The 121896-nt window shown below is 36.0% G+C and overlaps 3 protein-coding genes across 7 annotated transcripts; 1 reads left to right on the top strand and 2 right to left on the bottom strand.

Moving 5' to 3' along the window:
- Positions 1-57815: 57815 nt before the first annotated feature.
- LOC129745221 (glucosamine-6-phosphate isomerase) lies at positions 57816-94286 on the bottom strand. Of its 5 annotated transcripts, none has more exons than XM_055738159.1 (3): positions 93194-93443; positions 72991-73762; positions 57816-58069 (listed from the first exon to the last, which is right to left on the bottom strand). In XM_055738159.1, exons 2-3 carry the CDS (start codon positions 73756-73758, stop codon positions 58028-58030), a joined length of 810 nt encoding a protein of 269 aa, XP_055594134.1. In that variant the 5' UTR covers positions 73759-73762; positions 93194-93443; the 3' UTR covers positions 57816-58027. The 5 variants fall into 5 exon arrangements, with proteins under 5 accessions (XP_055594134.1, XP_055594133.1, XP_055594132.1 ...); XM_055738158.1 differs by lacking the exon at positions 57816-58069 and adding an exon at positions 58076-58499; XM_055738157.1 differs by lacking the exons at positions 57816-58069; positions 93194-93443 and adding exons at positions 63276-63607; positions 94053-94286.
- Positions 94287-97141: 2855 nt separating this feature from the next.
- Positions 97142-99306, bottom strand: LOC129746423 (metallophosphoesterase 1 homolog). Its single transcript, XM_055740072.1, has 3 exons — positions 99021-99306; positions 98114-98950; positions 97142-97810 (listed from the first exon to the last, which is right to left on the bottom strand). Exons 1-3 carry the CDS (start codon positions 99114-99116, stop codon positions 97613-97615), a joined length of 1131 nt encoding a protein of 376 aa, XP_055596047.1. The 5' UTR covers positions 99117-99306; the 3' UTR covers positions 97142-97612.
- A 2758-nt stretch (positions 99307-102064) lies between these two features.
- On the top strand, positions 102065-121009 carry LOC129746249 (protein slowmo). Its single transcript, XM_055739825.1, has 5 exons — positions 102065-102326; positions 102426-102500; positions 110711-110876; positions 119085-119390; positions 119458-121009. The coding sequence occupies exons 2-5, from the start codon at positions 102469-102471 to the stop codon at positions 119596-119598; spliced, it is 645 nt and encodes a 214-aa protein (XP_055595800.1). The 5' UTR covers positions 102065-102326; positions 102426-102468; the 3' UTR covers positions 119599-121009.
- The last annotated feature ends 887 nt before the right edge of the window (positions 121010-121896 follow it).

Raw genomic sequence — 121896 nt, forward strand, 5'->3', positions numbered from 1 at the left:
TCGCGACGAACGTTTCAGGTCGCGATAATGGAATTCCCGAAATATTCTGATCGATACTGCAAATTTGGAAAGGATGTTTCCAGAGGTTTGGAAACGGCAGAAGCTGGTTCTGCTGCCCAAACCAGGAAAGCCATTGAGGAACCCATCGGCTTACAGGTCAATATGCCTACTGGATACGGTTGGAAAGGTTCTGGAAAAGGTGATCTTGAATCAATTCGGCTTTCGAAAAGGGTGATGCACAGTCGACGCCATTCTAACTGTCATCGAACCGGCTGATAAAGCCAGACTCAAGAAGAGTTGCGGTAGTAACACTGCGATTGCCTCTTCGCTTATAAAAATGAGGAATTATCTGTGCAAATAAGTGGAAAGCTATTTCCAGAACCGTAAGCGAGCGAAGGATTTCAGGAAATTGGTGTTACAGCTGGAGTACCGCAAGGGTCGATACTGGGTCCGGTTCTGTGGAACATTTTGTACGACGAGATGCTGATATTGAGCCTGCCAGAGGGAGTAAGGTTGGTTGGTTTCGCGGACGACGTCGTGCTACTAGCGACGGGTTACTCTACAGAAATCGTCCAGCTAAGAGCTTCAGAGGCTGTAGAAGCGGTGGAGAGCTGGATGCACTCCAAGAGTTTGCAGTTGGCTGACCACAAAACCGAGATGGTCCTGATATCAAACCTGATTTCATTGCAAACAGGCAGGATTACAGTTGGATCATGCACTATCGAATCAAAGCGCGAGCTTAAATATTTGGGAGTGATGATTGACGACCGACTCAGCTTTAAAAGCAAGAAGGCAGCAACAGCAACGGCCGCACTTACGAGGATAATAGCGAACAACTCGAGGATCCAAAGTAGTCAGTAGAGGGTAATTTCATATGTGGTATCCTCAATCCTTTGATATGAAGAGGCGGCCTGGAAACTAGACCTCAACATCTAGTGTAGTCAGCAGAAACTAAACAGTGTTCAGAAGCGAATGAATTCGTGGGCCATCAGTGCATACCGCACCGTTGTAGCGTTGTAACGGGGTTCATGCCTGTGCGTAAAGAGTTTAATCCGCGTCGTGGAAAATCACCCAGAGTAGCAAGCACTACGAAATATACACTTCCTCTATTGCCTACCGAATGACGCTCGGATGTGTGCGCGCCAAAATGCGTGAACCTTAGTCGGCCTTTTGTCGATTCATTGTTGATGACAGTGTTGCCTGAGGTTCAGTTGGTCTGTCGATAGCTATGAATCACAATGAGTGTAGCAATGCTAATCATCGGCTGCACAATGCCCATCTCGGTTTTGTTAGTGGAGGACTCCTATTGCTACGAAAATGGAGGCGTAGGTATGGGACAGCTCAGAAAGAGGAAGGTGGACAGATCGTTTGATCCCAAACATCCAGCAGTGGATGGAAGGAAAGCATAGCGAAGTGGATTTGGACGCAATTCCTGACTGGTCATAGATGCTTCATGAAATATCACTTGAAATTTGGCCTCGCCGGTCTGCCTGACATGCGGTGACGCGGAGGAGACAACCGAACACTTGATATTCTATTGTCCAAGATTTGAAGAGTAGCGTGTCAACATATCCGCCGCCTGCGGATCAGACACGACAGCCGACAAAATGTTGCAGAAGATATGTGATGACATCGACACATAGCATGCAGTCTGAGATGGGCTCGCTCAGATAATCACGGCTCTTCGAAAGAGTTGGAGACTGACGCAGATAGCGATCGACGCGACGTAGGATAATCTAACTTTGCTCAGCTGAATGAGTCCGAAGCTTTCAAATAAACTACGCTAGACTATCAGTGTAGTCGATCGGATCACAAAGTGAGGAAGACCTTGGCCGTTCAGGATGATATTTAATTTAAATATGAACTTTTTAGCGAGTCTTGCATTAGTAGGGCAGGGGTTTAGGGCAGTTAACGGTTTGGGTTATGATCTGATGTCCTAGGTGGAGTTTAGTGCGTATGTTTATACGAATGAGTATAAACGAGTCGATTAGTTCATACCAAAACAAAAAACACATACACCTACAAAATAAGGAGTGTTCAGATTTTTAACATGAATGATTAGAAAAAAAATAAGGCGAGTTTATATTGACCACTTTTTGATCCGAACATCCTTTATAGAGAACATAGAAGTGAGAAAAAAAATTGCTCCTAATGTTCATTTTAAATCGTGCTGAGACATTATAGGACACCCTATATTTAAAATCTGGATTCAGAATTTAAAAAAGGAGTAAAGAATAAAATTCGGAAATTAAAAATCCTCAATTCAAAATGCAGATTCATAACGAATGAGGAACTTTTCAGGATTAAAATAATTTCTAAACTCAAAAACGTTGTTAATTTTTTTTTTAAATACTTCGACAGCAGTTCAGATATCCATGCAGATCAAATTGGTTTGCAGTAAGTATGGACTAATTTTATAATTTTCTCTCTTTTTTTTCAGTCATCGTATTATTATTAAACCGTTGATTGATTTTTTCAACAATTTTCTTTGTTTTGTTCAGTTGAATGGTTTTTGTTTTCGGGGGAACAAAATCTTTTTTTTTCGTTTTCAATTTATGGCAGAACAAATTTGTTCGATTGTTATCATTCAAACTGTGGTTCGATGTTGATGAGAACTCATTTGTTGTTCCAACGCTTACATAGTCCATTGATTATTTGTCATCACCTACATACATAAGCATACAGACTTTCACACACGATAACAATCAATAAATGGAAAACTGATGGACTTGGCTATTGCAGTAATTAAGGATCATTAAAATTAATCTGCGACAGCAAGCACGGGCCACGAACATGTCAGCACTCTGCTCTGCGTCTGAACCGATATCGTGGTAATGAAATAATTGGGAATTGATGCTTTTACAATCCACCTCACCCCCAAAGATGAATAATGGCACATGGAGGCTTTTTGTAATTGTCCAATAATAACGGAGTAATTTCCATTAAATTGATAATTTATTATTGTTTCTTTTTAGAATTTTCGTAAAATATAAAGTATCCTTTTATTTTTCAATTTAATGTTTCGATGCTCGTTACTAAAAAGTGAAAAATATACATCCTGCAAGAATGCAAAAAAAAATAACAAAACATCACCGACATGATAATAAAAAGATGTACAAAAGCAATATTATAACACATAATCCGTTGGAAAGGATGGAAAAAGAGAGAAAAAATTTCACGAGATTCGTCTAAAACACAATGAGAAAGAAATTTAAAATAAAAAAAACGTTAGTATTACACATAAACAGATGACTATTACTAGATTTTTAATGATACACAAGATACATAAAAGACAAGAAGAGAAATCATATAAGAGAAAGCACTGAAACGAAACCAAAATATTAAAAAAAACACATTTTCAAAAGAAATTTCATCACCATTCACCATCTTCGAGAGAACTAGGTTTAAAAATGATACCGAATACTATAAAAAAAGACAACAAGTAGAACAATATTAGCTGCACGGTAGCAAATAGGAAAAAAAAACCTCCCCGCTCGCTTATTGGCAGTTTTATTTGGGTATTTCGAAAACAAATTAAAATTTTAGTAAAAGATAAAAGGGAAAAGAATCGAAATTGAGAGTTTTATTGATTTCAGTTCTTTTCAGTTAGCACAGTTATGTTTCGATTTGAAAAAGACGAAGTATTGAGGCAGTGATGTCGTGAATTATCGATAAAAAGTAAATGGTTTAAATTTAGTGATAACTGTGATATAGATGTCCTAATTGTCAATTTAAGCGAGATATTTAAAAATAAAAACAATAAAACAAATTAAGACAAGAAATCATTTCAACAGAAATACACAAAAATGAACTATAAATTATGATAAAAATCGTTTGTTGGAGGCAACGTTTGAAAAACACCTTCTGTATTCGAAGATAGAACAAGTCCGGATATAATATTAATTAGTGCGATATTCAATGTTTGAAAAAAAAATTAACAAAAAAAAAGCTAGAGTATGTCGCAATGTTTGATGCAAAGCAGAAAGTCTGTTATATTTTTTTCTTGTTTAGATGAATTCTATACTTTTAGTATTTGTACCGACTTAAAAAAACACCAAATACTTTTGATCGTGCGAGCACGTTTGCACTTTAAAAAAAAAAAAGAAAAACAAACGAAACAGTCTTATTTCGTGGACCAATTGTTTAACCTTAGTCTCAAACAGAGGAAAGAAATATACTAAAAAAAAATAATAGAGAATAAAACAGAATCATCAGTTTTCTACTTCTAGTCGATTCTCGATTGCATATTGTTGAAGATAAAACAAAAAACAAACAAATACTTTAGCACGGTTTAATTCAAAACAAATACTCAACTCACCACGACATGGTAGCATCTCTCATATGTAGTCAATTGATTGATTGATTTTTAAAGAACGATTAACATTTAAGTCACACTTTTGTAGACGGCACTTTTAAATTGAGTATGACATAGAGAAAAAAAAAACAAAATGAAAAAAACACATATTCACAAACGAAAACAAATCAAAATATTGAACCAAATCACAAATTCAGACACTGCTGTCTAAGACACTACAATCAAATCAAATGAGAGATCACTGAAGCAAAACAAAACTTTTCTCAAACTCTTACATGAAATAAAAAAAAAAGCAAAACAAACTGCATCACTATGATATTCCAAACAAACAAAAAAGCAGCAAATCGAAAACGAACAAAAAACCAAAAACCTGGTATCTAAGAGCATGAGAATTGAAACCACATTAACACATCAATACAACACACTTGGAGAAAAACTTTAAAAATGAGTTTTTTTTATTTTCGACCTACACCTACCTTTTCCGGAAAGAAAAGTCCCTGCTACTGCTGATTGGTCGGGTCAACCGGAAGCGGAACTGGCGAAGCTGCCGATGCGTTAAAGCTGGGTCCAACCATAGTTCAGTGGGCTAATCATTTCACGCCCCATTAAACCAATTCAACCATAATTCGAACCAATTATGCTACATATGCTCTCTCTCTCTCTCTCTCTCTCTCTCTCTCTCTCTCTCTCTCTTAGGGACGATGACGTGTTAAGTAATTTGATTCCTTGGACATGTGCGTAGGTGGGTACATAATTTTTTAATTAGGTGTGTGATCAAATATTGTTGCGGGGTGTGGTGTTCTGTAATGGTTTAAACTTTCAGATCTTGTGTGGTAAAACTTTTTGTGGTAAGTATCTTCGAATGTACATTATTCTTAAATTCACAACACTATCAAAAAGGTCAAATCTTTTAAGACAAAAATCGAACATTTTTAGAAAGAACATTTGGCAAAAAAGTCTCAAACCTGCAACAGGAAAAATTTGAAACTTTTGGGTTGCCAATGTCATCAAAATTAACACAAACTAAACTGCAGAAGATTATGCACCTACAGAGAACTCAACATTCCAATGACAAAATCGGCAAAATGACAAACTTTTTAAAAACATATTCAAAAATTGCCAAAGTTTAAAGATGACATGATTGAAAAATGACAACAATAACAAAACTGACGAGAATATAAAAATGTATAAAATCACAAAAAAGCAGATGTAACAGATAAAATCCCTAAAGAGAGTATTTGAGAAAAAATGCGAAACTTTGATTTGTGAATATCTTTTGAACACATGCATAGACATTGATGAAATTTTCAGTGAAGCAGCCTAGTAATGTAAAATGTACATTAAAGGGTGATACGGTCAAAATTTGGTCAAGGGAAAACGCGTGTAAATCGGTGAAATCGTTTATTTGGAAAATCAAATTAAATTTCTTTTTCAAGTTTTATTAGTATGAAAATTCAGAAAAAATATTCAATTAGACTTCCGCTTTTCTAAATCCGAATTTCCGGGCCTTACGCTTAACCCCTGCCATCAGATTTTGTACAGCTTATCCACCTTCTTTGCCGCAGAATGTCAGTTTGCCTTGAACTGCTGCTCGTCCTTAGCAGTTTTTTTGGTCTTCTTTAGGTCCCGCTTGACAATAGCCCAGTATTTCTCAATTGGGCGGAACTCTGGCGTGTTGGGAGGGTTTTTGTCCTTGGGAACCACCTGCACGTTGTTGGCGGCGTACCACTCCATGGCCTTTTTACCGTAATGGCAAGATGCCAAATCCGGCCAAAACAGTACGGAAGAACGGTGTTTCTTCAGGAAAGGCAGCAGACGTTTATTCAAACACTCTTTCACGAACTTTGACAATTTCATGTGCTTGAAAATATCTGCTAGCTTTCCCCTTCCTTTTGCCGTATAAAACTCCTGTCCCGGAAGCTGCCTGTAGTCGGCTTTGACGTAGGTTTCGTCGTCCATTACCACGCAGTCAAACTTCGTCAGCATCGTCTTGTACAGCCTCCGGGATCGCGCTTTGGCCGTCGTATTTTGTTTATCATCGCGATTTTGAGTCACTACCTTCTTGTAAGTCGATAGTCCGGCTCGTTTTTTGGCTCGATGCACGGTTGTAGACGATACACCCAGCTTATTTGCGGCATCTCGGAGAGAGAGGTTAGGGTTTCGCTTGAAACTACCGGCAACTCTCTTTGTCATCTCAGCGGCTTCCGGTTTTCGATTTCCCCCCGATTCAGACTACCTGGCTGTCGACAAACGTTCCCCAAACACTTTAATTACATTTGTAACGGTTGATTTGGCAACTTTTAGCGATTTTGTCAGCTTTGCGTGCGAGTAACTCGGATTTTCGCGATGCGCGAGCAAAATTTTGATACGCTGCTCTTTTTTCTTGGGCGGCATTTTGACAACTGAAGAGTGAATTCCAAAATCAAAACAGGTGCAACATTTTACACACACACCCTCAAAATGAGGGGTGTTCAGATTTTTTAAATGCAAAATTGAAAGAAATAAGTCAAGTTGATATTGACCAAATTTTGACCGTATCACCCTTTAGGGTGTCCCAAAATTGCATAATTCTTTGAATCGGGGGGCTTACCCTCTAAATGGTATATAAGGATGTGCAGAACAAACTTTTGTATGGGGCCGACAAAAAAAAATCATGTTTAGAGGTTCCGCAAACGCGATCTTTGAAATAAAATCCACTTCCAAAAGATTTGATTTTAAATAAATTCTCTGTCCAAAAATTTTCACAAAGTTTATATATTTTCAATTTGTTTAATAATGTTTGGGTTAAATAATACACGTAAAAAATGAAAAATGGACCAAATTTGTATCAAAATTGAAAATAAGCAAGCTATCTTTAAGAATAAAATTTTTTTTGGGCAAAAAATTGTGTATTCAACTGACCAAAATGTGTACCTAGCGTAAAATATTTTTGATATCGATGCCATCAAAAGCATGTTGTTTGCATCATCGTGTGAAGAGCTATTCATGGTTTACCTGCCTACCTAAGGGTCCGGAGCCGATTGACCGACGCATAAAGCTGTGATAAAAGATCTCCACTGCTGGCGATTGGTCCCAGCCAAAATTCTCGTCGACAGTTCGGATTTCGGCGGCTAGGCTTCGCTACCACGAGTTTCTGGCTCTGCCTCTCCTTCGATGTCCCTCTGGATTCCATTCACGCGCCTTTCTGTAAATCTCGTTTTCATCCTTTCGCAACGTGTGCCCAATCCATCTCCACTTACGTTCCCGAATCTCGATTTCTAGAGCCCTTTGCAACGGCGAGGTAGTGCCCCATTTGAAATTCAGTTACTAGGCCACCAAGCGCTGATGTTCCGCAGGCAGCGATTGACAAAAACTTGCAGTTTTCACGTCGTCACCGCATATGTGCTCCAAGTTTCTCACGCGTACAACAATACGGAAGATTGAGTTGAAGATTCGGCTTTTCGTACGCTAGATGTTCCGGAGGCTCGCAAATGCAAATCGAGCTTTTCTGATCCGCGTTTCGAAATCTTTCTTGGTACCACCATCAGACGTAATCTGGCTACCAGGATACTGGAAGCACTCTACTTTTGCAACTTTTTGCCCAGTTATTTACAACGAAATTGGAAGGATTCACTGTGTTTACTTCTATCGACTTGGTCTTTCCGACATTTATTTTGAGACCTGCTGCCTTGGAGCTTTCGGTGAGGTCGTCGAGTTTGCTCTGCATGTCATGTTGTCTTTGGGCGAGCAAAACTATATTGTCTGCCAGGTCAAGGTCAAACAGCTCTCCGTTTTCGCTAGACCATGGCGCCCATGGCGCCCATGATGAGTGAGTAATATACTCCTTGTTAAGCGTGGCCCTCCAGCCAGAATCCCAGTCTCTTCGAATTTGCTCTGATCCTATTTCCTTAAATAAAGCCATAAAACGATCAATTCTTCAGTTCGCGACCCTTGACGAAATTCTTCCTGACTTGGGCCAAGCGAAAGTGTTTCCACTGTTGATGCAAAAAAGGGGATTTAGCATGTGGCTTTGGATGAGTATAGCAGCAAGCTCTCCACATTTTGATCTTCATTTGGCCGTTTTCGTTGGTTAGACGTCCCTTTCGGAATCTTCTCAGCACCCGAAGTCTTTCAAACCAAACTCCAGGAGGTCATTCAAGGATTGATTGGCGTTGAATGTTTGACCGATGATGTGTTAATATTTGGTCGTGGGCTTTGGAAGATCACAACAGGAATTTGGAAAGGTTGTTTGCTCGTTTCAGGAAAATAACGTGAAACTGAATAGGTCCAAATTAAAACTTTGTGAAACTTCGGTGAAATACTATGGTCATGTACTCTCCAGCCAAGGTCTCAATCCCGATGAATCTAAAGTTTTTTCTCTATCGTCCACTATCCTATCCAATCGAGCAGAACTTCATCGGTTTGGTGGCATGATAACATATTTGAGTCGATTTATCCCCAACTTGAGCTCCAATTGTACAGAACTGCGGAAATTGATATCGGAGAATGGTCGAATATGTAGCAGAACGAATTTGAAAAACTAAAGTCTCTTGTTTCGGACATTAAAACTCTCCGCTTCTATGATGGCCGACATCATCCACTCGGCCAGCAGACATTCCATTAAAAACTCTTTTTAGTGGTTCAAAACAAATAAAGTTTTGTAAATTCTAAAGAGAAGTATTCGATCGAAAAGTTGCAGAAATTCAAGGATAAGGATGCAGCCACCTAAAATACAGATTTGAACGAGCTTTGATCACCGCTGATTCTGGTTGAAAAGCCAATAAAAATACAGATTTGACGAGGTGTAAGTTGGAAAAACTGATCCATATCATGACTGAAAGAAGTATGCGCCAGCCGATGGGAGATACCAAGAATAAAGTAGAAATTTTTCTTATCAAAAACGATAAATAATTTTATTAATTTTTTTCATGAATTATCATTGAATTGCCTTCATTTCCTTCGTACAACGTATTTCGATCAACCGATTGGTTTTCGAATTACACCCATTCGTAACTGTCCCATTTCTAAACGAACTAAGCTTTATTTCTCAGGCACAATCTGGATTTCCAGTTGATGAGAGAATAAAGAGGTTTAGTGTATTTATTATATTTAGATTGAATGTTTTCAATGTGATTTTAAAAGAAAGATTCCGGTTAAATGTGAGTCCCAAGTATCTCACGTGAACAGATCATTCTAATGAAACACCATTAAAAGTTATGGAATAATTTTCATTAGGTTTTAAAAATTCAGCTTATGGAGAAATAATAGAAGATGAGTTTTGGAAGCGTTAGGAGAAATTTTCGACATTTTCAAGTAATTCAAAAAAAAAATCACATTTTGTTGCAATCTACTGCAAATTTCGACCTTTGGCTGAAAGCAAAGTGTCGTCAGCAAATAATCTCGATAACCTTTTTCATCTGGAACATCAGGAAGATCAGAAGTAAAAATATTGTATAAAATTGGCCCAAGTATACTGCCCTGAGGGACACCAGCTCTTATGGGTGTCCTTTCAGAGCATGAATTTTGATAGCTTACTTGTAAGGTTCGGCTAGTCAAATAATTTTGTATTGTTTTAGAAAGTTTTACAGGATAATAAAATTGAGCTAATTTACCTACTAAGCCTATGTGCCAAACACTGTAAAAAGCTTTTTCAATATCTAGAAGAGCACCACAAGAGCAACCTTCAAATTTGCATCGTTAATCATATTAGTTACACTCAAAAGTTGATGTGTAGTAGAATGTCCATGGCGAAAAACGAATTGTTCATCAAGGCAAATAGAATACTGATCATTCTATTCAAAATAACTATCTCAAATAGTTTAGTTAAAGAAGGAAGCCAACAAATTGATCCATAACTTGAAGGCTCTGAAGCAGTTTTTCCAGGTTTCAAAATTGGACTTACTTTGACATTTTCCCATTAGTTGGGAAAATAAGTCAAGTGAAAACATTTATTGAAGATTTCAACTAAAAAATTTAAAGATCTTTCAGGAAACTTTTTAGTAAGAATTTTAAAAAAACCCTTTTTCCCCTGGAGATTTAATTTTTTTTTTAAATCAATTTAAGTTCATCAATATTTGTCTCACAAGAACTTTCAAACACATTTTGTTTAGAAAGAATATCATCAAATTCTAGGGAAATTGGACTTACAACGTTTAAATTAAAATCATGAGCAGTCTCAAACTGTTGGGCTAATTTTTTAGCTTTTTCAGCGTTAGTTAAAAGAAGTTTATCCCCATCTTTCAAAGTAGGAATTGGCTTCTGGGGCTTTTTCAGAATTTTAGTTAATTTCCATAATGGCTTTGAGTAGGGTTTTATTTCTTCTACTACTTTTGCAAAATTTTCATTACGAATAAAATTTAAACGACGTTTGATCTCTTTTTGAAGGTCGTAATATAATTGAAAGTAAACAAAGTCACTGTAAATTATTTCAATAATACTTTTAATGAAAAATCGCTCTTTTCGTATATTAATTGATGAAGGGATATGGCAAATAGCACTTTATTTAATTGTTCTATAACTCTATTTACATTTGGTTGGACTAAAAGTCTCCACTTTGCAAAGGTCATATTTAATCGTAGTGCAGTATGAAGCAGATCGATGCAAACAATTTCCAACCAATAGCTGGTTTTGTATTGCAGTTTTTATCCAACATAAAAACCCATCAACTTGACTCAATGGATATCGTTTTTGGACCAACGCGATCATTTTGGATGGAAGAAGTATTCGATGCGGTCCGCTTGAATTTGTTTCTCGATCCCAAATTTGAAAACTCACACGGATGGTTTGGTTCAACCGGAACGCTCTTTCTGTTGGAAGTAAACCCTCAACTGTGGCAGGTGCTCACACGACTAGATCATCAAGTCAATCGATTGCCTCGACCTGACTTGTTCGATCGGCGGTTCGCGATTTTCTTCACCGATGGAATAAGTTTCGATCTTTTGAGTATAGCAAGAAGAATGAATACTGTTCAGTTTTTGGTACTTTTGATCAAACCAACTACGGGAGAATTTTTGGTTTTTCGTTCGGGACCCCAGTTAAATTTTTATGAAATTGTTGCTTTTGATTATGATTTTAACGAACTGGTCTCCAGTTTTGGTAATTTTAGTGGAATTCAGTACACGGTATTCTTCGAACCGTGTCCTCCATTCTCATTGATTCGCAACAATCAGCCAGTTGGAGTAGATTACAGTTTTGTCAAAAGTGTGTTCGATCGCGAAGGGACTAAGCTGAAAATTTATTTCCAAGGGCTGATGAGACCGGAATTGAAAGAAATCGAGCTGCGAAAATTGTTCGCTGACAGGGTGATCGATTTCAGCATCTCTCGAACCGCTACCTGGAGACCTTACACGTGGCCACTTCATTTGCCGGATATGGATGGATTTTGTTTGATGGTTCCAAATCAGTTCGAAAGAAACTTCGTTTATCATCTGCTGCATCCATTCGAGACAAACCTGTGGATTCTTCTAGCAGCCGTGGTGGCAATTTCTATTATTTTGAACAGTCTTTTCCAAAGTGTTTTTCATGACAACATCATCTGTGCAATTCTTTTTGGAGAAACAACTTCCGGATACCGTCAGGCGACAATTCAAAGACTATATCTGCTAGGCTGCAGCGTAATGCTATTTCTTCTGATGGAAGCTTATGAAACAAAAGTCACAACTTTCATGACATTTACAAGATACAAACCGCAGTACAAAACGTCAAGTCAATTTGTGAAGAGTGATCTTGAAATTCTCACTCCGCAGGTTATACTGGATAGAAACGTTCGATTCATCCCGGAACAGCTGCGGGCCAAAATGGTGTCCTCAGGAACGAGATATGATCTCACCAATGCGAGCTACGCCCACTTTTCACTTTGCACTCCAACCAAGCTGGTCATCGACATAACTCGAATCGAAAGTTTTGCGTCCACCGGAAGTCAACGGGCCCTGTTTTACATGATCGACGAGAAATTTTTACCGTTTTGGTACATGTACCAAATGAGGACCGATTTTATGTTCTATGGAAAACTAAAGAAAGCGCTGGATCGGCTGGTCGCTTCTGGACTTTGGAGCCAGTGGAGTCTGGATAGTTCCCGGAAAAGTGAAAATAAACAACGATATCAATTTTTGGAAGAGAATGATGATCTTGATATGGAAGATTTAGGTGCTGTTTGGATCGTTGCTGGACTCGGGTGGACTTTGGCTTGTGGGGCCTTTGGATTCGAACATGCTGTGGCTTGGCTGAAGTTGAGAATTCGATCTGGGTCAATTCAAGGCATCGATTGATATGACAAAAAGGTTTTCGATTTTAAAGGTGGGGAAGAATTTATAACGCAGGAGAACATATAAAAAAAGTTTTTCGATTTAAAATATTTCAAGATCTTTAGCAAAGACTGCAAAACGTTTCGATATATGCTTTAGAAAACATCTTGAATACCTTTTGTAGAATTTTTAAATTTTGACCAAACTTTCGCAATTTTCATAACGGTAAAAAATTAACAAATAGAAAATTTCTCGACCTTTTTTTAAGGGTCGAAATGAGCTAATCATAAATTCAAAACTTTGTTGGAATACCTTATTAATAAATAAATTGATTTTCTTCGATTTCAGTCAAAATAATCTTAAAACGATTTTTATCTCTTCATCCGACGTTTCGTTTTTTTTTGTAATTTTTGTAATTTTTGTCATTTTTGTCATTTTTGTCATTTTTGTAATTTTTGTCAATTTTGTCATTTTTGTCATTTTTGTCATTTTTGTCATTTTTGTCATTTTTGTAATTTTTGTCATTTTTGTCATTTTTGTCATTTTTGTCATTTTTGTCATTTTTGTCATTTTTGTCATTTTTGTCAATTTTGTCACTTTTGTCATTTTTGTCATTTTTGTCATTTTTGTCATTTTTGTCATTTTTGTCATTTTTGTCATTTTTGTCATTTTTGTCATTTTTGTCATTTTTGTCATTTTTGTCATTTTTGTCATTTTTGTCATTTTTGTCATTTTTGTCATTTTTGTCATTTTTGTCATTTTTGTCATTTTTGTCATTCTTGTCATTCTTGTCATTTTTGTCATTTTTGTCATTTTTGTCATTTTTGTCATTTTTGTCATTTTTGTCATTTTTGTCATTTTTGTCAATTTTATCATTTTTGTCATTTTTGTCATTTTTTTCATTTTTGTCATTTTTGTCATTTTTGTCATTTTTGTCATTTTTGTCATTTTTGTCATTTTTGTCATTTTTGTCATTTTTGTCATTTTTGTCATTTTTGTCATTTTTGTCATTTTTGTCATTTTTGTCATTTTTGTCATTTTTGTCATTTTTGTCATTTTTGTCATTTTTGTCATTTTTGTCATTTTTGTCATTTTTGTCATTTTTGTCATTTTTGTCATTTTTGTCATTTTTGTCATTTTTGTTATTTTTGTCATTTTTGTCATTTTTGTCATTTTTGTCATTTTTGTCATTTTTGTCATTTTTGTCATTTTTGTCATTTTTGTCATTTTTGTCATTTTTGTCATTTTTGTCATTTTTGTCATTTTTGTCATTTTTGTCATTTTTGTCATTTTTGTCATTTTTGTCATTTTTGTCATTTTTGTCATTTTTGTCATTTTTGTCATTTTTGTCATTTTTGTCATTTTTGTCATTTTTGTCATTTTTGTCATTTTTGTCATTTTTGTCATTTTTGTCATTTTTGTCATTTTTGCCATTTTTGTCATTTTTGTCATTTTTGTCATTTTTGTCATTTTTGTCATTTTTGTCATTTTTGTCATTTTTGTCATTTTTGTCATTTTTGTCATTTTTGTCATTTTTGTCATTTTTGTCATTTTTGTCATTTTTGTCATTTTTGTCATTTTTGTCATTTTTGTCATTTTTGTCATTTTTGTCATTTTTGTCATTTTTGTCATTTTTGTCATTTTTGTCATTTTTGTCATTTTTGTCATTTTTGTCATTTTTGTCATTTTTGTCATTTTTGTCATTTTTGTCATTTTTGTCATTCTTGTCATTCTTGTCATTTTTGTCATTTTTGTCATTTTTGTCATTTTTGTCATTTTTGTCATTTTTGTCATTTTTGTCATTTTTGTCATTTTTGTCATTTTTGTCATTTTTGTCATTTTTGTCATTTTTGTAATTTTTGTCAATTTTGTCATTTTTGTCATTTTTGTCATTTTTGTCATTTTTGTCATTTTTGTCATTTTTGTCATTTTTGTCATTTTTGTCATTTTTGTCATTTTTGTCATTTTTGTCATTTTTGTCATTTTTGTCATTTTTGTCATTTTTGTCATTTTTGTCAATTTTGTCACTTTTGTCATTTTTGTCATTTTTGTCATTTTTGTCATTTTTGTCATTTTTGTCATTTTTGTCATTTTTGTCATTTTTGTCATTTTTGTCATTTTTGTCATTTTTGTCATTTTTGTCATTTTTGTCATTTTTGTCATTTTTGTCATTTTTGTCATTTTTGTCATTTTTGTCATTTTTGTCATTTTTGTCATTTTTGTCATTTTTGTCATTTTTGTCATTTTTGTCATTTTTGTCATTTTTGTCATTTTTGTCATTTTTGTCATTTTTGTCATTTTTGTCATTTTTGTCATTTTTGTCATTTTTGTCATTTTTGTCATTTTTGTCATTTTTGTCATTTTTGTCATTTTTGTCATTTTTGTCATTTTTGTCATTTTTGTCATTTTTGTCATTTTTGTCATTTTTGTCATTTTTGTCGTTTTTGTAATTTTTGTCATTTTTGTATAATTTGTCATTTTTGTCGTTTTTGTAATTTTTGTCATTTTTGTCATTTTTGTCATTTTTGTCATTTTTGTCATTTTTGTCATTTTTGTCATTTTTGTCATTTTTGTCATTTTTGTCATTTTTGTCATTTTTGTCATTTTTGTCATTTTTGTCATTTTTGTCATTTTTGTCATTTTTGTCATTTTTGTCATTTTTGTCATTTTTGTCATTTTTGTCATTCTTGTCATTCTTGTCATTTTTGTCATTTTTGTCATTTTTGTCATTTTTGTCATTTTTGTCATTTTTGTCATTTTTGTCATTTTTGTCATTTTTGTCATTTTTGTCATTTTTGTCATTTTTGTCATTTTTGTCATTTTTGTAATTTTTGTCAATTTTGTCATTTTTGTCATTTTTGTCATTTTTGTCATTTTTGTCATTTTTGTCATTTTTGTCATTTTTGTCATTTTTGTCATTTTTGTCATTTTTGTCATTTTTGTCATTTTTGTCATTTTTGTCATTTTTGTCATTTTTGTCATTTTTGTCATTTTTGTCATTTTTGTCATTTTTGTCATTTTTGTCATTTTTGTCATTTTTGTCATTTTTGTCATTTTTGTCATTTTTGTCATTTTTGTCATTTTTGTCATTTTTGTCATTTTTGTCATTTTTGTCATTTTTGTCATTTTTGTCATTTTTGTCATTTTTGTCATTTTTGTCATTTTTGTCATTTTTGTCATTTTTGTCATTTTTGTCATTTTTGTCATTTTTGTCATTTTTGTCATTTTTGTCATTTTTGTCATTTTTGTCATTTTTGTCATTTTTGTCATTTTTGTCATTTTTGTCATTTTTGTCATTTTTGTCATTTTTGTCATTTTTGTCATTTTTGTCATTTTTGTCATTTTTGTCATTTTTGTCATTTTTGTCATTTTTGTCATTTTTGTCATTTTTGTCATTTTTGTCATTTTTGTCATTTTTGTCATTTTTGTCATTTTTGTCATTTTTGTCATTTTTGTCATTTTTGTCATTTTTGTCCTTTTTGCCATTTTTGTCATTTTTGTCATTTTTGTCATTTTTGTCATTTCTGTCATTTTTGTCATTTTTGTCATTTTTGTCATTTTTGTCATTTTTGTCATTTTTGTCATTTTTGTCATTTTTGTCATTTTTGTCATTTTTGTCATTTTTGTCATTTTTGTCATTTTTGTCATTTTTGTCATTTTTGTCATTTTTGTCATTTTTGTCATTTTTGTCATTTTTGTCATTTTTGTCATTTTTGTCATTTTTGTCATTTTTGTCATTTTTGTCATTTTTGTCATTTTTGTCATTTTTGTCATTTTTGTCATTTTTGTCATTTTTGTCATTTTTGTCATTTTTGTCATTTTTGTCATTTTTGTCATTTTTGTCATTTTTGTCATTTTTGTCATTTTTGTCATTTTTGTCATTTTTGTCATTTTTGTCATTTTTGTCATCTTTACCTTTTTTGTCATTTTTGTCATTTTTGTCATTTTTGTCATTTTTGTCATTTTTGTCATTTTTGTCATTTTTGTCATTTTTGTCATTTTTGTCATTTTTGTCATTTTTGTCATTTTTGTCATTTTTGTCATTTTTGTCATTTTTGTCATTTTTGTCATTTTTGTCATTTTTGTCATTTTTGTCATTTTTGTCATTTTTGTCATTTTTGTCAGTTTTGTCATCTTTACCTTTTTTGTCATTTTTGTCATTTTTGTCATTTTTGTCATTTTTGTCATTTTTGTCATTTTTGTCATTTTTGTCATTTTTGTCATTTTTGTCATTTTTGTCATTTTTGTCATTTTTGTCATTTTTGTCATTTTTGTCATTTTTGTCATTTTTGTCATTTTTGTCATTTTTGTCAGTTCAATACGGCATTATAGATGTTTGTTACATGTTTTTGAGTAGGTAAACCTTGAAACATTTATTCATTCATGGCGACCGTAAAAAATGGCCACAAAGCATTTTGAATAAGTTATTATCAGTTCGCTTAAACACCTTTAGTAGGCACGTTGAACCTCAATCCTTAATGGTTGATTTTCAGTTGAAAACTCCCAGATCTATAAAAAAAAGTTGGAAATAAAAATACTGATACTGACAAATATTTTTCACATCATAATCCAGCAGAACAATAAGAAGTTTTCCTCTTTTTTCCTTCCTCATGTTAAAGTTTTTCTCTGTGCCGAAGTTCCAAGAAACAATAGATCTAGCCAGACGCCACGGTGCCTTTAACTGCCAGTAATATTTCGTACACGTTCAAAACGAAATGCTTTAATGTTTAGCACCAGAAAAAAAAACACGTCATTCCGAAAAAAAGTAATTGAATCCATCCATTAGGCATTTCGCGCAAAGCAGAGTCCTCCTCCTGCCTGACTGCGATGACATCGTGTTTGTTTGCAGCCACAAATTAAATTTGCTGTCATAATTATATTTCTCACTTTCGCATAAACCGAACCTGCCACTTCTGCAGGGCTTGCGATTGAGGAAGAGAGGAAATCGAGAGGATGGGTGAGCCTCTAATATCTTCCCTCCAAGGAAACAGCTGACGATGGTGACGAGGAATGGCCGATGATGATGGCGATGACTTTGATGATGATTATGTTGATGGCAAATAGCAAGCACTTTGTCGTGTTTTTCACTACGAGACTTTTTTTTCTGTCCTTAGAGATCGTGAGATACTTGGTCGAGTTAGTTACTCCTCTGTACTAGAATGTTTGAGAAAATGATGTTTTTGCATTTTTTCAACGATAAAACAAGTATAATAGATAATGACCGAAAATGGTTTCTTGTTGGTGCCACAATTTTCAATCACATTACGAAAAAACTAATTCTTATCATGAGAGAAACATCTTTTTTCCGGTATTCTAAAACATTTATCTGAACAAGATAGGTAAGTTGCCGTTCTATACCAAGCTTCCAAGTTTCACCAAACGATTCCCGCATAACAGTTTAATTTGAAACGACATCAAGTCAACCATTCGTTGGGGTACATCCATTTGCAGCATCCGCATGTTTCTCCATTATCAACGGGTAGCTTTTTGCTGCCATCCATTGCTGATGCCACTGTCTGTAGATATGTTTATGTGCCTCAGACATGACCGTGTATCGTGGAAATCCCGTAAAGGTGCGAGAAGAACACAACATTCGTTCGTTGCTCACCTGAAACTCAACCATAGCTTGTCATTTTCCCTTATCCGAATCGTAACTTCGTTTCTGAACAAGGTTGAAAAGTCCCAGTTATATGCCTGTGGGGTAAAATAGATCGAAATTTTCTAGATGAGTTTTACATTGCAAGAGTCATTCCGGACATGGCTAAAACAACCTTTAAAATACACTCTGATCATAGGACGAATCGCCCCACACTCCCCTATTCCACCGGGGGTGACGCATTCGCTCTGAATGGGGCTTGATGTAGGCAATAAAACGTGATCAACGCGAAAAATACCGAATGACCTCTTCCGTCTCAGAGCCGAACGAGGATAAGCACCTTTACATGCTCATTCAATTGGAAGTTTCTTCGAATATGTAAAATAAGGTAACCTCTTTCATCGCTGCCTCAATCTATTGGGGGACCGAAGCACCAGAAACAATGAAATAATGGATTGGTTCAAAATTTGGGAAAATATCAACAAAAGACAAAAATTTTTGGAAGAAACATTCTGCGATGTTCCAAATTTAGGCAAATTGTATAAAAATCTGCAACAAATTCCTATCTGCAAGATGGCTGACCACAGGAAATTTGTGAGCAAGCTTCAGTTCATATTCAAAATGGGTGCGCACTCGCATGTTTAGAATATTTAGTTTGGAATTCAATCACAGCAGTCAAGCATTCATATCCTGTCCAAGGTTTTTTGAGACACGAGGTTCTCCGTCTTTGACAGTAAGTAGGCGAGGAGTGAACGGGGCTCTCAATGAGTTTGTTTACAAACATAAGATTATTTGCTCAGCTTTTCTGCATTTTGTTGGTAAACAAAATCCATGAGTTCCGCAATTGCATAGATTAAATTGCCAAAATGGCTGAACTTGATATACGGTAACACCCCTTTATATACACACCTTGATCCTGTCCAAAGTATTTGTTTGGAATTTGACTATCCATAATTAACTTTTAATGCACTGCGACTGCGACGATCAAAATTTTCGTGCGTGAGTGATTGCATCAAGGAGATTGACCGGGTCTCCACATTTGATTAAGGTCGAAGATTACGGTCGTGGTGAGAAGATCGTTAAGGAGGCGACTGAGAGGATTCAAGGAAGGATACAATGCGATCATCGAGCAGCATCGTTACAGGCAATTTTCAATGCCCTGTTAGAGCCTTTTTTTATTTTTTTTTTATCATGTTTTGGGCTAGCGGTGTTCAGAAAACGATTGAATGGAATCATTTCCCCCTTGATTCGGAGATGCTATGAAGGTGCCGCCTTAACAACGACAGATGACCATTTTTATCCGGAAAGTTTAGTTTAGGCTACTGCTCGGCAACCTTTGGAGTATATTTTGTCCCCCTTTTTATTGTGCTTTTTACCTTATCCTCAAATAAATGGTTTCGAACACTCAAATTCTTTTATCTTATATTATAAATTGATAAAAATAAAAAAATATTTGAAGAATATCACTGTATGCTAAACAGCTTTGAAGCACCCGAACGATTGAAAGATAAAACGAAAGGAATGAGTCTTCATTAATAGGCACTTCTTACACAATGAATTATCTTGTATCAAAAAATTTGCTTGCGTACCAAATTACATGAAAAAACACATGAACATTCTTCGAGATATTTCATGTTTCATGTTAACCTCTCCTCCCTCTTTTAAATGTTGGTCTTAGATACTGTAAACGGACGGTCTTAAATCAGACTTAGCTGAGCATCGTAACAACTCTGGAAACTCTGGAACGACGGAATTTGAATCTCTTGTAATTCATATACGAGATAGAAATCGGAGCGAATAATATAATGAACTGCTTCTTGTTTATGAACATCGAAGATTTTTTTCTTTCAGAAAAAATATGAGCTCCTAGAACTCAAGTTTCTTTAAAAAAAACTTCGATGGTTGTCAGTTCGTTTAGCATTCCCTATCAGAGGGTACATTTTCAAATGGTATCCAAGTTAGGGGAGCTGGGTACAAAATGCGCGGAGCAGGCAAGATGCGCCACCATCAATATTTCACAAAACAAACATTTTTCAACATTTCTGAAAGTGCCAGTCTGTTCAATTTACGCTTTTACGCGTTTATAAACATTTTTGGACCTTCTAGGTTTTCTATATTACGTAAATTTGATAAAAACGAAAACAAAATTGTTTAGGAGCTTTTCTTGCAATTTTTCAACTTTTCTCGTGAAGAATAACGACATCTATCAGCAAAAAAAAATTCCTACCTGACATCTGTTCCAATTATGAACATTGGTCTTGACAATCATCACACAAAGAAAAATTTCCTAATTCAATTATTTTTTCTGTTATTTTAAACGATTTAATAAACATGTCTAGGCAGGGAAAAAAGCGCCATGTCCGTTTATTTTTTTTTCATCACAACAATTTTAAGGATATTTATATGTTGAACTAGCTGACCCGGTGTGCTTTGCTACACCTTTCAAATTCAAATGATATTTTCAAAAAATTTTCAAATTTTTATTGTTTTACTGGCATTATTTTAAATCAAATTATAACATAATTCATAAGCAACCGCAAATGAGAGGTGCTGCTAGAGTTTCAAATTGCAACACAAAGATAACTTAAACAAATATTCTGAATCTTGCTTTACAAATTTGTATGTTAAATATTATTTCTATATATAAAGATCAAAAGATCTGATAATTTTAATCTGTCTGGAGGGTCTCAAATTAATCGTACGCAAACAATCTAACCCATAAAATATTTTTTTTTGGCTTGATATGTTCTGGATTTGTGCTAAAAGACTGATAAGAGAACCTCCGTCTCCTGTCCACCCTTCACCCCCTGTTGAATAGAGGTCGTGATCTTTAATAATCATACCCATTTTTTTTTCGTTCCCAAAAATCCTCCTACATATGTCAAATATAGTTCCTTTAGTTGATAAGTTTTTAAGCTTTACAACAAAATTTGTATGTAGCCTCCTCCTTTTATCCCCTCTCTACACTGTGAAGCGTGAGGGTCTAAAACAATCGTTGAAACCTATCTCGCAACCAAGTACCTTTCCATGCCATATTTATTTCCATTTGTTGGTTTTGTTTGCATAAATTGAGAACTTATGCTAACAAAATTGTATTGGGCTCACCTCCCTCCTCCTCTGTAGTACCTACTCGCTGAAAGGAGGATGGTGTATCAGATAATCATCATACCAAAATGATATTCCATGTTAAGTTTTGTACATTTTTCGGATTTTATAAAAAAAAAGTTCAATGTAAGCCTTCTCTTCCCTTTCTATATTCCCAATTCCATCATCCTAGTGCAAGAAAGGAATTGTTTCACATAGAAACAGTATTTTTCGTACTCAAATACTTTTTGATGACAAATTGAGTTTCATTTGTTCAAATAATTCTCAAGTTATGTAAAAAAAATTATATGGAAGCCCTCTTTCCCCCTTTGTATTATTCCGCTGAAAAAAGGTGGGGCTTCAATTTATAATAGAAACATTTGTCGTATCCAAATACCCTCACATGCCAAATATGGTTCAATTTGCTCGATTAACTCTCCAGTTATACTGAAAACTGTAAGAAAGACCTCTCCTCCCCCTTTTCACCCACCTCTTTGATACCCAAATACCGTTCCATGCCAAATTTGGTTCCATTTGCGGTTGTAGTTCTTGACTTATGCAGTAAAAATTGTTTGAAACTCCCCTCCTTCTTTCCTTTCTCCCCGCTGGAAGAAAGAAGGGGTCTCAAACAATCATTAGAACATGTCACGTTTTCAGATAACCGCCCATGCCAAATTTGGTTCCATTTACTTAATTAGTTTTTGAGTTATGTAAAAAAAATATGAATGAGGACCCTCCCCCTTTCTACTGGAAAGAGGGAGGGTTCTCAAATAATCATAGAAATATTTTTAGTATCCTAATACCTTCCCATGCCAAATTGGGATCCAATATCTTGATTAGTTCTCGAGTTATATGAAAAATTGTAAGGTAGCCCCCCTCCCCCCTTCCTATCACGCCACTGAAAGGAGAGAGGGGTACCGAATTTTCATAGAAATATTCCTCGTTCCCAAATACCACCCCATGCCAAATATGATACCATTTGCTTGATTGGTTTTCGAGTTATGCAAAAAATTGTCTTTTGTTTGGGAGGCCCCTCCCCCCCTTCATGATAGAGGGAGGGGTCTCAAACCACAATAGGAACCTTCCCCTGCCTCCAATACCCCCACTTGCCAAGTTTCACGCAAATCGGTTCAGTAGTTTTCGAGTCTATAGGGAACAGACAGACAGACAGACAGACAGACAGACAGACAGACAGAAATTCATTTTCATATATATAGATTGGAAAACATAATTTGAATATAAACGAATATATTTAAAATTCCTAAATTAAATATAGATTTCATAAACTATTCACAATAATGTCAGTATATCTGGCACCACTGCGCGTAGCAATACATTTTCCATCTGTGAAGTAGAAAAGAAATGTTTTTACCTGGCAAACACTTTCGGAGGCCCTTGAATCAATAAACACTTATTAATCGTTTAAAGATGCTTTCGGGTACACACATATGTGCACTTTGCCCCAAACAAAATGGAAATATACTTTAGAAAGCAGTCGTACTCGAAATACAATCCGTTTATTTTCACAATACCAGAATAAGCATTAACCTAATTTAAACAATTTTTTTCACTACATTCACAACACAAGAACCATTCTTCCCAAAACTCGTTAACTTAACGAATCTTTATTTTTCTTTTCTTTCGTTTCGTTCTCCACGCAATGCACGCTAAACATGGTTTAGCTTCTTTTCTTTAAATATCATACATGATGTTCCTATACAGATATTAAGCCTGTTCAATATCCATATTGTTTTTTGTTAGCAAGAAACCAAAAATTAAAAACAAATATTATTTTTGCTTTATTTTATTCTATTCTCGTTTGTTCATTCCCTTATTTACCACATTTATTATTTTTTCGTTTGTTCATTTCCTATATTCACCACAAAAGCCTTTCAAAATTTAACGATTAAGAAGCATGTAATTGGTATAGGAGTGTTCCTGTTTATATATTTCTGGTGAAGAACAGTCCCTTTTTCAAAACTATTGTCGAATTTACTGGATTGCATTCTTTATTTACGAGTAATACAAGATTCTTCTCAACGTGGGCGTCCTACTCCCAGTTCCGCTACAAATTTGTAGGTATCTATTCTCTGTGGTATCTGTTCAAGAAACTTCTCCCGAATTGCAATTTCATTCGTCCATGTCTTGGATGACATTTGGATTAGTCAAATTAAATAACAAATTAGATATAAAATGAACTTAGTTAGAAAACTTGAAGTTTCCATTTTTCCGTTCAATAACGTTATTAATCGTTACAGTGTTGCATTTATTTTCACCGAAAAAATAATATTATTTCCAAAAAACAAAAATCCCAAAATCAAGCAAAATCAATTAAATGAACCAAAATTTTACGGTACTGTAGTTTTAAACCAACCTGTAAAACAATTTGTTCACGTAAAAATAAATGACTTGTGATTTCATCGCAACCTGTATAATTACGGAAAATGTCCTGCTCCGTTTTGTTACAGGATATTTGCTGTAATTTTATAGAAAATTATTTTTGCTACACAGCAAAAACATCTGAATCCTCAACGACACTGCAGTTGAAATCTTTTAATATTACATGACGTAGAAATTGCGTTCTTCGTTATTTATTTAAATTTAAAAATAAAAAAAATTGAATCCCTCACAGCGCTGAATTATCATGACTTATATATTACTTGACAAGGAACACGATTAGTTGATGTAAATTTACATGACATCACAGATGATGTTAATAGAAAGAAGCATCACATTTGAAGCAGAGGACTGAAACAGCTGTCAAATCGCTAGCAAACGAATTTAAACACTTTGCCCCAAAAGGGCATCTATTTAGCGTAACATAATGTTGATAATCATCACCTGTTTTTATCATACCGTAGATAAGGATCAATTTTACATGAATAAGGCTTGAATTTATGCAGTTTAACTCAAAGCATATTTTTTCTATATTACTAAAGATCGTCTTGATTGACATTTCCGAGCTGTAAACATTATATTAACGAAAATAAAACAAATTGCCTCAGGTACCAATTTTTGCAAAGCAGACGCCATGTTGCGCTATACGTGTTTCACTCGTTTCATTTTTCTTCTTCCTGCGGGTTTCTAGACTGAAAACTTGGAACGGAAATTTTTTTTTCTCTAGCCCCTTGATTTGAAGGAATCAAACCAACAAGGCTGTTTCCAGACCAAAATCTGGCAGTTTTCCGATCAAAATCCGTCAGTTTTTCAACCAAAATTGATCAGTCTTCACAAAATCGATCTTTTTCCGGACGAAATCCGAACGTGCTGCCATTCATACAGATACTTCTATTAACATTAAAAAACTTCATAAATAAAAAGAGAAATTTTGATGTCCTTAAATTTTATGCTGAAAAATTTTGGTAGCATAATAAATAGCTAAATAGGGCAGATAAGGGCATAATGGCCACCTTAAGAAGGACGCTAATTTAACCAAAGAAAAAAGCTATAATTTGTGAGTTGATTCGTTGTTTCGTGTTCAGACATTAAAAAAGTCTATTTTCTATCGGGCTAAAACTTGAAAAAGTGGATAAAAACGTTTTAAAATACATTTTTTTTGCCAAAGGCTGAAAATCAGTCATTGTAGGGGTATAATAAGAACCCCCACTGGGGCAGTATTGTAACGGTTCTCGAAGTTTGCTGATCAAAAGATTGATTAACTGCCCTCACTTAGCGCCAAACGAGCACGTGACAATCGTGCTCGTTTGTGAAGCAGTAATTTCCGTTCGTGCCCGGCTAGACTCCTCAAGGCGAGTCCTTCAAAAAAATCAACCCGAACCAATCGCTATCCGAGACCCATTTACACCCGAGTTAACCCGAAAATCTGTCCAAACAGGGATACAAAACCTACAACGCGGAACAAGCAATAATGAAACTTTTCTCTCAAAGTACGACAACCAGCTGAAAATTCAGATTTAACTAATTGTATTAATGCTTTTTACAGCCTAGGCCTCAAATCTGAACAATTATCTTGGGATCCCACCTATCGAACCTACTCTTCTTTATCGAAAGACCAAATGCTATTTTTAACAATTATGCCAAGTTTGATAAAATAACTATCATCAATACTCCGCGTTTTCGAACGGAGTTATTTTTAGAACAGCACAGGACAATCAAATCGGATCTGACCTTATTTGAGCGGCTACTTTTTCTCCGGGCGGCTAACTGGGCAGATGCTGTCAGTTCCTCTGACGATGTGTGTCCGGGCTAATCGAGCGATGATGTAGTTTCCTGCATGTCGTACCACTGGATTCGGACTCCGGGAGATCAGGGGGGGGTCCGTGAATGCGCGGGAGGTTGGACGCTGACCCTAGGGTAACGGGACCAATCCCTGGAGAGCGTCGATCTGGCTGATCGGCACTTCCTGCACCCACAAGTAACACCTTCGCTTGAAGGAAAATCCTTCAAGCGAGACGAGAAACGCACAAATTACAAATTTGGTCTTAAATGGTGATCTTTACAGTTTTCTAGATCTTAGCTAATTACCTTTTAGGATGGTCAAAAAAGTATCTCCACCCTGCTGGAGTACCTGGGTTCGATCCTGGTATCGGACTAAAGATTTTTTTTGTGAATATAAATTTGTTCCAAAATCTTTCTTTTTTTAGCTTACGGTATTCGAACCACTCCTGCTCTAATCTGACGTCAATCGGGACAACCGAATTCGGTTCCTGCCACTAAAGGAAGTTTTTTTCAGAAATCTTTTCAAACCATCAGATTTTAGATTACTCACGTGGAGCTTGGAGGCAGATCACTCGAACCGAACAAAAGTGACGATCTTTCAGTGTCACGGTATCTTTTTCTTTTCTCGAAACTGTAACTAAATTCACGCAATTAATTTACAGAATCGTGCGGGTTTTAGTGGTGAGCTTACTCTGTGATTTCCAACCAATTTTAACCAATTTAATCTTATAGCTCAGATCACAAATCACTCAAACTTTTGAACTCGGCAAACGTATCAACTGATTGCCGCACAAATCGAGAAAAGAATGATTAATGGCAAATGAGGGTATTGACCCCCGGAAATTGTAAATACGAAATCAAATCCCACTAATACAATTAATGTATTATCCGATCCTAATCTCTCGGAATTGGTCAGAAATTCCGTTAACCCGGAGAGATGGATGATCGGACGGCGATCGGTTACCAAATTGTGGTTCTACCTCCCACCACTAGGGGCGCAAATCTAACTTTAAACGGAACTGAAATTACTACTTTTAAATTGAGCAACTATGCCTCGACTCGATTAACGTAAGGAAGAAAGTTCGCCAATCAATCGTAGAGAAAGATTTAATGTTTGCCGCAATAAATTACAACAAACCTTAAATCTTTCAATCATTTTGTAACAATGTTACAGTATAAGCACCATTAATCAGGGCACGATGAGCATTTTCTGCCGTAGAATCTAGCAGCGAATTCACCTCGATGAAGTCAACAGAATTTTAGAGCTACTCATACATTTCGATTAAAGTCGTTTTAACCCTTTCCTTCCCACGAGGTTTTTCACGTTTTAAAAATAGAAATATTGATTTACAAGTTCAAGAACAAAAGATGCATTATTTAAGCTTACTTTAATGATCCATTTGAAAAATTTGGGTTTTGAGGTGGATCATATGTGCTCCATTGGGAAGATAACAACACATAGGGTGCAAATGAAAAACAGGAAATAATTGCATAAAATCATGGAATTTCATCACTTCATTGATGACAAACTAAAACGATCATATTTGATAGAAAAAATTCTTTGGTATACGCATCCCTCGAAAGTCTATTTATTGAAATATTTGAAATTTTCATTTTTGCCTTGAACAATTGGCCGTCATGACACTTTGCGCAAGGAAAACAAAACATACCGTTTTTCTAGAAAATCACGAACTTTTACAAATGTTTACAGACATGTGGTCATTTAAGCAGATGACATAACTATCCTGAAGCGAATTTTTTTGTTGACATAATGATTTTCTTGAGTATTGTAAGAAGCTTCACAAGAAGTAAAGTACGTTTTGTTCCCAGTGTATCACCAGTGATCCACTTTACTTACTCAAAAATTTATATGTTTTAGTTGTAATCTAAGCAAACCATCATTTGATTCTGCTTGCATAAGCAACCTTCTGCACGTCAGTAATTTTATTTGATGAAAATTATAAAAACTTGTCAAGTTATTGAACAACAAATGACGGCTTGATTTAAATTTAAAAAAAAATCCTACTTTTTTGCAGGTTTTGATCTGCCGAGCAAAACCTAGCAAACCGATTTTCTTAAAACTTCGTGCGATGTTTCATCACTCATATCTACACATTCGGTGAAAAAATGGTGTTGATCCAAAGCGCCCAGTTCAAATGCGAGCTGTGCAAAGTTGTGGATCACCTGTGCTACAGTAGGAAGGAAAGGGTTAACATCTTTATGTCATTCGCGACTTATATCAACGACAGTTGGCGGACAGTCATTGATAAACTTATCCGGTACAACTGTGATCGATGTTTACTCTTGGGCTTGAAATGCAAATGCACATACTTGTACGCCAACGCAATTCAGGAACAGAAGAATCCAATATAGAAAAATTCTCCGGTCAACATACTGAAAAAAAGGCTGAACTATTCTAAATTGTTACGATATGATATTTTCGAAGAATAACAAAAACGTCGGTTAGTTTAACTTTTAAGTTTAAATCCATTTATTCCAATATTTCTGTATTCAGCTAGATTTACAATTAAAATGATTGATTTTTCATTATTTGATTCTGGAAACATCTTATTTGGAAAAAGGAGGAGTAGGCGATGACTGATTGACATCGCACGCGTTTTTTTCGCTTTGCTGAGATTCCAATTATTTTCGTTTTTCAATTGTCTGAATCTTTAGAAATTCTAACTAAGTGGTATCAACGTGTGGCTGGATATTCACAGCAGGGATGTCCACCAAATAAGTGCTTCAAATTTAGGAAAAGGGTCTTAAAGGGTGATACGGTCAGAATTTGGTCAAGGGAAAACGCGTGTAAATCGGTGAAATCGTTTATCTAAAAAATCAAATTAAATTTCTTTTTCAATTTTAATTAGTATAAAATTCAGGAAAAATATTCAGTTAGGCTTCCGCTTTTCCAAATCCGAATTGCCGGGCCTTACGCTTAACCCCTGCCTTCAGATTTTGTACAGCCACCTTGTCCACCTTCTTCGCCGCAGAAAGCCAGTTTGCCTCGAACAGCTGCTCGTCCTTAGCAGTTATTTTGGACTTCTCTAGGTTCCGCTTGTAAATAGCACAGTATTTCTCAATTGGGCGGAGCTCTGGCGTGTTGGTAGGGTTCTTGTCCTTGGGAACCACCTGCACGTTGTTGGCGGCGTACCACTCCATGGCCTTTTTACCGTAATGGCAAGATGCCAAATCCGGCCAAAACAGTACGGAACAACCGTGTTTCTTCAGGAAAGGCAGGAGACGTTTATTCAAACACTCTTTCACGTAAATTTCTTGGTTGAAAGTCTCGGAAGCTATGAAAATGCTGCTTTTCAAGCCACAGGTTCAGATGGCTTGCCAAACCAGATATTTCTTCGCGAACTTTGACAGTTTCATGTGCTTGAAAATATCTGCTACCTTTCCCCTTCCTTTTGCCGTATAAAACTCCTGTCCCGGAAGCTGCTTGTAGTCGGCTTTGACGTAGGTTTCGTCGTCCATTACCACGCAGTCAAACTTCGTCAGCATCGTCGTGTACAGCCTCCGGGATCGCGCTTCGGCCGTCGTATTTTGTTTATCATCGCGATTTGGAGTCACTACCTTCTTGTAAGTCGATAATCCGGCTCGTTTTTTGTCTCGATGCACGGTTGTAGACGATACACCCAGCTTATTTGCAGCATCTCGGAGAGAGAGGTCTCTTTGTCGTCCTTTCCAAAATCAAAATAGGAGCAACATTCTACACGCACACACCTTCAAAATGAGGGGTGTTCAGGTTTTTTAAATGAAAAATTGAAAGAAATACGTCAAGTTGATATTGACCAAATTTTGACCGTATCACCCTTTACAGATAAAAACATGTTTAAAAGTTTCTAGCCTTTTGACCTAGACTTACTCTGTCGTTATTTTGTAAATATCAAAAATTTACCTCAAACTACAACAAAAACTACACCAAAACATTACATTTACTAAAAAGAAAAGTTGAGCTTTCACATAAATTAACCTGTTTGCTTCTAAACGCTTTGATTTCATCAGGAAGGGTATTTGTTTGCGAGCCTTCGAAAAAATTAATATTTGAAGATTTTGAAATTCCCCTTTACTTGCATTTGAAATATTTTTAAAACAAACCAAGTTTTTCTTAATTGGAAACCCTACTTATAGGTTTTTGAACGTAGAAAAAAGTTTTGAAATATTTAAACTTCAGACTTAGTTATTGATGATTATCTGGAAAAATTTCATGTTGATCAAAATTACTCCGTTGATCAATGTTACTTCGTTTTACGGTATTTGAGAAATTATATAGAACTTGAATTGTTGCTTGGACTAAACTAATTGTTGAACCATTCCAACATCGAAATGGCAGCAAAAAGCAGCACTTTCATCGTCAAAAATAATCACTCGCGCAAAAGGTAGAAGACGATGCGACTCGACGCGCGTAAAATGAATCAACTTTCGAGAGGAGCACAAGAATTGATTGGCAATTTCGCCAGAGCACAGGCAGCAGCAGCACCATTCTTCAAATATTTGTTTCATCTTCGGCCGCGCCTCCCAGAGATAATCTGATTTGCTTAACTGATGTTGCGAGTATTGTTTTTTTTCTTTCTCTCGTTTCGGCTTCTTTGAAACTGCTTAGTAACTTTATCAGAGGATAAGCTTACTTGGGTTATTTTATTTGGAAATGATACTTTGTAGCATAAGTTATGCATTTCAAGCTTCTGACTTTGTTAATAATTTTTGGAAGAACAAATTGGATTAAGCCGAGTTCAATATTTAATACAAATAATTTCAATCTCATCTCTCATTTTCATACATGAAATATATTCTTCGGTTCTCTTCAAAGCCAAAATATACGCCTCTAAGAAGAATCTTTTTTGGAAAAAATCTTTCTCCTTCACGGGGACTGAATCCTTTATGTAGGCGGAACAATCCACGGTCGGGTGCCATCGTAGATTGTTCTGCTTGAAATGACGACGGTTTCAAAGAAAAAATCCAGAAAAATATCCCAAGCTGAAGTTATTGTAGGAAAGTCGCGCCACGAACATTCATTCATTCATGAATACGATCGAATAACCGCGCGTGTCACACTAAAGTTATATATAGAGATACCTACTACCGGAAAATGTCATGCCCTGAATAGAAGAAAAAAAAAAGTTGAGATAAGACAGGAACACCGGACCAAACCACCAAAACCGAGAATTCATAACGAAATGATGACCGGTCGCTTCGCGTTTTGGCATCCTTTCCAAGAAACGGAAACGACGACAATGCGACGACAAATTCCGCACAACAAGTGAGAAGACAATCAAAAGTGACGACACAGAACATCCGACAAAGACGACAACGACAACGAATTATATGCGTTTGGCGGCATTGCTGCTGCGGGAGCGCGAATAACATAAAGACAATCCCATAATTTATGCAAATTGTAATCACATCGTAATTATCCTTGGCTTGGTCCGTTTCATTTTTAATGACAGCGTACTAACTACCGTTCCTGCAAACAGCGGCAGACAGCGGCGGATTTCAATTCTCTCTGGGGCTCTGGCGTTGATAACAAGGAGCGATGCTGCCGATATTGGTCTTCCGAAAATAAAAAAACACTGAAATGGATTCCGCCATCGAGCCGACGAAAAAAAACCCATGGAGGTGATGGGTAAATTGTTGGATCCATCGTTCGTGTGCGTGTGGTCCCAGAAACGATTTCATTAATTGATGGCTAGCCGCATTATGCTTGTCAAATAATAAATCTACTTTTGTAATTTGGACTTGGGCCGACTGGTTTGTGCGATACCTATCGTGTGACCGGAATCGTTTCGTGCGACAATTCATTTATTGCAAGGTTAATGTTAACGTGGAAAAACAATCAGCTCCTGTCATGGGCTGTAATGAAATATTCAAAAGCATATATCATGTAGATGCTAGTATCTATTTATAAAAACGTACGCTTCATAAAAACCTGGGTAGCATCGCATCGAAAATTGATTTAAATATATTGAAACTAAAGATCATTACTTTCACGAGAGAAAATTTCACAGGACCATCGCACTGTATGGAGCCACCTCCACTCTCTAGAGCCACTTTTATTTAGGTTATCATCTTCATAGCCGATCGCTTAATTGTTGCAATTTCTTTATATGCCGAAAAATAGAACACTTTTGGCTAGCACACGAACGTTGTAATACACAGCTTCAAACCTAAGGAAATGCCAATCACAGAAAGACGTTTTATTACTGCTCAGATCTTTAATGTGACATATAAAACAATTTTTTTCATCATTCTTTTTAAACTTCAAATTATATAATCTTTTGCTTTTCATTTTTGTCAGAATAAATCTTAACCTTTCGATGCGGTTAGACCGTTAGGGTCCATATGACCCAAACTGTACCTTTTCAATGCGATATCTCAGGAACGGCTGGAGCTACACTTCCGGTCAAAAGTTTAGGATCACCCCCTCAAAAACATGAAAATTTCGATCGAACATGTCTCAGTAGACCGCTGCAAGCTTTGTATGGTAATTTCAAATTCTTAAATTTTTCCACCTCCCGCAACTTTTTTGGATGGTTTTTGCTTCCAGAAATAGCAATAAAAATTTTGGAAGCGATCAATCCAGTCCTGAATTAGCGCAACGAGTCTAATTTTGTATGGAAATTTGTATGGGACACCAAAATTTTTCATTCAAAAATCGCCCTGGATGGGCTGAAAGTGCAAAAAATTATAGCTTTGGATGTTAAATATTCCATGATTCTTGCAGTACAATTCATGTGAACAAAGTACAAACCTAACATGTACTTCAGAAAAGATATTTAATGTTCCACAAAAAAAAATTCAATATTACACACACAGAGTTTCAGTGAAACTTCATGTTTCTTTGAAGAGATCTTTTTTCCTTAACTCTAAGCGCACATCTTCCGAAGTAATGAAGTTTAGCATCCTACAAATGCTAAAACCACCAGACCACAGAAAGTGTACTATGTATGCCATGACCGGGATTCGTTCTCATGAACTAAGGCGTAGATGACTTGAACTCTAACTACTACGCCAAAGCCGCTGGCTAAATTTGAAAGCTGTGTGACCGTAGGATGAGAATAAAAAATCTCAAAAAACTGCTTTGCATAGCCGGGAAATTTCTGGATTTATATCACCTTTGCAAAAGCATTCCATCAAATTATTACAAGCTCTAGCAAGCAAATTCTACCATTTTTAAATACTTTTCAATGGATTCTAATTTTTAATTTTGAAATGGTTATAACTTTTTTCATGAAATACTTAGCTGCTTGTCTTTTTTTTTTTTTTTTTTATTCTAAATTAAGTTTTATTAGGCATTTTACTTTACAAAAGTATTCATGTGCCGGGGGGCTTATTTAATTTAATTTTTACACTATTAGGGAGAGGAGGTTGGAAAGGATTAGGATTAGGAGGAGGGGTTGGAAGAGAAGAGTTTGTTTTGCCGTATTGCTTCACGGCAGAGGAAGATGATTTGTTGGTCTCGTTGAGGGTATCATCGCTTTCGGTAGGCACACCATGTGCTTGGCGAGGGCAAGGCGATCGCTTGCGAGGAGGGCTTTCTACAGTAAGTGCTTTCGGTCCAGATTCTTCTGTTTGGTGAACACGTTTCATTTGTTGCTGTTCGGTTTGATTCTGCTGCTGGTGATTTGCGTTCTTTTGTGCTATTCCTGATCGTGTAATAGATGCGTAGCTGGTCGAGCTAGAGTTGGTGCAAATTGTGCGACGGGCTTCTGCTATGGTTACATTTTTTTCCACGCTCATCCTCAAAACGGCTTCTTCTTCTATCCATTTCCTACAGCTTTTTTCTGTGGGTGAGTGATCCGATGATTGGCATGTTTGGCAGTATTTAGTACCAGGGCATCCAGTTGAGTCATGTTTTGTGCTACAACATATGCTGCATGCTTTTTCGAATGTGCATCGTTTTTTGGTGTGATTGTAACGATAACAAAGTTTACAAAGCAATGGTTGTGGTATATAAACGCGGGTGCGCACTCGAAGCAATCCGAATTGCACAAATTCCGGTATAATAGTTGAATTTATCGTTAGCACCAAAGTTGGTGTACCGACAATACCATCTCGTGTTTTTTTCGTAATGCGGCGAACGTGTGTGATTTTTTGATTCGATAATTCGGAAAGTAGCTCTTCATCTGTCATACCATTAACTTCGTCACATCGCACAACAAATTTTCTACTATTTAATGTAGGATGTCTTCCAAATTCGATGGGAGTACCATCTTCTAGCTTTTTTAGCAGCAGTAAATGCCTACCTTGGTCTTTATTCCTGATCTTCAAGACATACCATTTCTTGTTGCGGTCGTAGAATGCTCCTTCGATTTTTCCAACTTGTTTTTCGATAGATCTTCCAATCAAAAACGGGTTATTTGGTAGATTGTGTCCATCTGCAGCGCGCAAAAATATGTAGTACAGCTTCCCATGCATGTTGGTTGGGTCTAGCCATTCCGGAAGAGTACGTTCCGGCTTATCACCGGGTGACGGACTCATTGTATAACACTCCACCGAACTTTAATACGCATTTGAGAAATAGTTTTAGCCTTTATTTTCAGCAAGCACCGAGATCGAAAACTCGACTGGTCTTGCTGGAGGCTGAGAAAGAACTCCCTGCTTGTCTTATTTGCAAAAAAAAAAAAAATAAATAAGCTCAAGAATAGTCAAAACCAAAAATCAAAGACTAAGTTCATTTATGGCTGATTTGAATTTTTGGATGATTTAATGTGCACAAATTTCCATACAAAATTGAAACTAGCGCAACGCGTTTCTCAGGAATCAGCCAAATCATCTAAATTTTTACACTGATGCTTGGTGACCCAAAATGCATCGAAAAAACATATGGGAGCAAAAAGTCATTTTTTGCAGCGGTCTAATGTCTCAGCCATCTTATGACATATCGCATTCTTATTAAAAAGATCGCGAGCAAAACCTACTTTGTATGTTTTTGGCAAAATGTTCCAATAATAAATATTTTTAATTGTGAAAATTAGTGAGAATCATCGAGTTCTTCTTAAGGTTTACTCAACAAAGGAAGCCGTTTATTGAGTAACAAAGATATTAACAAAACTCATCCGTACTGTTGCGAAACAAGACGTGTTTTCTTTAGTCCGAGATTTTTTTTTTATTGTTTTTAATGGTTATATTCGTCGCTTTTATCGTTGTTATTAACTTTGCTGGGTGTGTCCGTTAAAGTTATCAGTGTTTTCGCGTTCTATAAAAGTGCTTGCGATCCGTTTTTTTTTTTTTTTGTTTGTGAAATCGACGATTGATTTTCGCTTTAGAGGCTATTGTCCGCCATCGCAACCGCCTGTTGCTTTGGTTACTCGATTGGCACAGATATTCGACGAACAGACTGCACAGCTTAAACACTGATACAAATCGGTAACCGGCAATCACGCAATTTGTCGCAATTTGTATCTAACGACATGTCGTGCGATAAATGCTCTAAGCCGGTAAGCGAAAACGACAGCGTCAGGTGCCAAGGCTTTTGTAGCTTCGTCTCCCACTTTAAGTGTGCTGGCCTTAGTCCATCGCTCTTCAAGGCCAGAAGTGAAGTGAGAGGATTTCAGTGGCTGTGCGAGGAATGTAACAAGCTAATGACGAACGTAATTGCCGATGTCCAAGCTGAGCTAGTGAAGGTTAATGCAAGCTTGGAAGAGATTTCTAGTTCTCGTCCGAACGTTTTGTCAAATCGAGCAAGCTCCTGGCCGACTCTTGATAGTCAACCGAATAAACGTCGTCGCACCGATAACCCTCCAAGGGCATATCACGAGTCAATTGCAACCCCAGTAGTGGGTACTAGAACGACAACAGCGAAAAGTATTGCTACCCCCGGAAAAGAATTCCAAAATTCGTCCCCCGGAAAAGAAATTTTGGATCTATTTGGCTAGACTCCAAAATACCGTCACAACTGATGACATCTTAGACCTCTTTTTTTTCCTGTTGGGGAGAGAGTCCACTGCGACCATTAAGTTGATCTATTGTGGTTTACCCCGCGTTATTATTTTTACTTTGCTATGCTACTTGACACCCCTGCACTATTGGTTGAAGTTGCAGTTGTTTACCGGTAGCACTACGAGCACACACATAACTAGGTAGGATCTCCAAGTGCAATCTAAGTTCCCTTGAAAAGATCCATCCACATGCATGTGCTGCATCATTGGGGCGTACAATTCCAAGGTACACCCGGCTAGCATTACACTAATGCTAAGACAACCTACCTTCATCATAATATGTGTGCCAGGTTAAATCACGACCGGGATTCGATCTCATGAACGTTGGCTTAGAAGACAAGGATGCTATCATCTAGGCCACGATCTGCTGGCCTTAGACCTCTTAAAGAATGCCTATCTTGCGATTCTGCCGAGGCTCACCTCCTGGTAAAGAAAGACACCGACTTTTCTCTACTCAAGTCGGTGTCATTCAAAGTCGGCGTGGACCTTAGCGGCCTTAGCCTGAAATCTGTGGCATTAGACGCGAGCACCTGGCCGGCCGGCGCGTTGTTTCGTGAAATCGAGGACTCCGGTTAAAAATAAAAAAAAACCTTTACAGGCAAACTACTCGAAACCGCATCCCCCAAATAGCACCCACTCCGATTGCTGCATCCGGTTGACTTGTTCATATGTTGGACAATGTCACTCCGGGGTTTTAACCGACACTCATGATAATGATGGACCATCTGTTATCCCGACAACGCTTCTATTCGACTACGACCTCCTACCATCTTTCTCTCGCATCAACAACGGGGATATGGCTGATTCGTACGGACTACTGACCTTATCAGATTCTTCACCGGGACTCAGAGCCCATCGACTCAGTCGCGCTGTGTCCAGCCAGCGGCATCAGTCGTCCCGGCCCTGAGTTCGATAGCGGCAACGAGGTTCTCCAGCCTCCAACGACAAGCTAGTATAAATTGTTTTTCGAATCTTTTCCACTGCGTGACGAAATTTTGATCAACATTGCTGACCCTGGCTGACCCTTATCGCTTCAACACGCACCACCCGAACAAGAACATCTTCGATTCTTCTGGGTTTTCCTCACCGGGACGCAACGCAACAGGCCTTTCGGAGTCCTCAGGGCTCATCGACTCAGTCGCGCTGTGTTCAGCCAGCGGCATCAGTCATCCCGGCCCTGAGTCCGATAGCGGCAACGAGGTTCTCCAGCCTGCAACGACAGGCAAGTATAAATTGTTTTTCGGAACTGTTTTAATATGCCTAGCTCCGGCCCGTATCGCTTCTACAAGCACCCGCCTAACGAGAACATCTTCGACTCTTCTGGGTTTTCCGCACCGGGACGCAACGTATCATGCCTTTCGGAGACTTCTGAGCCCTTCGACTCAGTCGCGCTGTTTCCAGCCAGCGGCATCAGTCGTCCCGGCCCTGAGTTCATCTGCGGCGAAGTGGTTCTCCAACCTGTGAATTCAGGCAAGTAGATATGGTACCCCTGATTGCATTCCTGTGCCTGATGATGTTTTACCTTCCAGTGCACCTCTTCAGATCCCAGAACGTCGGGAGTATTAATTCCTGCCTGACCGACTACCTGATCGCAACTTCGTGTTCCTGCTATGACATCATCGCCTTCACGGAAACATGGCTGAATGACCGCACACTATCAAGTCAGATCTTCGGCCCTGATTACGCAGTGTTCCGCTGTGACCGTAGTGCCCGTTACAGCAAAAAGTCCAGTGGAGGCGGGGTGCTACTTGCCGTGAAGTCGAATCTCCCAGCGCAGCTCATCGACAACAATTCCTGATGTGATGAACTTGTGTGGATTCACATTGATCTAGTAGACCGGAAATTGTAGGTATGTGTACTGTACATGCCATGTCACCCGTTTTCTCGCTGCATCTTCGAAGTTAGTTCTTTCTGCGCTCCAGAAGATGACTTACTTGTCATTGCTCATGTTTGGCTTCCTGAGTACTGCGACCTTGCGCCAGATTAATGGCGTGGTGAACGAATACGCTCGTACGCTGGACTTTTGCTTTGCCAATGATGGATCTCGTTTACCGATCATCGAACTAGCTCCTGCACCGCTAGTTAAGGTACCCGATCACCCTGCTCTATTGGCATCACTTGAAATAACTAGGCTGAACGCTACTGTAGAAAAACCAGCGATCTTCTACCTCGACTTTAAAAATGCTAACTTCGACAACATCTCTCACATTCTGGCCACTATCGAATGGGTTACTGAGCTTGATCTATCAAATCCCAACGCTGTTGTTGATAACTTCTCTCACATTCTGAATTATGCCATCGATCGCCACGTTTCAAAACGCTTTAGCGGCGAATCCCTTGGATCACGACTGAACTGCGACAACTGAAGACGACAAAAAAAAGTGCTCTTCGAATCTACAAGAAGCAAAAATCATACTATACTAAGGATATATAGGGTAACGGACTTATTTTGGACCAGGGGACCTATTTTAGACCACTTTGTCTAGCTCTGTTAACGATCTTGGTGTAATCTTAGATCAGCGCCTGGAATTCAAGGCGCACACCAACTACGTGATTGACAAAGCATCCAGAAGTCTCGGTTTCATTTTTAGAGTGGCGAAGGACTTCAAGGACGTGTAGGGTAACGGACTTATTTTGGACCGGGTACATATTTTGGACCACCTTGAGCTTTTTATCCAATCTTTCTCTCAATAATCAAGTTAATCATGAAAATTTTTGAACAAATATAGTAAAAGCTTCTTCTTATGATTCTTATCATATCTAAGATTCCATTTAAATAAGCTGGTAAGGGATAGAAAATTGAAAATAATGTTTTGATTTTTCACAGTTGGGCCAAATCAAGCCCATTTCAGGAAGAAGTGCCGTTATTGGAGTCAACTTCCAAGAAGTTTTCTGGCTAACTGTGATGAATTCAACAACTACAAACATGTTCACAGCTGTGATAAAACACTTGAAAACTAGTTTGCAAGCTCGAAGAACAAAAAAAAACTTGTTTTAATCGCAATTCGACCCATGTCGAAAATAGGTCCTACTTAATTTCTTAAGGACTTATTTTGGACCACCCAGCATAACCTGAGTATTAAACTTGCTGTTGAGTGTTCATGAACGTAATAAAACGTTGTACGGCGATATGATTCGAATTATCCACACTGTTTCAATCGATTATTATAAATAAAATTTGGAATTTTGGCATTTTTTTATTTAATCAACTCGCTAGAGCCCAAACACGCCTTTATACGGAGTTCACTTCAATCGGCATAAAACCATTCCAAACATTGTTTTTAAGTTACTTTTCGTGCACTATGCTTTAAACTACGTTTATTTTACAATCTACATTAACGGCAACTGTTTGATAAGCAATTTATGACAATAAAAATGTTTAAATGTTACAAATTGTTGAAAGCTACAGCTTAAAGTAGCTTAAAAACATGAAAAACTGGACATGCGCCAATTTTTAAATGAATGCTTCATGAAAAATTATTGACAGTTTGGTCTAAAAGTTACAACCATACAGGGTTGATTTTCGAGAGAAAAAAATAAACTTGGTTAGGTAGAAGAAACGAAATATAAACCCCGTCTAAAAAGAAGGGTTGAAAAAAACACAACAACAAATCGACAAATATGTAACTGAGTTTAATATTTGAAATAGTTGAAATATCTCAGTTTATAGTAGAACAATTTTAACAAATAATATATTTAACTATAGCTATGAGATAGTCTTAACGTGATTCAAAACTTAGAAAAAATTTAAAAAATGTGTAAAAATTATAGCGAAAAAGTACAAAAAACTAGTTTTTCAGTCCCTGTGGTTATGCAATTTTTGAAAAAAAAAAAAACGTTGAAGAATTTACTACAACAATATTTTTTTTCGTAGAACAGTAGTTGTTTCAAAGATAAAAATGGACTTTTGCGAATTTTTCAGCAAAAAAAAATTGGCTTTTATATGGTCAAAAAGATTGCATAATTCTCGTATACATTTTTATTTCTTTTGAATTTATTTATTCTACAGAACTTAAGCCAAACTATATCCACTAAGGTTTTTCAAGTCAAAATGCATCAATCAATATCGTGGAGTTGATGTCAGACTTTCTTCACTTATCATTGGGTCGCCTGAAGGATATTTGCGTTCCAAAAAATTATCCTAAGGATAAGCGAACTGGCCAGTATTTAATACTGCAGAATAAATTTCGTTGATATTTCAGTTTGCTGTTGGAATTATCAAAACATTTGAAACACACTATATAACGAGGAAGTTTTTCTGTTTTTACTTTATTCTTATCGAGAATCACTGAAGCGGAAGAAGTTGTAGAAAAAAAACAGATGGTTGTAGTAGCAAATATTCAACAAGAATAGGAGTAAGTTAGTTCAGGAATCAATTACGTGAGCAAACAAAACTTGACTGCAAGAATAAGAAAAGAAAAGATTAACTGAATCATTCGCATAATTGCGCATCAATCGCTGTCGTAAAGATAGCAAAATTTAGAATAAAAACTAATTTAGTTTAAGGGTGGTCCAAAATAGGTCCAGAGGGTGGTCCAAAATAGAAACCTGGTGGTCCAAAATACCGACCAAAGAAATAATCGAAGAAGCGAGTTTTTAGGCTTAAATCTTGTTACATTGCAACAAACGACGATATGTTTCGATAGAAAAAGCCTTGATCTTCGCAATGAACGGAGAAAGCAGTCAAATATTGTAACAATTACCTTTTTATTTCAGAAAACAGCATAGGTACTTCCCAAAGCGGTCCAAAATTGGTCCGTTACCCTACCGCCTGAAAAGCCTATACTGCAGCATTGTTCGTTCCATCCTTGAATACGCATCAACTGTCTGGTGTCCCTACTACCAGAACGTTGTCGATCGGCTCGAGGCTATTCAGCGACAATTCTTGCGATACGCCTTAGACACCTGAACTGGCAAGACCCTTTTCGCTTCCCTAGCTACGAAAATCGATGCCGCCTCATAGATATCGATACTCTTCAAGCCCGCAGACTAGCAACACGTGCCTCATTCGTCGCCGACCTCCTGACATCGCGAATCGACTGTCCCACTAGACCGCTGCAAGCTTTGTATGGAAACTTCAAATTCTTAAATTTTTACACCTCCCATAACTTTTTTCGGTTGTTTATGCTGCCAGAAATAGCAATAAAAAATTTTTAAGCAATCCATCCGGTCCTGAATTAGCGCAACGAGTTTTAATTTTGTATGAAAATTTGTATGGGAAAACAAATTTTTTCATTCAAAAATCGCCAGAGATTTTCTGAAAGTTCCATAAAATATAACTTTTGATGAAAAATGTTCCTTGATTCTTGCAGTACATTTCATGTGAACAAAGCACAAACCTAAATTGTACCCCAGAAAAGATATTCAATGTTATATAAAATTTTTGTTTTCCAAATTCATTTTTTAATTATATCGTTTTTGGCTGCTCGTTTGAAAGCTGTGCAACAGTAGGATGGAAATAAAAAAATCTCAAAAATCTGCTTTGCGTTGCCAGAGAATTTATTGATTAATATAACCTTTGCCATAACATTTCATTAAATTATTAACAGCTCTAGCAAGCAAAGTCTGCCATTTTTGAATACTTTCCAATAGATTCAGATTTTTTTATTTTGAAATTGTTATAACTTTTTTCATGAAAGTCTTAGCTGCTTGTGATGTAAGCAAAAAATGAAGCCTAAGAATAGTCAAAACCAAAAATTAAAGACCGACTTTATTTCAAGCTTATTTGAATTTTCTGGATGATTTAATGTGCAAAAATTTCTTTTTCCATACAAATTTCCACACAAAATTGAAACGCGTTGCGCTAACTCAGGAATCAACCAAATCATCTCAAATTTTACACTGATGCATGGTGACCCAAAAGGCATCGAAAAAACATATGGGAGCAAAAAGTCATTTTTTGCAGCGGACTACTGTCCCACGCTACTGGAGGCTTTTCCGTTTTGTGTGACCCCGTGGTTTTAGAAATCTGTACATTCCCTTTCAAATGAACAATTACGGAGCTAACAGCTCCCTCATCGGTCGATGCAATGAAATCGTTCAACCGTTTCTTGGGGCATTTTGATTTCGACGTTTCGAGGGATGTTTTCCGAAGAAAAGTGATAAGCGCCTTGAGAACCCCATTGTTATAGACTTAATATTAATATAATTTAATATCTAGATTAATAGATTAATATAATAATAATAATTGTTATGTTAACACATGTGATCCGTTGATCAGAAATAAATAACAAATAACAATGAATGAATATGTCCCTACGTTTCGATTAATGAAAAGTCAATTTTCTTACTAAAATGTTCAAAATTGGTCCTCAGATGCATTGTAAATGCCTTGTAGACAAAAAATTATATATCACGCTGTGTTGTTGATAATTTTCTAACAATTTTGTGTTTTTTTATGTTTCAATTAAAGTCGTTTACCATCTTTAAGACACCCGCGACTTTATTCAACGTTACAGTTGGCGGACAGTTATTGAAAAACTTATCCGGTATAACTGAGTTCGATGTTTACTCTTGGGCTCGAACTCGCGGACATCGGCTCAGAAGGCAACTGACTTGCCAACTGAGCTATATCACAAGCCCAATTTGGCGATGATTCTAAACGTCGATACATCAGTTGCTTTTTTTTCTTTTCATTTCAAAACCCTGGGGTAAGGATGTATGTTCAACTTTATAAAAGGAAGGTCTTAACCTACCTTTTACAAAGTTCAACATACATCCTTATTCCAAGGCTTTGGACACTCCTTAGAGTGTTCAGCTCTCAACTGATGTGATGACATTCGAATATTTGAAGATATCAAAAAGCAATCCCATATTCAATTTCGCATCCCGTGAATCCGATAGTTCCCCGAGACCCATAGATATTAACATTCCCATTCTTCCAAACACATTTTTTTTATCCAAACACAACCAACGATTTTCGCTCGATTTGCTGCCACCATGCAAAAAAAATCGTCCAAAGCCAATCCCGCCTCAAGTCAACGTGTTTTTTATTTGTCGCCGTTTTTGTTGTTCGTTCCGTTTTATTTCCTAACGCGTGAGTTGTAGTTTCCCATTTCCCGGAGCCTCGATTCGATTTCCTAAGGATCAAGACTTCAAGGACCCTCATACATGCCCTTGTGTGTATGGTGGAGGTATGCTCGTTCTTGTACATATATTTGCATGGTCTCATTCCTGGCATCCGGGAGTTTTTGACGCTGTTTAACGAGCCTTGTCGGAAATTCCCGGTATGTGATTTTTGCGGGGGAGCTAAAAATGAAGCTTGTTGGCTGGATTTTTTTTGTTGTCTTTTGGTGCGTCAACCATCAACGTTTCAAGGGGTTTATTTATAGTAAAAAGTAGTATGTTTGGCAGTAAAAAAAATAAATCAATTTAAATTATCAGGTATTATTATTTTTAAATGAGCGATAATCGATTGACAGTTTTTTGTTTAATTGTTAATCCATTTCTATATTTTTTTGTAAATAAGTAGATTTGAAAAAAAGATAATTCGTATAACTTACTAGTCGACGATCATCTTCTGAGACAAACCAATAAGATTATACTAGGAAGTATCCAATAAAAGTTCCTCTTTTCCATCATCGTAACACACTGTACAAAAAAAAACAATCTTGATAACACTACTGTTGATGTTGGTGAATACACAAACCGGAAGCTGCTGCTTACAAGTCTACAAACCAAGCAGCAACCACCTGCTGCTTGCACCGATAAACTGTAGCTAAATCATCAATCCGGCAAACTTACCTTGACATATTCGTTAGCAGAATATTCGGAAAATCCCACTCTCTCGAAGAGCCGCAATTCCTCCGAAAAGCTTCTACTCTTTCTCTCATTCTCAATTGCATCAATCATCATTGTCATCGGCATCAGTAGGATTACGAATCAGTGAAAACTGAAGCTTTTCCCTGCGGAATCTCCACAACTGGCCGGCCATCCTCTGCCCAATGCCGTTCATTCTTCCAGCTTTCCAATGTTATTAGAGCAAGTTCACTAATGTTGGGAAAAAGTGGTAGAAATTTTGACATTTTGGAAATTTTACCATGCAAAAATGTTTTCAAGATCTTTGGGCGTTGTATTTTTTTACAGCACTGTTTCTATTTCAGCCGTATGTGATAGAAATATTGCTATTTTTTCATCACTGCATGCAAAACTACAACACGTGTTGTTAGAAAACTTGAAGGGATGAGATCTTGAAAATGTTTTTGCATGGCAAAATTTTCAAAACGTGCAAAAAGTGACAAAATTTCTACCACTTTTTCCCAACACCAGTAAACTTGCTCTTAGAGCAAAGGGTTGGGAGCAGGCCTTTTAAATTGAATCCTCGGAATCAAGAGCAAACACATGTTGCTCGCAAACCTCGAAATTTATTGTCGGTATCAAACCAACTGATGTGAAGCATGCGCACGACAATCCATAACCTAAAAGCTTTCGGAAAGGTTTGTAATCGTTTAACTGTTGGATGTAAATTTAGCGATCATCGTTGACACATGTGCTAATGGCACATGTTAGCTAGCTGATGGCTGTTGTTAGGGTGCAATGTTAATTGTTTTATTTATTTTTTTATTTTATCAACAATTTTAAGATTTTGTCAGAAGTGGTTAGAGTCAGTGCCTACTTGAAGGCGTTTTATATAAAAGGATATTAAAAAGTGTATTTTGAAAAGCGAAATTTTCGATGAGTTTAGCAATACTAAATGATTTTAAGCCAAAGAATGGTTAGTTTACGAAAATACGATGACATGTAATCAAACATTTGATGTTTCAATAATTACATTCCATATAATCGTTGTTCCATTTCTTACCACCCTTCATGTTTGGTGCGATCTGTCCACTAGCTTTGGCGTTCTACCCAAGGTTGCCGAAATCACAGAAAAATCTATAATTTCACAGAATATTGAGCCAAATTTCATCACAGAATCTGTGTCACATAACACAGAATTTTTGGAATATTCACAGATTTCACAGAATTTTAAAATTTTGGACGTTTTTTCAAAATTATTTATTCTTGAACTGGAGAAATATGATTAAATTGATAAAGTTTATTGATTTTTCTTAAGTAAAATGTAAAAAAGACGCAATTTGACATGACTGTTGAATTAAATTAATGGAAAAAGCATCACAGAAAATCGCCACAGAATTTTTGGGAAAAATCACAGAAAGTCAGAATTTTTTTTCGTCAAAACACAGATTTTTTTTTGGCAACCTTGGTTCTACCCCGTGGTTTGTTTTCTGGCTATTTTAGTTTTTTACAAAAATAAAGTCGAAATCGTGTTTTTATCATATTTTTTCTTTTCGATATTACGGAACACTAATCCTTGAATCGTCGTCAACTTTCAATTTGGTTCCTAAATGGTTGGAATCGCTGTAAATAGCAATTTTGCTTAACTACGTTCAAATGTTTATACTCAAAACCAATTTGGTTTTCAGATTTTCTCAGGTTTCACCTTCGTTCAAATTTTGACATTTCAGTTTAATCAGTGTAAAAATCCATATTGATCTAAACAGCCTGACTAGGGGCGAATCAGCACTTCTACATGAAGCAAGTCGGGCAAAATATAAACATTTAATTGAAAATGACAAAAATAATTTAAAAAAATAAAAATTTAAAAAATTTACATAAAATGTTTAAAATGAAAAAAAAAAACATATAAAAATAAAGAAATTGACAAATATAAAAATTTTAAACGATAAAATGAGAGAATGAATAAATTATGAATGAAATTATTTAAAAAAAGATAGAGCTAGACAAAAAATGACTTCAATCATGAAAATGACGCAGAAAAACAAAATAAATATATATTGAAATGAATTTTCGTCTTGTTTTGATTTTTTTTTTTTGGTAACTTTTGGTATTTTTTGTATTTTTTATGTCCATCATATTGGCATTTTTATATTTTTTTACCTTTTTGTCATTTTGTCATCCTTCTCATTGTTGTAATTCTAGCTTTTTAATTTATTTCCTTTTGTATTTTTTTTATCAATTTTATCATTTTTGTCATATTCGTTATCTTTCACATAATCTTAAAATAAATTCATTCATGTATTGACTGTCGAGATCGAATGTTGTTTCGAAATAAATTCCTAAAATTCAAGAATTTGCTTGTAAATTAAGCCACAGCTCATCTCAAACCACATGAAGCAGTTTGAATGTTTATCAGGCATGTAGAACGTAATTTTTCACAAGCGTTGTTCATTCAATTTATGACAAATCAAACTGGTTTTTCAAAACAAGCAACTCTGATGACAAAAAAGACACAAACGAGAAATTAAAAAAGAGAGATACAAATAAAAAAAAATAAAAAAATAAAACAAATATAACCTCAATGACAAAAATGTCTTAAGGGGGGGGTAGGGTCTAACGGGTATAAAAAAACACCATTTTCACGATTTTTTTCTAGAGCTGTCGTTCAAACAAATGTATTAAAATTTTTTGCATTATACGAAGCATTGTTAAAAGAACATTTAGTAATTTTTTCGTAGAAAAATATTGAAAAATGAGCCGGTGACGGAGCACTTTCGAGGATGCCTTTTAGAAAACACGATTTGCGGTGGACACTGTATCTCAGCACAGAATCATCTGAAGTCAAAAAATCAGAGCAAAATATTTTTAATAGATGTTTTTCTGGACCCCAACGTTTTTATTTAACTTAAAAATATTTTTATGAAATTTTTGTGGCTGTTTGAAGTAAAAACTACGATTTTTCACTTAAAAATCCGCCATTTTTCACCTGTAAAATCTCCCCAAAGTAAAAAAATCAAAAAAGAAAAACGTTGGGGTCTGGTATTTTATATGTAGAATATATGTGCCAAATTTGAAAAGAATCGGAGAAGTAGTTTTCAAATGACGATGTCCACGGACTTTAAAAATGTGCTTTCGAGAAAAACGCGTTTGAAGTTTCTGCTTTTGCTTTCTTGCAGTATTAGATAGAAGGAGATAAAGGCCTATAACTTCTACAGTTTTACTTCAATTGACTTGAAAATTGGACACAACATTCTTGAAATGTTTTACAATAAGAAAATAAAAAAATAAAAAAAATCGATTTTTTGAAAGTGTTAGACCCTACCCCCCCCTTAATTAAAAATGAAAATATTTAAAAACAAAAATGATTCAAACTACAAAAGTAAAAAAATTACAAAAATAAAAAAAAACCAACATTCAAATCAAATTAAAAAAAAAACAAAAATATTCAAATTTATTAAAAAAAAGCACCAACATCAAATCAAAACAATAAAACGATAGTATGACAAAAATTTGCTATAAGAACGAAAAAAAATATTGAAACAAAATTTAAAAAAAACACAAAAAAGTCAAAAATGGAAATACTTTTAAAAAAATGGTAAAATGAAAAAATAAAACACGTACTTCATGAAAATGGCAGAAAACAAGAAAAAAAATCATTTAACAAAAAAAGAAGACAAAAATGACATAAATAAACGCGATTTTTTTTTTGTGATGTTTATTTAATTACCTTCCGAATTTTCTGCAATTTTTGGTAATGTTTATCATATTAACATTTTTATATATTTTGGCCTTTTTTTCCATTTTTGCCATCTTTCTCATTTCTGAAAATTTCAGTTTTATTATTCTATATAATCATTTATATCACTTTTGTTATTATATACTTTTTGTTCATTTTTGTCATTCTTGTGATTTTTTTTTATTTTAATAATTTTTATCGTTTCTGCCATTTTTGTCACTTTTGTCATTTTTGTCATTTTTGTGTTCTTTAGGCTTTATGATCTTTTTAGCTATATTTATCATTTCTGTCATATTGTTATTTTTTTTGGCATTACTGTCATTATTTCGGTCATATTTTTTTATTTTTGTTAATTTTAGTCATTTTTGTCATTGTTGTCCGTTTTTTTTTTCATTTTAACCATTTTTTTATTTTTGTCATTTCGGTTGTTTTTGTCATTTTTGTCATTCTTTGGCCATTTTTGTAGTGTTTTATTTTTGTCATTCTTACCATTTTTTGTAATTTTTTGTTTTTTTTTATTTTTGTTTTTTTTTATTTTTGTTTTTTTTTATTTTTGTTTTTTTTTTATTTGTCTTTGTTTGTAATTTTTGTCATATTTGGCATTCTGTTCCTTGCCGTTTTTGTCATCTTATCATTTTTGTAATTTTTGCCATTCTCTGTCATACTTGTCATTTTGGCAATTTTTTTTCATTTTGGCCATTTTTTTTTCATTTTCGCCATATTTTTTTGTAATTTTTGCAATTTGACCATTTTTGACATTTTTTGCCGTGTTTGTAAATTTGAAATTTTTGCCGTTTTTCTCACTTTTGGTCTCTTCTGTCATTTTTGTTATTTTTTTTTCATTTATGTCAATTTTAGCATTTTTGTCTTTTTTAACGGTGATGTCATTTTTTTTTTTGTTGATGTCAGAAAATGAAAAAAATAACAAGAATTTAAAAACACATGAAAATGACAAAACAAAAAAAAAGCCATTCACTACATTTATTACAAAAATGACTACAATAAAAGAAGACAAATTAGACAAAAAATAAATGAAAAAGTATAAAACTGAGAAATACAAAAATGATTAATTAAAAAAAAAGGATGAAAAGGCCCATAAATGAACATAGGTTTTGACAAAAATTACAGGCCTTAAAAATAATAAAACACGGTATCGAATTTTTAATAAGGCGCATTAGCCAGCATCTATTCATTATATTTCCTTAAATTCTTAAATATCCTTCAGTACTTTTTACCCAGCTGATAACTTCATTTGTTTACGTTTTGTACATTCGCAATTTTTCAAAATTCATGACCGAAATGGGCATTTGTGATTTTTGAAATTTTATGTTTTTTTTTTTGTCTTTTTTGACATTTTATTATTTAGGTCATTTTGTTAGTAGGTTTTGTCGTTTTTTCGAAACTGTTTACGGACTATCCTGAGAAGTTCGAAATTAATGAACCATCCCTATTTAAATTTAAGTTTAAGATGCCTAGCAAATGTTTGAAATTACATTTTTTTCAAGCCGAGTTGTGAGTCATATCAGAAACCAATTCTTAAACTGGCCTTGGTTGTCCAGAAAAATTGCCTAGAAATATCACATTTTCGGTAAGAAATTTTTATCAAGAAATTGTAAAAAATAGTATGCTTCCTTCCATATTCTTGGAAATAGCTGAACAAAATTCACTTCTCTCGTGGTCCAGAATGACAAAATTTCTCTTTCTTGTCACATCAACTTGCCAATTCCACCGGCAAGCCAAAACATCAATCATCTAAAGTGACCGAATCTGCTGTGACCTTTCTTTATGGCCCAAGTCCAAGGTTCATCTATTTAACGGCATTGCGACCGTACATATAAAAGTTAAGCTCAATGAATCTGATTAGGACGTTCCCTGCGTTCGTCGTCGGCCTTTTTCCTAGAGGACCTAAAGAACCAACAGCAGCCGCAGGCTGACGACTTTTTACGACAACCCCGGGACAAGCGTGCGGAATTTCGCTGTCTTCAAGAAAAAAGACCAAATAGCGCTATAAAACATTCCGAGGAAAACCGCTCGCTCGGGAAGATGGCCCGGGGTCAAAGTGCGACTGGCAACAGCTTCAAGGCATTCCCCTGGCAAGCCGGTGCGTCCGGATGTGCGGTTCGGTTTGATTGTATGTCAAACATCATCCAGTATACTAGTTTGTTTCAATTAGTCTTCCCAAGGATTTGTCCCTGAAGCGGGTTGGGATGAATTTGTCGTAAACATGTGAGAGCTTTAATGCTGTTAATCGAACTAATCAACCGGATTACACTTAATCTTATTCGTTACGATGAAAAAAGGATGACTGATAGATCGCTTCACCAAAGTTTAATAAAGTTTCATCAAATAAGAAACCAATAGCTACTGCGAGAAGTCGAACCAGTTTTCCGTATGTTTCACGTAAACTATTAAATGAAATTACCATGTTCGACATCTTTCGCCCAACAATAAATTCTTGTCCTCACGAAACATTTATTTCCAGCAGAAACAACGCACCGAACAGAAGACAGGAATGGGTGCTGTTATGTATTTCCTTCTTGGGTAGAACATCCGCATAACGAATTCCGCTCGCCTAGTTTCAGCCCATCCATCACGGATTTTCCCGGCCGCTCTATATCCTATGCCATCTTTCACCTACGTTCACGTTTCCCAGCAGGAACAGGGTTGTTTATCAAGATGAGATAAATCCGGGAAATATCAGCCGGGGACGATGTGTGAATCAATGCAACTGCTTCAGACCACACAAGCCTTCCTGACTCAGAGCCGCAAATCAGAAAATCAGGCAGGACTGATGCGAGCGAGTTATGGCAGCAAATTAGTCCTGCTGGAGTCGAGTTTGTGCGCGGGAACATATTTCGTACTGACCTACATTAATCGACTTTCCTGATGGTTGATACAAGCAACGTAAGTCAAGATGGTAGCTACATGGAATAAATTCTTGACGTAGGAACGCTTGGCAAAGTTGGGAAAAGTTCAACAAAGTTCAGTGAACAGCAAAGGCGCGCAAGATTTATAGTTAAGCGTAACTTCCTGTTGTTAATCTATCTTAGCCATCATCGGGGCGTCGTAGCCGTCTTCGTTGTAGTGATGACTTGTAAAAGATTGATTTCCCAATCTACGAGTTATTCTATTAGATTGAACTCGATATGGTACAACCGTAAATTTGGTTTTACGTTGAGCTTTAATGCGCTTTACATTTAGGGATGTGTAACAGATAACATTTTTAGTATAAAGAATATTCTGCGACTGGGTAGAAACCTCATCCCAAATAATAAATTATTACAAAAATCAACAGATGGATTTTTGGCAACAACCTTCAACATGGAAATTCAAACTTGGTCTATTCTGCTGAAACTTTTAAATCAGAAAGAGATTTACTTACTTAATGGACCCGCGTTGATTCTCCGGCACATAGGGTCATGGTCAAAGACCTCCACTGTTGACGATCCAGAGCCAGCTAGGCTTCGCCGCCACGAGTTTCTGGGTCTGCCTCGCTTTCGAGGCCCTCTTGATTCCATTCAAGCGCCTCTTTGCAAATCTCGTTCTCATTTCTTCGCAGCGTGTGCCCAATTCATCTCCACTTACGTTCCCGAATCTCGATTTCTAGCGCCCTTTGATGACACCGGCGATGTAATTCCTCATTCGAGATCCAGTTGCCAGGTCACCAAGCGCGGATGATATTCCACAGGCAGCGATTCACAAAAACTTGAAGTTTTCGCGTCGTCAGCGCATATGTGCACCAAATTTCGCACCCGTACAACAATATGGATTCTTTTTTTTTTAATTTCATTAATGACCTTTTGTTGTGTTTGTGTGTTCATTCGGGTCTTAACAATATGGATTGGATGTTTGAATAGAACATTCGAAGGTGATGGAAAGTATTAGAGAAACATGAGGTATCTTAGAAAGAAAGAACATAATCCGTAAATATCATGAATTTTTCGAAAAAGATACAACGGCTCACCGGCAGGACTTGAACCAGCAATCTTCCGCCGATCAACAGCTGGACCTTCTATCGAAACACCACCATGTATATCCCGCATGTGATCTTTGCCACTATTGATCTCTCTTGTTTCTATATCAACCCATTGACTCGGGATTTTAGCCGAAGATTCAGATTTGAAGATGTTTCGGAGACTCGCAAACGCAAATCGGGCTTTTCTGATTCGATGTCTTTCTTGGTACCACCATCAGGCGTTATCTGACTACCAAGATACTGGAAGCACGCCATTTTCTAAACTTGTTGCCTAGCTACCACGAAATTGGATGGATTCACTGTGTTGATCTCCATCGACTTGGTCTTTCCGACATTGATTTTGAGACCGGTTGCCTTGGAACTTTCGGTGAGGTCATCGGGTTTGCTCTGCATATCCGGTTGTGTTTGGGCGAGCAAAACAATATCGTCAGCCAGGTCAAGGTCTATCAATTGCTCCATTGTCGGAGGATTCCACGGAAAATCCTCGGTTTGGTCTACAGTCAATCGATCCAGTCAAGATCTCGGTGATAAAATACATCCTTGTCTCACTCCAGCAGTTACCGGGATTCGATCAGACAAGACACCGTCGTGATAGACCTTGCACTAAAATGTCTCGTACTGTGTTTGACGAGATGGACTAGTTTTTCTTTGGGACTCCTCGTCGTCTTAGAGTAACCCAGATGTTTTCGGGGTTCAGTCGGTCAAATTCTTTTTCGAAATCGATGTACGCCAACAGAAGAAAGTCCTGGAATTCGTTGATTTGTTCCAGTATGATTCGTAGCGTTGTGTTGTGGTCCACACATGATCGTCCGGATCGGAATCCAGCTTGTGCCGTCGGAGTGTAGCGTCGATTTTCTCCTGGATCCTGTTCAGGATCACTTTACAGAGTACTTTGAGATGAACGTTATGCCTCGCCAGTTACCGCACTCTGTCATGTCTCCTTTCTTCGGGACCTTAACGAGGTTACCCTGCATCCAGTCGGCCGGAAATGTTCCGTATCTTAGATGTCAGCGAAAAGACGGTGCAACAGTTGTGCTGACAGGGCAGGGTCGGCTTTCAGCATTTCAGCAGGGATGCTATCGATCCCAGGTGCTTTGTTGGATTTCATGTTTTTGATTGCAGCTTTTATTTCAGCCAGCGAAGGCGCTTCCGAGTTGACGCCATTTATGCGATTTACTGTTGGCGCTTCGAGCTGCAGGTTCTGTTGGCCATCGCTATTCGTGACTCGGAAGAGTTGGTTAAAGTGCTCAGTCCATCGTTTGAGCTGATCTTTTCGATCGATCAATAACTGACCTGCTCGGTCTTTCAGCGGTATTCTTGCATTAGTCCTTGCACCACTGAGGCGGCGAGAAATGTCATAAAGTAATCGGATATCTTCATTGGCGGCGACTCTTTCTCCCTCTTCGCTTGTCCAGGCTCTCCTGTCTCGTCTACAAGCTCTTTTAACTGCCTTTTCCAGCTCCGCATATCGTCAGCGGGCAGCTGCTTTGGCTGACCTGGTACATGCCTGCTCACTTCCGGCTTTTGCCTTTCTCCGACCATCGACCATCCTCCAAGTTTCATCCGACAACCATTCACTTCTTCTTCCACAAACTTCACCGAGAGTACCACGGCTCGTCGTGAGAAAGGCATTCTTGATTCCACACCACTGTTCTTCAACTGCCTGTCGGCAGTCCCGAGGCTCGGGATTCAAGCTGTTCAATGTATGCCCTTTTCACCTCTGGGTTATCCTGCGGGCGGACTTTGTATCGACACCTGACTATCTCCTCGCGCCGTTGAACACGCGCAACTCTCAGTCGCATCTCACCAAGGACGAGATAATGGTCACATGCAATATCTGCGCTTAGTTTATTGCGGACATCAAGAAGGCTCCTTCTCCATTTTCGGCTGATGGAGATAAGGTCAATTTGATTTCCTGTTTTGCCATCTCTGGATACCCAAGTGACCTTATGTGCTGGTCGATAGGGGAAAAGCGCTTCACCGATCGAATTGTTTTAGTTGCCACAAAATTCTACAAACAGCTCTCTGTTTTCGCTCATCTGTCCCAGACCATGGCGTACCATGATGCGCTCAAGGTCCTGATTGTCGGAGCCAACCTTTGCGTTGAAGTCGCCCAAATGGATTTGAATGTCACCCTTCGGAATTTTCTCTACCACGCTGTTCAGTTGACTGTAAAACTGCTCTTTTTCTTGCAAATCGGCAACCTCTGGCTTATTTAATCAATCGGTCTCTTTCGTCTGCTTGCTGTCCTGCTCTCTGGAAAAAATCGGTTATGTTCCCTGCATTCAAAAAAGGAAACAAGCAGGATGTGAAAAATTACAGAGGAGTTACTTCGTTATGCGCAGGGTCAAAACTACTCGAAATTCTGTTATCGAAAAGCTTGATGTACAAAGCTAAGTCTTACTTGTCTACTGACCAACACGGATTTTCCCCGGAAGATCCATTAACACAAATTTAACTCATTTCACATCATTTTCTCTGAAATGTATGGAAAAAGGTTACCAAATCGACACAATATACACCGATTTGAAATCAGCCTTCGATCGTGTCAACCATAAAATTTTGCTTGCTAAGCTTGGCAAATTGGGTGTTGCAGACATTATTCTAAACTGGATGGAATCGTATCTTAGCGACAGACAAGTGTCAGTAAAAATAGGATCATATGAATCGAAAGAATTCCGGAATCCTTCTGGCGTTCCTCAGGGCAGCAACCTTGGTCCGCTACTTTTCTCCATTTTTTTCTACGATATTCTTCTACTGCTTCCTGAGGAGTGCAGATCGGCTTATGCAGACGACTTAAAAATTTACTGTAAGATAAAAACGATTTCTGACTGCCAGATGTTACAACATTACATTAACAAATTTAATGACTGGTGTTGCGTAAACTGCCTAGCTATTAGCATTCCAAAATGTGAAATCGTTTCATTCAGCCGCAAGACCACCTTTATTAACTGGTCTTACAATATTTTCGGTTCCCCCATTGAACGGTGCACGTCTTTTAAAGACTTAGGAGTGATTTTGGATGAAAAATTGACTTTTCGTGAACACTACTCGGCGATAATTGCTAAGGCTAATAGAAATCTTCGCTTCATCACCAGAATTTTCAAAGGATTCCGTGACCCCTACTGCCTGCGATCTCTCTACTTTTCGTTAGTCCGATCAATTTTGGAAACCGCTTCGGTTGTATGGAGCCCAAATTCCAAGTTTTGGTCGAACAGAATTGAAGCAGTCCAAGCTAGATTTATTAGATACGCATTGAGATTTCTGCCATGGAACAACCAGTATGATCTTCCCGAATATAGTCAGAGATGCCTATTGCTTGGAATGGAGACTCTTCAGGAACGCCGTATAACTGCCCGAGCAGTGTTTATCAAGAAAATACTGGATTGTGAAACCGACTGCCCCACCTTACTTCGTGAAATTAACATCAACGCTGGTCCACGGATGTTAAGAGGCCGAGAATTTATCCGTGTTGGCTTTCATCGAACTAACTATGGTCAATGTGAACCTCTCCGAACGATGTGCAGAATCTTCAACTCGTTCTACGAAGACTATGACTTTAACACAACCACTGCTGTATACAAATCAAGGATCAGGAATTCTAGCAGATTACATGAACTTATCTCATTGATTAATAGTTAAAAGTCAGAGACGAACCAGCCAAAGGCTGAAAGTCTCTTAAAATAAAGACAAAAAAAATAGTTAAAAGTTTTGAATTATATAAGTTTTTCAATATATTGTTGTCATGGAGACACTATTGTCAGATGATTGAAATATAATAAATAAATAAATAAATGAAACGTCGATTGGCGCATAACACTGGACCATTGTAAGGTTTCTAAATCTGGCTACAATTATGCAGACCGCAAAGGATATTCAAAAAAAAACTGTGCAAAATTTTTTCCCTTCTTTCGGTTTCCATGTTGATTGTTTACAAAGTACAGTACAGTACAATACATACGTGAAGCTAACAAAACTCCCGATACGTGGGTGCCAAGAACCTTCATATCCGTCCTCCAAATTTTTTTTCTAATTCTAAATGAAGCAGGCTTTATTTTAATAAAAATAAATGATTTTCAAGGGTTTTTCCTTGATTTTTTTGAATAATTTCTGAGATTTGGCCCTAATTTGCCCGGATTTTGGCCGGTTTTTGGGTTGAACTTTTTGAAACCAACAGCCGTTCGGGAAAAATACAGATGGTTCATAATTCTGGATTTTACATGGATTCAATGTCTAATGGGCGACAGAGTGAATGATCGTTAAACCGAATGGACGATAATTCGAATGGTCGCTTGGCCGAATGGTCGCTAGGGGGATCCGAAAAGATGCTAGGCCGAGTAAATTTCAAAAGGGATAGCAATGTTGCAATATTAGTCATTTGGTTGAAGGTTTCTTGGTCGTATGGATGCTAAGCTGGATGATCGATGGACCGAATGGTTGTTAGACCTAGCATTTGATTTTTCAAATGTCTCGTTAACCTTCCGAAATGAAAATGTAGAATTTGAGCCATTTGTTTTTCTTCTTTCACTACAAAAAAACAGCTGAATTACCTACACCTAACGGTAGCAATCGATGTATAGGAAAAATGTCATGATCAAATTTTGAAAAACGACCAAATGGCCAGTGCTAAATTTCAGCTCAATCGGACTTGATTTAATGACCGGACTTGATTTAAAACGCCCAAAGATTCGGATTTTTGACCCTCAAAAATCACCAAAGGGGGCACCAAAAGAAATCGGAAAAATCTAAATTTTAAATTTGATGATGAAATGCTAAAAACATCGAAATCTGGTGTTAAGTATGCGCGCTAGCCCATGCGCTAGACCACATCGGCTCTTGTAACTTAAAACTTCGAAATCTGGTGTTATCCGGGTTTTTTTTTTATTAAAAATAGACTTTAAGTTTTCAAAAAAAAAAAAGGAAATTTGGAGATCGAAATTTAAATTTAATGCAAAAAGACTTAGAAATGCATGAAACAAGATCTGTTGCAAATCTTGAAACAAAAAAAAAATTTGACCGATACGGTGAAGTCCCAGAATGTCGATTTTAGACCAAAATTTTTATTCGAGATAACACCAGATTTAGATGTTTTAAGCATTATAAGTAATTTGGCGTCAAAATTAAAATTACGATTTAATCGATTTCCTTTGGTACCCCCTTTGGTAATTTTTAGGGTAAAAACCGAATTTTGAACGCTTTGAGGCACACCTAAATCAAATCCGATTGATCTAAAATTTAGCCCATGTCTGTTTTTTGAGCCAATTTACAAATTGTATATGATCGGTTTTCGAAATTCGACATGGCTAATTTGGCTGCCATTTTACGAAACAGTTTTCCTCCCATGGCGACCGTCAAATAGTTGGTTTTACTTCTTTGACTTACAACCTCTGCATACTTAGTTCCACGTCTATTTTCGATTAGATTGGCACGGTGCTCCAAAACAAAAAAAAACAACTAAAGTCTGCTTCATTTAATATTGGAACAAATTCTTTTGCTCATTGTGGCACTCCTAGTGGACGGATTTGGAAACTTTTTTCACCCACGTGTCGGGAAATTCATTACCTTTCACCATGTATTTATGTCATAACACCAAACGATAGCATTTTGTAAACAACCGCCATGGAAGCCGAACGGAGAGATCAAATTGTGCACAGTTTTCTTGAAAATCCATTGTTGTCGGCATCGAAGCTAGCTAAACAGCTTAAAATGCCCAGAAATACCGTATGGCGTGTTATCAAGCAGTACAAGGAAACATTGACGACGGCTCGGAAGCCGCATTCGAAGCGTCGGAGTGGAACTGTCGACCGGAAACTGCGTGGGAAGTCATCAAGGCCGTCAAGAGGAATCCCAATCTTTCAGACCGCGATTTGGCCAATAAGTTCCAGGCCGCTCACAGTACGGTGCGACGAATTCGTCTCCGGGAAGGAATAAGGTCATTCCGAGCCAGCAAACAGCCAAATCGGACGCTGAAGCAGAACAATGTGGCCAGAATCCGTGCTCGAAAGCTGTACGACCAAGTGCTGACCAAGTTCGACGGATGTATTCTGACGTGAAGGCGGACTTTGGGCAAATCCCAGGTCAAAAATTTTATTTGGCGACGGCTCGGGGGGATGTACCTGCAAAATTTAAGTTCGTGTTTGCGGATAAATTCGCCCGCAAGTACATGATTTGGCAGGGGATATGCAGTTGTGGACAGAAAACCAAAGTCTTTCTCACTGACAAGACAATGACATCAGAAGTCTACAAAAAAGAGTGCCTACAGAATTCTGCCGTTTATTCGTGCCCACGACCGTCCAGTAATGTTTTGGCCGGACCTCGCAAGCTGCCATTACAGCAAAACGGTTATGGAATGGTACGCAACGAACGGGGTCAGCGTAATACCGAAGGACCTCAACCCCCCAAACTGCCCCCAGTTCCGGCCGATAGAGAAATACTGGGCAATCACGAAGCGGAGGCTTAAGGCAAAGGGAAAACTTGTTAGGAACATGACTCAAATGAAGAACTGGTGGAATCAAATCGCCAAAACGGTGGACGAAAAGGGTGTGCGCCGCCCAATGTGCCGTATTACGGGAAAAGTACGAGAATTTCTTCGAAACAGCAATGAATAATTTTTTTAATTTTTTTTTATGAAAGAGTAAAGAAAATGCTACATTTGTATGAAAAACAAATTATGAATTCGTTAATAAATGACTGAACTACACGCAATTGTTTGTGTTCCAATATTAAATGAAGCAGACTTTACGTGACGAACATTGACGTAAGTCTTCAAGAATACTGTGCAAGTAGAATATCTTATGAATAAGGAAATTTTCAACCTTATGGCTCAATTCTGAAAATGACACTCAATAAAAATATTAAACACCTTGTTCAAAAATTTAACTGTTTCTTCTACGTGGGAAATAAAAATAAAAGAAGAACTCCATTCCAAATGTTTGAGCCTACGGGAAATTTTCGGAAAGTTGATGATTTAAAGATGCGAAAAGGAAAGTTTCTTTCAATTCTTGATTGTAAAAAATACCGGGGTTGAGTGTAAAAATAATTTGTTTATTCTACTTTTTCATCTTCTTTGGGTCGTTTTGATACTTCGATAGCAGTGGTTCAAGACTTTGGATTCGAGCGACTGGTTTATTTTAAAAGTTACACTTTCTTCGATACTGTTTGAAAAACAAACAGAACCTTCACATTACGTGATGTTAGGAGAAAAAAAACGTAGATCGTTTTAGTGGTACTTTATCTTACGCCCCCTCTATCAGCTTCGAGTGAACATCGTACAGACTCTGTTGTTTTTTTGGGTGAAAAAGAGTAAAATACAAATGAAACATATGAAAAAAGAAATTTAATTAATAGCTTGAATGATGTGAAAAACTGAAATGCCATTCGAACGCAAATCATTCCACTTAGGCACCTCCTTCTTCACTTTCGGATTATTCTCTCGGAAGCCCGGAGGTGATTTGGACAAAATTGATCCTCCCCGGTGGGACGACGACGGCGTGGGAGCAAACATAAATATACAAAACATATAAGTAGGTAGGTATACCCAAATTCGAGAGACGAAAAAAAAGGTAAATCCTTTATTTTTATTTCAACAGCCGGAGACTGGGTCCAGGATCAACAGCTGAGCCTCTGCTCCGGATCCGACGACGGTCATCAATTAGGCCGGGTAGCATCGTCCAGGTTTCCACTGGCCGTGGCCAACGCGTAGCAATCCTGTTCGTAGTGGGTGGATGAGATGAGATTGGGCAGCAGAACACGGAAGGAAAATGGTATCGAAAAATTAGCCAAAGGGTTGAAAATCCGGAAAATAAAATGAATTGACGAGTTGGCTGTTTCTAATTTTTTTTTTCTCCTTTTTGCAGTTAGTCTCTTTCAATTTGAAGGCACAGGACAGAAGTGAAAAACCCCGAAACCAGGAAAAAAAAGGAAGTAAGGACGGGTGGTTCTAATAATAGAAAATATAAGATTGTGAAATTTTGTTACCCAACCAACACAGAGAAAGAGGCCCCGGATCCGGAAAAAGGTGGCATCCGCCCGAGGTCGTTAGATCGAGAATAGATAGACGGGTGAGAAGTTTTAGTCACGCGTTAGTGCTCTGTTGACCTTTACCCTTTTGGTGCCGCTTCCTGATTGTGGGAGCGATGTGTTTGGTGGTGTTTTTTTCCCCTGCTACGCAAAATATGAACTCAATTAATGGATGAAAGCATAACATATGTTTGTGATACTTTTGATTAAAAATAAATAACGAAAAAAAGTTATGTGATGCCCAGAGACAATATGATAAAAACATTGAAAAATACTCAAATATGTGTTGTGAGCCTACTTGGTTGAACTATTCTACTGAATCAATCATTCGAAAGATTCCCACTAATCCAACCACGGTATAAGAAAAGTCCAGATACCGGTATTTCGATAGCAACTTATTATCTTCTTCGTTGAAGAAGACAGTAAGTTCCTATTGGAATATCGGTATCTGAACTTAACCTAAAGTTTGTTTTCTAATCTATATTATGTGTCTAAGATTAGGACTCTATGCTAGTTTATTCATAAGTTCCTAAATTCATCCAAAATAAATGTTTTACCTTAATTCAAATTTTCTCTTCCATGCCAAATTTGGTTCCATTTGCTTGATTAGTTTCCAAGTCAGAGAAGGGGGACTCTAATAATTAATCTCTCAATAATCAAGAAAACTCCTCCCCTCTTCCTATTTATTAACTGGGATTAAAGAGCGATCTCGGAAAACCATAGAATCTTATCTAAAGTTCCTTTTTCCACATCCAAATAAATTCGCATGCCAAATAAACATTGAAACGTTTGTACCAAAATTTCCCCGCATGTCAAGTCTGGAATCTGGATCCATTTGCTTGACTAATTTTCGAGTTATGTAGAAAATCGCAAGAGAGCTATCCTCCTCTTTTTCTATCTCTCCACAGGAAAAAGGAAATATTCATAGAAATTTTCGAGTTATGTAGACAATCGTAAGAGAGCTACCCTCCTCTTTTTCTATCTCTTCACAGGAGAAGGAAATATTCATAGAAATGTTTCTCGAAGCCAAATACCTTCCAATGCCAAATTTGGTATCATTTGCCTGAATGCTTCTAAAGTTATGCAAACTTTTGCCTTATGACCCGGTCAAGAATACCTGAGAGTGAGACAAAGAAACGTTGAACGTGAGACGTGAGATATGATAAGAAATGAGAATCTTGGAGATGCGAAATTAGAGACGTGGAAAGGTGAGATGAGACGTGAAATAGAAAAAAGATACATTAGAAGATAAACGTGCGGGTGAGATGAGATGAAACGTGAGAAGTAATTCAATCTGTCATTAGTTGTGATATACAAGACGACGTAAGACGTGAGACACGATGCATTAGATGTGAAATGTGACATCGTAAGACATGAGAGTATGAGACGAGACGTGAGATGTCATTTGAGAGAAGTGAGATACGTGATAAATGAAATGTGAGATAAAAAGGGAGACATAAAACGTGAGATGTCAGAAGTGAGTCAAAAAAGTGCAACGTGAGACTTGAAATTCTAGGTGGCTTCGAAACCGGGGGACTGAGCTGAGATACAATGATCACACAAATTGTACAGCCAATGATTGAAACTGTGGTAAATTGTGACCATTCGCGCGGGAAATGAGTAAATTTGAGTCAAAATGAGAGAAACCAGTGCTCAGAGAGAAAGAGAAAATGTGCGAATTATTGCAAATTGTTGTAAATTGTGAAGCAGTTGTGGAATTTTGACCACTATCATTCCAAATGCAAAGAATTTACTTTCTATTGCAATCACCCGTTCAAAACACGATATTAAAAGCCGTTTTAGAAACCGTGTGGAAAACGTGTATGAACACTTCACTGTTTTTAAAATTCAACGTTTATTATAAACAAGAAAAAAATCTTTATTTTTTGGGAGTTTTTTTCCGACTTGCAGTCTTATTTTAAACAAAAAACGACGTATTGATTTACGTTTCCAACGCCAAATAAGTGAAAAGTGAAGACTGTGCTAAAAGTTCGATGCTGTGGAAAATTAATCCCAAAAACACTAGACAAACGGACTTTTATCCGCAAACATCTGTACGCAATCAAAAGACAGCTAGACAGCCAGACCAGTTGAGTCGACACTCACAAGAAAACTGTATTTTTTCGTCCCTGAAGAAGATCCAATAAGAATCGAAACGTTGGAAACGTAAATAAATACGTCGTTTTTGCTAAAAACATGATTGCAAGCCGGAAAAAAACTCCCCGAAAAAACATATTTCCAGTCGAATTTTCTACCACAAAAAGAAGAAAAAAATCGAGAATATCAAAATTTGATTCCAGTTTTTGCATTCAGTTATGATTTTCTCAAACAGCCTTTACTTGAATATTCGGAAAAAAATCACACAAGATAGATCTAATTTGGTTCTAAATGTTCGAGTTCGGTCAGGGTTTTTTTTGGATAAAATGAAAAATGTAGGGAAACCAAGAGAAAAACAGCCACAGCTCCAATTTCCGATGCGTGCGGTGTCTCAAACAGCCTTCATTTATTTCCTCGAGAGAAATTTCACAAAATAGGTCTCATTTAGGTTAAAACTTTCAAGTCCAAACATATTTTTCTAAATTCATAAAAAGATGAAGGAGAATTTAGGGTAAAATCAGCGCTAACTCCAATTTTCTAAGCCTGTGGTAATAGACTGAATCGATTTGAGGTCATTTTGGAATTTCTCAAACCCTGGGGTCTAAAAAGCTTTGTCTTGGTCCAAAACTTATCCATGATTTTTTGCAAAAATTTTAAGCAACGTTTACATGAGTAAATTTTAACTTTTAGGTTTGTATGGGAAAATTGAATATTTTGTACTTTCGTCTTTCGTCTTGTTTCGTCTGTGGAACCGAGCCAGCTGATGGTTTTTGTGCCAATTTATAAAATTCCTAGAGAAAATTTGCGGTAACTCAAATTTCTTTCATTCGATTCTTCAGTAAAAATCACATAAGATAGGTCTAATTTGGTTTAGAAATTTCGAAGTCCGGATACGCTTTCTCTAAACAATTTGAAAAACAAATAGGGTAACATTGAGGGTAAAACAGACATAACTCTCTTTTTTAAAGCGTGCGGTGGCTCAGACAGCCTTCATTTGATTAGTCAAATTTCACAAGAAGGTCTCGTTTGGTTCCAAATTTTCAAGTCCGAACTTACCATTTTCTAAAGAAACTAATGAAATGTATGGTAAGTGCGAGCAAAATCAGTAATAACTCCTTTTTTTAAGCTTGTGGTGGCTCAAACAGCCTTCAATTGATTTTTGGGAAAAATTCACACAAGATAGGTCCATTGTTGTCTAAAATTTTCAAGTCCAAATCAGCCTTTTGTTGATTATTTAAAAAATAAAGGGAAATTATGGGTTTAAAAGGCCGTTCGTAAGCTCGTGCCGGGTTTCAAACTTTGACCAATCCATTCTTCGGGAATTTTCTTTTAGGGTAAGTAGTTTTTCATAGATTTTGTTAGTACAGGAATGATGATGTTGAATTTTTTTGCCAATTGTGCAGTGTTTAAGAACATTGTGCTATAGAAAAAAACGTAGAATCACAAGCTTTAAGTAGTTTTTGATTTAATCTGTGCATTTAATTTAAAAATTTCATACATCAACCGAAATTGTGCAAAAGATTTTCACATTCAGCCTTGGACAGCAATTCCTAAAGCTGAGAGAAAATAAGAGAAACTCGTTTAAGCTGTTTGAACAAAAAAAACCTTATAATTTGCCTCATTTTTTTAAGATTCACTTCGCGTTTGAAACTTATTATTGACAATATAAATGTTATATCACATAAATAGCTTAAACCATGATATTAAGGTAAGCATTTTCTTCAAATATGAGCATTTAAATATGCTTTTATGAAAAAAACCCACTAAAATCTAATTGCATCGCTTTATTTCTTTGGGAATATTCGATAACCAGAACAATCGGAAAGAGCTCCTAGAAAAATATTGTAGTTAGACTAAGATAGAAATTAGTTTAAAAAAAACGAAAAATTAAAGAAATACGAAAAAAATCTTTTTCAATTCCATGAATTCAATTTAATTCTTCCATCTTCCGGAATCGAGATTGTTTTAAGTCAGGACTAGATGTTAACGTTACTAGTATTATCATTATCAACTTTTTCATCAGATTTTTCAAAATTTTGGAAAAGATTTCTGAGTCAAATGGAAACAAAAGTGATTAAAGAGAGCTTTAAATGGTGTCTTAATACTTGAATTGGGTGAAAAAATATTAACTTTTTTGGTTAAATGAAACTTAAGAATTGAATTGGATTGCCTCCAGTTCTATAAATATTTATTTGATAGGAAAAACCTTAAGAATGTTTTTTCAGATGACCTTTCAAACGCCGAATATTATTGACTATCCAATGATAATCGTCTAAACATTCTAAAACAAGCAACAACAAGGAATTTTCTCAACTCAATCACCCTGACGTGAAACACCGGGCGCTCACAATTGCCATCGATTTTCCATATACTTACGAGCAATTCAATTGAAAGTTTATTCGGCATCCACACATGGGGAAACTACATCTATGTTCGGAATACTTAGAATGGGGGAATGGTAAAGAAAGAAAAAGAAACAAAGTTGAAGAAAAAAAAGTTACACTTCAGGCTCTCCGGTTGTCTGCCAGTAGTTTTACATCCGGTTCCGGGGTTCGGGGGTTCCGCGTGATATTTCAATCGAAACTAAAACCCCGATGGAGAGAGCCAAGAATCTAAGCGAGGGGGCCTTCAGCTTACTTCAGCTTCCTGATGTCGGCACTGTCCTCCTCGATCAGTTTATGGTGGACGTTACTAAGGGCCTGTGGTGGGGGTGTTCGATTTTTTTTCGTTTCGTTTCGTTTCGTTTTGTTTTGTGCCATGATGAAGGTTGGTGGTGGATGGTGAATAAAGTTGAGAGCAGTGTGCAGTGATTGGAAAAGAAAAACCTTGTTTGAGAAAGTGCTGTCCTCCTGACTGCAATGCGAATCGGTTTCGAGTGAGCAAGAAAAAGCGCATCTAGAGCTGTGATAAAAAGCCAAGAGGAAAGTTTGTTAGGAAACAAGTTTTCCACACCACACCATCACCATTATCGCTTTGTAGCCTCTTTCTGTACAATGTTGTTAACGTTGCTGATGACCCGATGATTTTCTTGTTCTCGAAAATCAGCCACTCTTGAATTAACTATGTCGAGCGTAGCGTAATGAAAATGCATTTAGTTTTGTTGGAAGTTTGCTGGGAGTTTTCGAACTGCAACCGTGCATTTCGATTGATCTTTGAATTGTGCTAACTTTTCGATTTTTCCAAATTTTAATAAACAAAATTTTTTTTTAGAAGAACCATAAAATTTTGAAAATAATAAATTTTTACAACATTTTCCTATGACTTTTAAGTCAATGCCATATCTCCGATTTTGAAAATTTTGACTTTAAAAAAATCGTAAAAGAGGTGAGAGAGTCCAGAGCAAGGTAGTCGAAAAAAATTCGGTGTTTGGGAAAAAAAATTCTGACTTTTTGTGATTTTACCTTAAAATTCTGTGACAGTTTTCTGTGATGCTTTTTCTATTAATTTCATTCAAAAATCATGTGCGTCTTTTTTGATATTTTATTTAAGAATAACCAATTAACATTACCAATTTTATCATATCTTTCTAATTCAAAGATAATTATCAAAAATTTATATTGACATAAAAAATTAAAATTTGGAAAAAACATTCAAAATTTTCAAATTCTGAGAAATCTTGTTATATTTCTAAAATTCTATGTTCTGTGACACAGATTCTTTGATGAAAATTGGCCCAAAATTCTGTGGCATTATAGATTATTCTGTGATTTCGGCAACCTTGGTCCAGAGATGAGGGACGGACGGGTCGTTTTAAAAATTTCGGGAATCTTATTGTAGACCATAGCGAGTCTGTCAGTTAAGTTTGGCAAATTTTTGATAAGGTTTTTATGTTAGCTGTGCACACTGGACATGTAACATGGGTCGTTGAAGTATAAAAAACCAGGTCTAGAAAATTAACTGGCAAACATTTTAGAGCGGATTTCAACCTATTTCTGGAAATTTCATCCAAATATAATTAGCTTTTGGCTCTGTGTTTTTTAGCACCCAGTATCGACTTTAAAGAAAAAATGTATTGGAACAAAATGTGTATATAGAATGACGCAAAATAGGGGAAAAAAGTGCATAAACCGCGAAGAAATTCAATATCTTCCCTCCTACACAAAACAAATCTATGAAAAAGTACTTTCTTTTAGTGAAAATTTCCAGAGAAGCGATTGGACATAGTTTCAGACGCCGCACGAGCTTACGAACGGAGTTACAGTAGTGTCTTTTAAACCCCTTGTTGTGGCCATGAAAAGCCATTGGTGGACTGTGGGTGCGGTGCTTGGCAAAACGACCACTGGTGGGACTCACTCCCCCTGCTGGAGCGAGCCTCTTCTAGACAACCCCTGGTGGCTGTCTCACCAGTGGAGGCAAGTCCTCGGACTGTACCTGGAGGCCAAGGTCGCGTCGACGTGAGCGCTTGGGAAAACTACCACTGATGGTCCGCTCCCCTCGTGGGATTGGACCTGAAGAGACAACCACGCATGATTGTCCCATCAGTGCGTGGAGGCAGGTCCTCTTGACGCTGCCTGGCGGCCAAGGCTCGGGGTGATCTCGATCGCCTGGTTGACCGAGATCCAAACTCTTTCGGGTGGAGGGGCTCTGAAAAGAGCCGATTGTGGCAGCTGGACCCGGAAGTAAGGCGTCGGAGCGAAGCACCAGAAGAGAGCACAAAACACTCTTTCGTTTATCCTTTTATATTTTCTCTTTGCTTATTTCTACTATTTATACTTATTTACACTACCGTCCCATCTCGACGGCTTGGCGGTTTGATTATGACTGACTCCTCGGCGCATAGAGAATGCGCCTTTAAATAGGCTGACGAGCAAGCACACAAGCACGTGCTTGCATCAGATGGAACAGCCTCGAACCTTCTAGGCGCTTTCAGCGAGAGCAGCCCTAGTTCTCTCAGTGCGGTATTCTCTCGTGTATTCAGCGTCGCTCTCTCCCCTAATTCCGCTATATTTTGTAAACAATCCATGAAAAAAACTTATTTAGACTTGAAAACTTTGAACAAAAATAGACCTACCTTGGGCAACTTTGTCTGAGAAATCTAATGAAGTTATGGCTAATTTACCCTCCATTCCCCTGTATTTTTCAATTATTTCAGAAAAAAAGCATGTTCGGCCTTCCAAATTTTTAACCAAATGGGACGTATTATGTGAGATTTTTTCCAAGGAATCCAATGAAGGCTGTTTGAGCCACCGCAAGCTTCGGAAAATGAAGTTATGGCCGTTTTATTCTCAATTCTCATTTGGTTCAAAATTTTCAAGTCGAAACATGCTTTTTCTGAAATATTTGAAAAATGTTGGGAAATTGAGGGAGAAACAGCCATTACACCAGTTTGCAATCCGTGCAGTGGCTCAAATATGCTTTGTTGGGTTCCTCGAAAAAAAATCACATAAGATACGTTCCATTTGGTCCGAAATTTTCAAGTCCGAACATGATTTTTTCTGGAATAATTGAAAAATGTAGGGGAATTTAGGGTAAAAACAGCCATAACTCCATTTTCCGTAGCGTGCGGTAGTTCAAACAGCCTTTATTGAATTCCTCGGAAAAAAATCACCTAAGATCAATCTCATAGCTTTTTCTGACTATTTGAAAAATGTAAGCGAATTGAGGGTAACAACCATAAATCCTGTTTCCAATGCATGCGGTAGCTTAAATAGGCTTCGTTGAATTCCGTGAAAAAAATAACATAAGATAAGTCTTATTTGGTTCAAAACTCTCAAGTCCGATAATGCTTTTTTCTTAAATAATTGAAAAAAATAGGGGAATTGAGAGTAAAAACAGCCATAACTCGATTTTTCGAAGCGTGCGGTGTTTCGAACAGGCTTCATGGGATTCCTTGGAGAATATCACACAAGATAAGTCCCATTTGATTCAAAATTTGGAAGGCCGAACATGTTTTTTTTCCTGAAATAATTGAAAAATACAGTGGAATTGAGGGTAAATTAGCCATAACTCCATTTTCCGATACGTACGGTAGCTCAAACGGCCTCCATTCGATTTTTCAGACAAAGTTGCACAATATAGGTCTATTTTTGTTCAATGTTTTCAAGTCTCAGGGTGTTGATTTATATCTGGTAATAAAATTCCCTGATTTTCCAGTCGTTTTCTAGAAAATTCCAGGTTTGAAAAACCACCTGAGGAAGAAACTTAAAGTTATAAAAAATATACTTCCTCCGAAAATAAACGCACAGAAAGCTTTGAGTCGAGAATACTAATTTATTACGATAATTTTAATGGAAGTATTATTTGTGATACTGAACATTTTAAGATAAGTCAGCCAGTTCGGATCCACTTGTAGAAATTCTTATCATTTTAGCATAACAATTTTCTCTTGCAAGCTATCAGCTTTCTTCTGTGCGTCTTCCAAAATTTTCCTCCGTTTCACCTCAAGCGATTTTGCTTCCGCTTCTCGATGACGCTTCATCAGCTTTGTTTGATCTGATTCAAGAGCTTCATTTTTGCGGCGATCTTTGTCTTCCAAATACAGAGCATTTGAATTTCGAACTCTCTGAATAAGTTTGTTGGAAATTTGGACTGATTTTATCCCTCCAGCATAAAAAACAGCATCATAGATTTGTCGTTTAGCCACCACTGATTCTTCACGCATATTTTCGAAGAGACATTCGGAATTTACTGAAAAACCACGTTCAACATTCGCGTTGCCATGTCAAAGACAGCAAATCATTTTGACGATGTGAAGAATTCTGGACACTTGGCATTTGCTAGCACTCCACTCCAAAAATGATTCAGCCTTTCTTTGCTACGGTCATAATTATCAAATTTATCGCCTCCGGCAATCACTCCGGAATACAGCACAGTTTTTCTCACCTCAAATTTATAATAATTTTACAGCCAGTCGCAGACAATCACTTTTCAGAATAAAACTTGAACATTTCACACTTCCGTGTCTGTTCGTACGCAAGCACAGAGCTGATAACCAGTCGAGAAGAAACCCAATGACAAAAACACAAAGCTGTCATGAAAAAGCGCGTAAATTGAAGGGCTAACACCACTCGCTTGTAAAACAAGACTCGGAAACGCAAAAATTCAAAGGGCTAACGATAATTACATGAGCAACGTATACTGAAGTAAATTTTTAAGCTGATAATAAACTATGACGTTTCAATTTCTTCAAATAAAATCAGGATCATTATTTTTTTCCTGATTGGTGGAAAAATTCCCCGATGTTCCCTGATTTTCCCTGATGCAAATTGAATTCCCTGATTTTCCCTGATTTTCCAGGTTTTTCCAGGTAGTCGACACCCTGAGTCTAAATAAGTTTGTTTCTGGATTGTTTACAAAATATAGGGGAATTAGGGGTTAACAAGGCACTATAACTTCGTTCGTAAGCTCGTGCGGCGTCTGAAACTACGTCCAATCGGTTTTCTGGAAATTTTCACTAAAAGAAAGTACTTTTTCATAGATTTGTTTTGTGTAGGAGAGAAGATATTTAATTTTTTCGCGATTTATATACTTTTTACCCCATTGTGTGACGGTTGTAGGTACATATTTACCCCTGTCCGCGGTTTTCACATCAGCGGTATGTTATTTTGGCAGTTTATCATTTGGAAAATAAAACTAAAACGCGGCATGACTATTGGTCGATTTGGCGGTTTACCAATTTGCGGTATGAGCCTTTTCTCGTTTTTTTTTGTTTTGGTGGTATGGAACATTTCGCGGTAAGATATTTACTCAAACGTTGTAAGGTACACCGAGGCAAGTGCAAACGGATTTCACTAGACACACCAAAAGATAATGAAAATGAATCGAGCTAGAAACGCTTGATAACCTAATTTTATTTGATCTATTTTAAAAAATGAATTCCATTTTACATCATTACAAATCTATGATATACGCACACAGCTGTACATTATATGAAAAAAGTAAACATTAGACCTTCACCTCAAATTTACATCTTGCAAGATGTTGTTGAATTTTATCGACGTTTTTCGGCGAGTTTTACAAATTAAAAACTGTTTTTTTTACCAGTTGTCCAGACGTTTCGAGCTACTTTGGCGTTCGCTCCTCTTCAGTGGACACTAAAATATATTTTAAATTACAATTCAATACAACAATTACAATTTTTGATTTCAAACTTACAAATTAAATCAAAAATTATAATTGTAGTATTAAATTGTAATTTATAATATATTTTAGTGTCCACTGAAGAGGAGCGAACGCCAAAGTAGCTCGAAACGTCTGGACAACTGGTAAAAAACAGTTTTTAATTTGTAAAACTCGCCGAAAAACGTCGATAAAATTCAACAACAATACATCGCGGCGATTAACCAACATTCATCTTGCATGATGTAAAATTATGTTCATTCGAACTCAACTTACGAGTTTAAAAGATTCTGTGTGTAAGACTTTCGTCTTGTTTGATTGTCAAATTTGTGTTCCAAAATAGCAAATTATTCGACTTTGTTCGACATTAACGCAATCAGTTTAAAACAGGGATGAGCCCGCGATACCTTTTTGTGCGGCCCGCGAGGCTTTTTTGCAAATATTTTTGCATTAACTTTTTTCTGCAATCAAATATGTATGCATTTATCTGCTTTTGCCCCATAATCATTCAGATTCACTTTTTCTGGCATTTAAGCATTTATTATGTTCTGTCCAAGGCATAAACGCAATATTGATTATTACTGGAGTTTATTTTATTTGGGATACATTTTTCCTAATTATTTAACTCCTATCACTTTGGAAAGCGAAATCCATTAAAGTTAATTAAAAAATTGAATCAAAATATTGTGAATGATAAAAATAATTTTTTTTGTAGTAATAAGTGAAAAAAATTTGAAAAAAACCGGCAACATTCGATTTTGGCAACACAAAGTTTGGAAGTGTTGCAAAAATCGAACGGGGTTCGTACTGACAAAAAATTTTAAACCAAAACCTTGTGGAATATTTTTCATTTCTGAATATTGACAGAAATTACAAAAGTGAACAATTTTAGATTTTTTATCAACACATCAAAGTTACTGACAAAAATTATTAGTTCTTGCTAAAAACAATAGGTATCTGAAATTCTGTGATTCGATCCAAAAGGTCTTTGAGGATTATCTGTGATGTTTTTTTCAGAAATTTGATAGACAATTTATAACAAACATCGATACATTGAGATATTTTACTTATAATTCGCATTCCACATTACCAAAGTCATATTTTTTTTTAGAAATCCTACCTCAATGATGTCTAAAAAAGATTAAAAATTATATAAATCTGGATAAAAATTCTAAAATCAAGAATGTAGTTTTGATGACATTTGAATGAAAATATGTGAAATTGAACATTTGTCTATGATTTCGACAACCTAGTTCAAAATCTCAATGCAATGATCCAATACAGAACTTCAATTTTTAAAACGAGGTTTTTTACCATTTTTAAGGAAAAAAACCTAGGCTATTGAAAAAAGTTTTAATTGTTTCATGTCTCGTGTTTCAGGTATCAGATCTCAGGTTTTAGGTCTCAGGTCTAAGGTCTCAGGTCTCATGTCTACAGGAGGAGAGGTTTGTGTGGTCAACCCAGAGTCTTTATGATAAGGCGTTTGGTCTCAAGTCTTTTGAGGAGAGATCAGGCCTCGAGTCGCGAAGAGGAGAAGTTTGTGTGGGAATGGAGGAGATGTCGGTTCTCAAGTCGCTAGGGGAGAATTCGGACGTCGAGTCGTAAGGATGAGAGGTTTTGCTGAAAGTGGTCTCTTTAATGTGTATTTCCTTAGAGCGCACAAGCGCGAATAGACCTCCCACTATTGAAGAATAGTGTGTTACAACAGTTCGAGGTGGGAACAAGGTCTGCGCCCCAAATGGAGTTTAGGGAGAAGGAGGTATTCACGGTGTATATCATGAGTCTTCCCATTGTACCCTTGGACCCAGAGTAGCAAACTGGGAGGACGCAGAGGCTCGCCATGCCTTGGAATACAATACGTAAACCAGGATTTACCTCCTGGATACCAACTAAAAACCCGATTTAATACACTTATCAGTGGATTGGAGGCTTTCTTACAGAGTGTCAATTATCTTTGGAAATAAATGACACAATAATGGATTCCTTATTTCTGAATTATATATGATTAATCTATAAAAAAGATTAAAATTAAAGAAAATCGATAGCAAAAATTACTAAACTCAATATAAAAAAAAGGTGGTCAGTACGTTTTTTGGAGGATAAGCGAACTGATATTCAACGAGTTCATTTACTATCAAAATATTTCAAACTGTTCAAGTTTGAGAGCCACAATTCTCAACACTCACTAGTGGTCTAGGAGTTAGCCTCCTAAACTCTCATGCTAGATGTCGTGGGTTCGATTCTCTGCTGTTTGATGAACTTTTTGTCAAATTTTCGATCGCCTCCGTAATTAATTTAGCGATTGCTGGCTGCTGCTGCTGAGCAAATGGTTACCTTTTTTGAAGCCAACGTAAGCATGATATGTTCTATGGAATAGAAAATTTTTAAACAATTTTGTTTTTTTTTTTTTGGTTTTGAGATAAGTCCTACAGGAAAAAAAATCCAATTTTTTGATACTAAATTCATCAAAATCGTGAAACCTAGAATAGGAGTTAATGTGTTAAGAACGTTTTAATGGAACATACAAATTTCCGGACATCATCGTAACTCGTCGAGCTGAGTCGATTGGTACCTATAAAGTGGGGTCTTGGGCCCTTAATTAATGATATCCCCAACTGACCGTTCCCTATGCCTTTCTGTAAGAAAGCCAAAAAAAGGTCTCAGGTCATAGGTCTCAAGTATCAGGTCTCAGAGCCCAGCCTCAGGTAATATGTCTCAGGTCCCATGTCTCAAGTCTCAGGTCTCAAGTCTCAGGTCTCATGTCTCAGTTCTCAGGTCTCATATATCTTGATTCAGGTCTCAGGTATCAAATCGTAGGTCTCAAGTCTCAGATCTCATGTCTTAAGTCTCATGTTTCAGATCTCTTGACTCAGGTCTCAGGTTTCAGGTCTCAAGTCTCTTGTGTCAGGTCTCAGGTCTCAAACCTCAGGTCTTAGGTCTCAAGTCTCAAGTCTTGTCTTAGGTCTCAATGTCATTGTCATGTTATTGTCAATGTCATATCATGTCATTCATATCAGGTCTACCCTGTCCCAACCCAAGTTAACGCGGTTTTCGGGAATAAATGCGTTTTTTACGCGGATTTTATGCACGCGGTACGCATTACTGCGTAAAAAAACCTTATTGTTCATTTTTTCTTGCGTGGATTGGTGAATTTTCAGCGTTACTAACTGAAAATCCGGTTGACAGATTGGCAGAAAATTCCGCAAAGCAGAGATATATTTCTATTAATAATAAATTATATTAAAATGATCAAAATTTGCGTTACGTGATATTCAAGAACGGTTCCCTACATGTTGAAAATAGCTGTATAAGTCATGAGTTTCAAAATGTTATGCGAAAATGCGCATGAAATATGATGATCAAAGAGAGAAACACCACCAAACCATCCAAAAATTAAAATATAATTCTAAAGTTCACAAATGACCAACTAAATTAACACCTAAAGCCACTTACCAAAATATTTTTTTTTTGTAATTTTTTTTTAAAGGACACTCACACAAAAATAGGATCTCAATAAAATCTAATGCTTCCTTGAAGAGATTCCATTAACTTAACACTAAGCGAACTTCTTTCAATGATATGATGGCTAGCATCTTACAAAAGAAAAGCTAAAACCACCAGCACACGGAAAGTGAGTTATTTTTGCCTTGATTAGGAATCGATCTCATTACCGTTGGCTTAGAAGACACAATGTTTACATTTTAAGTCACATTTATCGTGCAGCCAGATTTATGAACCAATAAAAATAAAATAAACTATGAAAAAATAAAAAGAAAAAAATAAAATGCAACCTTAAAAAGGCGTCCAAACGAAAAGTTAGTATACTTGAAATAAAAAACCAAATTACCCAATTTTAAACAACTTAAAAAAATTACGGATATTTTTAAATTATATAGTTTCGCCACCACCGAAGGGAACCAATTTGAAGTCCAATATTGTCACCGAAAGGCCTCCACCGAGCAGAAACAAATAATGCGATAAGATAGCAAAACAATACTCTCGAAACTAATCCCAGCGAACCTACCTTGAAATACTTGACAGTCTTAACTCTCAGCTCCAGGGTTGCATCCTCGTCGCAGATCATGATGGTGTGCGGGTGCTGCTGGAAGGCACTCACCGTCCACATGTGGTTGACACCCTCCTCGATGGCCTTGTACAGGGCGAAAGCTTTGTGGGCCCCGATGATCATGATCATCACTTCCCGTGCATCCATCACGGTTCCCACTCCGACGGTAAGGGCCTGTTTCGGCACCTTTGAGATGTCGTTTCCGAAAAATCGTGCATTTGCCTCCAGGGTATCTTGGGCCAGGGTTTTTACTCGGGTTCTCGAGACCAACGACGACCCTGGCTCATTAAAGGCAATGTGGCCATCGGGACCGATTCCTCCGATGAACAGTTCAATGCCTCCGGCTTCCTTAATTTTAACTTCGAAAGCATTGCATTCAGCCACCAAATCCGGCGCATTTCCATTCAAAATGTGCACATTCACCGGATCGATGTCGATGTGCTTGAAGAAGTTGTGCCACATAAAGTAATGGTAGCTTTCCGGGTGATCCCTTGGCAGGTCGACATATTCGTCCATGTTGAAAGTCTTCACGTACTTGAAAGAGATTTTGCCCTCGTTGTGGAACTTGATTAGATACCGATACATTCCGAGCGGCGTCGAACCAGTTGGGAGCCCCAGTGTAAAGTACTTGTCCGGGCCCGGTTTAAAATCGTTGATACGTTTCATCACATACTTGGCAGACCATTCACCCACGTAGTCAGCAGTGTCCAGGATTATCAGCCGCATGATTCTGAAATTTAAATAAGAAAGGGAAAATTATAAGAAATTTTGTTTATTATTAGAAGAAAATAACGACGAATAAAATCAAAGCATTGAAAAAATCTCCTGTTTAAATACTTTAAAAATTAACAAAAATAATACTCAGTTGTCCGAATTCCTGGACATGCCTCCAGGCAGGGGAGAGAGCAGGAAGCCTATCAAATTTCCATTCATTCATGTTGGTTTGCGGTATTTTCCTGTCCAAAAATAAACGGCCGGACAAATAAGTACGCTCTGATTACAATCAGAACCGAACCGGGACTCATATTGAACGTGTCCATCAAATAACCGACGAAGGGCCGCCGCCGGAAGTCATATCATATCTCATTAATTGTAAGCCTTGGCGTTGGGAGTGTGGGACGCTTCGCTGTTGATGCGGCCTGAACTTTTAAACCTTGAATATCTTCAAGCTATTGTTAAATCAATTTTCAATTATGGTTAAAAAATTTGGAACAATTCATTGTTTTTAATCGAAAAGTTAGTTTTTTTTAAATTTTATATATGTATAAAAAATTAATAACTTTTTTCTAGAAAAACAACACCAAAACTTTTTTATGCCCAAATTCAAGTCCCACTAGTAGCACTAATGTTTCAATCAATCCATCCAAACCAGACCGATATCTGAGCCAGACCAAGCATACCTACCAGGCCGTTCGGCTGAGGAACGAACGTGTTTGTTTGCTGGAATCACGAAAGCACGGAGACACGCACGCACGCACGCACGTTCTCTCATACGCCTGAATCGCCGCATACCGCAGACAAGCTGGCTGCTGGCCAAGCCTGTAAATCACCCGGTGAATAATTCCGAAATTTGATTGATGGCAAAAAGTGATCATATTAGCTAGCCTCCCGCCGCCAACCCAAAATTGAAGGTTGACCGCAGCATGGCAACAGGACATGGGTTGACCCCGGTGTGATTCTATTATTGCAAGCTGCCCCGGTGGAGCAATAGGAAGTGTCTTGTTTTATAACATTTTATTTTAATGTTAAGTTAGTGGGATGAACCGAATATTCGGCCGAATGAATATCACCCAAAAAACGTATGGCCGAATACCAGCAAACATTTTTGTAGCTATTTTCTTGTGCTGTTTTGATATATCTACGTTTCATATACATTATAGAAAGATCGTATGAATGTTGAAAGGAGTGGAAAGTGGCAATATCCACACATCAATTTCATTTCTTTCTTAGGTGACGAAAGCTACACCAATTGGGCCTTATCCGACACCTTATTCGTACCTATCAAGACAAGAGAGCACAAGATTATGTCCGCAAGGGAGCAAAATTATTTCAAAATTTACAAACATGGCGGATTTTCTAGCATATCCGAATTAAACTGACTTCAGACATTTTATACGATCTTATCACTATGCAGTTGACGACTTGAGTTATCATTTCTGATACGATTTCATATTTGCTGCGATATTGGGCTCACCGGATATTTGAGTCAATTGGGTATCCCTAGATGACCGAACAGAAAACCAAATTGACCACATCTGCATCAGCCGGAAATGGAGAGGAGCCTTCTCGATGTCCACAACAAACGAAGCGCAGACATTGCACGACAGACGGAATAGTCGAAGAACAGTGTGGAAACAAGAATGCCTTTATCACGACGAGCCATGGTACTCTCGGCAAAGTTTGTGGAAGAAGAAGTCGGATGAAAGCGATGAAATCTCTTTCGATGATCGGAGAAAGGCGAAAGTCGGAATTGAGCAGGCATGTATTGCTGATCCACTCTTTTTTTCTATTTCTGCGATAGCTGATTTGGGCTCCCGTAGGGTACCACTGTAAAAAAATTTACAGTATTCAAGAAAAAAATTAGCATTGTTCTACATAAGGATTATTTATCGACTGAAATTAAATAGGATGAACAAGCGGAAAACATTGAAAGATGATTTAATAAAAAGTTGTCAAACAAACATGTATACCTAACATTATTATCGGATTATCTATTGTTTATAAAACAAAAAATTGTGTTTGCCTTGAGCTTGGTCAATCAGCGGTCAAAATCACGGAAACATGATTAAGAAAAAAAACTGTTTGCGATGGGGTCAATCCGCGGACAAATTCACGAAAAAAAATGAAAACCTGTAGTTGTTTAAATAAGTTTAGAGTTCGACGACACGGTAGCGATCATTCATTGAATGTTGGATTTCGTGCTATGTTTTGCAGTCGGAGTTATCCGTATAAAGTTTAACTGAAAAGCGGTTAGCGTGTAGAAAACCGTCAGATTTTATACTGATTCGACAGATTGCACAAATTTCGCAGTTATGAGTGCGCAGTCCAATTTTTTGCGATGCGAATGGTATTATTTCCTATAATAGATTATTCACCGTACACAACTCCTTTTTTTAACTTCTCATATACGATTTGTTACATTTTACTACAACATAATTGAATTCGACCTGTATATAAAGCTATCAAAGACGCATTCATCGCATCAAAAATCTTCGTCATGCCAAATTCGGTAATTCTCAGGCTATGGAAAAATGTGTTTTCAATAATGTAGATTGTTTTTTGTTTTGTCTGGGATTTTAACGCTCGTAATTAATTCAATCTCCATGAATACTAAGAATAATAATATTTCATTCCGATGACTTCATGTGTCCTCTCTTGCAAAATAATGATTTGAAGATTGATTCAAGAATTTACTTCTTAACTTTTCAATGAAATTAGTGAGTAAGAGTGAATTTTTTAACTGTGTTTACTGCTCCGGCTAGCCTACCGCACGGAAGGCTACCGTCGCGCGATTAGAAATTTTCCCAGTAACCGCAATACCGGGTTAGCCAAAGCAGCCGACCGCTTACGATATGCGGAGCTGGAAAAGGCAGTTAAAAGAGCTTGTAGAAGAAAGAAGAAAGCCTGGACAAACTCCCTAGCCGAAGAGGTAGAGAAAAAATCATTCATATATTCAATAATCAGGGAAATTCAATGGCTTATCGGCTGTCAGACTGAGCCTCGAAAAATCAGACACATTGGCATCTCTGCTAAGAACGGAACGGAAACATTCGGTTTTTGAGAGCGTTCGTTTCGATTAGAGAGAAAAAAGTTGTGTGGAGTTTTGGAAAAAGAGAGTTCGGGGACCGAAAGAAAAAGACGAATCAGTGATCAGATTACAGACTAATTTCGTGAAGGATGGATCGCGTAACGTCTCGTGAAGAAAAAAATGTGTAAGCTTTGTGACGGAAATGGCGGAATAGATGAAAAGAAAATAGGAAAGTGAGAAAATATAGAAAGACAGATGCGGAATAGATCGGTCAGTTTCGACAATGGCGCGTTCAACTACGCTGTCAGTTTTGCTTTTGAATCGAGAATGTGAAATGTGTTTTCATGGGAGATGCAGTAGATTCTTTATCGAATGATACGTCAGTTTTATTTTGATGGTGCTGGTTCGAGTTCCGTTTTGTTTAGTAAGACAAGGTGAAACGTGGACTGGATTTTCACAGCTCTTCAGGTGTTCGTGGTAGCCACAAGGGTATGAAGATTTTATTGATTACGGAACATATTGTTGGTAATTGTTTTCGTTTTAAAAATTTAATTACTGTGCGAGCATTGACTGAGAAACTTGGTTTTGAAACTGAATGTTTGAAATAAAGGGTGTCCACGATGAAATTGCCACACTATGAAATTGCTCTGACTTATAAACCGTTGGGTAGAATTTAATGAAACTTTGGGTGGATTTAGTTCAAAGTGCATTGTTTAAATTCTGCTTTTTTTATTTGGATGGATTTTAACTTCTAAAGCCTAGTCAACATGAACTGCGATTTTTGTTATGAGACGAACTTTGTCGTCTGTTGTTGTTGTTGTTGGAAACCTGAGACGGTCTCAGTGTCTCCCGAAGAAAATGGGAGACACTGAGACCGTCTCGAGACGAACCGTCTCCTAGTGTGGACTAGGCTTAAAAGTCATTCGTCCCTGTTTACATTCTGCAAGTTTAAAAGTCCTGTGATCAAAACTCGCGGAAATGAAGTCGAAAGAACAGCTCATGCGTGATAAAATCTTGCTCATTCATCACGAGAACAAGGATCTCTCTCATCGTTCCATTGCTAAAACGTTGGGAATTGCGAATTTCACGGTGTCGCAAGTGATTAAGCGGTTCGAGGAATAATTGGGCTTCGAACGTTCAAGGTACAAAAGGCCCCTAATCGCGACGAGAGGCAGAACAAATCCGCCAAAACCCGTGCCAGGAAGTTATACCTCAACATGCTGACTAAAGTTGAATGCTGCATCATGGACGACGAAACATATTTGAAGGCCGACTTCAAACAGATTCCCTGCAACCTGTTTTACACGGCCAAGGATAAGTTCAGCGTTCCGAAGCACTCAGAAGATGTCCAAATTAGCGAATAAATTCCTGGTTGGGCAAGCCATCTGCACGTGCGAGAAGCGGAGTGCACCTTTCGTGACCCAGGACACGATTAACGGACAGGTGTACATGAATGAGTGCCTCCAGAAGCGGCTGCTTCCTCTCCTGAAGGCCCACAACGTCCCAACAATCTTCTGGCCGGATTTGGCCTCATGCCACTACTTCAAGGACGTGCTGAAGTGGTATGCGGACAGTAAGGTCAATTTCGTGCCGAAAATGTTCAACCTGATTATGAAGCAGCACCTTCTTAAACGACCTAAGGTAGTGAAAACAGTCGAGGAACTGAAGAAAGTATGGGTTTACATGCAAAAAACAGTTGATTCACAGGTTGTGCAGAATCTAATGGCCGGGGTTAAAGCCAAGGTGCGGGCATTTGCGTATGGACTGTAAATAAAATACGAATAAAATGGTAAAATGAAGTTTAATAGTTATTATTCAATCCCTGAGAATTTGATGGTCATCGGATGAAAACTCGAATTTTGCGAATCAATATTGTGTGTGGCGATTTCATCGTGGGCACCCTTTAGACGGAGATGGCGATCCAGTTCTATTTATGTGAGACTTTTTTTGAGTTCGACTAAGGAGGAACGTATTCTTATAGATCCAAGGCCTCGAGGTGATACATCGAAAAATGGCTTTCTAGTACATACCCCTGAGAGGGGTAGTACCACTAACTGGGAGGTACAAACCCTTGAAAAGGGCAGTACCATGAAGAGGTACAAATCCCTAAGAGGGGCAGTTCCATAAAAAGTTACAAACCCCTGGGTGGGGCAGTACCATGCAATAAGAGGTAGAGATACCTGAGAGAGGCAGTACCATGCAATGAGAAGCACAAACCCCCTAGAGGGGCAGTACCATTGAATTGGAGGTACAAACTCCTGAGAGGGGCAGTACCATAAAATGTGCGATACAAATAAAGTACCGTGAAATTAGAGGGGCGATCCCCTGAAAGGGGCTGATTTCTTCTTTGAAAAATTGAGAATAAACAATGGGTTATTAAAAAGGGCCTAGGATGAAATGGAGGAGTAATTAATCAAAAAAAAAAAGAAAAATACACACACTGAGAAAAGATGAGAACGCGATTTGCAAAGACGTGCTTCACTGGAATCCAGCTGAGCGTCGAAAAAGAGGCAGGCTCAAAAGCGCGTTGACGAAAACCTTGGCTGGCAGCAAGTGAAGACGCTGGCTCCGGATCGCCAGCAGTGGAGATCTTTTATCTCAGAACAATGCGTTGGACAATCGGCGCCGGACCATTAGGTAGGTAGGTAAAAAAAAACATATTTCAAAACCAATTCAATTTGTCAATTTTCAACGGAAATGATAAAAAAGAACATCAAAACGCATTGAAACGGTATCAGCATTTTAAATGCAATATTAAAAATAAAATTAGACATTAATCTTTAACATGAAAAATAAGCTAGAGTAAATAAGCTTTGAATGGTGTCTCCTTTAAGAGTTATGGAAGAAATAATGGCAACAAGACTCATTTTTTGCATCGAAAACAAAAATTGGTTGAACAACTCTTTTTACATCCTAAATAAAACTACAAGGATGCTTTCAAACAACATCAACATACGATGATTTGTTTTAAAACTGTCTAGTAGACTAACAAAAGTTAATTTGAAAAGAAAACTGATCAGATATGTTAAATCTAGTTTCCTTACGAAGGTAATAGAAAATTGAGTTCAGTTTTTTTACAATTACTTCATTAGAAGTTTTGAAACACAGACGGACGGATTTTTGAAATTTTTGACATTTATGTCTATTTTATCATTTTTGTTATTTTTGCCATTTTTTTTTCATTCTTGCCATTTTTATTTTTTTTTTGTCATTTTTGTCATTGATGATTTTGTTATTTTGTAATTTTTGATAATTTTGTCATTTTTGCCGATTTTGTCATTTTTGTCATCTTGTCATTTTTGTCATCTTTGCCAATTTTGTCATTTTTGACATATTGGTCATTTTTGTCATTTTTGCCATTTTCGTCATTTTCGTCTCTTTTGTTATTTTCGTGATTTTTGTTATTTTTGTCATTCTTCACATTATTGTTATTAATGTCATTATCGTCATTTTCGTTATTTTTGTCATTTTTTTTGTCATTTTTGTCATTTTTTTAATTTTTGTCATTTTTTTTTTCATTTTTAATTTTTTTTTTTCATTTTTTCATTTTTTTTTCATTTTTCCATTTTTTTTTTCATTTTTGTCATGTTTTCATTTTACAACTTCAATAGTCATTTTTGTCATTATTGTCATTTTTGTTAATTTTGCCGTTTTTGTCATTTTTGTAATTTTTGTCATTTTTATAATTTTTGTCATATTTTTTCCTTTTTTTATTTTTGTCATTTTTGTCATTCTTGTCATATTTGTCATTTTCGTCTCTTTTATTATTTTCGTCATTTTTGTGATTCTTTTCATTACTGTTTTTATTGTTACCATCGCCATTTTTGTCATTTTCGTCATTTTTGTCATTATGGTCATTTTTGTAATTTTTTTTTTATCATTTTCGTCGTTTTTGCCATTTTTGTCATTTTTTCCATTTTTGTCATTTTTTCATTTTTGTCATTTCTGACATTAATGTAATTTTTGTTATTTTTGTCATTTTTGTCACTTATGTCATTTTCGTCATTTTCGTCACTTTTGTTATATTCGTCATTTTTGCTATTATTGTCATTATCGTCTTTTTTGTCTTTTTCGTATTTTTTTGTAATTTTTGTCATTATTTCCATTTGAGTCATTTTTGTCATTTCTGTTATTTTTGTCAGTTTTGTCCTTTTTGTAATTTTGTCATTTATGTCATTATTGTAATTTTCGTAATTTTTGGTCATTTTTGTCATTTTTTCATTTTACATTATTGTAGTCATTTTTGTCATTATTGTAGTTTTTGTTAATTTTGCCAGTTTTGTAATTTTTGTTATTTTTGTAATTTTTGTCATTTTTGTCATATTTTTCCAGTTTTTTATTTTTGTCATTTTTAATCATTCTGTCATTTTCGTCATATTCGTCTGTTTTGTTGTTTTCGTCATTTTTGTTATTTTTGTCATTCTTTGTATTATTGTTATTATTGTCATTATCGTCATTTTTGTCATTTTCGTCATTTTTGTCGTTTTTGTCATTTTTTTTGTTACTTTTGTCATTTTTGTTATTTACGCCACTTTTGTCAGTTTTGTTATTTTTGTCATTTTTTTTTTCATTTAAGTCATTGTAGTCATTTTTGTTATTTTTGTCATTTTGGTCATTTACGTCATTTTTGTCATTTTTTTCTATGTCATTTTCGTCGTTATTGTAATTTTCGTCATTTTTGTTATTTTTTTCATTTTTGTCATTTTTGCCATTTTTGTCATTTTGTTCATTTTTGTCATTATTCTTATTTAAGTCATTTTAGTCGTTTTAATCGTTTTTGTCATTATTGTCATTTTTGTCATTCTTTTCAATTTTGTCATTTTTGTTATTTTGTCATTTTTGTCATTTTTTTTAAATATTTGTCTTTTTTGTCATTTTTGTCATTTTTGCCATTTTTGTTATTTTTTGTCATTTTTGTCATTTTTGCCATTTTTGTTATTTTTTGTCATTTTTGTCATTTTTGTCATTTTCTTCATTTGGTTTTTATTTAGAGAAAACGATTATTTTAAAAATCTTTGATTAAACACCGGCATTAGTTTAAAAAAAAAAAACCTTCACTTTGCAGCATCATGACACACTCAAGCCTTCCAACTGGCACTTAAACCAATTTTCTCCTAAAATAAAGCACATAAACCATGGGTGGGTTCCCACAAAATTGAATCATTTACACGGTTAAACCGAATCGGCGCCCCCATCACATGTCGGTCGGTATTTATTTAATTGAAATAATTGAATTGGTTGGTACCTGAACCTGCAACCTGGCTCCCTGACCACCCTGATGCTTCAGTCAATTCGATTCATTGACTAGCCCGGAGTTCATCATCAATTCGCCAAAATAAGACACATTCGCTGACACTGTTAATGATAGAGAGACAGACACATTTCTGTGGTCGGAAATCAAATTTACATTTCATTTGTGGGTTTCGAACATCGAAATCGAGAACACCCTTGAATACGTGTCGGATGAAATTCGACTTCTCATCGATTGGGATCATCCACAGTGTCGTTAAACTTTTGCGAATGGGTTTGTTTACATTTTGATCAGTTTATTTTGTTTTGTGGAATTCTTCCCTGTTATCAAATTAAGCCTGTAAACATCCCTGGTTAGAGATTTCGAATGTGGGTCACGTACAGCCTGATAACTGGCAGAAGTTGATTAAAGTTTTTCTGTTCTTTTAGAATCGAATGCGAATGTTGATTGGGCTAAAAAAAACGGAAAATTAAACATAATGGAGCCGTTTTTAAGATGTTAACTTTGTTGACTTCTTTCGATCAAGCGTATTTTAGAAAATTAAATTTTTGTAAGGGAAGCAACACCACGGGTAATTTAACCATGCATTACTGCGATAGGTTTTCATCAGCCCAGACAAAGATTATTATTCAAAGGCAGATCACAAGTGTCACACATCCCTTTAACTGTTTGGAAACAAATGCCGTCACGTCTTTCTTATACCAGTAACACATTCCACTAAGCACCTGCAGCAACGTTGGAAACTGATATCATCTTCTATTTACCTGTGTCAATATCGTGTGTGTGGCCAAAAACAACAAAGAACTTTGTTGCCAAAAATTCACAAAGCGTGTCTACTCATCTGTCTCGCTAGAGCCAGAGAGCCAATGCAACTCAAACAAAAACTTTCACTGGAGCCACCCACAAACACTTACCGACAAAGTTTTCGGCACAAATTATCCTAATCGACCGAACAGAACTTTTGCATCTGCTAATAACAACTGTTTCTGTATTCTAGTTTTTCCTTCTGTTTTATCTATTTGAATGTGTCCAGAGGCAACCAAAAAATAAATAATAAAATATTCTGCACCAGATGCTTCTCCCTTCTAGCCGGTTTTAAGTTTTTCGACTTGAACCGACCAGTTGATTGTGGGAACTGACGGCTAGCTGACTACTGAATGAAAGTCATCTCTCCTCGACTTCAACAACCACTTGCTGCTGCAGCTGGACTTGTGGACTGATTCTTATTATCAATTTGGAACGCCACATTGCACAGTGGTTTAAAACGCGAAAAACGTGATCATGGGCTTTTTGATGCCTTAGATGTCAAAATAGCTTAATGACATGTTCTACAATGTTTCATTATTTTCAATTGCGCATATTTTGTCATCATTATTTTTCTGATCGATCCACCTAAAAGTGAGATATTTTTTTTATTTTTTGAATTTGACATCCAATCAAAATGATGAGTTCAGAAAACTTGTAGACAATACAATTTTAAAAAACTTTGTAAAAAACTTTGGAGCTGTATCTTTCAAAACAGCAGATTTATAGACATTTTTCTAAAAACTAACCTCAAAAAACGAAATTTTCGTTTAACTTTTTTCAAAGCGACTTTCGAGTCTTACTTTATATGAAAGAGTTGTAACAATTGTAAAAGTGCACAACTTTATTGAAGGTGTCAAGTTTCTATCTTGACGTTAAATGGTACTTTTTGTGTAATTACGTTTTAAAATTGCATATTTTCATTGATCCATATCTCAAAAAGTTGCAAACTTATGAAAACAAAATTATATGCATTTGAAAGGCACATTCTTAAGCTTTAATGAACATATAGTTTCATTTGTATGTATCAGGTTTTACTACTAAAATCATTTGTCTGAAAGATGGTAGTTTTGAAGATTTTATTAAGCCAGCCTGGCAATCTCTTGCTTTTTAGCAAAAGGAAGGATGAAATCTTTTTTTTTTTTCTATTCCTACCGTTGACAAGTGAAGACGATAGTCCTTAATTTGTTAAGATTGAAGAGTTGGCCCTGTATAGAAGCGTTAGTTCCATTTGAGTTAGTAAATCATTTATCTGAAAGACCTGATGGCAATACAGCAAGGCGTTTTTTTCAAGAATCTAAAAAATCTGCAGAAATCACTATAGAGTACGATTTTGTTTTTCTGTACTAACTTTTAATATTTAACGTATAGATTTAGAAGTTATCCAACGATGTGGTGCTATTCTGCAAGTTTTGGCTTCTGGCCAGAAAATAAATGTGGAAAAATTCGATAAGTTTTTTAAGGAAACGGCCATGAAACTAGTCAATTTGTATCCGTGGTATTATACACCCGCAGCAGTTCACAAAATTTTATTTCATGGGGCTCAAATCGTGAAACACTTTTTAATACCCATTGGGCAATTATCCGAAGACGCTCAAGAGTCCAGGAATAAGGATATTCGAAATTTTAGAGAACATCACACTCGAAAATTTTCAAGGCAAGCAACAAACATCGACCTTATGCATCGGATGCTCGAATCTTCGGACCCTCTTATAACAAACCCAAGAAAATCTAAACCAAGACCACATTTTTCCTTTGTTGCCGATGCAAACTACATGCTTGATTTAGAACAATCAGAAGAAGAAGATCATGAATATTAATTTTAATATTTCATTCTAATTTACTCTCTTACACAACTATTTAACCAAAAATAAAACTTTATAAATAAAGATAACACTTTAAAGAAAGCCATGAAAATTAATGGTTACAAAATCATGCATCAATGCCACATTTTTAAAGATGTGTGTTGATAAAATACGCAAAATGCCCATTATTTCAAAACTACCTTCTTTCAGATAAATGATTTACTAACTATAATGGAACTAACGCTTCTAAACAGGGTGAACTCTTCAATCTTAACAAATTAAGAACTATCGTCTTCACTTGTCAACGGTAGGAATAGAAAAAAAAAAAAAGATTTCATCCTTCCTTTTGCTAAAAAGCAAGAGATTGCCAGGCTGGCTTAATAAAATCTTCAAAACTACCATCTTTCAGACAAATGATTTTAGTAGTAAAACCTGATACATACAAATGAAACTATATGCTCATTAAAGCTTAAGAATGTGCCTTTCAAATGCATATAATTTTGTTTTCATAAGTTTGCAACTTTTCGAGATATGGATCAATGAAAATATGCAATTTTAAAACGTAATTACACAAAAAGTACCATTTAACGTCAAGATAGAAACTTGACACCTTCAATAAAGTTGTGCACTTTTACAATTGTTACAACTCTTTCATATAAAGTAAGACTCGAAAGTCGCTTTGAAAAAAGTTAAACGAAAATTTCGTTTTTTGAGGTTAGTTTTTAGAAAAATGTCTATAAATCTGCTGTTTTGAAAGATACAGCTCCAAAGTTTTTTACAAAGTTTTTTAAAATTGTATTGTCTACAAGTTTTCTGAACTCATCATTTTGATTGGATGTCAAATTCAAAAAATAAAAAAAATATCTCACTTTTAGGTGGATCGATCAGAAAAATAATGATGGCAAAATATGCGCAATTGAAAATAATGAAACATTGTAGAACATGTCATTAAGCTATTTTGACATCTAAGGCATCAAAAAGCCCATGATCACGTTTTTCGCGTTTTAAACCACTGTGCATTGCCACTGAGACTGGGAGATATCTGTTGATGTTGTTGTATTTGTTGTGGGTACTTAGACACTAGAGCTTCGTGAAACCCGGCTTGAGTTGAAGAATTTCGATCAATCTGTTTTGCCTTTGATTTTTTCAGGTAAGTACTGTGTTTCTATTGTCTTAATTGTGACAAATTGGCATTAAAAAAGCGAATTAAGTTTTAGAAAAGAATGACTAAAATGAAGAAAAAATTTAATAATCAAAGGACAAATAACTATAAAAAAAACAAAACAATTGCTTCTGAATGACGGACAAAAATAACACATATTAGTGAAATGACAAAGATGATAAAAATTTGTAAAAATTAAAAAATGACAGAAAACAGCCAATGAAAAAAAAACAGAAGAACTAAATCGATAAAAACTACAAAAATAACCAAACTAACAAAAATAATATATTTTTTCTAGGATTTTCATCTTTATCGATGATTTATCCCGACCCAAAAATAATTGATAATAATTTTTTTTAAATACAAAAATGACAAAACCGTACAAACATTTAAAATAACTAGAGAAAAAAATAATAAAAAGGCAAAATAAAAAAAAATACAAGAACAACAACAAAAAAATACACAATTCGAAAAAAAATTATAAAAAAGGACAAAAATGCCAACAAAACAGGAGGGAAATTTGTTTCTTTTAAATACACAAGAATGGAAAAATAGAAGATAAAAAAAAATTTAAAAAAATACAGAACTGACGAAAAATAACAAAAATTTTACAAAAGCATCAGGAAATAAAAGCAATAAATATAGAAAAAAAAACGACTGCTTTTCCAATTATTTCAGCAAGTTATTCCAATCATCAAATTGCCCAAGTAACACCGATAGTTTTATTAGACTCCTCAAGCCCCTTATAAAACCAAAACTTTACTAAGCAGCCTGCTATAAAACTTAAGATGTTACTTGGGTGTAGTTGATATTTTCGCAGTCAACTATAATTATAATAGATTAAACTACAAACTGCTGATTGACCTTACGCAATCAGCTATAAATATAACAGATTCAACTGTATTGGTCTAACTGATTCAACTGTAAATATGATCGATTCAACTACTATTGTATGATTGATTTTAGGCATTCAACTATAAATATAATAGATTCAACTACAAACTGCTGATTGACTATGAACATAATAGATTCTACTGTATTGGTATAATTGATTCAACTGTAAATATGATCAATTCAACTACTATTGTATGATTGATTTCAGGCATTCAGCTATAAATATGATAGATTCATGCTCGTTTCGTCTATTTATTAGAACAAAAAACTAATAATTAAAAAAAGATGCATTTCCTTCAGCTTCAGGTGATTTGCGATTTTTTTTTCAATTTTTAGACATTTCTATCATGTTTTATTGATCAACCTGGCATTTCATGGTAAAAAAATTGGCATCTTTATTGCCTTTATGGTAAGAAATTTTAATGGTATTGAATTTCCCATAGGAGTGATCAGTTTTTAGTAGGTACTTCGGAAGCGTTTGACTTCCACTGGCAGTCTAACTTTATCATCTTTCTTTTCATCATTGTTATTTAATGTTTATGAAATTCGATTCTTGGCTTTGTTTCATAAAAAAATTACAATTTGTTTAACATAGAAAAACCACCAATATATATTTTTCAGTTATTTTCCTATTGATTTCCTGTTGAAAATTATTCAAATACAAAAAATTACAAACTTTAAAATTAAAGGTTTAATTTTGTTTATATCATATACTTTAAATAATTTATAGTTTCCATCAAACCTTTCCAATATAAAAAACCTGACGAAATAAAGGTTATTAAGTAAGAATCGATAATGCAAAAGTATTTGTTTTTTTATATTTTAAAATACTTTCAGAATCGTAGAGAATAATGCATTCAGAATCAAAAACAAAATATTTTAACAAAACTTTTATTTCATAATGAAAAGCTTATACCTATATATGTTTAATTGAAGTCTAAATTTGAAATTCTTTGTAGATTGCAAAATAAGAAATGAGGTTTTGAATCAAAGTACCTTATAATTCTCGGGCATGCTTCTCTCGCCTCCATGATTAGCCATGAAGCTCTAATCAAATGAATAATATTGTGCGAATATCGTTAAATCGATGAACGGTATTCGCTAGGGTGGTCTAACCGGTTTTACCGAAACCGGTAAAACCGGTAAAACCGTCCATTTTCTCAATACCGGAATACCGACTTTTGGGACGGTAAAAAACCGGTATTTCTGGTAAATTTTTCTTCATTATTTGTCATTGTTCTAAAATTGACACAGCTAAATGTTTTTTTTTACCAAATATTTATGAGTACAAATACTCAAATTTTGCTCAATCAGCTTCAAATTTCAAACTCAATAAACCTTACTGCTAGGTTTATGTAAGATTTGATTATTGCTAAAACTTGTCGATGTAACTTTTTGAATTAAAGCTTTATAATGAAACTTTACACATTTCAGTTCAGCTATCGAACTAACGCACCTCTAGATTTAAAGACTGTACAAGTGTACAATGACTGAAAAAAGATACAGCTACGAGAGATTTAAGATTGCTTCACTATAATCACGGAATTTTTCATTGATCAGCAGGAATTTGAAAAAAATGCAAAAATGTTTTATCAATATACAGGCCAAGTTTATCAAAATCGTTTTAAGCGGTGCCGGGCTTACACAAACTTGAAATTTTGAAACGAAAATATTCAAAACTGATTAGAAACTTCCTAGTTTGTTTCAAAACATAAAATGTTTCAACAGAGTCAGCATTTAAACACATGTTAACATCAGTTTTTATCAGTTCTTATTATGTTCATATCAGTTCTTACGAAACTTTCAACGGAGTCAGCATTTAAACACAGATTAGACTATTTGTTTTTTTTATCAATATATTCAAGGTAATTGATGGAACTCCGTGGTTTTTAATTTAATTTTTAACGCTGTTAAGCATTTCCTTTAGCTAGACACAGCAGTAGTGAAGTTTTTATGAATTTGCAACAGTATTACAGCAACGAAGAGTGCATGGATCAGATCCAAACAAATATACATATTTTTGCTGAATTTTTACTGGTTTTTAATAGATTTTATATCTATTTGTTCGTTTTATTTTTGGGAAGGCAAACCTAATGCGATCACGACCTAGGTTGCGGGGAAAACATCTGTATTTTAGGTCACAATAATCTGTAATTCTGTAAGTCAACCAAAAACTTTGTGACAGTGTTTTGAGTTTTGTTTATTAATTATGTTAAGTCATTGTTTTAAAGAAAAATCTTTTTGTACACCAATTTCATATCATTTTCATGAAAGACTATATAAACTTTAACTAAATCTGTGAAATCTGTTTTTAAATATGAATACTGTTTTACAGAGTATAGGTTAAAAAATTCGTTGAAAATAATATGAAGTTTCTAGAATTTCCGCAACATCACAGCGAAATAATAATAATAAAATGCAGATGACAAATCATTATCATGAGGATGAAAATAGATACCATTTTTTCCATTGGAAATGTCCCTAAATCTATTTCGTTATAAATTCTGAGAATTTTATGCCATTACTACTGCAATTGGACGAAACCTTTTCATGAATCCGATATACTTTGAAAAATACCGGTTTTACCGGTTTTATCGGTTTTATAAATTACAAATACCGAAATACCGAATTTGAAAAAAACCGGTAAATCCGACCACCCTAGTATTCGCACAATAGAAGACTTAACAAAGCAATCACATGCTAAATTTTTTGTCCGTTCGGCACATGTGCACTCACATGGCGACCGAACCATCCATAATTAACTGTATCGAAAAATGTAGTGCCTCTTCCATTGGGTACTACTACTTCAATACAGTTAATTGGTGCGGGACAAAGAATTTAGTATGTGGTCAAGCTTCTATTTCAAATGCTCTTCGCTCTTTTCACCACCTTAGAATTTTCTTCTGATCATCTATCCGTCTTTCATTTTCAACTCTTTAACCCTCACCGATAAAGCCGCAACTTAGTTTTATCATATGTTTGTCAGATTTTTGTTATTTTATTACATTTTTTTGTTATTATTATGTCGAATTTGTAAATTTGTTGTCAAATATTTGTCCTTTTGTCAAATTTTGATCATACTTTTGTCACATTTGTCAAAATTTTGTCATATTTTTCACATTTGTCAAAGTTTTGCCATTTCTATGAATTTTTTTTCATATTGTTGTCATAATTTTTTTTAAAGTTTGTCATATTTTTGGCATAGGATTTTTACCACTTTTGTCGTGTTTTATTCAAAGTTTTGCCATTTGTCACTTTTTCCTTTATTTCAGATTTTTGTCATTTGGTTGTCAAATTTTAGTAATAGTTTTCATATTTTTGCCACAGTTTTGATAAATTTTTGTCATTGTCAGAAATGTTTTTATCATATTTTTGTATATTTTAGTTTTCAGTTCATTTTTTAGATTTTTCAAAATTTTTGTCATTTTTTTTATCTACTTTTTGAACCCTATCACTTGTTTCCCATATCGTGGATGATTCATACAATTGTCAGTTATTTACTGCATTTTGAAGTTAATTAGAAACCGCCATCTTTGATTTTAAGATGGCGTCGGACAGCAAAATTCGGCTTCTACTTATTGAGTCCTTTAATCCAATACCCATATTTTGGGGGTTCACTGTGTCCTCGACCTAACAAAATTGACAAACAGAAATAACAAAAATTCAAAAAGCGATAGAAATAACCCAAATGCCGATATGAACAAAAATAATAAAAATAACGAAAACGAAAAAAAGAAAATAAATAGAAAAATGATAAACCGAGAAAACAGAAAAAAATGACCTAATATGAAAGAGTGAATTAATTGATAAAATGACAAAAAGAAAACAAAAATGAAAAATTGCAAAATTGAATAACAAGACTACAAAAATATAGTAAATGACAAAAGTGACAAATATTACAAAATAAAATGAATTGTCATTTAGTAATTTTTGTCAGTTTTGTATTTTTTGTTTTATTTTTAATAATTTTTTTTTTCATTTGTTCCTTTTTTTCTAATTTTTCAGCTATAAAATAAACAACTTAACGTTATAAACTCCATGTTTTATAACGTTGAAACCTGCCTGATTCAAATGCAACCAAAAAATGAACCAAACTCAACCGAACTAGAAAGATACAGGTGTTCGAAAACAGCTATTTTTTCTTATTTTTTTCAATCTAACTCGTTTCAGTCTGAATATTTTTATTAAGTGTGTTCCACAAAACTGTTTGATTTTAAGTGACTCAAAACTCTTTCAAACATATCTTGCTTGAATAAGCTCGGCCTGAAAAGATATCGTTAAAACACTGAAAATTTTGATAAAAAAATATTTTTTTTTTTTTGAACCCTTCTAACTTTTTTGAGTTAGCTTCTACGATGTTGACGTCTTCAACAAAATTGCTAAATTTTTTACAATCTAAAAACTTGCCAAAGACATAAGTGCTCTAAAATGGAAAATACAAAAAATAATTTTTCTATCTCACTGCTAGGTGATTTAATCATTTTTATCAAAAGCTCATTTTAAAGTGCTTTAAATGTAGATAAAATGTCCCGAAGACACTATGGGTCTAACACGCTTCGTTTTGGCGTAAACAATTTTGATCACCTTTTTACATCGTTTTCCCCTGTGTGAACCGGGAAAAACTCATCGCTTATTTCGAGTAAAGTGGTCAATTTAAACTGTAAATAGATCATTTCCAATCTGGTAGACTATTCTGAGGTGATTAGGATGAAATCGGGAAGCTTTAAGATTTGTTTTGGATATTGTTTTCTGCAACGGATGTTCCGGATTTCCGCAAAGTCTCTAACTAGCCAGTTCAGTCCATGATTCTGGCGAGAAGCTTCATCCGAATCAATTGACCAAAGCAAAAATGTCTAGGAACTGTTTATGACATGTTCGAAAATCGTCTTTTTTCAAGATCAGCGTTTGAAATAAAACCATATAAAGATCATTTAAAAAAGAATCCAGTGAGTATATTTGGAAATTTGAGTTTTTTTTTAATATTTGTTTTTCGCACAGCTCAGGGAATTTAGCAAGAGGAAAAGCGAATGATTTTTCGACTAGAACGGAGGAAATAAAAAACACGTCCGACTGTAACAACGGTTTGATTTATTCTGATCCTTTTCAAATGGGCAGTGGTGCCAATAGATTTATAGCAAGGATACAATATTATGGAAACCCAGGGGTGTATTCAAGGGTACATCAATTTTTCAATCGTTCAATATTTTTGACATTGATTTGTTGTTTTTGTCAAATTTGTCTGTTTTTGTATAAATTATAATTTTTTCAATTTCTTTTTTTGTAACTTTTGCAGTTTGTCTTATTTTGTAAGTTTTTTATGTTTGCCGTTTTTTATTCCTAAGCAAGAACAATGATGAACGACCCTAATAGCACATTGCTTATCGTCAAGACGCTTTTGATAGTTCTTCTCTATCGTTCGTGTGACTTATAATTGCTTATCAGCAGCTTGAAAACCCGTAACAAAATTGTCAAACGTCAATGTCATTCAACTCTATTTTACACCTGGGGGATAAAAAAAAGCTCTTCGATTTTGAATGCACATGAATATGTAAATGTGTACATTCCAATATTGTAATTGTAATTTTATTGAGTAACAATAGCCTTCTTTGGTAATACATAAGGTTAAGGAGAGTATAAGGTTAAGGAGAGTAAATATTAAGTATAAGTAAATATTAAGTAAGTATATGATTTAGAATTTAGATTAGATTACCTATTGATATTCTAAAAGTTTTAGTTAATTGATCATCCTACAGAACGCATAAATTAAAAATCTACTGCTTACGATTTATATTTTAATGAGCAAACCAAGTTTAGAACAAATGCAATATGTACACCAGTTCATCACCATTTAATTGAAATCAACGCTGTTAGATTACCACCAGCAGCGCCATTAAGAAGAGAGTGGTCATCTTGAGGCGAATAACTAACCTGAAAGTTACTTGAATCTCAAGCCGAGCAATCTTCCTGCGCTCCAGACCAAACTTTACTTCATCAAATAAACAAACAAATGAACGAAGGAACGCGCAGAGCGCGCAAACCTATGTAGGTCAATGTCGTATCGACACAAAGCGAGAATCAATTAGGAACGTGCTTGTCTTGTGCCATTCGCGGATAAGGGAAACAAACCCGCGACGACTGTTTCTAGGTATTTGTTCCAAGCAGAGGCTGCAATCGGCAAAGCTTTAAAGTGCGCGCCCCAGTGTGCTATTATTGTTGTTGTAGATTAAACATTGGTTCATTCATTAGTATATTAATTTTGGAATTGATAAACTATAATCCCTTTTTTGTAGCAAATTATTGAACCATTAGATTGCTTAATATCACAAGACTAGGTAAATTGCAACATGGAACATCATTGTTGTTAGGATGCAAATTATTATTAATTCTTTTTTGAGAAAAAAATCAGATTTAATTAATTCAGTTCTACAAGCTTCCAACCTGCAGATCCACATCGACGCAAATTGGCTAACTCACATCACAGCACATAATCCACTTACCGCAAACTTTTCCTATCCGGTTCAGAAAATTCGAAAAAAAAACTTTCACCGAAAAATTGCACCAAAAACTGCTTGCTAAAGCTGATCGGAGTTGAAGCAGCGAAACAAAACACACTCACGCAAAACACAAAAATTCAGCACCAGAAAAGGATTGTCCAAAAGCAAACTGAAGTTAGCAATAACAACGGAAAAGCACCCAAGGTAGAAAAAACCGATCCAACAGAGTTTCGCCAGGCAACTGAACCCGGTGAACGTGCAACTGCAAAATTTATGCCAATCGTCTCGGTAGGAGGAACAGTTCATTGGGGCAGAAGAACATAAGACAACAAACACAACACACAGGAGAATTCGTAAACGTTGAGCCAAACTTTATCAATGGATGGAGTTTTTATTTTTTGTTCCTTCGTTTAGTTTTATGGTGTGGTTTCGTGTTGAATCCTCAACGTGTTCGTTCCCTGTGTTTTATGAGTCGATGGTAAGCTAACTGATGAGTCACATCTAAAGGAAGGATGCAGCAAGGAACTGAGATGCCTCATGTTGAGTTAGGCGATTTGATAACGATAAGACTCCCACAGCTTGCCTAAAAGCAGTAAATTATATGAAGCATCCCCTCAATAACGAACAAGTAATACAATCAAAGAGCATGATAATGTACCATGGTGTACCTACAAACATACATAACTAGCAAGAACACTCGATAAGAGATGAGTGAACATTCGAAGTATACCTGATAATAATAATATTAATTATCTCAAATAGTTTTACAGATTGTCCAGTTCCATTTTTAATCGTATTAATCAAAATTATTTTAAATTTATCTTCAAAAGTTGTTTATAAATTTATAAACCTGAGGACTGACCTTTTGACCTCCTGCAAAGCAAACTGCTCACTGGGGCTTCAGTTTTTTCTTGAGAAAAGTACCTTATTTAAGGCTTTCACTTAACTTCCGATAACGACTATACTACCCACAAACTTCGACCAACGAAATCACTTTCCAAAAACTTGAAACACAATTTAAAACAATAAAACACACGAAATACACTGCTAAACAGCGATAATTACAACAAAGAGCGGCCGTTTTATGAAATGCATAAACGAGTCCGGCTGATAAAAATGTAAACATTAGAAATTGCGGTACTAGACTAAAGGGATTGTTCCGCAGTGAAATATTTCAATCAATTTGAACGGAGCGGCAAATTGGTATAAAACGCGCTATTACTCTTTTTAGAATGTTTTAAAGTTAAAACAAAATCAGAAACAATAAATCCTGAGATTTGCAATTAGGATAGCTCTTCTTACTGAATTAAGCTTCCAGTCCCGATTGTTTGACACAAAGGACGGAAATAAAGGATTTGCTCTGTCGAACAAAGTCAAGATTCTTCAGAAGGACTCAGGAAACAGGAGATTCTGAAGCTGTCATTCCTTCGATCATCATTCATAGACTGTTCCAGAAATTATAAGCACACTTTCAAAATAATAAAAAAATATATTGTTTCATTCAATGTTCAGAAAATCAATCATTTTCGATCAGCCATGCTTTACTGCATTCAGAGCCAATAAATCGAAGCAGTCAATTTTTCCTTCTCCTACAAAATCATATAAACAATCATGCATGACAACGACGCCTCTGTATCTGAAACATTCCCGCAAAACATGATGTGGTAAAGAAGGACGCAGACTATCAGCAACGAAAGTCTTGATGGTGATTGCCTTCCTTGGTGACTTTCAACCTTTAAGGATCATTGCTGAAATGTATCACCTTTGAGCGATCTATGTAGGCTATCAGATGATTTTTTATTTTTCGCTTTGCGTGGGCAAAATCATGACTAGGTAATCGCAATGAACTGTCCAGCATGTGTTACGGCTTTTTTAAACATGTGGCCCTGGTATTTTTTCAGATTTTTCCTTCTGAAACATTCATGATGGTCTATCAATACCGAACATTATAAACAATGATGCAAGGATAGACGTTCGGGAATGATTGAGGGAGCGACGTTCAAAATGTATCAACAAGTATGTCGATCACCGTTGATTAGCCACGTGACGAATAGCAACGGTAGCCTCCGATGGGGCATGGTATATTTTTTGTATCAAGTTAGTGTTGATTTTCGACATATACTCAATGGGTACTTTTACCACGTGCGTATCACAGCACTCGGGGGTATATGTATTCTAGCTTGAAACGAATCCTGATTGCTTTTCTTGAGCGATTTTCCGAACATTGGTTTCATTAAATTTTATCACAATGTATCATTATTTGCGTCCTACCCAACACTGTACTCTTATTTGATGAAAATCTTTTCCTTGAACATATTTTTTTAAATTTATTTAATCCATAGGATTTTAACATCTGGATGTCATTCATCTCTCTTCTTCGAACATGACTCATAAGCATCTGCACAGTTGCATTACCCACAATTTTCCCCACTTTTGGCCAATCCTTTTTAAATTTTCCGATTTCATCAGCTGTTTTTATGTATTTTCGTAGCTTTGCTTTGGTCAAAGTCCAAAAAGTCTCTATTGGCCGTGCCTTGGGGTAATTTGGCGGATTCATGTTTTTTTGCGACGTTTTGGCTTTTGTACCACCCTAGTGTGTCTTAAGCGTAATGACATAATGAAATATGACGGGTCCATCATGCTGCTTGATCATCGGCAATAAACGCTTCTGGAGACATTCCTTGATATAGTACTGGGTGTTCATTGTTTACGATGTGACGTACGGGATATCTAGCCTGCCGCATTCGCAAATTGCCTGCCACAGACCCTTCTTGCCAAATTTTTCGGTGAAAATGGCCATCTCCGTTTTGAGACCCGAAGATTCTGTCATTGTTGCGTATGACCGTGTGATTTCGCACGTTTCAGGGAGTTAGCAACAAATATGACTGGGTGTTCTTTATCAGTCGTGTCAGTGTCTACATTATCAGTTGGCAGCACAGGAATGTTAACCGTATTTATTGCTAAACATGCACCTTCCTCGTGATTCTCCGCGCATTGGGGATTGTAGTATCCTCGGAAGAGCCACTTGTCGTAGCTAGTTTGTATCCACGTCTTGCTGGTGGTTCGTACCGAATACGACTGTCTCTCTGATGGCTTGTTGCCGTTTCTATCTGTTCGTTACACTCGCTCACTTACATTTGAATGGTGGTGATTATTCACCGGGTTGTATTCAAAGGGGTACATTTACAGGGTTGTCATCAGTGGTACGATACTACAGGGATAGCTTGGCTTGTTGCAACAGTGGGACGCCGTAAGCCCTAACTTGATAAAGTATCTGCATTCCATTGGGAAAGACACACAAAGTTGTTGCACAGAAAGTCTAAAAGGTTAGTTCTCTCAAAGGTCCTCTTTAATTATATTTACGTCTGTGGAAGTTCGAAATAATAGCTCTGAAGGTAATCCGAAATCAACCGAACTTCAATCAAGGCTACTGGACTTAACAATGCCGTTGAATTTAACGTACTCAGCCTCTAGACTCATCTCAGTGATCACGGCATCGATATCTATACGTCTCTAGACGGAATATAGACATAATACTCAGGGTTTATCAAATTGTTGAAAACAGAACTTCATAAGAAGGTTGTCAAATTAGATACAACAAAAATACAGGAAAAAAAAAATGAAAAAGTAATTAAGTACTTAAATAAAACTTACTTTTTTTTCAGAACGTAACCATGGTCAGTTTTTTTTCCACGAATTTCTTCAATCCTGGTCGTTGTTTCAGTTCAGATGTTACTGAGGACCTGTAAATAGAAATATCTGTTAGCAGCAGGAAGTTAAAGTTTTTTTTTAAAATTTAGTTTCCAAAAAGTTAATCAGTATAAATGTTTTAGAAATTAAAATTAATGTGTAAGATTGTCCTGCGATAGTTTTCAATAAAATCAGACGGTCAACGTGCTACAAGGATTAAGGTGATATCTGGAAGTGAAACTGGCACAAATGTTTCTACCTCAATCGATTTATTTTCTACCATGATTCTAAACTGGTGTAAAATGTTTTTGTGTTGCTTTTTTGTCTTCTGCATTTCTATTCTAAATAAGTTGTTACGTTTTGAATGTGTGTCTTTTATTTGCCATTGTGAAAAATATTCGAATTAGTTTCGAGCAGTTTTCGAGGAAGTAGGTTTAGGTATTGGACTAGAACATTAAAGAAATAATATCAAAATGTTTTTTTTTCTGGAAAATATGATTCGCTATTTGGAAAGATTAAAAAAAGAAAACTAAACTAAAAGCAAAATTTTACTACAAAGGACGGGTTCAATACTTTATGTTGATTTGAATCTCTCCAAAATCTCAAAACGAAAACTTCTAATTTCACTCTTTCCCTAACACAATAAGATGTCACATATTTCTTTACTGTATACATTACGCTTATGACTTATTTCTAGTTTATAGCTATCACAACACATTCGACGAGAGAAATTTATTTGATAAGCTTTTTGTACTCTCGACGGGTGCGAGAAAATAGCCGCAGATGACGGAGGTATGTTCCCAGACGAAGAAGCGATATTAGAACGAGCGAGATTAGCACGATACCACCCATCAGGTAGACGGTGATCACGGTGCTCTCCTGGGGCATCTGGCACCGGGCAATGCTATGCTCCGACAGGGAAATTTGTGCCTTTTTTTTTGGGGATGTAGAAATCATTATTAAAGGATATTTCGAATAGCCCACAAAGAGCTGATAGTCTTTAGGAAGATTAAAATATGAGAAAACCAGAAAAATGTGCAAAAATTACCAAATGCGCATTTGGTTTCAGAATTTAGATTTAAACTTATAAATAAAACAAAAGTTTTTAATATCTAGAAATGTACTGATAATCCCATTATCAGCTGTTAAAAATAAAAATTTAATTCCAAAATATTCTAGAGAACGAAAACTGAATCCAAAATCAACACAAAATCTAAAGCATTTTCAACTTACCAAAATAAAGCTGGGATTATTTTTGTTCCTCCAATTGAACGATGCCAAAGTGTACTCTTCGATGCCCAGCCGATTCCTAGCGAGATGGCAATAGTGATGCGAATGTCCTCCGAAAGCCAACCGGGGATTCAACAGCTCCCCAATCAAATCAGTCGATTCCTTTGAGATAACTTCCCATCGTTCCCTGAACAGCTCAACATTCGGAGCATCATGTTCCCGACAATCTTTGTCCGAGTCCCGATGCATGGGGAAGTGCTGCAAAACGATCGGTTTACTGTATTCCTCAAGCTTCGGAACACCTGTACAATGTCCGATTCCTCGACCGCATTTAAATATGCTCGAAATCGCTCTCAGTTCCTTTTCGGCTGTTTCGCACAGCTGACATCCATCGCCTTCCATGGCGATCGAGTTGATGGTCACAAAATTGACCCCTCGCATGCTAACCAGAGACACTCCGGTGTTATTGAAAGCTTTCCCAAATCTCTGCGTCAAATATGGATGAGTGGCATAGTGAAAGCCTATATCATGGTTGCCCACAATGGAATAAATTTGTGTTTCCTTTGGGGTGTGAAACAGTTTCCGGAATCGATCCACATACACGTCAAACTCCTTCTGGTTGACCCAATTACCCTCGTCAAAGATATCTCCCAGCACGAAAACGGCTTCCGGTTTGAATAGAGTCATCGCTGTTTGGAATGCTCGATTCATTTGCCATTCGCGCCTCAACCGGTCAAACCAATGACCCCGAATGGGTCCAAGCAGATGCGTATCGGCCAGGAACATTACCTTAACCGGCTCCAACCCGTTGACCGGAAGTGGCTTCGTAGGCCATTGGCACTGCAATTTGCATATTAAAAATAAAAACAATGAATCAGTCTCCTTGCGATTTTATGAAATTTGAACCTACCTCAAGCAGAACAAAATAGTAGATAAGAAACTCGTTGAATACCAGGAGACCCAGGGCACCGAGGAGCAGGCGGCCCAGCAGATTACGAAGTTTCATATCTCGTTTCTGTTATCGGTGCAAGAAATTCCGTGTAGGGCGATGCGACTATGCTTCTTCTTCTTCTTCCTCTAGTCGTGGATTTCTTCGAAGATCCACTGAATGGAGATGCGACTATGCGACGATGAGTCGTTTTGCGTCCCCAGCGATAAGATAACGAAAACAATAATATTAGAACGCAAACATTAAAATTCTAGTACTACATTTCCAACTGCAATTGGATTTGGATTCCAGTTGGATTTTTCTTGAACGTTCTTATTCCCTTCAGGAACACATCGTTACGCACTAGAATGAAAATAATTTAAAATTTCAAAAAAAAGTATTGATTAATATAAATCTCGCAAACGATCTAATCCAATTGACGGTTGATGATTAACTAATTTTAAATATAAATCACGGTTTTCGGGACATTCAATGTTAATCAAATTAATTTTATCATGCTCGGCGCGAAGCTTATCAACCCAGATTAATTAATTCGATAGAAGATAAGAAATGTGTATACAAGAGTATATCGTTTACCCTACATTTCGAAGATTTGATTTCTGGAAATTGATACCTGATAACAAACGTTTATCTTATCAACAAATGTTTGAGTTTGCCCGTTTCCGAAAAAAACTTCTGAAATGACAAATTTCCATTTTTGTCATGTTGAAAATTCTGTCATTTTTGTAATTTTTGTCATTTTTGTTATTATTATCATTTTTATCATTTTTATCATTTTTGTCATTTTTGTCATTTTTGTCATTTTTGTCATTTTTGTCATTTTTGTCATTTTTGTCATTTTTGTCATTTTTGTCATTTTTGTCATTTTTGTCATTTTTGTCATTTTTGTCATTTTTGTCATTTTTGTCATTTTTGTCATTTTTGTCATTTTTGTCATTTTTGTCATTTTTGTCATTTTTGTCATTTTTGTCATTTTTGTAATTTTTGTAATTTTTGTAATTTTTGTCATTTTTGTAATTTTTGTCATTTTTGTCATTTTTGTCATTTTTGTCATTTTTGTCATTTTTGTCATTTTTGTCATTTGTGTCATTTTTGTCATTTTTGTCATTTTTGTAATTTTTGTAATTTTTGTAATTTTTGTAATTTTTGTAATTTTTTGTAATTTTTGTAATTTTTGTAATTTTTGTTATTTTTGTAATTTTTGTAATTTTTGTAATTTTGTAATTTTTGTCATTTTTGTAATTTTTGTAATTTTTGTTATTTTTGTAATTTTTGTAATTTTTGTAATTTTTGTTATTTTTGTAATTTTTGTAATTTTTGTCATTTTGGTCGTTTTTGTCATTTTTGTCATTTCTAACATTTTTGTCATTTTTGTCATTTTTGTCATTTTTGTCATTTTTGTCATTTCTGTCATTTTTGTCATTTTTGTCATTTTTTTCATTTTTGTCATTTTTGTCATTTCTGTCATTTTTGTCATTTTTGTCATTTTTCAAATTTTTCAATAATATATCCCGATTTTTTATTTTTTATTGTTTTATGTTTTATGTTTTGTATTTTTTCTGAATGTTTTTTTTTTTGAATTATTGATTTTGTATTTGTTCATTTTTATCATTATTTTTATTTTTGTTTTCAGTTGTTTTGGGCATTTTTGTCTTTTATGTCAGCTTTTAAATTTGTATTTCACGTATAGAATATGTTTCCAGGCTACAAATATTCTAAATGGAAAGAAGTTTCGACTGGTTAATGTCAGTTTTTGTATTTTTTGCAATTAAACTGTTTGTTTACATTTGGTTTCATACTTTCATTAGCTCATGCGAGATATTAGCTATTTCCTACGTATTTATGTTATTTTTTGTAATCGTTTAATTTTTATTTTGTCATTTTTGTCAATTTTGTTATTTTTGTCATTTTTGTAATTTTTGTCATTTTTGTCATTTTTGTCAGAAGTTGCGACTAGTTTATGTCAGTTTTTGTATTTTTCGCAATAAAAACTGTTTGTTTACATTTTTTTTCATTACGATGTATTGAAAGCTCATGCGAGATATGAGCTATTTCCTTCGAATTTATGTACTTTAAAAAAAAAATAATTTTCAAAAGATTTATTTAATTTTGCTTTTGTTTTGGCGAATCTAAAAAGACAAAAGTTTGGGAAAAGAAGGCAATCATTTTAATTTTCTTGATTATTTACTGGAAGTTTCATATCTAGCGTAACATTTAAAAAGGGCGAAACTGCCAAATGTAAACAAATCGAGTTAACGGTCATTCCGGATGCACGCGGTTGCACTTTACCTATTAAACGCGGTTTCATTTTAAAATTACTTAAAACTTTCAAAAAATTGATAAAATTCAATTGGGCGAAACTTCCTGTTGATGCATTTTCGTTGGAACGTGAAGTTACGCCTATTCAAAATGGAGTGAATTTTTCTATTCGTGTAGGGCCAATAGGCGTAACTGAGTTGACCGTGTGTGACAAAACGGCCTAATTAGTTTTTGCGTGTAGGATGAATGGGCGAAACTTCAAAACCAAAACAAAAACAGCCGATCAATTGGGCGAAACTTGCAAGCGTAACTGGAATCGAAAACACTAAAAGGGCGAAACTCAAAAATCTCTGAAATTAAGCGAAAAAAGTTAAAGTTCTTGATAACCATCGAACAATAAGGGCATATAATGCACATTTTTTAATGTTGTTGAAAAAAAGTGGTCGATTTTTTAAATATGATTTGAATAGGTGTTCCGAATTTTCAAACGCGTTTTTCTCGTTTCGAGCAAAGTGCTAGTTTCGCCCTTTTGAAATGTTACGCTAGATATCTCATTCTCTAGGGGCGAATATTTCAATGTCAATTTGTTTCAGTGCAAAATTTGTTTCCGAAGGTCAATCTGTCATTTTTGACAGCGAGCCGCGCTGATGCAATTTTTCTGTCACTTTCGTTCGCACGCGTTCTCGCACTCACACCAGGGCCGCATCAACACCAGAGCCAACCCCCTCGAACGGGAAATATTTCTCGCTCACTTGAATGCAAATGCTGTAGCCAGCAAGAGGTCGATCTCGAGCCTGAATCGCCGTGTCGTGTCGGTGTCGCGGGTGTGTGTGCGCGATTTTCTTTCTTTTTTTCGAGTGTGCAGGGCGCGACGAATGCAAACGCGAGTTTTTTGTTCCTCGATTAATAATTAGCGGAGTTTTTTCCTGGAGAAGTGCTTTCTTGTGAAGGAAAGTGGATTTTCCTATGAGCCTTTCTACGTTTGGGAAAGTTCAATTTTGTTAAAAAGTAAGAACCGTCTTCTGGGAGTTCGATTTTTCCCCTGAGTGAAATGCATAAGAAAATTTGTTGGAGCTACTACGACTGTGTTTGAACTTTTGCTTTCAGGTTCCGAACGAGACCGGAAATACTCCGAGAACCACAGCACAGAATGAAAATTTGGACGTCAGAACACGTATTCAAGTAAGTAGCTGGATGAAGATCAGGACTTCTCGTAGAAGGATTGGAATGCCCAACAAGTCGGGTGAATCGATTATGTAAAAGACGGAGCAGCTGGGGAATTTCGAATCCGAATCTGGAATGTTCTTTTGGATGGTTTGATTGTGGAGCTCTTTCGCAGACGGATTTCTAATTTTGTGATGCAAACAATCCGTTGCAATGGATTTGACCTTTGGATCCGGCCTCAGTTGTGTTTTTTTAGATTATGAAATTTGTCTGTCGAAAATTTTCCAAGTAGCGAATAAGTCACTGGGTTATATTCGACATGAATGTGTTAGTAGATAAGGTAACAGATCCTTGTTTCGGTTTAACCTAATTCCTCAGTATCCCATATGGAAGAAAAAATTTACTTTGAATAATCCTCCCACGAGCTAACTTAATCTGTCTTAAACATCCCAGAATGACTGTGGAGAAAATAAATCAATGATAAGCACGTTTGTCCGCCACAGATAAGCAGCCCCAGACAAAAGTATCAGAAGTGTTTCTTCTTTGTGCATTCGGTGCCTATGTATGGGGCCACACGACGATCGACGAGAAACGAAATCTGTGACGTGCTTTCAGCAGAGAAAAAAAACTCAAAAAGCTACACCATGTGTGCGAACAGCTGAGCTTAACTGTGTTTCAGTATTTTATATTTAATTCACGCTCACGGTGGAGGTTTATGGAAGATGATCGAAGTCCACGCTTGGTGAGCGAGTAGGTAGCATTGCATACCCCATCATGGCTCTGAAATTTGTACCTAGTTCCGTTTATACTGAAGTGAGATGCTCTGACCCGCAACGATGGTGGTTTTGAACGGTTTGAAGGTCTACCCCAGTAAGTCAGTAGTGACATTCAAACGAGTTTGTGCAGTGTTTGCTTCCTTCTTTCCAGTTGGTATGGAATGGTTTAGCTGTGCAGCTTAATTCCGGTATTTAACGAATTGCACAGATTTTATGATCTCAATTAAAGGATTAAACGTTGTAAGCTTTGAATATCGTGATTTTGAGAATCTTTCTAAATTCGAATTTACTCAGAACTCGCATAGGCCAGATATTGTTTACTTTTTTACTATTTGTATGAATCCAGCCTGAAAGACTGTCAGTCTAGAATATTTACATAAACAGTCGAAAAATTTTCTAACTTAGCGTTAGCAAAGATTGGTTTGTTGCTAACGCTAAGTTAGAAATTTTTTCGACTGTTTATGTAAATATTCTAGACTGACAGTCTTTCAGGCTGGATTCATACAAATAGTAAAAAAGTAAACAATATCTGGCCTATGCGAGTTCTGAGTAAATTCGAATTTTGAAAGATTCTCAAAATCACGATATTCAAAGCTTACAACGTTTAATCCTTTAATTGAGATCATAAAATCTGTGCAATTCGTTAAATACCGGAATTAAGCTGCACAGCTAAACCATTCCATACCAACTGGAAAGAAGGAAGCAAACCAAATTTAAAATTATGTGTGTTTCTATAAACGTAAATGTGTTTAAATTCTGCGTAAAAGTTGTGAAAAATTTGTGGTAACATCTAGAAAAAAAATCTTGAATACTGTGGAGATTAAAGTAAAAGTTCTAAAAATAAATAAAACAAATATGTGGCAACACTGCACACAGCAAATTGTTTTTGCTGGAAACCAGCAATTTTTTGCTGGTTTTTGTCCCGCTGACTTTCCAGCAAATTAAATTGCTGGAAAAACAGCAAACGTTAATACTGGTTTCCAGCAATTCAAATTGCTGGAAAATAGGCAAACCAAATCGCTGGAAACCAGCTATTTCTTTCAACACAATCGGCTGTATTTAGTATCAAATTTATATTTTAACTCAAAATTAAATTTTGATTTGGCTGTGCATATAATAAACAATAAAACAATTATTTCCTCCTTGTTTTCAATAAAGGGATGTATTTATTTCCAGAAATCAATTTTTTTTCAATATTCTATAACACCGGCTCTGGGCTGGCAGCTTTGTGCCAAAGTGTTGATCATCCGCCACCTGTAAAAATAGCTTTGATTAGAATATTTTAGAGAATATCTTTCTGTCCAAGAAAAACTCACCCTTGACTTGTTATCTGGTTGCTAGAATATAGAGGAAAATAAAATAATTATATAAATTTAACCAAAATTCGTAAAATAGAATCTCACCTTGCTTCAGCGTACGAAACAAAAACAAACTCCAACTTGACAACTCGATTGCAGATTTTCCAGCAAACTAGATCAATTGCTGGAAAGTCCAGCAATTTGAAAACCGATTGCTGATTTTTCAGCAAAAATGACAAGAACACAACCGAATGCTGAAAAATCCAGCAAGTCGATAACCAATTGCTGGTTTTTTTTTTGCTAAAAAATCGAGTCAAAAATTGACAGTGCAAGGTTCATAGCAGCTTCGTTCAATGGTTAGTAACAATCGGTTTCTGTTGGACAGGGAGCACTTTCGGAGTGGAAAGGAGAGAAACGACTTGTTTGAAGGTTAAAACTGGAATGACTTTATTTTCAACTTTAACTTCTATTTATACTAATCAGTTCCCTAGAGATTCATAGGGAACCATAGTTACAATAATTTGTTTATAATAATAACACCAATATGCGTGTGTTGTTATTCATCTCATCGATTACTTCGATGAGACGAATCTCAACAGTTTCAACTGGTTTCTGTCAACTGATAGATGTTCAACGAGCCAATGTTTTGGTCGAAACGAGCCAGGTCGTTGTTCATTGGAGCAAGTTGAAACTAGTCGAAACCAATCCAGCTCGGCAGCAGGATTCGTTTCGACCTGGTAGAGATCGGTCGAAGTCAATTGAAAAGAGACAGGTGATCAACTATCAATCCATTTCTACTTGTTTCGACTAGATTTCATTGAACACACTTAGTTTAAACAAAAACGAAAAAGTTGTTGATTTCATTGATCACCTGCAGGCATAAGTTATGTAATATAATATATGCCCAATACAAATTTAAAAAAAATCTTTTGAGAGACGAGCGTGTTGAAGCGAGATTCTGAATTTTGAATCAGATTAAACGTCAGTTCACGGCAATGGAGTAGATGGTACGATGAGCGTAGATTTCAAAGCTTGCTGCTGCGTTTCTTTTGAAATGATGCCAGTTCCTGTAAATAAGACGGAAGACTAAAGAAGCGCAGATTTGAAGGGCTGTTGCTTTGTTCGTTTTGAAATGATGCAAGTTTTGTTATATAAGACGGACTGAAAGAGCGCAGATTTGAGCGGCTAGTTACCCGCATAAATGGAGATTATAACCCAACGATTTCTTAAATCATCAAACGACGATTTGATGAAGAGTAAAAAAACGTTTAGCAAACGATCATAGAAATTGTAAAATCCATTGCCTGAATCGTGAATTCCGAAATGATTGTATTTTAAATATGTTGTTAGGTTATGTAACTGTTAAAAACTGTTAAAACAGTTGTATGAAAAAACTTTTCTGCAAACTGTATGTTAATGGTTTAGGAAACGCTATTCTTAATAGTATGCTGCATATCGAACTATTATGGTTATTGTTGCAATTGGAAGCGATAAAACGGTTCTATACAACGTGCTTCCGATGATTTGCTCACGATAATCAGAACTGTGTTACGCTTTAAATAAATCGTAAGTTTTTAAAATACTGTTCGTAGCACAGTTGTTGAGATAACCCCCACTATTAATAACTGTTTAAAGACCTTTATAGAAAAAGTCATCTGAAGGATCCGGATACGCTTGTGGTTAAGGTATTAAAATGTCATTAAATTCAGAGATAATTTTTATATATTTTTCACAATCACAAAATACAAAAATAACATTTTCTCTAAAATATTGTTTTGGAAGCTTAATATCACTTATTTTAAGGGAATCTAATCACTACATAATCCTCACTTATTTCGGGAATCCAAAATCCAGTGCGATAATGCCCAAAAAACGAATGTCCGGACGCGAAGAAATGGCATAGATGTTCGACAGCAAAGCAAATGGCCGTCACCGCCCGCAGTGGCCTTCCGGAATTCGGACCAGAAGCAGATTAAATCGTTCCGCACCTTCCGCACCCTTTTTTCGGAGATGCGGCAAAGCGAAAAGACCATAACCTGAAAGAAAAAAAAATTCAATTTTGTTTTTTTTATGAAATAAGTTTTTCCAAACAGTGGTCCGGTGTTTCCCCGCAGATTTGTTTACCTCGATTAAATTCTATCCTGGTTTCCATGAATTCGAACGCTTGTAGTGTCTGGGAATTTACGCTACCGTAGCCGAGAGTCCACACGGATGAAACTTCCGGTGCGCCAGTGTAGGCACTTACTGTTAGAACAGTAGATCCTATTTTTTCACGAAAGGTCGGACCGTGATCACCGTCGTTGAAAAACGATATCGAATCCGATGCTGATTGACCCAGAAGATCCGGAACAATCCCCGACGCGGTTGCAACAAAAAAATTGCAAATTTCGCGGAACGAAAGAAAACAAAATGGTCAGTGGTGCCAGATTGATTGAACTTTCAAGTTTTAATTTTTTGGTTCTAGATCAATTCATAAAAACAATTTTATACAACTAAATGTTTGTGTTGTTAAGTTGATATGATGAATGCTGATTAGTGCCATTTGTGATAATTTTGTGTTTGACTGTCATACATGATTTTCAGCGTAGATTTAAATCTCGATCAAGATTTTGAAAAAGATAAAATCCCAGGGGTGGAAAACAGAAGAAAAAACAAAAAAAGCGCTCGAATATCAAATTGATCTGATTAAATCACCAACCAGTGAGCAGGCATCAAATTTTGTTTCATTAGAATGACCATTCTTAAAATTGTAAAATTAAAAGTCGTTGAGAGAGTTTTGAATTGGATAAGTTTACAAGTTTCGCCAAACTGAGCATGCTATGAAACAACAGCTTTGTTGATTTTGTTTGGTTCCGGCACGAATTTTTATCATAAACGATTACAAATCTTTTCAAAAAGTGCTCATTTTAATGTTGAAAAGTAAAAAATGCTGCAGCAAAATTTCTATTTGCGTGACCTATAGATAAAATCTAATCGTATAGTTTCAATAACCTAATCGTGAAACTCATAATTCATTTCAAACTTACTTTTCAATGAATAATTAAGTTACAATACACATCATGGTATCCATCTGAAAATGAAATTTTAACCTTAAAATCTTTAGGGGTACTGACATTTTATTTAATAAGGAACACCTGGCATCTCTGCTCAACGTTTTGATCATCAGGTGTCAACATGTATGAACGCTTTTGGTAACGGTTCGAGATCAATTTTACGCTTAAAAAAAATGAAAACGAATCGTTCATATCCATTATTCACGTTATCTTATAACGTAATTTTTAACATGAACGTGAGAGTATAGTTTTAAACGTTTTCGAGCCAAAGTAAGATGAAATAGTAACGTTTACAGAAAACTTCACTTTTTCAACAACCGTTGATGTATCGTGATGACTTTTTGAGATATGGTTTTTTCGTATGCGGGTACTTTTTTTAAAATTATGCCAGTTCCGGCAAATAAGACGACAGACTGAGGAAGCGCAGATTTGAAAGGCTGCTGATATGTGAGTTTTCAGATGATGCAAGTTCCGGCAAATAAGACGACGGACTGGGGAAGCGCAGATTTGAAAAGCTTTGTTTGTTTTGAAATGATGCCAGTTCCGGTAAATAAGACGGACTGAGGAAGCGCAGATTTCAAAGGCTGCTGCTTTATTTGTTTTGAAGGACGATCAAACGAAGCTAAAAACAATAAAGACACCCTTTTTTATTGTTTGGTTCCGACACCTGGAAGATGTTCGAAAATTGCTTACAAAAATATAAACTTCAAGTTGTGATTAGAGATGAGAAGGAATGAGGAGATGAGATGAAGATTTTACAGAATAAAAGTTAAAGGTTTAAAAAAAAATTAAACACACATTTGGCAACACTGCAATAGATGCGTAAAAATCTGGGGGAGGAAGACTGAAATTCGCTGTATCGTTTTTTTTACTGTTCGGCAAAAAGCCAACAATTGTTGAAAAGATTTGTAATCGTAAACTTTAAACTATATTAAGGCGCTAGCACTTAATTTTACTTCGGAAGTCCCGACTTCCGACTTCCGACAAAGAAAAGAGAAGTACTAGATTGTCGGAAGTCTGTGTTTTGTTGCCAGTTCACCAGCGACGTTTCTAAAACTTTTATTTAAATTCACAATATAAAAATTTTGTTCCGTCACTGGGAACTACCCGAAATCTAAATCTGTTATTTAAGCTATTTTTAGAACAACAATTAATCAAACAATTTTTATTCATCAGCTTCAAAAACTTCATCGAAGTTTGAGCAACTCAATACGCCTGATCATGCAGAATTTGCCATCGCAAAACAAAACCTAATTAAATCATTGTTTCATGGAAAACAAGTGCTTTTCAGTATCAAAAAAGTTTCTTTGAAATTCACTAAACATGAAAGTAAGATTCTGTACCTTCGCACTGGTCGGTAGATTGATGAGAAAAATTTGACGTTTGAAGGATTTTTTTCTTTTTTTATTCAGTCTTCCTTCCCAAGGTCAAAATGTAAACAAAAACACAAATAAGTTATTGGTCTAATCTTGTGAGAGACGGACGTGCTAAAGCAAGATTCTAAATTTTGGCGCATATTGAAAGTCAGTTTACGGCAGATACGTTCTACTTCGATGCCTTAAGCACCCACTTGCGATGAAAATAAAGGGAGAAAACGAAATTATCGCGACACATTCAACAGGGCGTAACTTTTTTACCATTAAAATTATAACCAAAAAATCACCCAATTTTTCACACTTTCTCATTGATGTGTATTGTTTACATGCTGTCAAACACGAAGTTGTGTTTTTCGATTCAACGAAAATGGAGGTGAACCAACGCGAGTCGATAGAACAAATTCTTTCCAACCTGGAATTTCCTGACCTGTCGGCAGTTGGGGAAAATGTTGAAAATTCACCATTTAACCGTATCTAGAGTGTTGAACGGTTCCAGGGGCGGTTGACGTTAGACCATGGCAAAGGAGCTGGAAGAAAACCGGAACCGGACAACAAAAAGACGAAGGGAAAGGTGAAGCGGATGATTAAAGCAAATCCCATCGTCTCAAGCTGTGATTTGGCTAAAAAGATCGGCATGTCGCAAAGCTATGTCCAGACTGCAAAGAAGAGAGCATGCACACAAGGTACAGAACTTCCCAAACCGCGATGGGCTGAAACTCGGGCACGGAAGCTCTACGAGAAGATGCTGACAAAATATGGCTGCTGTGTGATGGACGACGAAACGTATATAAGAGCCGATTTTAAGTAAATTCCGGGGTTGGAGTTTTTCACCAGCAAGAGCAAGTTCGATGTGGACAAAAAATTTAAGAAGAAAAATTTCGAAATTCGTCTCCAAATATCTCGTGTGGCAGGCCATCTGCTCTTGCGAAATGAGCCTTTAGTGAGAAAGGGCACAGTAAACGGCGAGATCTAAAAATCGGAGTGCCTCGAGAAGCGCCTTTTGCCGTTCTCGACGAAGCTCCGTCATTTTGGCCAGATTTGGCATCATGTCACTATTTTAAAAGTGTCCTGGAGTGGTATGAGGCTAATGCTGTCTATTTTTTTTTCTCCAAAGGACATGAACCCGCCAAACTGTCCGGAGCTGCGCCCGGTGAGGTAGTACTGGGCAATATTGTAGCGGGAGTTTCGGAAGAGCAATAAGAAGACAGTCAAAGACGAGAAGGACATGTTAAGAAAATAGAAAAAAAAACTGACGACACTGTAAAAACTTTGATGGAGGACATCAAGCGAAAATGCGTTCAATTTTACACTCAAGGCTCCATCGATTAACTTTTATTTTGATTTTAGAAGTAAATATATGTATAAAACTAGCCTAAAATTTTTGTTTGATTCTAAACATTATAAGAAAATTGGCAATAATTTCGTGTTACACTTTTATTTCAAATTTTGTTCGATTTAGTAAATTAAGTAAATATTCGGGCAAATATTCTAACTTTATCAATGACAACCGGGTTACCGGGCCGGACCGGATTTTTCCCAAATTTTGTGTCAAATATCCGAGCAACTACGGGTAAAACTGGGCAATACGGGAAGCTAAGTTTGAAAAGTTTCAATCCTTTTAGCCAGAGTTCTCTAACAGTGGTGTTAAACAAATATTCACCCCCCCAGTTGATTGTGTGCAATAACAATTTTCTTCTCCGTTCTCTTCTTTCCTCACACGTTTAGCCACCCGTGGGAAACGGTGGCCCAGGCCGCCTGGCGCAAGTACCCTAACCCGATCAATACCGCAGTCATTGGGACCGATGTCGTCGAACGGCGGGTCGTGGACGGCATCCTGCACACGCACCGGCTGGTCAGCTCCAAATGGTACTTCCCGCAGTGGGCCCAGAAGGTGAGTTAGTACATAGTTGGATTGATTCATCTAAATAACAGCGAACACCACCCCCTTGAGGGGGAGAAAAACGAAGGGTTCAAAATGCATAACATACCACAACTGGCAACAAAGCAGCTGGGAGGGCTTCCCAGCAAATGTGCTGGATATTGACAGGTTTGAAGATGGCCAGGGCGTGTTATTAGAGGATTAATATTTAAAAGATTCGACACCGGTAGAATTCAGGACGGAAATGCTAGTACCTATGTAGTAGAATTAAATGTCTTTTACGAGGGTGATAAAGTTTAATCAGATTAATGGAAAAGTTTTATGTTGAAACATCATTTGAATATTAGATCAAGGTCTTTTCCAGAAAGAACAAGCTTCATAGTGTCTAACTGCGCATCTGCGTTTGTTTTAGATTACCTTAATAAAAAAAACACCAACGACACATGACTGTGTCACTAGTGCAAATAAAAGGCGCACATGGCATACACACATCACCGTATGTGAGAAAGACTAAATTGTGCGAATTTATTTCTTATCAGGTCTCGGGAGCATTTACGGTAGACGTTCTTCAGTTGCCAGGAAAGGTCTCTTTATCAGTTCATTTACCAATTGGTAGCGACGCATTAAATCACGTCATGTCCCGCAAGCCAATTGAGTTCGGGCTAAAGCAACATACGTTAATAGTCGACTATTTTCATCTTCGGTCGAACTCAATCGAACAAATTCGGATCAACATGTTTTCAATAGTTTATCTAGTTGTTTCCAATCTAGGTATCGAATCATGTGCAATTTGAATGTTGTCGTATCGAATTTCCCTCCCATTCCCGATTCGCGGTATCTTTGTTAGTTTGTATGGTTTTAAAAAAAAACCCCTCCCTAGCCACGCGCCGCATCGTCAATGTTTGTGAGGGCGTCTTGAACGTTTCTGCACGTGAATGGCTGATGTTGGGGCTACATCTAACTAATAATAGTCACACTCGGTTTTTACTTTTCTTTAGCTAGACCGTCAAAGCGCTCGCCGTCACTATTTGTTTGTTCTTGATTTTTTTTATAGGTAGGTTCCCTTTTCCTCGGTACTGTTTTTGTAAGGATTAGAACGAATTTATTGCGATGATATTTTTCCTTTGTTTTCCTCTTTTTTCCACCCCGGTCCATTCAAGCTTGTGTGAAGGTTTCTCAAACGGTCAGCTGTTGAATGTCCCACGCACCCAGCCCAGGTTACTCACCACACAGGGTATACTGTTTTTCTCGTAGTGTAGTAAAAGTTGATTACGTTGGTGGTTGTTATTAAATAAGCCCTTGATGTAATGACCAATGACATATGGCAAGCGCCACATAAGCCAGTTTTTCTCTCAACTGTGTCGTATCTTTACCAAAAAAAAAAGTAAACCAAATGAATTTAATTAATCTGGAAATAATTTGTCATGTCTCTGTTAATCAAAAATAACCTACCGATTGAGACTTCTTCTCGTGACAACTAATGGCAGATTGAGAGCTCTTATTTTGTGAAAAAATGACATCAAGATTTCTATTCATGAAAAACTATGGTAGATTGAGACTGCTTTTTTAATGATAAACAACGTTAGATTGAAATTTATTCTCATGTAATATCAGATTGAGATTTCTTTTAACAAGAAACAATGGCAGATTGAGACTTCTTCTCATGAAAAAACGGCAAATAGAGACTTCTTCTCATGAGAATCAATAGCTGACTGAGACTTTTTTTTCATAAATAATAATGGCAGATTTGAACTTCTGTTCATGGCAAACAATGATAGATCTAAATTCTTTCTAATGAGAATCGTTAGAAGATCGAGACTTCTTCTCGTGATAAGCAATGGCAAATTAAAACTGCTTCACATGAGAAACAATGGCAGATTGGGACTTCCGCTTATGCGAAAACAATGAATGATCGATACTTCTTTTCAATATTAACAATGGCAGATAGTAACTGTTTTTCATAAGAAACAATGACAGATAGAGACTTCTTCTCATAAAATGTGACATCAAGATTTCTACTCATGGATAACTACACACTACCAAAAAAATCTGTAAAATTACATCACATATGATGTAAATAAAAAGAAGCATCATATATGACGGAATATTCAGTGCTAGTTGGAAATTACACGCCAGTATATTTGGAACGTGTAAAATAAAAAAAATGATGTAAAATTTAGCAACGTGTAAAATAAAAATGATGTAAATTATAAAATCACTGAATGTTGGAAGAAAAACTTTCCAATTGGAATTTGTTTTGTTTTATTTATTGTTAATATGATTCAATACTGGAATTTTCACGTCTCTTAATGAAAATAAAACTCATCTATAATTAATATGATTCATTTTATTAAGCGGCAAATTTTTTTTTAACACACATGCATTATATTTTATTTCTTTTATTTTTTCCGCGAAGTACCGGATCCAATGTTGAACACCGTGGATCCGCTTCCAGAACCGCATCCCTGCTTTTCGGATATCTCCGGGAACCATCAACACCGATTAACTTACTCGCGCGCGGGGAAAATACTTTGGCGCACGACTTAACAGTTTTTGTCACATTTGTCTGGTCTTGTTCTTCACAGTTTATAATTTTACATGACATTATCACGTTCAGTGTATTGTAATATTTCATGTCGTGTAATTTTGAGAAATTTCCAATTCAGTGTTGTTGAGAATTTCGTGTAACCAAAAAAAATTGTAAAATTACATCACATATGATGTAACGAAAAAGAAGCATCACATATGATGGAATTTTCAGTGCGATTTGAATATTACACGTCTGCAATCTCAACAGACGTGTAAAATTTGAAAGACATGTAAAATATTAAGACGTGTAATATTTAATTCGCACTGAAAATTCCGTCGTATGTGATGCTTCTTTTTATTTACATCATATGTGATGTAAATTTGCATCAAATAATCGCGTTCCGTGTCAAGTAATATTTGTGTCATTAGAATTCAGTGCTGTTAAGGATTCAACAGTTTTTATTTTGTAAATTTACATCAATAAATCGCGTTACATGTCATGTAATAATAAAGGTTTTCAATTTCAGTGTCGTTAAGGATTCAGATTTTTTTTCTGTGTATGGTAGATTGGGACTGCTTTTTTCATGAAAAACAATGTCAAATTGAGACTTCTTCTCATGAGGAACAATGGCAAATTAAGACTTCTTCCCATGAGGAACAATGGCAAATTGAGACTTCTTCTCATGAGAAATGATGGTAGATTGAAACTTCTTTTCGTGAAAATGATGATAAACATTGGCGTGTTGAAACTTCTTCTCAGGATAAACAATGACAAATAGAGACTTCTCATGAGAAACATGGACAGAATAAGATATTTTCACATGAGAAACAATTACAAACCAATGGCAGATTAACCCTTTTCAGCTTTAGATAATAAACAATGATATATCGAGGCTTCCTCTAATGCGCAACAATGGCAGATTCTCATGAGAAACAACGGCAGATTGAGACGTCTTCTAACGAAAAAAAAGTCAGATTGAGAATTCTTATGAGAAACCGTGACAGATTGAGACCTCTTCTCATGAGGAACAACGGCAAATTGAGATTTCATCTCACGAGAAACGATAGCTGATTGAGACTTTTTTTTTATGAATAACAATGACAGATTGAAACGGCTGTTCATGGCAAACAATGATAGATCGAAATTCTTTCTATTGGGAAACGTTTGCAGATCGAGACTTCTTCTCATGATAAACAATGGAAAACTGAAACTACTTCCCATGAGAAACTATGGCAGATTGGGACTTCTGCGCATGCGAAAACAATGAATGATCGATACTTCTTTTAATGTTCTTCATAAGAAACAATGGCAGATAAAAATTGTTTTTCACAAGAAACAATGACAGATCAAGACTTCTTCTCATGAACAATGACATCAAGATTTCTGCTCATGAAAAACTATGGTAAATTGAGACTGCTTTTTTCATGAAAAACAATCCTAGATTGAAATTTATTCTCGTGTAACGTGTTTATTCTCGTGTAAGAAATTGAGATTTGTTCTGACAAGAAACGATGGAAGATTGAGACTTTTTGTCATGAGAAACAATGGCAGAATGAGACTTCTCATGAGAAACATAGTCAAATTGAGACTTCTTCTCATGAGAAATGACGGCAGATTGAAACTTCTTCTCAGGATGAACAATGACAAATAGAGACTTCTCATGAGAAACATCATCAGAATAAGACATTTTCACATGAGAAACAATGAAAAATCAATGGCAGATCAATACTTTTTCAGCTTTAAAACAATGATATATCGAGACCTTTTCTAATGAGCAACAATGGCAGATTCTCATGAGAAACAACGACAGATTGAGACATCTTCTAACAAATAAAAAAGTCAGATTGAGACTTCTTCTTATGAGAAACCATGGCAGATTGAGACTTCTTCTCACGGGCAACAACGGCAAATTGAGATTTCATCTCATGAGAAACAATAGCCGACTGAAACTTTTTTCTCATGAATAACAATGGTAGATTGGAACTTCTTTTTGATAGATCGAAATTCTTTCTAATGAGAATCGTTAGTAGATCGAGACTTCTTCTCGTGATAAGCAATGGGAAATTGAAACTGCTTCACATGAGAAATTATGGCAGATTGGGACTTCTGCTTATGTGAAAACAATGAATGATAGATACTTCTTTTCAATGTACACAATGGCAGATACAAATTGTTTTTCACAAGAAACAATGACAGATCGAGACTTCTTCTCATGAAAAATGACATCAAAATTTCTACTTATGAAAAAATATGGTAGATTGAGACTGCTTTTTTAGTTAAAAACAATGTTAGATTGAAATTCATTCTCGTGTTATGTCAGAGATTGAAATTTCTTCTGTGAAGAAACGATGGAAGATTGAGACTTCTTGTGATGAGAAACAATGGCAGATTGAGACTTCCTCTCATGAGAAACATAGTCAAATTGAGACTTCTTCTCATGAGAAATGATGGCAGATTGAAACTTCTTTTCGTGATAATCATTGGCAGATTGAAACTTTTTCTCAGGATAATCAATGACAAATAGAGACTTCTCATGAGAAACATCGACAGAATGAGACATTTTCACATGAGAAACAATTACAAATCAATGGCAGATTAACACTTTTCCAGTTTTATATAATAAACAATAATATATCGAGACTTCCTCCAATGAGCAACAATGGCAGGTTCTCATGAGAAACAACGACAGATTGAGACATCTTCTAACGAAAACAAAAAGTGAGATTAAGACATCTTCTTAAGAGAAACCATGGCAGATTGAAACCTTCTTTTTCACATGAAACAATGACAGATCGAGACTTCTTTCCATGAAAAACTACATCAAGATTTCTACTCATGAAAAACTATAGTACATTGAGACTGCTTTTTTTCATGATAAAAAATGTTGGATTGAAACTTCTTGTCATGAGGAACAATGGCAAATTGAGACTTCTTCTCATGAGAAATGATGGCATATTGAAACTTCTTTTCGTGGTAATGATCATAAACATAGGTAGATTGAAACTTCTTCTCAGGACAAATAATAACAAATAGAGACTTCTCATGAGAAACATCGACAGAATGAGACATTTTCACAAGAGAATCAATTAAAATCAATGGTAGATTAACACTTTTCCAGCTATACATGATAAACAATGATATTCGAGACTTCCTCCAATGAGCAACAACGGCAGATTCTCTTGAGAAACAACGGCAGATTGAAACGTCTTCTAACGAAAAAAAAAGTCAGATTGAGACTTCTTATGAGAAACCATGGCAGATTGAGACCTCTTCTCATGAGGAACAACGGTAAATTGAGATTTCATCTCATGAGAAACAATAGCAGATTGAGACTTTTTTCCATGAATAACAATGGCAGATTTAACTTCTGTTCATGACAATTCTTTCTAATGAGAATCGTTCGAGATCGAGACTTCTTCTCGCAATAAACAATAACAAATTGAAACTGCTTTACATGAGAAACTATGGCAGATTGAGACTTCTGCTTATGCGAAAACAATGAATGATCGATACTTCTTTTCAATGTAAAGAATGGCAGCTAAAAACTGTTTTTCACAAGAAACAATGGCAGATGGAGACTTCTTCTCATGGAAAATGACATCAAGATTTCTACTCATGAAAAACTATGGTAGATTGAGACTGGTTTTTTTTTTATGAAAACCAATGTTAGATTGAAATTTATTCTCATGTAATGTCTGAGATTGAGATTTCTTCTGACAAGAAACGCTGGAAGATTGAGACTTCTTGTCATGAGAAACAACGGCAGATTGAGACTTCTTCTCATGAGAACCATAGACAAATTGAGACTTCTTTTTATGAGAAATGATGGCAGATTGAAACTTCTTTTCGTGATAATGATGATAAACATTGGCAGATTAAAACTTCTTCTCGGGATAAACAATGACAAATAGAGACTTCTCATGAGAATCATCGACAGAATAAGACATTTTCACATGAGAAACGATTACAAATTAATGGCAGATTAAAACTTTTTCAGCTTTAAATGATAAACAATGATATATCGATACTTCACATTCTCATGAGAAACAACGACAGATTGAGACATCTTGTAATGAAAAAAAGTCAGATTGAGACTTCTTCTTATGAGAAACCATGGCAGATTTCTTGTGAAAAAAAAATTTTTAGCTGCCATTGTTTACATTGAAAAGAAGTATCGATCATTCATTGTTTTTCCATAAGCAGAAGTCTCAATTTGCCAATCCTTCCAATTCTCATGTGAAGCAGTTTCAATTTGCCACTGTTTATCATGAGGAGAAGTTTCGATCTATAAACGATTCTCATTAGAAAGAATTTCGATCCATCATTGTTTGTCATGAACAGAAGTTCCAATCTGTCATTGTTATTCATGAAAAAAAGTTTTAATCTGCTATTATTTTTCATGTGATGAAATCTCAATTTGCCGTTATTGCTCATGTGAGACCTCTTCATCGAGAGGATCGAGAGTTATGCTTATAGAACATAGTAACATTGGTTAAGATGTTAGTAGCACTTACAGCAAATGAGTCTTTCTGCTGGTTTCTAAAAGCGATTTCGATTTTGTTTGTTAAATAAACTATTCAGGCTTATCGCTTCAACTTATAAACAATTCATAAAGATTGAAAATTCGGTCGGTTAAAACATGTGCAAACGAATTGAGACTTTCACTCATAAAAACTGCTCCGCTTTAAAAGTTGGCATTTCTTGTGGACAAGATTAACAATAAGTTGAGACTTCCTCTGACTGAAAAAGATTGAAAAGTGTTCCATTTACTAAGACACAACAATTAAAACAGATTGAGACATCCTCTGAAAAAAAAAAAACAATTTAATGTAGATTGAAACATCAAAAATACATTAGCAACAGTAAAATAATGTAATTTCATTGAGACTTCTGCTGATATGAGCAAAAATTACAACAGATTGAGGCTTCTGGTGACCGATAAAAGTGAGTTGAGACTAGCCCCCTTATTCTGCGCCGCGCGTGAGGTGACGGTAGTCGAGTCACCCGATTCCAGTAGTCGCTTTAGGTGAGAAACGTCTTTTAGAATGAACTTTTTTAGTTCTTATCCTAATCTAGTAGTCTCCTTGAGTGACAAATCGTATGCTCTGTCACATCGGCTTCGTGAATAAGGTGACAAGACTCACGTGACTCCGACTTGACTCGACTGTCGTCACCTCACGCGCGGCGCAGAATAAGGGGGTAGGACTTCTAACGATAAAGCTATTAGGATCGAGCCTCATAAATAAGTCATGCTGGAACAAAAATTCAAGCCCGTTCACTCCTCAAAGAATAAAATGAGGGGAGCTTTTTGGGCTCTCTGTTCAAAAAAAATTTGTTTTCCCACTATCTGAGCATGTATAGATATCCAGTGGTGTTTATACTGTATCTTAAAATTCACCAAAATGTAGAAAGTTCTTAATTCTTTATTGCAACAGCATAAGTTGTTACTTTTCCTCCAATAAGAATTGCTTTAAAAATATCTGGGCTAGCTTCCAAGCACATGTACCCGGTCGTGGTACTTGCCTGATGTTACTTAAACCGTATATGCATACCCGTGTACAGTGTGTTGCTTAGCTCGGTGAATGACCTGAGTATATTTTTGGCCTCTATCCCCTAACAGGCTATTTTGGAGCTGCCATGCATTTTTCATTTCAACTGATTGACGGTTTTCCTTCTCTCATTTCTTTCAGCTGATCGGTTCCCCCAATGTGTGCTATGCCAGCGAACAATCCACCGTGGATCCCTCGAAACGAACGATGACGCTGAAAACGATCAACCTAACCTTTGGTAGTTTCCTGTCGGTCTATGAAACCCTCAGCTACGTTCCACATCCGACGGATCCGAGCAAAACGCTGCTCCGACAGGAAGCCACGGTACAGGTCGAAGGCGTTCCACTGAACCGGTACATGGAAGACGTTCTCACCAAAAACATCAGCACCAATGCCGGCAAGGGTCGCCAGGGGCTGGAATGGGTGATAGGGAAGCTAAACTCGGAGGTGAGTCGATTAATAAGTTATTAAAAGGTGTTCGGATAGTTAAAGTTCGTTTTTTTTTTAATTTTAGGTAAAAGAGTTGGCAACGACGGCCGCAACCAGCACAAACGAGATCCTCACACAGACGAAGAAATCGCTGGACGATATCACAGACCAGGCCCGGAAAAGTATGGACGAGCTGAGTGCGACGGCGCAAAAGATTCACATATAGTAACAAGCGCTGCACGGCGTCGCCCAGCACCAGCAACAACAACAACAACACCCCAATCGCTTCTACAACCGCTGCTACTGCTTCCTCACCCGCAGTCGAAACTACTACAGCTATCACAACATCTACAAATACTACTACTTCGGCTGCTAGTGCCAGCATCGTTGGTGGCACATCCGGATCAAAGCCCCTGCCACCAAAAACAACGGCTAAAGGCTGTGAGCATCAGGAAACGGGTCGAGGATGGTTTTCATCCGGTTTGGCCTCGTTTAGAGCTAGAAATAATGCCAGCAATATCGAAAACAACCAATCAACCATAACATCTTCGGATGCTGTAAATTCTGAAAACACTACAACAAGAGAAGCACCAAGCCCTTTCGCAGCTCAATCATCTCAATCATCACAAGCATCGACTTCTACGAAAGCTAACACGTCGACCACAACTAGGGCCAGTAGTACAACTCCGCCACCCACTTCACCATCCTGATTTTGGGCCACAACTGTCGGTAAATTCTCCCTTTCGTTCTATTACGCTTCTCCAAACTACGCTGTCAAGGAAATTCTCCCCTTCCGAGGTACAAGGACAAATCTTCTATCTTTATTTATTCTGTAATTTATTTTAAAAATTGCAATAATTGTACAAACACTACTCTCTATATTTGTCTATTCCGAGTTACACTCGCAATTTATTTCCCGAAACACTTCATAATACTAAATGCACAACTTTACGATGCATTCTTGAAAGCGAAAACTAAAATATTAACAAAGAAAATGACGCCGGGCGCTATAAACAATAATTAAGCAAAAAACCTCGACAAAGACAACAACTGAAGTTGTTCCACAACCAACCAAACTTCGTCTATCAACTGTAATTTCGTGTGTTTTGTCGCTATGAAATGATAGGTAGTGTAATTGAAATTATTATAACCTTTATGATTAATCCAAGTGAACCGAGCAAGTGATTATACATAGCATTAAACGTATTTTAGAAGCTATTTAGTATTACGCTAGATTTGGTCTCTTGCGTAAGCCTTCGGGGCAGAAGGTTTACGGTCGCTTGGAACGAGAGAATATCTACAGAGATGTCGTGCAAAGCGAAGAACAAAGTGAAATGAATAATTATCAATAGAAGAAAAAAAATCAATGGGAGGCGTGACTGTTACGTAATAGTATAGAGATAAACACATTCCCTTGAAGAAGTAAAACAAAAAGGACATAATGGAGGAGAAAAATCAGAAGCAAGAAGGAAGAAAGGTAAAGCCTTTTCGAATTTGATGGCGATGCCTAAAGATTTTGTAAACATATTAAAGTAATTAGGTTCATTTTTGCGAAATTTTGTATAATAGAATATCCAATTTTGTTGCTTATAATTTCCTGATTGGAATTAACACACCTGCTTGAAAAAAAGTTGAAACCCATTAATAAAGTGTTTTTTCAGTTCCTTTAAAATCAATTATAAACAAGAACGTACAACATCAACTAAAATAGGGTAAAAGCTTATCAAATCAAATCAAAGAGAAAGACGAGAGCAAATTACATCAGACTACCACACCACAGACAGACGTACACACATTTTATCAAGTCAAACTAATAGCGTTTAATTGTTGTAATGTTTCTCAGAAGCATGGAAGGAATTTAATTTACTACAAGTGAAAATACACATGTACACAACATCAGAGGGAAGCCAGGCGTTTGTCGCTTGGAGTTCTGAACTGCAAAACAGCAAACCATTGACGTTATTATTCCGAAAGCCAATCACAGAGTTCCATCCAGTTCATTGTTATACATACTCTTAATTTAAGTTTCGATTCTAATTGAATTCTCCTTCTGACTTAGATGTTTGAAGGAGTTTAGTTTTATCAAGCCAGAGTACGTGGAAAAGTGAGGGTTTTTTTTTAAATACAAGTACCGTGAAGGGCCCAATGGCCGCGCATTTAAGCAATGATGAATGTTCTCTGTGCCGTACAAAAATCGTTTTTTGTGCGATTCCGAAAAGAAAAGCACTGACACGTAGTAAAACTTACGTTCTTTAGGGGAAAAATTTAAAAGTGAGAGATTTTTCATTGTAACGTCACAAAAAACGCGAATTTGTAAAAAGTGTTTGTGTACCAGTGGCCGCGCACGCTTATGATGCTTGTTCCAATCGCCGCTCACAAGTGTACCAATGGCCGCGCACTTCTTAATTTGGTTTAAACAGTGAATAAGGTATCCAAACAGTTAAAAATGCTGTTTACATGGCTCTCAGGCTCATTGCGATTATTCTCAGGTAAGGATTTTCAAGATTCACACATCAAATACTGA

Source organism: Uranotaenia lowii, chromosome 2 (genome assembly GCF_029784155.1).
Source record: "Uranotaenia lowii strain MFRU-FL chromosome 2, ASM2978415v1, whole genome shotgun sequence".
Taxonomy (NCBI): Eukaryota; Metazoa; Arthropoda; class Insecta; order Diptera; family Culicidae; genus Uranotaenia; species Uranotaenia lowii.

Excerpts from the sequence above, each read along its gene's own strand:
- LOC129745221 (XM_055738157.1), bottom strand. The coding sequence starts at position 73,758 with ATGCGGCTGATAATCCTGGACACTGCTGACTACGTGGGTGAATGGTCT. Across the intron at positions 63,608-72,990 it reads AGACTGTCAAGTATTTCAAG|GCCCTTAGTAACGTCCACCA; the intron begins GTAGGTTCGCTG and ends CCCCCACCACAG.
- LOC129746423 (XM_055740072.1), bottom strand. The coding sequence starts at position 99,116 with ATGAAACTTCGTAATCTGCTGGGCCGCCTGCTCCTCGGTGCCCTGGGT. Across the intron at positions 98,951-99,020 it reads ACTATTTTGTTCTGCTTGAG|TGCCAATGGCCTACGAAGCC; the intron begins GTAGGTTCAAAT and ends TGCAAATTGCAG. Across the intron at positions 97,811-98,113 it reads ATAATCCCAGCTTTATTTTG|GCACAAATTTCCCTGTCGGA; the intron begins GTAAGTTGAAAA and ends CCAAAAAAAAAG.
- LOC129746249 (XM_055739825.1), top strand. The coding sequence starts at position 102,469 with ATGAAAATTTGGACGTCAGAACACGTATTCAA. Across the intron at positions 110,877-119,084 it reads TCCCGCAGTGGGCCCAGAAG|CTGATCGGTTCCCCCAATGT; the intron begins GTGAGTTAGTAC and ends CATTTCTTTCAG. Across the intron at positions 119,391-119,457 it reads TAGGGAAGCTAAACTCGGAG|GTAAAAGAGTTGGCAACGAC; the intron begins GTGAGTCGATTA and ends TTTTAATTTTAG.